This window comes from Coenobita brevimanus, chromosome 73 (assembly GCF_032717465.1).
Source record: "Coenobita brevimanus isolate Jiangsu-jjx chromosome 73, ASM3271746v2, whole genome shotgun sequence".
Taxonomy (NCBI): Eukaryota; Metazoa; Arthropoda; class Malacostraca; order Decapoda; family Coenobitidae; genus Coenobita; species Coenobita brevimanus.
In genome coordinates, this window is record NC_137026.1 from 14,854,565 (window position 1) to 14,998,743 (window position 144,179).

Consider the following 144,179-nt stretch of genomic DNA (forward strand, 5'->3'; position numbering starts at 1 on the left):
GACTAATGTTGCCTGATATGCACTTAGCTGACTTTACTGATATGCAAGAGGCCACCTGACACCATATTTATGGGTTAGCTGTTCACATTACAGTATAGCAGGTATTATGTCAAATCTTGTGAACCCAAGGAGCTACAACCCCTCAGTCATCACATCTATCCACAGTATCTACGTATCGCCAGACGCCTTAATCCTGCAGGGGGTGGCCACAAACAAATCACCTTCATGTTGCCCTGTTCCCTGCCATTTCATTGCCCTGCTCCTAGCTCACACCTCATTCTCACATATACCTCTCCACTTCATCCCTCCATCTCATCCTTGGCCTCCCCCTCCCTCTCCCCCTCACTTACATACACTCTCCTCGTCAGTTTCTCGCTCTCCATCCTCTCCACATGTCCAAACCACCTCAGTGTGCTTCCCCTAACGCTTCCAATCACATCCACATCCACACCACAACGATCCTTCACTTCCTCATTTGTCAGTCTGTCTCTCCATGTCACTCCATATGCTCCTCTCAAATAACTCATTTCCACTGCTCTCACTCTTGACTTCTGTCCCTCCAACAGGGTCCAAGCTTTACTACCATATGTTAGAGTTGGTATCACAATACTGTCATGTAGTAGCTTTTTCACTTCCATGCTCACTTCCCTGTTTCTTATCACTGCTCTCAAGGAACAAGCAACTTTCCTTCCCTGTTGCACCCTTTCAAGCACTTCATCCTCCAAACTTCAATCCTTACTCATCACACTACCCAAATACATAAATGCACACACATTTTCCATTTCCTCATCATCCACCCTCACTGTACATTCACTGACTTCATTTCCCTCAAATGCCATAACTTTACTCTTCCCAACATTCACCTTTAGATTCCATTTCTTACACACTCTCCCAAACACATTCACCAAGCCTTGCAGCTCCCCTTCATCTTCACTTTAACAACACAGTATCATCTGCAAACAACAGTACAGGTAGTTTCCAAACACTGCCCTCTCTCATTACGGCCACTCCAACATCCACTGCCCTACCTTGTATCTCTTTTATAACCCCATCCATATACAGATTGAACAACCATGGAGACATGACATCCTTGTTTCAATCCAATCTTCAACTAGAAAAATTCACTCAGTTCACTATCCACATGCACTGCAGCCTTAGCACCCTCATACATAATCTTCAAGGCCTTCAACAACTTCCAATCTACTCTATATATTCTTAATACTTTCCACAATCCTTGTCTATCCACCCTGTCATATGCTTTCTCCATATCCATGTAGGCTGTATACAACACACGATAAGGGTTAATGAATTAAATAGTGTTTGCTGAGATCACATTTCCTAGGAAACAATTTACCTCGTTCATCTCACTTGAAATTCTTCAACCTTGAATGAAGTAATAGGTGTTTGCTGAGATCATTTTTCCGACGAAAAGCTTTGCCACATTCATCACATTTGAAATTCTTCACTCCTGAATGAATTAATAGGTGTTTGTTGAGATCAGTTTTAGGACCAAACAGTTTACCACATTCATCACACTTGAAATTCTTCACACCTGTATGAATTAATAGGTGTCTGATGAGATTAGGTTTCTGACTAAATACTTTGCCACATTCATCACATTTGAAGTTCTTAACTCCTGAATGAATTAATAGGTGTGTGGTGAGTGCACTTTTCCGACGAAACAGTTTGCCACATTCATCACATTCGAAATTCTTCACTCCTGAATGAACTAACTGGTGTGTGATGAGACCAGCTTTCTGACTGAACAGTTTACCACATTCATCACACTCAAAATTCTTCACTCCTGAATGAATTAATATGTGTGTGGAGAGATTACTTTTTCGACCAAAAAGTTTCCCACATTCATCACATTTGAAATTCTTCACTCCTGAATGAGTTAATACGTGTTTTGTGAGATCACTTTTTCTACCAAACAGCTTCCCACATTCATCACATTTGAAATTCTTCACTCCTGAATGAATTAATAGGTGCTGGGAGAGATCACGTTTCTCACCAAACAGTTTACCACATTCGTCACACATGAAATTCTTCACTCCTGAATGAATTAATATGTGTTTGGTGAGATTACTTTTTCGAACAAACAGTTTACCACATTCATCACACTTGAAATTCCTCCCTCCTGAATGAACTAATAGATGCTGAGTTAGATTACTTTTGAGGTAAAATAGTTTACCACATTCAATGCATTTGAAATTCTTAACTCCTGAATGAACTAACTGGTGCTTGACTAGGTGATCTTTCTGACCAAACAGTTTACCACATTCATCACACATGAAATTCTTTACTCCTGAATGAATTACTAGGTGTCTAGTGAGAGCATTTTTTGATTTAAACAGTTTTCCACAAACACTGCACTTTAAATTCTTCACTCCTGAATGAACTACTACATGTTGGATAAGCTTCTTCTTAAAAGGAAATGCCTTACCACACTCTAAACATTTGTACTGCTTAACTTCAAGTGAGAGGGCCACTGTGTCCTGGATAATCTCATTCTCATTGAGGAACACTTCTTCACCAACCTCACACTCTAACTTTACATCTGGTTCTTCCTTTACCACCTCCATTATTTTATCACTCACCTCACACCCTACCTCTACATCTGGATCTTCCTTTACCACCTCCATTATTTTATTACTCACCTCACACTCTAACTTTACATCTGGTTCCTCCTTTACCACCTCCATTATTTTATCACTCATCTCACACTCAAACTTTATATCTGGTTCTTCCTTTACCACTTTATTATTTTATCACTCACCTCACGCTCTAACTTTACATTTGGTTCTTCCTTTATCGCCTCCATTTTATCATTCCTTCTACCTCTCTTAATTTCCACCATACTTCAACTACTCTATCTTGGTGTTTGTCTTACTGTCCACCACAATAGGATTACCTACATTTACTGTAACAAAGCTCAGCTGTACAATGCTTAAATTACAACTGAACAATTACTCAAAAATTCATCACTATTAATGGATAATACTTGTAAATACATAAGTGATTAAATTTCAATACAGACAATTATTCCTTTAAATATACATTCAATTAATAACACAGGTGAATGCTTCTGAACCATAACCTTAAATATAGAGGCCATCACTGGTAAATCATCTCATTTCAGGCTGAAGTTACCACTGTCTTTCTTATTTCAATACCTGTCATCTATTATCTCTGCAGCAACAGATACTGCAAAGGATATCTCACCAGGTAAATCATCCAAGATCAGCTCTTATGTGGGGGGGGGGGGTGAAATCATCCACGATACACTACATGAAGTGTAACCCATAAGTTGTTGGCCAAGGTACCTCTTGTTGGATGTGCTAACACAACCTGCTAACACAATCCTGTTTTATACTTATCATTCAGGCAACACCCTGATGATGACACTGTTTATGACTGCTTTACTGCTCAGACTTCTGCTGTGAACCTGGAACAATAGCTGCCATTAGATTAGCATCTCCATGAAGTTAACAACACTGTCCAGTGAACCCTGATTTTGCATGGAGCTCATTTATGCTATGTGACAAGAGAAAATATATATATGTACAGTCGCCCTAAGAAGTGACGGCAGAATATCCAGAAGTTATCGGTCAGCGGTGATGCACATACTCCTCCTTGTATCTTTACAAGGTGAAACCTATTATGTAAAATTGTTACAGAAAACAATAAGTGAACGCCAACATACCAGTATATTTCAAAACTGTGGGAAGCAGTGCGTTCATTATGATAATAGGAAATCCTAAACGGAACTAATAGAAATGTCAAAACTATCGCTCAGGGACAATCAGGAATAATTTGCAGAGTTCATATCAAGAATGGTAATATGCAATCATTTTTAGTAGCCTAAGACTGAAAAGAAGAGAGATTCAATAATGAAATAAAATCAGCCATTATTATATATAAAATTATTACACTTACAATAACCGGAAATCATTTAAAGTAGAGTATTTCCGTTTCTGTTTTCTCCATGGCCAACGACAAAAAGCGGGAAAGCGGTGTCAGTAAGTAGGACTATCTTAACCCTCTTGTGAATGCATAAGTTTCAGTAAGTTTCACGGCACACAATTTTACTCGACTGGCCGCCCGGCCAGCCTGCCCGTGTGCCACTGAAAACAGCTATTCTCGTCTTACTTTCACCACCCAAACCTCAATATACTGCCATGAAACCTATATTATCTTTTTCATTGATGTTTGTTCTAGATGATAAAAAAAAAAAAAAACGAATAAAACTACTGTACATTAGGTGACTGTGAATAAACATTTTGAAATGTCAATCTCACTTCCCAGCATCACAATTTGAATGCTTTCTATCATAAAGAAAAATGTTATTAGAAGTTTTGAAAGAGAATTTCATCAGCTTTCTAATGAAAGACATCCGGTTGTGATAAGATTTGTAGTTTTTGAGAAAATAGCCAAAAACTGAAAGCCATTAAAAAAAAAAAAAAAAAATTTGTACAGGAAGCCCTACCACAAAACTTTTCTCGCACATCTTGTGTTTTTATTTTATAATAATGTGTAGAATTTCATGAGCTTTCTCATGGTAACCACCGATTTTTTATAGGCCTCGCAGCTTCTGAGTAAATCGCAAAAAACAACTGGGTACTCATGGCCGTGCTGATCTTGTGTCATGCGCGCACAGCAAATGCTACATTCCCGCCTAAGTAAGACAACTTTTTATCAGTGATATTACATCGTTATGTCCTGCACATATGAAGAATTTACTGCTCTTTATCATGGTTCTTACAGGAATCAATACATCCAATAGCTTTCGAGTAATTGCCCAACAAAGTGAGATTACTCCTCCAAGCGCCTGCTACTTTTACCACAACCAAGAAAAAAAACACACACTGTTCCCCCACCTTTTCCTACAAAATATGCTCCCAAAGGCTTATATTTTGGTAATGAACATACGTAGAATTTACTGATCTTTATCATGGTTCTTACAGGAAGTCTATACGTCCAATAGTTTTCAAGTAATAGGACGACAAAGCTACATTACTCTTCTGATCGCTACCTAGTTTTACCGGAAGCGGGAAAAAAAAAAAAAAAAACACTGCCTTCCCCCCTTTTACATGAAGACCATGATCCCAAAACTTTTTTTTTTTTTTTTTTTTTTAATGTACAGACTGTAAAATCTCCAAGGGTTGTTTTTATAGTGTTATAACCTACTAGAAATGGACACTACTTTTTACTAGTTACTGTTAATGAAACTATACTTTCTGTCATATGTGTAATATGTAGAAGAAAATTGTTGTGTGTGTGAAAAATATAGGGCTATTGATAATAGGTAAATATATCCATCCATCCATCCATCATCCAATCCTATGTCGCTCCATGAGAAGCGTAGGAGCCCGGGGCTAGGCAAGTTGGTCCTGACAATTAAGATGAGAGTGACCAGCCTCACTCATCTCTGAGTGGCATTACGTGAGCAATAAACCCCAACCACCCCTTGGATATAAACCTGCACCGGCTCAATCCGATTGGAGTGTCTTAATTACCCACTAAACCACCAGGCGCCATAATTTGGTTATATGGTTACCACCCAGCATAGTAAATGGTTTCCTGGTGTACAGGAAACCATTTGGCTTGTCACTCAGTGTAGAGTTACCCAAAGGCAGAAGGAAGAGGAAAGAATGAAGGAAAGAAAGACAGAAGAGGGAGTATAAAGTCATCCACAGGCAGAAGGAAGAGGAAAGAATAAAGGAAAGAAAGACAGAAGAGGGAGTGTAAAGTCACCCACAGGCAGAAGGAAGAGGAAAGAATGAAGGAAAGAAAGACAGAAGAGGGAGTGTAAAGTCACCCACAGGCAGAAGGAAGAGGAAAGAATGAAGGAAAGAAAGACAGAGGAGGATGAAAGGAAGAGAGGAAAGGGCAGACACCCAAAGCAGCACTACATTGAGTGAGTGGATGGTGAGCACCCCCAACTACCACAAAACAGGTCAATATACATATCAACAAAATTTGGAAAACTCACTTCCTAGCTAACTGCAGGACCTTGTGGGATTTGAAGGAGTTATGTAGTGTGTGTGTGTGTGTGTGTGTGTGTGTGTGTGTGTGTGTGTGTGTGTGTGTGTGTGTGTGTGTGTGTGTAATTCACCAGGTTGGTCAGGATCACTTGATGGTCATGATTGTCAGATTTTATCCTTCCGGAGGGGAGCTGAGAGCGGAATAGTTCGCTCAGTATGGCACTGTTCGAAGCAATCACCCACGCAAAGCGGCACATCACAAACAGGACACATGTGACTTGTGTCCCTCCTCATCATTGCCAGTGCACACAGGGCGCACCGGAGCCTCCTCCAGTTGGAGATCCTCTCCCGTCGATGGCCCAGTGTGTGATCCAACTGCACTCTGTCGTTGATGACTCTCCAATGCTTAGCTGGATGTCCTCCTGGTCTTCCCCGGTCCTGTCGTCCTGGAGGTGCAGCTGCAGGGCCAGGCATGGCAGTGGCAGCAGGTTCTCCCAGTGGACCAGGAACTGCTGCTGGTCATTTTAGCACCCATGCTGGTCCTGCAGGCGATGGTGGCGTTGGCTCCTGTGGTGGTCCTCCTCCTGGAGGTGGTGGTGTTGGCACCTGTGCTGGTGTTGGTCCAGGAGATGGTGCTGGCCCAGGAGATGGTGGTGCTGGCACCTGTGCTGGTGATGCTGCAGGTGCTGCAAGAGCCAGAGGTGCCGCTGGCCATCAGGGTGGAAGATCAAGGGCATGGTAGATGACGTGCACTGATGCAGGCCACTCTGCTTCATCAAAGTGGAGGAGCTTGTCAACTATCTCCTCCATTAATTCCAACAGACTGACTGACCCACGAAAGCACTTCTTGTACAGGGTGAACGGGTTGAAAATGGATTAAATAAAACGTGATCTTCTTGGTCCATTTCACAGTCCGCCACTGGATGGGGTAATATTGGACCATCTGGTCAAAGTGGCCCACCCCATCCATGTGTCGACTGTAGTCCTCCACCACGACGAGCTTGTCCACAGTCTTCTTGACATAGGTTGTCCCCCCGTCAGGACCCCTGGTCTTCCCTCGAACCTGCTTCTGGACGGTACAGGTACTTGTGCTGTGGAAGGTGGAGACCATGTTGACGATGCGCTTGTCCTTCCACAGCAACACTATCACGTTGTCCTTGTGCATCGCTGCCATGCCCCCCTCTGGCAGGTTCTTGGCCCTGGAGATGTCCTGCAGCTGCTTTGGTGCTCCTCTTGTCAGGCGTAGGGTCCTACACACATAGGTTCCTGCACTGGAGAGGTGTTCGCACAGGAATACAGTGTTATAATAATTGTCCATGTAAACTTTGTATCCCTGATCCTTCAGCAGTTCTACGAGGCTCCAAACGGTGGTCTCCAGTGCCTTCTTCTGCCCTGTATACATCTCAAAGTTCCAGATGTACCCCGAGGAAGCCTCAGCCAGGATATAAAACTTGATGGAGTACTTCGAGGGCTTCATGGGCTTGTAGACGAGGAAGCTGAGGCGCCCCTTCCACGCCACCGAGCCCTCATCCAGGCTGAGGTACTCCTCAGGTAGGTAGGTGTCCTGGAACCACTGAATGAGGTACTCCATCACTGTGCTAACCCTGAAGAGCTGATCGCGATTGTCCTGGGGTATAGTGAGTGAGTTGAAGGCGTGGAAGTGTTTCAGGATGGCCCTGAAATGCCTCCCGCTCATCACTCAGTGGTAAATGGGGTAGTTATGGAGACGGGATCTCCTCCAGTAATGCATGATGGTCGGCATATTGACCACTCCCATGAAGTAGTAGAGCCCCAGGAACTTGGCCATCTCCTCTTCATTACAGATGAACCATGGGTACAACACAGTCCCCAGGAATGACGTGTAGCTGTTGGTCTCGTGGGTGAAATATGTCAACAACTCCCTGATGAACAACAGCTGGAAGAGATGCAAAGGCATTGCTGGCGGATCCACCCTCATTCCTGGAGGACCTGTGAAGGGCCCAGTACCTGGTGTGAATAGGCCACTGCTCCAACCTGGATCCTCTGCAGCAACACCTCCCACATTGGTGGCAGTGGGTCGGCCTACCGACACCCTTCTGCCTCCTCGGCCACCCCTTGGTCGCCCCCCATAGCCGGGCCATGGACCACACCAGCCTTGTCGAGGTGGTGATGGCTCCGATGATGACAATGACGAGGCTGCCTCCTGCTGCTGCAAAACGTGAGGGGGGGATGAATGCTGTCACAGACAGCGCCCTTGTCGACCGGGCAGGGGACGATGACACAGTTGCATCCTGCACCAGTTGTGCCGCAGACACTGCGCCACATGCAGGTGCCAGTGTCACGTAACTGGGCCCTGCTACCAGTGACATGGGCTCAGCCAAGGAGGAACTGGAGGCTAGAGGTGGAGAGACTGCAATGGCTGCTGGAGCTAGAGGTCCAAGCAAAAGCGATGCCTGTCATCCAAGTGAAGATGATGGCTCGGCTGATGGTCCTGACACTGGTGGTAGTGTCTGCTCCTGTGGTGGTAGGGGTCAGGACAAAGCCTCCTGACAGGAACGGCGCGGGACATTGGCCCAGTACTCCCCATTTGAAGCATCGCTCAGCTGCTCCTCCTCCTCGCTCTCGGTCTCCTCCTCGAAGAGAACCTTCTGCCACTCCTCAGAAGACAAATCCTTCTTCTCCATTGTGGCAAGCACTGACAAATAGAAAGACCAGTATCAGCTTTAGGTTCTCAGCTGAAAAACAAGAGATATTATTCACTGTCACGCAAAACCTTCCATTGAGAGTAGCGCTACACAAGTGATGTTATATCTTTCCAAACGGCCAATCACTGCACCATTTACCACCAGTTCACATAAACGATAACTTTTCAGTGTCTTTGCATAGTGTAATACCTGTCCACTGTCGTCCGTGGGCATGTGCCACACACACACACACACACAAATATATATATATGTACTGTATATATACATATATACTGTATATATATATATATATATATATATATATATATATATATATATATATATATATTGTATACTGTATATATACAGGACTATATATATATATATATATATATATATATATATATATATATATATATATACATATATACTGTATATATATATATATATATATATATATATATACAGTATATATATATATATATATATATATATATATACACTCAAACCTCAAGTACCGCGGGCAATAGGGACTGGACAAGGACCGTGGTACTCAAATCCGCGTCACTCAGACAATATGTTTACATGTATAATGGTACAATGTGTTCTGGCAACTTTCCAATAACTCTCACTTTTACCCCTTCTTACAACCTAACCCCTTCTAAATTACCCCCACTTGCACCCACCATCAGGTAAAACACTGAGATATAACTATTCCAATTAAAAACATCAATGGTATTAAAAATAGCATTAACAAAAACAGAAGTTGGGCTGGGTACCCTTTTGTTGATACGTAGTTCCCTGGTATTTTCCTCCCGCCCCTCACTCCCGATGTTGTTGTCAAAGTTTCACCTTTTCTTGTATCATGTGGCCTTCAGGGCAGACCTTAGGCCGTACGGTTAGACAAAAATTTATGGGTCTGACAGTTTTAGAGGGCGAAATAGAACAAAAAATTTGTGCTAACCAGGAGAAATTACTTTCATCCTTGTGTTCTCTGTTTCACATTCTTAGTTTGATATTGCACTTCCCTACACATTTCTGACAGACTAAGCATATGGCTAAACTGCTTAGTCAGTCTGAAATGTGTTGGGAAAAGCGATAACGAACGAAGAATGTGAAACGGAACGCTAACTCATGAGAACACATGGATGGAAGAGTATTTTTTTTTTTTGGTTTGCAAAACATTTTCATTCCATTTCGTCCCCTAAAACTGCCACCCCCATAAATATTAGTCAAACCATATGGCCCAACGTCTCTCCTGAAGGCCACATGATACAAGACGGCAGGACTTTGATATAATGGGTTGGGGGTGGGCGAAGAGTGCTGGGAAGCTACGGATCAACACAAGGGTACCCAGTCCGACTTGCACTGATGTTCTTAATTACAATAATTAGATCTCTTTCACTGATTTATCTGATGGTGTTTATAAGTGGGGGTAATTTATGTAGGGTAAGGTGGTAAGAAGGAGTAAGAGTGAGAATTTCTCTGATGCTCCATATAATGCCCTATAGGCCTAAGCTTCTCAGTCAGCTTCAGGACAACATATAAACTTTCACAGCTGCCAGGTTTGCATTACTTCCTGCACACGATCTTTTTCTTCTCTTGGTCCTTCCAAATTGTTATGATGGTGCTTTCATTTATGCCATTCTTTTTTTGCCATTTCAGTAAACGTACACTTTACTTAAAGCAGTAGAAGGACCTTAGCAATACAATTCACATTCCTCCAGTTTGTTTTCTGTGTTTTTCTGACCATTTTCAGGGTGGTAAATTACCATTTCCTGTTGAAAAATTTCCCACTTTTTATCATCACGTTCCTTAAGCCGTACCTACAACTGTCTTGACGTACTCAAAGATGATTTTGATCTCCTACCTTCCCAACTGGGTCTGGATTCTAGGTTAGGTTAGGTTTAATTATTAGGTACTTTTAAAGCTAGGTTAGGTCAAATGTAGTTAAACACTTAGGGCAGGTCCTTTCGCCATAACCCTGACGAGTCAATCGGGCTGACACAGTGGAACACAGCTAAAAACAACAAGGAAACAGATTTAGCATGAAACATGTATTTACCACCCAGAAGTAATCCAAAAAATATAAGACTATCAAGAAGAAGAAGAGCGAAGAATGTGGAACTGAATCCTAACTTACGAGAGCACATGGATGGAAGTTTTTTTTTTTTTATTACCAAACATTTCGTTCAGTTTTGTCCCCTAAAACTGCGAAACCTGTTTGATTGTCAGGTAAAGTCAGTGAGACGCGAGGACTTGATAGCTGTATGCTCAGTCGGTCCAAAACATGTTGGGAAGCACGAAAGCGAATGAAAAATGTGGAACTGAACACTAACGTACGAGAACAAATGGATGAAAGTTTTTTTTTTTTTTTCTGATTAGCAAACGTTTCGTTCCATTTCGTCCCCTGAAACTGCGAAACCCATTTTGAGTGTGGGGTAGAACTAGGTGAGGCATGAGAAAGGACTGATAACCATATGCTCAGTTAGTTGGAAATGTGTTGGGAAGCACGAAATCGAACGAAGAATATGGAACTGAACACTAACTTATGAACACATGGATAAAAGAGTAAATTTTTCTCTAATTAGCAGACATTTTCATTTCATTTCGTCCCTTAAAACTGCAAAACCCATTATGAGTGGGTAAGAACTAGATGAGGCATGAGAAAAGACTGATAACCATAAGCCCAGTTGGTCCGAAATGTGTTGGGAAGCATGAAATTGATCGAAGAATGTGGAACTGAATCCTAACTTACGAGAACTCATGGATAATTTTTTTTTTTTCTGATTAACATACGTTTTCGTACCATTTCGTTCCCTGAAATTGTCAAACCCATAAGTTTCGTCTAACTATTCGGCCTTGAGTGTGCCCAGAGAGCATATTTCCATTCTGTATGCGCATTCATCTCATCACCGGGAACCCTCAGCCAGGAACGATGCTCGCCCAGTCGTTTCAAAACTAACCATAGGTTTTTCTCGAACATATGCACAGTGTTTCCCAGGCAAAATTTTCTCAACCTAACCTAACTTAACCTAACCTATCCCACTAGGGCTGCATGGCTAAGGTGGCTGGAATTGGTACTGAGATAATTACCCATACAGAATGGAAATATGTGCCTAGGAAAGGTACCCAGAGTTTAGAGGGTGACGTCATCGCACGCGACTTTCGAATTTAGTCGCCAGGCCAGCTGACTTCCAGCGTTAGCTCAAGTTTTTCCGCGTGTTGACATGACTTGTCTCAATATACTGACTGCGTTAGAACAAAAACGTGTTACTCAACCACGTGTTACTCAAGGACTGAGTGTATATGTACATATACATATATATATATATATATATATATATATATATATATATATTTATATATGTATATACATATATATAAGATAGATAAACAGACAGACAGATACTTCTATTTTTCCTCCTTCCCCCAAGGTTCCCCCAACACATGATACCATCTCTCGATAAGCACTCGTGACACATATCACTAACATTTTATTATAAGTCATAAATAATCAACAAATGTCTTGGCAAGGTACAGTACTTATCCACTGATGTCCGTCATTGCCCGGCATCCTTACGTCACCTGCACACCTGCCACTAAGGTATCGTTGACATACGCTATGCACCCATAATATCCCACAGAACACTCATGGCACATATCACAGACATTTTATATAAATTACAAATAATCAACAAATGTCTTGGCAAGTTACAGTACCCGTTCAATGACGCACATGATTGCTAGGCGTCCGTACATCCCCGCACACCTGCTAGTAAGGTATCGCTAACCTACGCTATGCACCCACAGAATTCCTTCACAGACACTCACTGCACATTTCACGTTCATTGTACATAATGTATAAGTTCTCATTAAACGTCTTAGCAAGTTACAGTACCTGTTCAATGATGTTCCATGGTTCCTAGGCGTCCTTACGTCCCCGCGCACCTGACGTTAAGGTATCACTAACATACGATACGCACCCTAAAATTATCCCTTCACGAACACTCACAGCTCAATTCACATACACTTTACACTAAATCATATGCAAATACATGACTACCACAATGATTCCACCCTTACCTCTGCAATTATTTACGTTCCTTACTGCTGTGCAATGTGACCATGATGCAGCACTTTCGCCTTGAGATTAACGATGCACCAGTATATTGGCACACACCACTCTCCTTCACGAACACTTGCAGCATGTTGGCTTTATAGTTCACACAAATTCATATGCATATACAACATCACAATCAAATTCCATCCTTAAACACCTCTAAAATCCCTTCCCAACTACGGCGTACAGGCAAAGCCTGCCCCATTCCACACTATGGCTATGGCGTATGTAACGCATGCTAGTTCCAATATATCACAAAGCCAGCCACTAAAGCTTTCACACATTATACAGTTTCGGCATTGGCTTCACTATATATGTAAATGTAGTCACAGCATAGGGCCCAGGGGAGGTGGAGTGGCGAAACCCCGCTACAGTGAACACACGTCTTGCCCCTAGGCCTAATGACTGATAACGGGCACCATTTCTTCTCAAGATATATATCTATGTTCCACCAACAAAATCACTTCAAGTTATGTTCAGAAATAATATATTATCACTCAGTCCATTGCGGCTTCGACTCGGGCGTGAGGGGGAGAATTGGGGTGATTTAAAGGGACAGCACATGCGACATGACCTTACACCCTGACTCCTTCTGAGGTACTGAGGTTTCTCGCTACAGGCAGACTCCAAGGAGGCTCTACAGTGTTGCCAAGTGTTTACCTTGGAAGAGGGATGCGCCTGCTATAACGCGTCCAAATTTGACGCAAATCGGCCAAAAACTTTTCTTTTGACAGCATTTTTTTCTGCTTTTTCATGTGATTCGCGTCAATGTGCGTTTATGTGCCAAACCACAAAGAATGCGTTTCATGTCAACGTGCCTGGGAAGGTTAAATGGTTCAATCAACTAGCACGAAAGGAGACAACTTTTACTCAAAGACATGCAGTTATTACAGTACTCTGCATTTGGCCAGTTTTCCTTTGAGAAAAATCTCTGGAAGAATTAATATATGCCAGTGAATGAAATATAAAGAAAGAATCTCGGAAATTTGCCAAAAATCGGAGCTCCTTGGAGAATATCAACTTCTGTCATAACCTTGTATCCTCAGTGCACAAACAAGAGTAATAAAATGTAGATGCTCATAAACAAATTCACTGAGTTCAAACTTCGAAACCAGCATTTTCAGTCAGGATACAGCAGTTTAATTAAAATGAAAGATGTTACAGACTAAAAGATAGAGCAATATGTGCTCCGCAATGCAAGAGTTTATACTCGTAAACTCATGTTTTTGTCCTCTTTATTGCCTAGTGTAAGAGAAAAGGGTAAAATCTGTCATACCTCCTTACAACTGTAAATAAGTCTGCATCACTAGGAATAAAGTAGCTAATTATAATTGTTATAAGTGAGGAGAAGACAAAGAGTAAAGGTAGAATGGTCTTGCTGCTACCGCAGGTAGGGTATTAGCCTACTCGTTTTACTAAGAACAGTTTCATTGTTGTGGCATCCTTATTGTTGCTATATCATCACCATAGCATTTGAATATAAGGTAGTGTATTGCAGTCACAGGAATTTTCCTTAACTGGTCTTCGAAACTAAAGTATTTGGTTTTGAAATCCTGGGAACCAAATACATCAGGAACATGGGGGCATACTACATGCTATGAGCGGAGTAATACATTACACATTCATTCAAATTGTGTAACGTATCTAAGTGTTAACTTCTAATACCGGTATATCACTGCCTTGTGTTATTCATTTTACGTAATTTTTAGTGTCATATAGTATATATTTTATTTTATACGACATGATAAAGGCACAGAATTTGTACATCATATTCACTTAGTTTTCACTGAACGTATGACAGTGCAGAGTGATCGCACCAATCTGAAACTCTGCCATCACTACTTGGGGCGACTGTACAGATTCAAGTTTATGGTTATTTAATTTGCACAAGAAAAGACATATGGAAATGTATATAAAAACATCTACAGAAAAAATGCTGTCTCTCAGTATCATTATGGGCTGGTTTGCAAAACTCTGCAAACAGCTTAAGTGTTATACACAAAAAATACAATTTATTTTACTTTTATTATAACTTTACTGAGATATTCATGATTAATACATCTTAAATGTGACATTCCTTCCATGAGTAATAATCAAGTAGCTCTATATTACTTTTGGAATTTATTAGAATTTCCTGCCACGTAATTACTGAGCATGAGACATGAATAACATCAATGGTGGCACAGTTTGACAGTAAGCCATGGTGTACTGTACATCATTCCTGTACTGAAGACAGCAAAAAACTTGAGCCAAAAGAAGGATTTTGGGGAATATTTCTGATTAACTTTTTCTCATTACAAAAAAAAAAAAGGGGAGGGGGATTCTTAAGCATCTCTCTGTGCAGAATCCACTTGCACAACGTACAACATAACTTGTGTATACATTAGCCATACAAAACAATGGCTTACAGTACAACATTCAATACAGGCTGAGCAAGAAATATCAACATGAAGATATGAGTCTCCGCACAATCAGTACCTTTTAGCTGGAGTCTGCAGAGTCCACGTCAGCTCCTCTGATGAAATGACTGCAAGCTGCCTTGTGCATGACCAGTGTCTCTCTCACCACACACCTGAATCACACATCACTTAATTACATACAGAACAGTAAACTATCAAGTGGACAAGTACTTAATGTTACATCAGTGGAACCATATAATAGTGTTAGACATCAATGAACTGTAATCAAGAGATTACTGTGCACTTCTTGAGGAAACACATAAACCAGTAAAGTTTAAATGTCAAGTATTTCTTAAAGAAAGATAAATATAGTAGTCCCCCACTTAACGAATGAGTTAGGTTCTTGGAAAACTGTTCGTTACGTGAATTTTCGTTGCACAAGCCCATTATAACATGGGTTCAATGGGGTTTGGTTCCAGACTTTCAATTTCCCCTCCCCCCCATCCACTAGTATTCCCCCTTCTTTGCTTATTATGAATAAATGTTTGTGTATCTTATGAGTCCACAACCCATATTCTACAACTGTTGTACATACAGAACATCTGCATTCTACAAATACATACAGCATGCAAGTGGAGAATAAAATATTTACCACACAGCCAGGTCATGGAGGCGAGCTATAGAGTTTGTTTTTCTCCACGTTCGTGCTGCCTTACTATATCCAGCTTAGTCTCGAGGGTAAGGCTCTTCCTGGAGGCCTTGGCTGCTTGTTGGCTAGGGCTAGTTGCAGGTCATTTAGGCATGGTGAGCGAAAGTAATGTAGTAATGCACGTGAGAGCTTAGGAGGACTAGAGCAGTTTTGTTTTGAATACAGGTACAAGCGTTGTGTCACTAGAGGCACTGCTGTCAATATCTACTAGTCACTATGTGCAACTGGCTTCTCTGATGGACAGTACAGCTGATCGTTGGTTAAAAAAAAAAAAAAAAAAAATGTTAAACCGAGTCTAGGCATTTCTTGTGCAAACGAAGGGTAGTAAAACACAATTTTTGTTAAACGAAATTTTCATTGTCTGAGTGTTTATTGCGTGAAGGTTGCCTGTCCAGTAATTGTAATTACAGTGGAATCTCCTTAATTGCGGTCTTATGAGACTGGGCACATGCCACAATTTGATAATAACGTGGTAGCGACCATCATCCACTCACTTGATGTAGCGCTGCCTACCTCTTCCTTAGCCTTTACCATTCTTTTTCTGTGCCTGCCCTCCTCTCTTCCTCTTTCTCCCATCTTTCCTGTCACTTCTTATTACTTTTCTTTCCCTTACAGGTGGCTTTACATCGAGTGACAAGCCAAATGGTTTCCTGTAAGCCAAGAAACCATTTACAACGCTGGGTGGTAACCATATAACCAGACCATACGTGCTCCCTACGTGTCAGCAAGTGGGTTGGTGGAGGGTTAGTGCCCCTCCCCGTAAAACAAATAACTCAAAGTCAAATGACCACCCCTTACGGGATTATGGCGTCTGGCAATAGATAGATAGATAGAGATTTAGAAATAACTAATCTTATCGGAAAAATTACTTATGAGTCTGTCATTTCAGAAAAGTTACCTTCCCCTCCCCTTACCCCAGAACCAACATCAAAACATCAAACTGGTCACCAGTGAACTCTAACAACCTGGAAAAGAAATTAGTAAAACATTTAATGGAAATTAACAGTACCATAAGATTCTTACCTGACTATTTAAGCTACTGAAGATTTCTGTTTTAATCCTCATCTCTATATACGTAAACACCAAGACAGTAGCCATATTATAAAGCTGACAAATCAAACTGGTGGTAGCTGCCAAATGGGGATGCTGTGTTTGTTTATTGGTGCTTTTTGTCATTAATGGTTTGGCTATGCTGCATTTAGGTGCAGTAATACTGGCAGACCTTCTAGGCAACTTTTCTGACTCCCTTGTGATCAATGAAGACGAAAAATTATGGGATATTAAGGTGAAGAGAGCAATGGTCTACGAGTAAGTGTCGTCTGTTTTGCTAGACAAGTTTTATTTGTCCCACACTCACATAGGGAGGTAAGCCTACATAATATTCCAATGGAAACCACTTTTCCACAGTTACAGATATAAAAAACAACAGTATTTACTTTCAACCAAAACTCCATCAGAGTTAAAAAAAAACACGGGTAAAATAAGTAAATACTGCTTGTGTTAATCGATCTGGCATCGTCTGGGAACTCGTCCCTGATCTTTATATGCTTCAAAATTGCCTACCTGATGCAGAGGAAAATCTCATTTATATACAGCTTTACTAATTAAGAAACCACAATTTGTGCAAACACAGCAAAACAGATGTTCAAAAACGCATCTGAAAACTTACTTTTGAGGCTGCAATTGTGAATATAATTTTCAAGAATTACTGATACAGTACATCCTTCAACTTTGCGAATTTTAACTTTGCGATTCACCAATTTTGCGAGGTAGTTTCAAAAGTCATGTATTTTTTAACACTTATGAACTTTGCGAGCGATCACACACTTTGCGAGGTCGAGTGGTGGGAAAGTCGTCTTCCCGCACTACTTTGCCACACGGAGTAGTGACGTCATGGTTCACTGGGTGTACTGCGCCTCCTAGTTCAGTGGTCTGCCGCCCCACCACATTTGTTTGCACCTGTTCCCAACCAAAGTCACTGACCCTCACAATTTTGTGGTGCTCCTCGCAATATCCCTGCAGTCTAACCTTGCACGAGTGTTACCATGGCACCAACGAGTAAGAAGAACAAGAAAATAAGTTTGAAGACCAAATTGAAAATTATTGTAAGGAAAAAGGCAGGTAAAGGTAACTCTGCTATTGGTCGGGAGTTTGGTGTTTTTATGTTTCTTACCTATGATGTTTTCTTATTAATATTACTGTACAGTACGTCAGTTCATGTTTGTTTCATTTATCATCGTAAAATTAAAAGGCTGATTCAAGTAAAAGAGTGGAAAAAAGTGCTTACCTTGGGGTAATGTCAACCTATTTGCCTATAATTCATGTATTTAATTGTTTCAATTTTGCGAATTTTAATTTTGCGAGGGTTTTTGTCAACCATATTCTGGCAAAATTGGAGGAAGGACAGTATTGCAAACTGTTGCAGATGTTGCTGCATATTAAAAATTCAATGTTTAGTAATGCACAATTTTAGGTGATTCCACTGTAAATAATTTAAACACTGAGTAAAGGTAGTGGATGGTGCCAATGATTGTCCACTCACTTGATGTATGGTAGTGCTGCTTACTTCTCCCTTCCTCTTTCTTGTTTATTTCTGTCTGTCTTCCGCTCACCTTACCTTTACCTTCCCTTCCTGTCACTTTTTATTAACCTTCTCTCCATATCAGGTGGCTCTATGCTGAGTAACAAGCCTAATAGTTCCCTGTAACCCAGGAAACATTTACAGCTCTGATTGGTACCAACATAACCACATTACAGGGTGAAGTTGGGCCTGCTATGGAGCCCCTGTTAACTGGATGGAGAGATGCAAATGTGGCATTCATCCAGGAACCAAATCTCCACATTATTCCCCAGCACCTTTGTGATGTGGTGTGTGGGAGGAAGAGAAGACAGAGGGGGGTGCAAGGAACAGCGTGGTGGACTGAAGAGTGAGACAGGCTGTGGCATAAAAGAAGAAAGCATACAATGAATGGATGAGAAATAGGGGCGTGGAAGAAGTAGAGAGGCAGAAAAGAGAGTTATATGTAGAAAGAAAGAGAGAGGTGAAAAGATTAATAAGAGAGAGTAAGAAGAGAGTGGATGAGGAATTTGGAAGGAATTTGAGTGTAGTGGATGAGGAATTTGGAAGGAATTTGAGAGTAAAGTGGAGGGACTGTAAGAAAATGTTCTGGAAAGAGGTGAAAAGAGTAAGACAGGGTGGAAGTGAGGTTAGCAGGGGAGTGAAAGATAAAAATGGTAGATTACTAGTGGAGAAGGGAGAAAAAGTAAGCAGATGGAGAAAACACTTTAAGGAACTGTTGAACATACAGGATGGAAGTAATGCGAGTATAAGTGGCTGGGGAATGGCTGGGAGAAGGAGGGAGGTGAGAAGACGGGAAGAAATCAGTAGGATAGAAGTTGTGGAAGCAATGAAGAAAGTTAAATTGGGGAAAGCCCCAGGAATTGATGGAGTGTGTGGTGAAATGCTGAAGCATGGGGGAGAGATAGTAGTAGAATGGATGTGGAAGATGTGCAGATTGGCCTGGGAGGAAGGTAGAGTCCCGGAGGATTGGAAGTCAGGTATAATTATTCCCTTGTACAAAGGAAAAGGGGAAAAAGAAGTGTGTGGTAATCATAGGGGCATTTGTCTTCTTAGTATAATAGGTATGCTGGTTCCTTGAAAGCAGTGATAAGAAACAGGGAAGTGAGCATGGAAGTGAAAAAGTTACTACATGACAGTATTGTGATACCAACTCTAACGTACGGAAGTGAAGCTTGGACATTGTTGGAAGGACACAAGTCAAGAGTGAGAGCAGTGGAAATGAGTTATTTAAGAGGAGCCTGTGGAGTCACGTGGAGAGACAGGCTGACGAATGAGGATATAAAGGAGCGTTGTGGTGTGGATGTGGATGTGATAGGAAGCGTTATGAGGAACACACTGAGGTGGTTTGGCCATGTGGAGAGGATGGAGGGTGAAAGACTGACGAAGAGAGTGTATGAGTGAGGTGGAGGGGGGAAGAGGAAGGGGGAGGTCGAGGATGAGATGGAGGGATGGGGTGGAGAGGTATATGAGAGAGGGGGGTGTGAGTTGGGAGCAGGGCAGTGAAATGGCGGGGGACAGGGCGACTTGGAGGCGATTTGTTTGTGGCCACCCCAAACGGGATTGAGGCGTCTGGCAATAGATAGATAGATAGATAGTATAATACGAAAAGTGTATGGTAGGATACTTATTGACAGAGTTAGAGAAAGAACAGAGGAATTAGTTGGAGAAGAACAGGGAGGCTTTAGGAAGGGAAGAGGTTGTGTAGATCAGATATTCATTCTTAGATCTTTAGTAGAAGAGTTTCTAGAGAAGGGAAAGAAGTTGTATGCGGCTTTCATGGATTTGGAGAAAGCATGTGACAGGGTGGATAGACAAGGATTGTGGAAAGTATTAAGAATATATGGAGTAGATGGGAAGTTGCTAAATCCTGTGAAGAGTATGTATGATGGTGCTAAGGCTGCAGTGCGTGTGGATGGTGAACTGAGTGAATTTTTCTCTTTGGAGGTTGGGTTGAAACAGGGATGTGTCATGTCTCCATGGTTGTTCTATCTGTACATGGATGGGGTAATAATAGAGGTACAAGGAAGGGTAGTGGATGTTGGAGTGGCCCTGATGAGAGAGGATAGTGTTTGGAAACTCCCTGTACTGTTGTTCGCAGATGATACTGTGTTGCTGAGTGAAGACGAAGGGGGCTGCAAGGCTTGGTGGATGAGTTTGGGAGAGTGTGTAAGAAACGGAGTCTAAAGGTGAATGTAAGGAAGAGTAAAGTGATGGTCTTTGAGAGAGGTGATGTCAGTGAAATTACAGCGAGGATGGATGGTGAGGAATTGGAAAATGTGAGTACGTTTAAGTACTTGGGTAGTGTGATGAGTAAGGATGGAGGTTTGGAGGGTGAAGTGCTTGAAAGGGTACAGCAGGGAAGAAAGGTTGCTGGTTCTTTGAAAGCAGTGATAAGAAACAGGGAAGTGAGCATGGAAGTGAAAAAGTTACTACATGACAGTATTGTGATACCAACTCTAACGTATGGAAGTGAAGCTTGGACGTTGTTGGAAGGACACAAGTCAAGAGTGAGAGCAGTGGAAATGAGTTACTTAAGAGGAGCTTGTGGAGCTACATGGAAAGACTGGCTGACGAATGAGGACATAAAGGAGCGTTGTGGTGTGGATGTGGATGTGATAGGAAGCGTTATGAGGAACACACTGAGGTGGTTTGGCCATGTGGAGAGGATGGAGGGTGAAAGACTGACGAAGAGAGTGTATGTAAGTGAGGTGGAGGAGGGAAGAGGAGGGGGAGGCCGAGGATGAGATGGATGGATGGGGTGGAGAGGTATATGAGACAGGGGTGTGTGAGTTGGAAGCAGGGCAGTGAAATGGCGGGGGACAGGGCAACGTGGAGGCGATTTGTTTGTGGCCACCCCAAATGGGATTGAGGTGTCTGGCAATAGATAGATAGATAGACCTTGCTTGTGAGGTGGAGGGAGGGAGAGGGAGGGGTAGACCGAGGATGAGGTGGAGGGATGGAGTTGAGAGGTATACGAGGGAGGGGGGGGGGTGAGTTGGGGGGAGGGTAGTCAAATGGTGGGTGACAGAGTGACTTGGAGGCGTTTTGTCTGCGGCCACCCTTTGCGGGATTAGGGCATCGGGCTATTGATAGATAGATAGAGACCTTGCTACGGTGAGGCACTGTCTGCATAGGACAACCCCGCGGAGTCTGTTGCTTGCCTGTTGCTGATGGGTTTGTACAGCCAGACAGACTGAGGCTGAACAGCAACAAAAAACTACCACTGAATGTATCACAGATCTGGCAAATCCTATATGGTGAATATGGGTGCCAATTTAATCAGCCTAGGGCCATCTCTGCACCACCAAACATATCTAACTACTGATTGCTCTTGCGTTTGTTTCATAATGTAGAGTGGATGCTTCCAACACCAGTCTACTGGTACACTGAGGTATTCTAGGTTCTGTCACTGACAAAACACTCTAGAATCACAGGACGTTAAAAATGGCAATTGCATTGGATTCAAAGTCATACATAACCCCTCCAGTTCAGTATATTTTGTATAAGGTCAATAAATTCATCCCTAGATAACCCATAATACTTGAAGACACAACAACATGAGCCTAGATCAATATTTTTTATTACAAGGATAACCTCATATATTCAAACACAAGTCTTATGTAACTTAACCCTTCCAGCTCAGGTGGCACATCAACGTGCCATGAAGGAAATGTCTGTAGCCACTGGGTGGCACATGTACATGCTCTAGACTTCTTATATTTGCACACCGGTGCTGGGGGCCTAATAATGGTTCAGTATCTGCGGTAGCAAGACTGAGATGTTGCCATCACTGGAGGTCTTTTTTATTGTCTATTATTTTCGTCACATACCACAATTACAGGAATACCCCGGCTTAACAATGCAACTGGTTAGCTAAAAACCCATCATTAGGCGGGGTATCGTATACTGGGGTAAATTTAATACGGAAAGTAATGGGATGCATTTTTCAGCCTTGAGTATCCCCCCCAACCAGGTCCAAAACCCACCCAAATTGAGCCCCCAAACAAGTTTAACTCCTAGGCGCCGGACCACATAATATGACGTGTTGGTAGAGGCCTACGGTTCACGTCACATGACATTTTAATTTTTCCCGGGCATGTTTGAACTTAGTAGCGCGCCATATGGACTCAAAGTATTGTCCCGGCATGGCTGGTGCGCGGGGTAATGCTGGCTGGGCAGGGAAGGGGGCAGGGGGTGGGAGGGCAGCTCAGCAGTAAGGAGGGCTGTAGTGGAGGGTTGTGGGGGGCCGGCATAGGGAGAGTATGGCCTTGGAACCAGCTGATACTGGTTAAGGGTTGGGGTAGGGGTTGGGATCAGGAGGGGTGGGGTGGGGTGGGGTGGTGGAGAGGGCTACTAGGGGGCCCTAAGGGGTGTGAGGGAGAGTGTATACGTGCTTAAGTACACTTGTACTGACCATAGCCAGACTTTAGGGAGTATCATACTGTCAAGAGTTGCTAAAAACAGTGAAATAATGTGTAAATAGTGTGTAAATAATAGTGAAAAAATAAATAAACATAAATTTGTTAGAAAATATCGTTTTCGTTTTCGTTTTTAAAGGCTCCAACATGCTTGCATGTGTCGGCCTTGGTCACCTAATGGCGGCTCTCCATGCTGCACGATCCACTGCAGCCTCCCTGTTCAGTCCCTTAACCCTAAGGTCACACTTAATGACCTCGTCCCATGTCTTTCTCGGTCTACCCCTCATAACCCCACCCCCAATATTAACACTTCTCACCTTCCTCACCCAACTATCATCCCCCATCCTCTCCACATGTCCAAACCACCTCAATCTACCTCTCCTCATCACAACACCAATACACTCCACTCCCATCCTACCTCTCAACTCTTCCATTGTAAACCCAGCCCCTCCAGGCCTTGGACGCAGGGACGCACTGCACATCCATCTAATCATTGTCATTTCTGTACGTCTGAGCCGGCGAATGTCTTCCTCCTTCACTGCCCAGGTCTCACTGCCATACAGCATTACACTCCTAACACACGCTGCATACAAAGACCCCTTAGCACGTAGGGAGAGCCCCCTCAATGTCAGGAGAGGCAAGAGCTCCCTGAACTTCTTCCAACCACTTCTCACCCTAGCCACAGAGCTAGCTCCAGCCCCACCTCCAGCACACAACATGTCTCCTAAATAACAAAACTCTTCCACACACTCAAGAGATTCACCAGCAAGTTCAATTCTTTCACGTCTGACGATCTCCACCTGCTCACCCCGGCACGCCGTACACATAAAATCAGCATTATCTCACAGTCTACCTCTGATACCACTACATCTCTTATGCACCCATTTATCACACACACCGCACAAGATGGAATTACTTCCCACGCCCTTGTGGCAAACTGCACATGGCCACTCTCCCTCGTCTTTGACAGTACCGCCACCAACCCTAGATATCATCACTTTTGTTTTATCTGCATTTACCCTTAAACCCTTTTGCCCCATACCATCTCTCCACTTCTTAAACCTTTCCTCCGCCTCCCTTTCATTCTCTGCAATCAACACCAAATCATCAGCATACAACAACTCCCACGGGAGTCCGTTTCTAAAGTCACGTGAAAGGGCTTCAAGTACCATGATAAACAACATGGGACTCAAGACTGACCCCCTGATGCACACCAACATTCACGGAAAACTCATCACTCAAATCTCCATTCACTCTCACCTGGGTGTGAGCACCCACATACATGGCCATAACCACCCTAACCAGCCACTCCTCCAAGCCAAGCTTTCTCATTGCCCACTTCACCACCTCTCTAGGGACTCTGTCAAAGGCCTTTTCCAAATCAACAAAAACAAAATAAAGATCCCTTCTCCTACCAATATATTTTTCCTGAAGCTGTCGAACAATGAATATGGCATCAGTGGTCCCCCTACCTGGCATAAACCCAAACTGCATCTCATCAATATTCACTCTTTCTCTAATCATACCTTCTAAAACTCTCTCCATTACCTTCATTATCTGATCTAAAAGCTTTATACCTCTATAATTCCCTCTTTCCAGGGCATCACCCTTCCCTTTATACACATTTACAATTACACTCTTCAGCCAATCATCTGGGACAACACACTCATAAATAATCCTATTTATCAGGTCAGTGACTAAACTCACCCCTATATCGCCTGAGGCCTTCAACATTTCGGCAGTCAACCCAGACACACCTGCTGCCTTCCCCACCCTCATCCTGCCTATTGCCTCACTCACAGTAGCAGTATCAATCAAAGGCCAAGGGCCAGACACTGGATCTGCTGGCTCCAAACCTTCCCTGTCCCAGTCAAACTCCTCATTCAACAACCGGTTATAATGCTCTCTCCATGCATCTTTAATATCCTCACTGTTCACCACTACCCTTCCTTCATCATTCTTCACACACTGCTCACCTATGATATCCCAATTATCCCTCTTCACCTGACCTGCCACCCTAAATATATTTTTCCTTTCCCCATGATTTAGGTTATCAAGTAATTGTCTCTGTGACTCAGACTTTGCCCTGTAAATATGTATCATGGAAAACATAAAATAAGCCAATCTTAATTTGTTACTTTCTTGTGTTTTTTTGCTATTTTATTTGCAATATTGTGTTCATACGGCACTGTGAATTAGCGAGAAAAACAAATACGCACTCAACACTTATTTTGGCATGAGGTAATCATCCCTCTTCCCTCCCTCCAGTAATACTGCCAACACACCACCGTGACCTTGAACATGCTCAGCCCAGCTGCCACACACTGGCTCCCACACACCACACCACCACCTCCAAATCGCCAACAAAGCATATGTACGAGCTTTTTAGGTGTTTTTTGTCATTTGTGATTGATTTGTAATGAAAAAAAAAAAATAATATTTGGGGGAAAATTTATTATCCTGAAAATAACCCGGTTCTGGGACGTGGATAGGTAAACCCATGCCTGGTGCACAGGGGTTAAAGCCAATCTAAATGGCCTAACAGCAGTAAAAAAAAGCTAACCAAAGCCTAACAACTGTAAATGTTGTAACACATTTAAACCAACAAATAAAATCTAAAAATCATCAAATACAAGTCAGGAAAAAATCAAGCTTAGTAAACTGTACCCCGAAATGGCAATGTTCACTCTACCTATGGCAAAAACACACTAATCTAAGTCTAAAAATAGTTTATAAAAAAAATAAAACACAATTTTATTCTAAAATATCATCAAAATCAGTTTAAAAAATCAAAACCCATTGTTAAACTGGGGTTTGGCCATTGTTAGGCAGGGTATGATATTATTTCTACCCCCTCATTAAGCCGGGGTATCGCATCTAAAGGTATTTTATATCAAGATATACTGTACGCGTATGTCAAGACATGCAGTTGACATGTTTCACTGCTGCAGCAGCTTACTTGGATCTGATGGAAGTGATGTCTGATGACCCAGATTATGTTGTCAGATGAAAGTGAGAATGGAAATGAAAGTGCTACTATAAAAAAAAATAATAATAATAAGAACAGCACTGAGTTTATCATTATACCTAATGACATACGTCTGGCAGTGGAAGAGCTCCAACCCCACAGGTTTTGACAGCTCATGTTTTTTTTGTTTTTTTTACATTGTTATACATCATTTTACTCATCAAATTATGGTCTATTTTTTTGGTGTGGAATATATTATCAAAACAATTCTTCTTATATATCTTAAAACCTGCATGTGTAAAACCTCCAGCCACAAAAATACACCCGAATTGAAAGGGTTAAACTATCTAACCTAACAAAGCAATATAACCTAACCTAACCACTCAACCAAACCAACCTAACCTAACTTAATCCCTCCTGGCCAATGACATTGAACGATGTTTTTTTCTGTAGAATGGCCACCAGCGTCGCTGTAGCACGACTTGTAAAAAACTGCAAAAATTTTGGGGAAGTGAATGAAGGTCTGGGAGATGTTGACACAGGCCTACTCTACTCTCTAAATCACTCAAACAGTCAGTATATCTCGTGAATCAGTTATGAGTGGATATGGGTCTGTTGCTCCCCTCATGTGTTTCTTTAATTAAGAATAAGAAGGTAAGAAAGTAAAGAAATTCCTGCACCCATTATCTTTCTCATCTCATTCCTTTTCCTTTCTTTCCTAAACTGAGTAAAAAAAGAAAAAATTACAGGAATAAACATTTTAAACAAAAAAGTGGGAAGACATTCATAATAATGAAATTTTTTATCTATCTATCTATCAATCTATTGCCAGATGGCAAAATCCCATGAGGAGTGGCCATAAACAAACTGTCTCAATTTTGCCCTGTCCGCCGCCATTTCACTGCCCTGCTCACACCCCACTCTCTCATATACCTCTCCACTCCATCTCTCCATCTCATCCTTGGCCTCCCCCTCCCTCCACCTCATTCACAAACAATCTCCTCATCAGTCTCTCGCTCTCCATCCTCTCCACATGGCCAAACCACCTCAATGTGCTTCATCTAACTCTTCCTATCATATCCACATCCACACCACAACGCTCCTTCACTTCCTCATCTATGAGTCTGCATCTCCATGTGACTCCACATGCTCCTCTCAAACAACTCATTTCCACTGCTCTCACTCTTGACTTCTGTCCCTCCAACAGGGTCCAAGCTTCACTTCCATACATTAGAGTTGTATAGCAAAATTGTCATGTAGTAACTTTTTCACTTCCATGCTCACTTCCCTGTTTCTTATCACTGCTTTCAAGGAACCAGCAACCTTTCTTCCTTGGTGTAACCCTTCAGGCACTTCACCCTCTAAATTTCTATCCTGACTCATCACACTATCCAAGTACTTAAACGCACTCACATTTTCCATTTCCTTCTCACCCAACCTCACTGTACATTCACTAACTTCACTTCTCTAAAAGACCATAACTTTACTCTTCCCTACATTCACCTTTAGATTCTGTTTCATACACAATCTCCCAAACTCATCCACCAAGTCTTGCAGCTCCCCTTCGTCTTCACTCAACAACCCAGTATCATCTGCAAACAACAGTACAGGGAGTTTCCAAACACTATCCTCTCTCACTAGGGCCACTCCAACATCCACTGCCCTACCTTGTACAGTATATATCTCTTTTATAACCCCATTCATATAAAGACTGAACAACCATGGAGACATGACACATCCTTGCTTCAGTCCAACCTTCAAATAGAAAAATTCACTCAGTTCACTATCCACACACACACTGCAGCCTTAGCACCCTCATACATACTCTTCATGGCCTTCAATAACTTCCCATCTACTACATATATTTTTAATACTTTTCACAATCCTTGTCTATCCACCTGTCATATGCTTTCTCCAGATCCATAAAAGCCGCATACAACTTCCTTCCCTTCTCTAGAAACTTTTCCACTAAAGATCTAAGAAAGAATAATTGATCTACACAATCTCTTCCCTTCCTAAAACTTTCCTGTTCTTCTCCAACTAATTCCTTTGTTATTTCCCTAACTTTGTCAATAAGTATCCTACCATATACTTTTCCTCTTACACTTAGAAGACAAATGCCTCTATGATTACCACACACTTCATTTTCCCCTTTTCCTTTGTATTGGGGCATAATTATACCTGACTTCTTATCCTCCGGGACTCTACCTTCCTCCCAGGCCAATCTGTTCAACTTCCACATCCATGCTACTACTATCTCTCCCCCATGATTCAGCATTTCACCACACACCCATTTTGACTTTATTGCTTCCACACCTTCCATCCTACTGATTTCCTCCTCTCTTCTCACACCCCTCCTTCTCCCAGCCATTCCCCAGCCACTTATACTCGCATTACTTTCATTCTCTACGTTCAAGAATTCCTTAAAGTGTTCTCTCCATGTGCTAAATTTTTCTCCCTTCTCCATTAGTAATCTACCATTTTTATTTTTCACTCCTCAACCAACTTTTTTGGCCCCCTGTCTAACTCTCTTTACCCCTTTCCAGAGCATTTTCTCACATTCCCTCCACTTTACACTCAAATTCCTTCCAAATTCCTTTCATTCTCTATGTTCAACAATTCCTTAAAGTGTTCTCTCCATCTGCTCAATTTTTCTCCCTTCTCCACTAGTAATCTACCATTTTTATTTTTCACTCCCCTACTAACTTCTTTGGCACCCTGTCTAACTCTACCTCTTTCCAGAGCATTTTCTTACATTGTCTCCACTTTACACTCAAATTCCCTCCAAATTCCTCATCCACTCTCTTCTTACTCTCTCTTACTAGCCTTTTCACCTCTCGCTCCCTCTCTACATATAAATCTCTCTTGCGTCTCTCAACTTCTTCCATACTCCTGTTTCTCATCCATTCACTATATGCTTTCTTCTTTTGTGCCACAGCCTCTCTCACCTCTTCATTCCACCATGCTGTTCCCTGCACCCTCTCTCGTCTTCTCTTCATCCCACACACCACCTCACATGCTGCACAGATTTCTTCTGTGAATATCTTGCACGCACCTTCCACGTCTCCCATCTGCTCCAATCCATATTTACCCAATCGCTCCTCCACTTCCCTCTTATATTCTGCCTTTTTTCCATCCTCCTGTAACCTTTCCACCCTGCTTGTATGAACTACTTCCTCCTGTTCTTCCCTCCTTCTATTTCACCATTTCATTTGTACTCTGATTCTGGTGGTCAGAAAGTCCACTCTCCCAACCTTGTGAGTTTTCACATTATTTTGTGATTTATTAGACTACTATTGGTCGTATAGAAATTCTGAAGTGACCATGAGAAAGCTCATGAAATTCTGCATCTAGATACAGTATATGCTTAACTTTTGGATGATGCTGGCAAAATTTTGCACTAGGATGGTGTGATCTTGTATGAAGGTAAGTTTACTCCTGAACACTTTATTCTTGCTATATTTCTGTACTTTTACATGTCACTGTTTTTTTTTTTTTTTTTTTTTTTTTTTTTTTTTCAGATTACAGTAGAAACATCAGCAAAGATGACGGTATACCATTCATACCAATATAAACAATTTCCAGTAGTATATTTGGCTGTGGAATTTTTTTTTTTAAGGCCCAGGTGCAAATCACTCGTCACACACAACAGATTTTCAAAATGTTGTCAGTTTCATTGTGGATTTTTTTTGTTTATGCAAGCTTTGTTGATGTTTACCATTAATATGGATAATCCTATGTGTGTTTTGATGTCTAAATCTGGCAGAGTGACCTGAAAACAGTGCCAAACTTAGGAGGGGTACTGTACATACACTGGTGTATAGGTAGGGTTTTTTTTTTTTTTTTTCCCCCCATGGTTTTCTTAGTGTTGAATTTTGGAAAAACCCATGTATGTTTTGATGTCAAAATATAGCAGAATGACCAGAAAACAATGCCAAACTAAGGAGGGGTACAGTACATACAGTTCTGTTTAGGTAGGGTGTTTTTTGGTTTTCAGTGGTTTCTCTGCATGGTCTTCTTAGTGTTTACCATTACTTTGAATATTCCTACATGTGTTTTGATGTGTACGCCTGAATGACATGAAAACTGCCAAATTAAGCATAGTTACTGTACAAATAGTTTAGGTATAGGTTAGAGGTAGGGTTTGGGTATGGTAGGGGAATAGTGTTCATTACCCGGATGTTGCCACTACCTGGACATGCCTTTGGCTCTATTGTATCCGGATAAATGAGGGATTACTGTATTAAATATTCACCCTTACTGTGGTAACCATAGGGGTATTTGCCTTCTTAGTGTGACTGGTAAAATATATGGTAGAATACTCATTGATAGGGTTAGGCATATGACAGAGGAGCTAGTTGGAGAAGAACAAGGGGGATTTAGGAAGGGAAAAGGGTGTGTAGATCAGATATTTGTTCTAAGATGTTTAGTGGAGAAGTATCTAGAAAAGGGAAGGAAAGTGTATGCTGCCTTCATGGACTTGGAGAAAGCTTATGACAGAATAGATAGGCAAGGTATGTGGAAGGTATTAAGAATATATGGAGTGGAGGGGAAATTGTTGAGTGCTGTGAAGAGTATGTACGAGGGAGCTAGGGCTACGGTGCGAGTGGATGGTGAGCTGAGTGAGTTCTTTGATCTCAATGTGGGACTGAAACAGGGGTGTGTGATGTCTCCATGGCTGTTTAATATATATATGGATGGGGTTGTAAAGGAGGTGCAAGGTAGGGCAGTGGATGTGGGGCTGGCTCTAATGAATGAGGGTGAGATTTGGAAGCTTCCGGTGTTGCTGTTTGCTGATGATACGGTATTGTTGAGTGAAGATGAATGGGAGTTGCAAGGTTTGGTGAATGAATTTGGGACAGTGTGTAGGAGGAGGAAGCTGAAAGTTAATGTAAACAAAAGTAAAGTTATGGTGTTTGAGAGGAATGAAGTCACAGAGTGTGCAGTGAGGTTGGATGGTGAGGATATGGAGAATGTGAGTGCATTCAAGTACTTGGGTAGTGTGATGAGTAAGGATGGAACTTTGGGAGATGAAGTACGTGAAAGGGTACAGCAGGGAAGGAAGGTTGTTGGTACACTGAAAGCAGTGATGAGAAATAGGGGTGAGTATGGAAGTTAAGAAGTCACTGCATGATAGTATTGTGATCCTACCCTGACATATGGAAGCGAGGCGTGGACCTTGCAAGAGGGGAACAAGTCAAGAGTGAGAGCAGTGGAAATGAGTTACTTAAGAGGAGCATGTGGAGTGACATGGAGGGACAGGTTGACGAATGAAGAAGTCAAGGAACGTTGTGGGGTAAATGTGGATGTGGTTGAGAAGATTAGGAGAAACACACTGAGGTGGTTTGGACATGTGGAGAGAATGGAGAATGAAAGACTGACTAAGAGGGTGTATGTAGGTGAGGTGGAGGGAGGGAGAGGGAGGGGTAGACCGAGGATGAGGTGGAGGGATGGAGTTGAGAGGTATATGAGGGAGGGGGGGATGAGTTGGGGGGAGGGTAGTCAAATGGTGGGTGACAGAGTGACTTGGAGGCGTTTTGTCTGCGGCCACCCTTTGCGGGATTAGGGCGTCGGGCTATAGATAGATAGATAGATAGATAGATAGACTGTCCCCTTGCGATCACTTTCTTTTATCCTAACCAACCTACCTAACCATGCCTATGTGTGAATCAGGTGCATACCGTAACAGTGTGTACGTATTTAGTGGGTCTAAATCAGTGGTTCTCAAAGTGGAAGCCATGTCCCCCAGGGAGGTCATGGCAAAATTTTAGGTCGGCCACGCAGGCTAGTGTACGTAGGAAAGCATAGTGTGTCTGTGCAATCGCAATTAGAGTCCTCTTGCCATTTTCCACAATATATTTATGTGAATCTGGTTTCTGCACCGTTCTTTTCGTTTTTGAAGGCTCCAACATGCTTGCATGCATCGGCCTTGGTCACCTAATGGTGGCTATCCATGCTGCACGATCTACTGCAGCCTCCTTGTTCAGTCCCTTAACCCTGAGGTCACACTTAATGACCTCGTCCCACATCTTTCTTGGTCTTAATGACCTCGTCCCACATCTTTCTTGGTCTACCCATCACAACCCCACCCCCAATATTAACACTTCTCACCTTCTGCACCCGATTATCATCCCCCATCCTCTCCACATGCCCAAACTATCTCAATCTACCTCTCCTCATCACAACACCAATACACTCCAGTCCCATCCTACCTCTCAATTCTTCCATCGTAAACCCAACCCCCCTAGGCCTTGCACGCAGGAACGCACTGCACATCCACCTAATCATTGTCATTTCTGTACGTCTGAGCCTGCAAATATCCTCCTCCTTTACTGCCTAGGTTTCACTACCATACAGCATTACACTCCAAGCACATGTTGCATACAAAGACCCCTTAGCACGTAGGAAGAGTCCTCTCAATGTCAGGAGAGGCAACAGCTCCCTGAACTTCTTCCAACCACTTCTAACCCTAGCAACAGACCTAGCTCCAGCCCCATCTCTAGCACACGACATGTCTCTCAAATAACAAAACTCTTCCACACACTCAAGAGACTCACCAGCAAGTTCAATCCTATCACTCCTGACAATCTTCACCTGCTCTACCCGACACGCCGCACACATCAAATCAGCATTATCTCACAGTCTACCTTTGATACCACTACATCTTTTGTGCACCCATTTATCACAAACACTACTCAAGATGGAATTACTTCCCATGCCCTTGTGGCAAACTGCACATGGCCACTCTCCCTCGTCTTTGACAGTACCGCCACCAACCCTTGATATCATCACTTTTGTTTTATCTGTATTTACCCTTAAGCCCTTATGCCCCATACCATCTCTCCACTTCCTAAATCTTTCCTCTGCCTCCCTTTCGTTCTCCGCAATCAACACCAAATCATCAGCATACAACATCTCTCATGGGAGTCCGTTTCTGAAGTCCCGTGAAAGGGCTTCAAGTGCCATGATAAACAACAAGGAGCTCAAAATTGACCCTTGATGCACACCAACATTCATGGAAAACTCATCACCCAAATCTCCATTCACTCTTACCTGGGTGCGAGCACCCACATATATGGCCATAACCACTCTAACCAGCCACTCCTCCAAGCCAAGCTTTCTCATTGCCCACTTCACCACCTGTCTAGGAACTCTGACAAAGGCCTTTTCCAAATCAACAAAAACAAAATACAGATCCCTTCTCTTCCCAATATATTTTTCCTGCAGCTGTCGAACAATGAATATGGCATCAGTGGTCCCCCTGCCTGCCATAAACCCAAACAGCATCTCATCAATATTCACTTTTTCTCTAATCATACCTTCTAGAACTCTCTCCATTACCTTCATTATCTGGTCAAAGAGCTTTATACCTCTATAATTTCCTCTTTCCAGAGCATCACCCTTCCCTTTAAACACATTTACAATTACACTCTTCAACCAATTATCTGAGACAACACACTCATATATAATCATATTTATCAGGTCAGTGACTAACCTCACCCCTATATCTCCTGAGGCCTTCAACATTTCAGTAATCAACTCCAACACACCTGCTGCCTTCCCCACCTGCATCCTGCCTATTGCCTCACTCACAGTAGCAGCATCAATCAATTGCCAAGGGCCAAACACTGGACCTGCTGGCTCCAAACCTTCCCTGTCCCAGTAAAACTCCTCATTCAACAACTGGTTATAATGTTCTCTCCATGCGTCTTTAACCCCTTAACCGCGGGGCGTCACTTTCGTGACGCTTGGGAGCAAGGGATCATACCGCGGGGCGTCGCTTTTGTGATTCTGTATTATTTTGAATTCACCCGGGCTTCCAAGTGGGGGCTTGTATCATCTATCAGTACTGCCAATGTCCAACACTAGTCAGCACTCCTAATCTCATCTGTACTCCCATCCATTGTTGACAATTTAGCCATTTCTCCCCATTCTTGACTCCCCTCCCTACCCCCCCTCCATTACCCTATCCTCTCGCCTGCCCGGCCGTGCTACGCTAAGTAAATCTTCCCTGGAATTTTTCACTGATTTCATCCATTGAAATAAGCCCTATGTCCTATTCTTATACCAAATAATATATACAAGAAAGAAATAAGGTAAGTGAGAGTGCCAAACACCTGGAATTGGCTAATTATCACCTGACAACACCTCACGTGCACTCGTTCGCTAATTTTCGCTGTTTTTTTCCCCTTGAAATATGCCCTATAATCTATTTTCGTAATAAATATACATGTAAGGAGGGAAGGGAGAAGCCTAAGTGATATTTACATTCACCTGGAACTACCTAATTTATAATGTATTGTCTAGATTTCCTGCCAATCATATCAGTGCTAAACAAAGATGTTTCAAGATCTAACATTGGTAGCTCTGAAAATATATCTCCTAAGTAGGCCTCTAATCTATTTTCGAAATAAATATACATGTAAGGAGGGAAGGGAGAAGCCTAAGTGATATTTACATTCACCTGGAACTACCAAATTTATAATGTATTGTCTAGATTTCCTGCCAATCATATCAGTGCTAGACTTAGCTGTTTCAAGAAGTAATATTGGTAACCCTGAATAACCCATTAGCAGGCCTCCACGCTAGCCCTCCGTTATCAGGTTACTCTCAACTTCCGAAGTGAGAGTACGTATGTTTCTTCTTGCTGACTTCAAGGCCTTTTTTCACCCCCATGCAAATGGCCCTGTGACCTTTACCCCCTACTAAACCTCGTGTGGAAAGAGGTAAAGGGCTGACAATTGATAAAAGAGTGACTACGATCTTTCTATTAAGTAAAACAGTGCAAGTGGAATTGTAAATAATGTGTAAACAGCAAGTGAAAGTAATGAATGTAAATATACGTGAACAATGGAAAACAGTTTTATAAGTTATTTCAAGTGACAGTGCACAACACAGTGTAAATAAATCAGAAATGTAAATAACGTAAATAAAATAGAGAACGTAAACAGAAATGTAAATGAGTAGTATTATAAGAATACGAGTATATACCCTAGGAGTAATGAAAGTGAAAGTTTCACTCTAGCATGTCTGAATGCTATGAGTTATGAGAGTGAAGATGAAAGTGACATTCACTCTCAATGCCAGTATACAGGACGAGAAAGTGAATGCTACGTATTTTACTGAAAGAAATTGAATCCCTACAGTGACAATAAACTAATACTACTGAAGGAAACTTATGAATAAAGACTGTAGATATATATAAGTGTTATATAGTAATAGAAATATAAAGTGTGAGGGGTTTTATGAATAATAAATGACAGACTACTAAGAGCGAACTAGTGCCAGTGCGACGATCAGACGCGCTCGTAATTTCCATTGCTTTCACAGTGTTTTTTTTTTTTAGTATGGATCCCAAACTACTTGAAAATTGTAGAATAGTGTTTATAGTGTTTGTATCTGGCTGTGGTTATCATATTACGGGTTGTCGGGAAGTGTAAAGTGGAGACTTCGTTACCCTACTTCAGAGGTCTCCACAAGTCCTACGGTAACTGACGAAGGCTCAACAATCATTCCAGGAGAAAGCTGAAGGTATGTGCCATAAGCATATGTAATTTTATTATTCTAGGACTAATAACTGATTTTTGGCAAATATTTTTTGAGAGTCTGTCGGAGCCCAAATAATCCCGCGGCACACGCAAGTCATTGGTAAACAAGCCCGCGGTGTAGGGGTTAATATCCCCACTGTTCACCACTACCCTTCCTTCATCATTCTTCACACACTGCTCACCTATAATATTCCGATTGTCCCTCTTCATCTGATTTGCCTCCTTAAATATCATATTTTTCCTTTCCTCATGATTAAGGTTATCAAGTAAAAGTCTCTGTGACTCAGATTTCACCCTGTATACCTCTCTTCTAGCCCTATGCTTGGCAGCCAAGTATTCCTCCTTATTACTACCCTTCTTCCATTCCAGGAAAAGCCTTCTTTTCTCCTTAACTGCAGCTTCTACACCCTCATCCCACCACCAAGTAACTTTATGTCTTGGTGGGCCTCTAGTCCAACTGTATATTACATCAGTAACTCTCAAGAGGTTGTTCTTGAGGGCTCTGTACTGTTCATTAATGCCTCTGTCTACAGCTCTCTGTTCAGCCAGCACTCTCCTCATCTCACTATAGAGGGCATCCCTTACTACTTGGACTCTCCTCATCTCACTATAGAGGGCATCCCTTACTACTTGGTTTTCCAGCTTCCATATTTTCCTCCTGGGTACATAAGTCCTCTTTTTCACCACTCGTTCCTTAAGCACCATATCACAAATCAATAGGTTTTGCTGCTGCACACACTCCTCACTTCCTATAACTTTAACATCCCTCACCAACCTCCAATCAGCCTCCTAACCAGAAAATAATCTATCTGACTGCTATTTCCCCCAGACTAATACGTAACTAACCTACTCTCTCTTTTCCTACAATGTGTGTTGCACACAATCATGTTCGTTGTCTCCTCAAACTCGAGTATCCTTTCTCCTTCCGCAGTCCTTATACCATACGCACATCCCTCATGTACTCTTCATAACCTTGAGCTGCTTCACCTACATGACCATTTAAGTCCCCTCCCAAAACCACTATCTCATCATCCCGTATACCACCCACTACACGTATTAAGTCATCCCAAAATCTATCCTTCTCTACTTCATCCAAGCCTGCTTGTGGAGCATGAACCGATATAATTGCAGTTACCATTTCTCCAACCAGAATTTTCACTACCAATATCCTATCACTTACTCGCATAACACTGATGACATATTCCACCCATTTCTCCACAACCATCACACCAACACCTCCATATTTGTCTGTCCCCCCCTGCCAAAACAACTTATAATAACAATCCTTCACAACAATAATTCTGGCTGATCCACCTTTGTACTGGACTTCCTGCAAACATGCCACATCCACCCACCACCGACTTAATGCCTCAACAACTCCCACTTTTCCCCTCAAACTTCCCACATTCCATGAACTCACCCTCTTCCCCCTGGGTGATTTACTGTCCTCAGGCTTGCTTTGAAACTTATTTTTAGTCATAGTCAGTATTAATAAAAGGGGTAGACATACCACTGGCCCCACTCACTGCACAGTCCCAGGTCCAGGCAATGGATCTGGGACCCCTAGCCCACCAGCTTACCAGTGGCTGTGGTAGTGGCCTCGGGACACCCCGCCAGGACAGCTGCAGGGACACCCTCCAAGCGCGCCTTGGCACTGCAACTGTACCGCCATTATACACCCACTGATAGGGCAGCCTCCTGGGGCGCTACCCCCAGGTTCAGGCCCCTCTCTATTGCGGCAGCCTGGGAACCGCAATGCCCTGTACCCTCTAGCACAGGTACGAACCCCATCTCACCCTGGACCCATGATCTATGCTGGCAGAACCCCCATCACGCCTCCCCCCAAAAGGCCGCCACTAGGTAGTGGGGGCAAAGTTTTCTGGCCGCATTCCCTTGCTGGCACCAACTCCTGTAACGTATTGGGATACGTTGTGTGAAATATAAAGTGCATGTGGTGTAGTGCATATGACAGTTAAAGGAAATGTCTGGGAGAGTATGCTGGTCTACTCTCCATGTTACTGTCACACTGAAAAGGTCAGCAAAAGGGGATGGTTAGATAGCTAGTGAAACAGGAGCTCCAGCTCTCCCTAACACCAGCATTCCCAATCCCCCTGGGAGTACTACCCTGTTCGGCCCATGCTACAGCCTCCTTCTGTGGCTTCTACACATAAAAAGTATAAGCCAAAGCCAGTTAGATGTGGACCCAAATATAAGATGTGCATTATTAGTGACAACCTTGAATCAGTCGACTGACTGAAAGATAAGTCATCCATCCCACTGATCTGTAACAAAATATTCATTCTGACTGATAGTTGTAAGCATCAAAATAAATGGAAAGCACCAAATCTGTTTTTTTCATCATTATTTGTAAGAAACTTCATAGAAAACTGAAGGAGGGCCATGAGGATGTTCAGATTCCCATAAGTGGGGAATGGAGTGAAAAAGTTTTTGAAACACTGATCTAAACTGTCATAAGAGAAAAACTGGACTTGAAGCTGGGATGCCGGGTACCAATTAATCTAAATCCTGCTGGTACTGAGCATTCATGATCGCACTATTCCATTATCACGCACCATGTTCAGTACCAATTAGGTGCGATAATCAAGGGATGGGTGTACAAAAATCCTCTTACTCATATTCTCATAATTATGTTGTAGACGGAGTTAACTGTCATTCACCAATACTGTCAGCAAAGATGGCCTTTGGTGAGTTATCTGGTATGGAAAGTCCTGAGGTGATGGAAGTTGAGGTCTTGGAGGCTGCAAAACTGGATCCTGTGGCTATATAGAGGCTGGCAGAGGATGTTGATGCCAAAGACACATTGGAGGTCTCTGATTGTGCATAGCCTCTTCGTAGTATTACAGGGCACAGGCTTGAAAAACTGGAAGATCTTTAGCTTGGATTTTCCTTGACTGCTGCATCTGCATTAGCTCATACCTGATGAGTCACATGATCTCATAATTATGACCCAGAGACCCTCCACTTTTTTTTTCTACACATTCACGGTCAGGATGGTGTCTGCAGCCAGAGATGGTCCAGGTGCCTCCTCCTCCTCCTCCTCCTCTCGGTCTTCCTCCTTTGCCAATGTCTTCTCTTGCAGATAAACCACAATCTCCTCTTCCAACTGATGATGGTAGCCAGGCACACCAGCATCTTCATCCGGCCACTTTTCCAGTTCCTCAGCAAGGTTCCTCTGCCCTGCAGCTGCCAACATTTCTGCAGTCCTTGGTAGCTCAAACCCCTTAAAATCATGCAGTGGTGCTGTAGTCTTCGGGCTTCTGAGGAGTTTGTACCGCCCATGCTTGAGCAAGAAAAGAGAAACTTTCTTCCATGCCTCTGCCCTGCAGAAGATGGCATCCTTGATGGTATATTTCTTAAAGATGTGTAGAGTTTTCTTGCCTCTGGTGTCCCCATAGTCTTCCTGGTCCACCCTATCCTTAGTCACAATTAGACACTGGTGCAGGAAGAGGTTTCTGCAGTACCTCTTTGCACTGTCTGTAACTCCCTGGTCAATGGCTGGATAAAGGTAGTGGTGCTGGCTGGCAGGAACAAAGCCTTGATTCATGCATTCTTGCTGCAAAGATTGGTGGTGGAAGGATGGGTTGATGCATTGTCCAACAATGGAACTGACTTCATACTGTAAGGACTGATGCCATGTAGGCATTTATATGTTTTGACAATATGTAATAGTTATAAACATTTAAAATATTAGGCAACACTTGCACAGTAAGTCACGTATTGATGTACAAGGAAAAGTCATTCCATAATTCAAAAACAATGAAAGTCGACCCATAATTCGTGACTCGAATCTCCTTGCATGATGTTTACACAGTTCTGCCAACTAGAGTTAGTTATGTGACGTCATGGACCTTTCACGTGTAGACAAAGACACACCTATACACTGACTGGTATATATAGGCTGGGAAACTGGAGAGGAGAGGAGAGCAGAGGAGGAGAGAAGGAGGGTGGAGCAGGAGAGTTAGGTGGTTAGCCATCATGCTATGTTATGCTACGTTCCACTAAGTTACGCTGTCAAGAACATCTCCATATACCTTTGTACCATAAAGCTCTGTGACCCAAGAAGTGAATATAACTCACCTCACTGAAGTTAGAAGAACACAGAGAGGGAGAGTGAAATAGAGAGAGAGATCTATCAATTCACTCTATTTGACGATGCATCCATTTTACTAGTAGCAGCCCACACACTCCACTTGTGATAGAGGAGCAGCCATATCAACGATACACGTCCAATCTCTCTCCAGTTAATCAAACCCTTCAGCTACATACATCGATATTGGTGGCAGCAGTAAATGATGGGACGTACAGCATGATATTGGCGACGGCGGTAAACAATAATCAACTATGGGAAAAATAAACTGACTACACTCAATCTGGCTACTTCACGTACTCACAAATAACTAAAAACATAAAAACAAGCAAAGAAGAGAGCGAGAGCTGGCAGAGCAACAACGCAACATAACTTCACCCCTAACCATTCCTACCATCCCAACCACAACTCCACCATTTATGAGAGAATGATAAGGCAACTCTACAAGCTTACAAGTTAATCACAAAAAGTAAGAAGCAAGAAAATGAAGTTAAGGGAGCAAGAGGAAAGAGACCTGCAGGAAAGCACTGACAAGCGGGGCTGAGATGGCACAACTCAGCATACCGACACCCACAACATCAACCCCCACCTCTCCCCACCATTCTCCCCAACTACTCTTCTCCAATACCACCACTCATCCTCCACCATGAAAACAAGCAGTGTTGAGTTTTCAGTGATGATGCAGGAGCAGCAAGACGGCAGTGTGTCATCATTCGCTGAGTGAGGACAACACCATCATTCGACATTTGCACTCCAAACCTGCATCCTAAACCAACACACCACACCAGCAGTCCATACCTACCAGGGAAAAGCAGCGACTGGCAGCAGTGCCATCATTTGCTGAGAACAACATTACACGCCAATCAACCCATGCCAGACAACACTACTTCCACAACATTCACCATTCCCACCACAGTTAATATCAGTGAGTTGAACATGTACCCTATCATTTACATCATTTATATACAACCTTACATATATGCACAGTAAAAGACCAACATATAATACATATGAAAATCTCAAAAGACCAGAGAAGTAAAATATGAGTACACACATATTATTCATATTATTGTTACAAGGAAAATCAAGTGAAATGTTCAGCAAAAATGAAGGTAGCAATACTGTGTTGTACTCAACCACACACGAGTACTTCCAACCAATACCCAAAGATGAACGTAAAGTGAATATATATAGACTGACTTCACAGCCATTGGAGAACTCTAGCATATGTGTACAAATGGAATTAAGTGAATACTGTACATATTGTAAATACTGTATATATAATTTCATATAAAATAACAAAATATGGATTATATATACAGTAAACCCCTCATAAGTCGAACTTTTAAAAGACAGAATCTTCAGTAAGCCGTACTCAGGCCGAGACCAAGTATGTAAATAGGACGAGATGCGGAGGCAGGGGGACAAAGGTGGCGCCAGGCCGACATGTGGCCGCCAGTCTGCTGCTTGCCTGATTTCATTGGCTTTGAAGTCTCAGATTATCTTGAAGTTATGCAAAAAGTCGGTGAGAAGAATATTAATGAAATTATGTCATCCAGTGGCTTGAAATGGATGCAGATGATCCTGGGTATCATCACCAAACAGAAGAAATTGGTAAGTCCATGGCTGGGAAGAAAGCTGAAGATGACAATGATGATGACAAGGAAGAGAACAGTGATGTTGGACACAAGAATCGTCGTCGTCGTTTTCGTTCGTTTTCGTTTTCAAAGGCTCCAACATGCTTGCATGTGTCGGCCTTGGTCACCTAATGGCGGCTCTCCACGCTGCACGATCCATTGCAGCCTCCCTGTTCAGTCCCTTAACCCTAAGGTCACACTTAATGACCTCGTCCCATGTCTTTCTCGGTCTACCCCTCACAACCCCACCCCCAATATTAACACTTCTCACCTTCCTCACCCAATTATCATCCCCCATCCTCTCCACATGTCCAAACCACCTCAATCTACCTCTCCTCATCACAACACCAATACACTCCAGTTCCATCCTACCTCTCAACTCTTCCATTGTAAACCCAACCCCTCCAGGCCTTGGACGCAGGGACGCACTGCACATCCACCTAATCATTGTCATTTCAGTACGTCTGAGCCGGCGAATGTCTTCCTCCTTCACTGCCCAGGTCTCACTACCATACAGCATTACACTCCTAACACATGCTGCATACAAAATTATCCCAAGTTCGTGAAGCAATGGATGTTGCAGTATCTTGGCTGGATTATGTTGATAATGCAGAAGCTTAAAATTTTTATACGCATGTAAGGGAGTCGAGAGGCTTGGTTATTCGTCGCCAGTATTTGCAGCAGAAGCAGGTGAAGATTCATGACTTCTTTAAGCCTATGCCAAGGCATCAGCCTCTCCCTCCTCCTGATTGAAGCAGTGATTCTGCTTCTACAGCTCTTCAGATAGCCAGCACTTCAAGTAGTGTTGGCACAGACACCGAATAGTGTCTGTGTGTATGTTTATGAAAACTGTAATTTGACTAAATGAAAAAAAATGTGTGCGTGTGACTTAGTGTTAAGTGATCATGACCAATTTTCAGTATTATTATTATAGCAAGTGTTACATTGCAGTCTATTATAGTGATTACATTTAAGTTTAATTCTTAATGTTCAGTGAAATAAAAACTGGGTACTGTTTAGAATGTTACATTAAATTGTGAACTCCACCACCTCCGTCTCCAACACAAGCTGACAACGGCTCTGTACTTCCTCTAACGAATGATAAATTAGGTGCACTGATTTTTTTTTTCTTTCTTTAATCATTTATACACTGCATATGCTTCTTTACTTTAGTGTTGAAAAGACAAGTAATAAGTACTGTTTTAGCAATTTGAGGGGTGAAAATCCATCTCCAACACAAGCTCCCAACAGGTCTGTACTGCCTCTATGAATGATTTTTTACCAGTTAAAGGTATATTAAATGCACTGAATTGTTTTTCTGTCATAACTTATTAATTTATATATGCTCTCTTAATTTAGTGTTGAAAGGACAAGTAATAGGTACTGTCTTAGCAATTTTCAGGGGGGGAGAGGTGAAAATTCGATGACGGAAAATTTGGTACAGTAATTCGAACCAGGGTAGAGCCCCATACAGTTCAACTTGTGAAGGGTTTACTGTAATATCATTTTAATTTAAATAAAAACTGTGCAACATAACTATGCCAATATACACATTGTATAATAATATTACAGTACATCCCCACAGTACGAGAATTCCGAGTACGCGATCCCCCTTGTACGCAAGGACCTTTTTTTTTTTTTAATTTTAGTGTATTTCTTATTAGTACATGAACTGAACTCCTTGTAGGTGAGACAGGCAGCGAAGAGTGGCCCAAATCCGGGGTTACCCCGAGTACGCGACATTGCCCCTCCAAGAAGTGATAAAGGTTACTTATGTTCCGCCCACTTTGTGACGTCGATGCTGCTCACTCGTCACGTGATGTCCATATGCGCCGCTTGGAGGGTGGTGAGGTGAGAGTCCCAGCAGAGGAAACACACGCGCACAGAGGGTACACTCGCGTTCCAGGTACGTCCCCGTGTACTCTGAGGCCATTTTTTTTGAGTGCCAGGATGTCTGCCCCCTCCTCCAAGAAGAAGTGTATCACCCATGACATGAAGATTCAAGTCATTAGGAAGAAGGAGAGTGGGAAAGGTAACACGACCATTGGCAAGGAACTAGGCTTGGCAGAATCGTCCGTGTGAACTATATGGGCTAACAGGGAGGCCAAAAAGAAAACTGTGAAGACATATGGGATGGCGGCATTGGATGGGAGAAGCAGGCTGACCAACCAGACTATAATTCTTATGGAGTGGTACCTGGCTACATTTATCCTGAGGAGGAAGAAGGAAGGAATTCCACTGAACGGGCGCTACATCAGGGACCAGGCCAAGATTTTCTACAAAGCTGCCGCTCTGACGCTTGCTGTAAAGAAACCATTTAAAGCCTCCGTGGGATGGCTTTGCCGCTTTCTGAAGAGGAAGGAGCTACATCACATTCGGCCCACAGGGGAGCGTGCATCAGCGGATGAAATGGCGGCCAGGGATTATCCAGCCATCCTAAAGGGATAATCGACGAGGGCGGCTACAGCAGGGACCAAATTTATAACACTGATAAAACAGCCCTATACTACAAGGCTATGCCGAATTGTACCTATATTAGTATGCTCCAGCACCAGGCCTGAGGCAGGAAAATCGACAAGAGCAGGATAAGTCATGTTCGCCGTGAACTTATCAGGCTCACACAAGATGCGTCCTGTTGTGGTGCATACCGCAGCACACCCCAGATGTTACAAGAATCTGCACTGCATGGATGACAGCGAGAAATACTGGTACAGCAACTCCAATGGTTCGATAATGAGTAGCATCATTTCCGAGTGGCTGTTGCGGCATTTCACCCCTAATGCCAAGGCAAAATCTCAGGAACTTGGCATCTCCTTCAAGGTGCTTCTCATCCTCAACAATGCCCCAAGTCATCCTACCTGGCTAGCAGACCTCAGCAAGGAATGCAAGATCGTTTTTCTGCCCCCAAGAACGACCTCTCTCATTCAACCACTAGACCAGGAGTTGACTGCAACAGTCAAGCAGCTATACCACCAACGCCTCTACGATCACCTCCGCAGCAAGACAGACAGCTGTGAGGTACTGCAGGCAATTCTTGACTTGAACACAGTTGGGAGAGATGTCATGGACGCCGAGGATCGTTTGGATTCGCTACCCGCTTCATCCTCATCACGCACAGCACCTGCACAACCAACTTCAACTCCTGAGAAGACTATTATGGCTTTTTGGCGGTCATTCAACCTCAAGGATGCTATCACTCTCATGTTGTCCTCTTGGGCAGATATAACCACTGCAACAATTAACCATGCTTGGCGCCTCCTCATACCGCACCTGTGTGAAATTGCACTGGGAAGCGGCTTTCAGTCCCTGGCCGCTGCCAAGGCAGCCACTCTCACAAGTGCACAAGCTGTGCCCGGGTTTCAAGCCGTCTCGCTGGAGAAGATCAGGGGTTTACATTCGGCAGCAGCAGCGCGGGATCCCCAGGAAATCGTACAGCGAGTGGACGAGGCCGACGCAGAGCAGATCACAGCAGAAAAGCCAGCAACACCAGTGATGGAGAGTGAAGATTTATCCATGATGGAGATCAGCCAGGTACTGAGTGCCCTTGATAAATTCAAGGAAGAATTCAAGGACATCAAACGCTCTCAGTCGCGAGTGGAGGAGGTGATGTCTTCACTGGACAAAACCTTCCGTTACTACACCGACAAGTACAACCAGGAAGTAAAAAGACGGAAGCAAACACTCATCACCCGTAACCTTCGGATTGAACAAATTGAGGAATCACTCCCTTCAACATCAAAAGAGCCATATCCTGAGGAGGATCAAGAGACTGATTTGATGTCTGAGGTGTCAGAAATAGACTTTGAGGGGTTTATAAACAAAGTGAGTGCATTAACTAGTGAAAGTGTCGAAAGTGCTGGTGACGAAAGTGGTGAAGAAGGTGGTGTGTCGGGTGGTGTGGTGGGTGATGCAGGAGATCCACGCTAGGTGTCTCATCCTGCCTTGGATCTTTCTTACCTCCATCACGCCTGTTGTCCTCTTGGGTAAAGGTGAGCAGCCATATTCTTGTTGGTTTAGTTAAGCCATTCCTTGTTGATTTACCTAGTAAAGCCATAATCTTGTTGGTTTACTTTATCTTAGGTAATATGTCTTAGATAGTTTCCCTGTAGAGTACAATACTTAGGCCTGAAAGGCATCTCAAGGGTTGCCCATGAAGGGGGGTGTCGCCCACATGTAATTTTTCCCATAAATTTATGTATTCACAGTACGCGAATTCCTAGTACGTGACATCCTCTGCCGCCCATATACTCACGTACTAGGGGGATGTACTGAACTATGTCTCACATAGCAAGTACATCACATATGGCTAATTCATGATATGACTGACTACTGTAGACTTCTATCTATCTATTGCCAGACGCCATAATCTCGTAAAGGGTGGCCATTTGACTTTGAGTTATTTGTTTTATGGGGAGGGGCACTAACCCTCCATCAACCCACTTGTTGACACGTAAGGAGCACGTATGGTTTGGTTACCATCATATAATCATATACGTATGTACCAGTTATATAACTACAATTATGTCACAATGATAAAACTACAAACACTAGCATTAGTGTTATTATGCTACAATTGCTACAATTATGTAACTATTATTATGTTACAACAACTGTGTAACAGTTGCATTAACAATGTAACTGGAGTTGTGTTACAGCCACACTTGTGTAACAGTTGCATTAACATAATGTAACTGGAGTTATGTTACAGCCACAATTGTTTAACAGCTGCATTAACACAATGTAACTGGAGTTATGCTGCTGCCACAACTATGTAACAGTTGCATTAACACAATGTAACTGGAGTTATGCTACAGCCACAATTGTGTAACAGTTGCATTAACACAATAAGACTACAATTTCATTTATAACCACAGTTTTGTAACAGTTGCATTAACACAATGTAACAACACTTTGTGTCTGTTATACATACACATTTCACCTCCATGCTCACTTCCCTGTTTCTTATCACTGCTTTCAAGGAACCAGCAACCTTTCTTCCTTGTTGTACCCTTTCAAGCACTTCACCATCCAAACTTCTATCCTTACTCATCACACTACCCAAGTACTTAAACGAACTTACATTTTCCATTTCCTCTTCATCCAACCTCACTGTACATTCACTGACTTCACTTCTATTGAAGACCATAACTTTACTCTTCCCTACATTCATCTTTAGATTCCATTTCTTACACACTCACCTAAAATCCACCAAGCCTTGCAGCTCCCCTTCGTCTTCACTTAGTAACACAATATCATCTGCAAACAACAGTACAGGGAGTTTCCATTCGGGCCACTCCAACACCCACTGCCCTACCTTGTATCTCTTTTATAACCCCATCCATATATAGACTGAACACCTATGGAAACTGAACCTTGTTTTTGTTGATCTGGAAGGTCTTTCAACAAAAACAAAGCAATGGGAAACTTAACGATTTAACCAAACCTAACCTAACCAAACCATGCCTAATCCAACCTAACCTCGCTTGTTTGACAGCCAGCTTTCAAATTTAAAAAATGCATTAGGAACATTAAATATGGCTGGCTACTGGCAGACATAGGTGGAGATTCGAGGTAATTAAATACTGGATATCCACAATAAATATACATTTCCAAGCACAAGTTTACAGCAGAACAGCGTCAAAATAACGTAGTCTACAACACGGTTGTGTAAGATTTCCAGGATGAAGTGATGCAAACTACTGAAAATTGACCAAAAAAGTTAATAAGTATGAGCTTTTAAGAATCTACAATGTAAAATAATTCCCAGAATTAATGTCAATAGTTTCGATAATTATATACCAAATGGGCACGGCTATATCACCTATGTTACATCAAACTCATGATCTCAAGGTACCAGTAAGTAATTTTGGTCCATAAGCATCACAGATAGTTAACTGTTCCACTGTAAGTGGAAGAAATCATTAGAAAATGGCAAAATATATTTATCTGGGGATAATTAATGATGCAGCCAGGCAATGTTTACTGACAACCTCCCTGACTGGCCATATTCAGTCAGCTTTTACCATGTTGTTTTCCAACCACCGTTCTGACTGGATGCATCAGTGTATTCCCTGTCAAAGCTATAGGAAACGTAATGAATTAACCTAAATTAACCTAACCAAACCTAAACTCACTTGCATATTTTGACAGCCATCTTTCAAATTTAAAAATACACATTAGGAATGTTAAATATGGTTCGCTACTGGCAGATGATGCAAGAATCTTTATGCATTCTAAATCCTAATTTATAGCTTTCAAAGGTAGGTTTATAAAGATCCTCAGTAGCTGTGGTAATCTAGGAAAAATAACAAGTAACCTGTGAAAGACTCATTTCAGCAGAAAATATGGAAAGGCCGCGCCCATTTGCTAAATAATTAATACAGTTTCAGACAATTTTTAGATTCGCACAACCAGAGAATCTTAGAAAAATATGTTTACCAAATAACTTCTCGGCCAGTATAGATCATTTTTCATTCTATGCACTTTGCTCGCAAATGAATAATAATGGAGATACAGAAATACGGTACAGATAAAGAGGGAGAAATGGCAGGCGAGCCTAGGGCCATGGCAGCCGAGCTCAGCGGTCAGCACTGTCTGTTGAGGATGAAGGAGGAAGAGAAGTCACGTGATGTATGATGTAATAACAGCGCTGCCATTCTCAAATTTTAGCTAAAACCATTGCTCATCACTCCCGAAGACCAACCGAATTTATTGCAGTGATGTGGCACATTAGGCAATCACGTGACTTAATCAACCAATGACAGCCTAGGAGGCAAGGGCCCGGGACCGTGGGCTTTGATTTGAAAGTCAGTCCGTGATGTCGTCTTGTGACGGGTGCTCGTGGTCATACTGGCGATTTATTAAGACTTACATGGACAAAGATCAGGCAGCAATTGACTTTTTGAGACGACATAACATGCTTCTGCAATCTGTTAAGTTCCCTCAGTGCGACAGTGATTGTTATTACCGCATGGATCAACACATTTGGTATTGCGGAAAGTGTAAAAAAATTAGAAAAACCAAGCGTCGAGTCCAGTGCTCTTTTTCCGTTTCGGATTTTAGTGGCAGCTTTCTGGCAGGCGTGCACATAAAGCCATCAGAATTACTATTGTTTGGTAACCACTGGCTTGAAAAACAGTGGAAGCATACCACAGTTGTGGAAAATTTAAATTGGTCAACAGTGACCAGTGTAGACAGGCAGAGTTTTTGCTCTGAAGTGACCTTATCGTGGATGGACTCTCAGGAGGCAATTGGTGGACCTGATGTTAAGGTGGAGATTGATGAAAGTTTGTTTGTCAGGAGTAAATACAATCGTGGAAGGCAGCTGAAGCAACTATGGGTTTTTGGTGGAATTGAGCGGGACTCTAAGAAGAAATTCATAGAGCTCCTTACTGATAAGGACTGAAGTGCAGAAACATTAGGGCTCATCATCAAGCATTACATTCATCCCGGCAGCATCATTTATAGTGATGGATGGTAGGCTTCCTCAAAACTCAGTGATGAGGGTTACAAGCATTATGTCTATCTATCTATCTATCTATTAATAGCCCGACGCCCTAATCCCACAAAGGGTGGCCGCAGATATAACATCTCCAAGTCGCTCTGTCACCCACCATTTGACTACCTTCCCCCCAGCTCACTCCCCTCTCCCTCATATACCTCTCAACTCCATCCCTCCACCTCATCTTCGGTCTTCCCCTCCCTCTCCCTCCTTCCACCTCACCTACATGCACCCTCTTATTCAGTCTTTCATTCTCCATTCTCTCCACATGTCCAAACCACCTCAGTGTATTTCTCCTAATCTTCTCAACCACATCCACATCCACCCCACAACGTTCTTTCACTTCTTCATTCGTCAACTTGTCCCTCCGTGTCACTCCACATGCTCCCCTCAAATAGCTCATTTCCACTGCTCTCACTCTTGACTTGTTCCCCTCTTGCAAGGTCCATGCCTCGCTTCCACACGTCAGGGTAGGGATCACAATACTATCATGCAGTGACTTCTTAACTTCCATACTCACCTCCCTATTTCTCATCATTGCTTTCAGCGAACCAACAACCTTCCTTCCCTGCTGTACCCTTTCACGCACTTCATCCCCCAAAGTTCCATCCTTACTCATCACACTACCCAAGTACTTGAATGCACTCATATTCTCCATATCCTCATCATCCAACCTCACTGCACATCTGTGACTTCATTCCTCTCAAACACCATAACTTTACTTTTGTTTACATTAACTTTCAGATTCCTCCTCCTACACACTGTCCCAAATTCATTCACCAAACCTTGCAACTCCCATTCATCTTCACTCAACAATACTGTATCATCAGCAAACAGCAACACCAGAATCTTCCAAATCTCACCCTCATTCATTAGAGCCACCCCCACATCGACTACCCTACCTTGCACCTCCTTTACAACCCCATCCATGTATATATTAAACAGCCATGGAGACATCACACAACCCTGTTTCAGTCCTACATCGAGATCAAAGAACTCAATCAGCTCACCATCCACTCGCACCGTAGCCCTAGCTCCCTCGTACATACTCTTCACAGCACTCAACAATTTCCCCTCCACTCCATATATTCTAAATACCTTCCACATACCTTGAGTATTCTACCATATATTTTTCCAGTCACACTACAAAGGCAAATACCCCTCTGGTTACCACATACTTCTCTCTCCCCTTTTCCTTTGTATAAAGGAACAGTTACACCTGATTTCCAGTCCTCTGGAACCCTTCCCTATTCCCAAGTCAATCTACATAACTTCCATATCCATTCCACTACAATCTCACCCTCATACCTCAGTATTTCACCGCACACTCCATCAACTCCTGCGGTCTTTCCCATCTTGATCTTCTTCATTGCTTCCATTATTTCTGCCCTACTGATCTCTTCCTCCCTCCTCTCATCTCTTCTTCTCCCAGCCATTCCCCAACCACTTATACTTGCACTGCTCTCACTCTCTACATTCAACAAATCCTCAAAGTACTCCTTCCATCTCCTCAATTTCTCTCTCTTCTCAACCAACAACCTATTATTCCTATCTTTCACTCCTCTACTATTTCCCCTTTCACAATGCCTTACTTTCTTTACCTCCTTCCAAAATATTTTCTTACTCTCCCTCCATTTCACACTCAGATTCCTCCCAAACTCTTCATCCACTTTCTTCTTATCATACTCTCCTTCATCAATCTCTTCACCTTCCTTCTCCTGCTCACATATACCTCTCTCTTCTCTCTCTCATTTTCTCCCCAACCTCTACTTGCTTGCCATTCACTATATGCCTTCTTCTTTTGTTCCACAGCTCATTTCACCTCATCATTCCACCATGCTGTCCCTTGCACACCCCTGCATCTCCTCCTCACTCCACAAACCACCTCAGACGCTGCGTCTATATTTCCGTGAATGTCTTTCATACGTCTTCCACCCCTTCCATCTGCTCTAACTCATACCTTCCCAATCTTTCTTCCACTTTGCTCTTATACTCTGCCATTTTCTCACTGTCTTGTAATTTCTCCACTCTTCTCACAGGAGCTGTTTCCTCCTGTCTTCCCCTTTGTCTCTTCAACCATTTTCTTTGCAGCCTTACCTTGGTCATCACTAAGTGATGGTCCGAGATTCCATTCCCCCCCCCCCTCCACATTCTCGCATCCAACACTTGTCTTCTCATTCGCTCATCCACACACACGCAGTCTATCATTGCCTTTCGATCAACAAATTCACCATCCATCCTCCTCATAACTCTCCATGTATACCTGTGGGTCATCTTATGTTGAAAGTAGGTGTTAGCTACTGCTAACCCCTTACCAGCACAGATGTCCACCAAAGCACTACCATTTCCGTCTACTTCAGGTGGCACACCCCACTGACCAACCACTCCATCCACTCATACATTCCCGACTTTGCCATTCATGTCTCCAATCAAAAACACTCTCTCACTCCTCTCAAACTTGTCCATACATGCTTCTACACTCACCCAAAACTCATCTTTCACTCTTGCTACTCGGTCCTCTGTCGGCGCATACGCACACACAATCGCCCAAGCTTGTATACCTACTTTCATCCTCACCCATACAATCCTTGCACCCACTGTTCCATACTCTCTTAAATTCTCCTTCTACTTCTTGCGTTTCATCAGACGTACTCCCTCTCTTGCCCTCTCATTCTCATTAACTCCTGCACATATTCCTAAACCGTAAGCCCATTCTCTCACCCTTTCACCTTTCCATTTAGTTTCAGTCAATCCACACATATCCACTCTTGCATCCTCAACACCTGCACAATCTCTCTCTCTTTCAGTTCATCATTCACTCCTCTCACATTCCATGTCCTCACCCTCAGAATGTCCTTTATCAATTCCTTAGTCGTCAACGTATGGTCTGTCCTAGTCCGAGGTGCTTTATTTACTTGTTTAGATAGTTCTTTTTATGGGGTGGGGCACTATCCTACCACCAACCCTTTTAGTCGCCTCATACGACAAGCAGGGATACTGAGGGAGTATTCTTGAAACCCCCTTACCCCCTATGGGGGGAACAAAGTAGACCCTGACATTCATACCCACAACATCAAGAGACTGTGGCTTGATTTAAAACAGCGGACAAGGCGGCCAGGATTACGTACTCCTTATTAACCCCTAAAGTACTAATCTCATCGATCGTGCAACTTCCACAAAAAACTGGCGGCCTGGCTCCACCCCAGTGACACAGATGGCTTCTAACCAATCAGAACTAAGTGTTGGTCACACCGGAGGGGGGACCCAGGCCCATACCCAGGCAGTGGGGGTGTACCCCCCACCTCCCTCTCGCCACGTCCCTCTACCCCACTACCTTGTTGCTACCCTACTTCTTACAGCTCTTACCACCACCACCACCACCTCTCCCACACCCTCCTCATGCATCCCCCCCCTCCCATGTGAATCCCTCAATGACTGGGGGAGGGTATTTCCCCCCTACTCTCCCTCCATGTCCCTGTACTCCACTGGGGCCCTTCCTTTGTGTCTTGTGGAGGTCTCCTCCCATCCCTCATGCCCATAATCCCCCTCCTGGCCTTACCACCTCCCACCACCACCCCCAACCCCCAACCCTCACCCCCCCCAGCACACAGTATCTTTACCTCCCCGGCCTCGAATATTGCGTATTTTTTATGCTAAAAGGAGCGTGTCCTTGAATCATTACCTGTAATTTATATGTGTGTTTGCATACAGATATGCACACCACAATTATTTTAGCTGTCTTTATACGAAAGACACTCGAAAAAGAAATTTTATTTTTTGCCGACGCATGCAAACATGTTGAAGCCTTCAAAAACGACAAGAAACTAAAGGAAAACTAGCTAGATTTGACAGCTCGGAGGGGAGGGGAGGAGGGAGGGGAAAGGGGGGAGGGGAGATTAGGCGGGGGAAGGGAAGGGAAGGGAAGGGGAGGGAGGGGACTGGAGGTATACGGAGGGGAGGATAATCTTTAATACCGGGTATTTATCATATTTTTATTAGGGGGTTCATGACCATTTTCCCTAGCTAGATTTGACAGTTTGGCGGGGAGGGGAGGGGGGAGGGGAAGTTAGGCGAGGGGAGGGGAGGAAAGAGGAGGGGAAGGAAGGGAAGGGGAGGGAGAGGATTGGAGGTATGGGGAGGGGAGAGGATGAGAGGATAATTTTGACTATTTATCATATTTATTGGGGGTTTGTCACCATTTTATTTTCTTCTAAGCACATTACAGTGGTTTATAACATCTATACACACCAAAAAAAATTGATTTTGGTAACTTTTGTACTTTTTTTTTTTAACCCCTTAAACGCGGCTGTGAACAGTCTTTTCCCCCCGAGTGGCGGGGTTGTATCGCGGTCTGAGTACCTGTAGGAAAATATTCGCCAAAAATCAGAGATTAACCCTAGAACATTATACTTGGTATGGCAGATAGTACTTACATTCAGCTTTCTCCAGAGACAGGTGTTGAGCCTTCGTGGACTACCCAAGGACTTGTGGAGACTTGCAAAGTTGGGTAAATCTTCACTTTCACACCTCCAGCAACCCGGTTTCCCCTCTACCACAGCCTTATTCTGTCACAGTAAACTTTATACTACAACGTAAAGGTAGTTAGGAATCCGTATTTGTACAATAAGCACTGAAAATAAGGCTAAAATCAACGGAGCGTACGGCCGACATGCACTGTGGCGGTGGTCTTCCCGTCACTCAACAAACATTTCCATTTTCACAGCTAAAAACATGTATACTACATTATTTTCAATCATATTACTTCCCAAAAGATCACCACGGCACGCTTTTTATTCTGCCTTACGTCCGCCACTTTATTCTCGTTCCTGTCGACCGCTTGCACTGACTGGGAAGAGCTAGAACTCGCCATAATCTCACTTTGAAAGCCTGCAGTAAACTGACGCTAAACAGGGGCAAACCGTGAGAAAAAAAGCTAGTGTTACAACTGGGGAAACAAGCGTTTCCTAGTAGCATAAACTGCTTGTGAGAGGAGAGTGCAGATTTACAGTTCTGAGTGCTCAGAGCGCTGCCATGTATCACAGCCAGGCTGGCCGGGTCGTGGTGGTGGGGGGACGGGGGGAAAACGCGATATTTGGCAACAACTGAGGTCAGTAGTACAAAGGTAAAGTATGCTAGTTGTAGCTAGAGGGTGGTGGTACTGATAGACAATACCAGCTGGAGCCTGCTTGCCCGCGGTTATTCAAAATTTACTCAAATCGCAAACGCGACGATCCGCCGTTCTGTCCTTTGGGCCGACCGTCGCAAATGCGACGATCCGCGTTTAAGGGGTTAAGACAACAGGTGCATGCGGCGTATTTTCTTTCTTGCCGTGGCCGTGACAGGTGACTATTATAAACTTTGACGGGCCATAGCTCGGTACCGGTAACTATTGGGTCTAGGAGGGTGGAGTTTGCGTTTTCAGGTGTGTAAATTGAAGCTCTATAAATCAGGCATAAAACTTTTAACCTTTGAGAAAGTCGAAAAATAGGCCTGTTTTTGCATCCTAGGGGCAGTCGAGGCTGGAGAATTGCGCACCCAAGGGGTTAAAGGCAGTACTTCGCTCGTTACCTCTTTCTCAACGAGCACCATAAGGATCGCCATCATCAATTCTTCAAGGAAGCAGCACGCCTCTACCCTCCAGAAGCCAGAGCTGGAAACCCAGCCATAGCTCGCCCTGCCCTACCAATCCCGCTGAAGGATATTGAGGAGAACGAGGTCTCCGATGACCCTGGCTCGCAATAAGGTAGAGTACATTAATACATGCATTAGGCTGAGTTGGGTTGGGTTAGGTTAGCTTAGGTTAGGTTAAGTTTGTTGGGTTAGGTGAGGTTAGGTTAGGTTTGGTTGGGTTGGGTTAGGGTAACTAGTAGGCCCACAGTAAATAGTTTTGCATCAAACCTGAATATTTCCTATGGTTTTGGGTGTGATTCTGTTCATTTTGACCTATATTTCTAATAAAATAGTTGTTTCTAAAGTGATTGCAAAAATATTCATTCCTTTGAAACCATTGGTTGGCGATAGATTTGAAGGGCAAAATCAAATGAATCACACCAAAAACCATTGGAAACACTCAGATTTGATGCAAAAATCAGTAGTTGTGTGAAACAAAAAATTTAACAGTTTCTGCTATGAAAATGTAAGGCAGTTTTGCATAATTACTAGAGCACACATAAAATTGACAACAGCTTAAAAACTCTTTCAAAGGGAATGAAACATTAAAACAAACCGATTCTAAGCCAAGAAGAATATTGAAAACATTTGCAATTTAGTATATCTGACATCGATAAAACAGTAACTTACTGGTGGTGACTATCCTACACAGAGCCAAGCCCCGGCCGCACGATTGTCCTGACGGGGAAATGATCATTACCACCTCACCAATAACTGTACGCTTGCAGACAGCTGACGCGGCGACCGGGCGACACCACAACACGAACAACAATCATACATCACTGACGCTGACTCCGCCATATTTCCTCTCCATCCAACAATAGTGTTGACGTAATACCAGAACCTGACCAAGTTCCATATACTCCTAAATTCCCTAGCAATAATTTTGAATGTATGCTCTAAAATGTTTAGTTCTTTTTTTTTTCAAATGCTTATTTACGTAATCGTTCAAAGAAAGTACCGCTTAGAAAGACGGCAACCAGATTGCTTCACATTAGGAATGTTGCCCTTAAGGACGATCAATATTATAATACACCCAACCCTCTGCTATCGCGAGTCCAAAATCGCGATAGCCATACTTAAGAACTAATGGGAAAAATTCTAATTGGTTCCCCGACCTCCAACTTTACCCCAACCTTACCCTATTTTCACATCTCCTTCACTAAAATACCTGGGATTACAAACCAATGCTGCAAATTAACAACAGTACAGTACATAAAGGTTATAAATAAAACAGAATTAACTGTAATAAGCCATTTTACTTAACGTTTTTGGAGAGGATGAGGGGCTTGGGTGGGTTGAAGGGGTTCCGAGGCTGGGGTGGAGTATTACTGGCCACCCCTCCGACGTTCTATCTCGTCTAGGAATTGATCAGCTTCATCAGGAGTCTGGAAGGGACCCTCAAAACCTTCAAAGTCGTCAGCTCCATTATCAGAATCCACCTGAGGCTCACGGGATGGTCCTGGCTGTGGGTTGGGCTGAGCCTCGTTGCGACGGCGTAGGAAGTCTGTTATCTGGCGTTGTTGTAGGTTGTTGATATGGGCATGGTATTGTTGGTGGTAACCTTCCAGTGCCTTCATAATCGCCGAAGAATTTGCCTCACTGTTGGCGCTATCTTGCTCGATGAGATGACGTAGCCTTACACCCAAATCGATGATTTCCTTTATGTTGGCTATGCTGAGTCCCCCAAGACTCCCAGCATCACCACCGATGTTCTCCTCACCACTCTCCTGTCCTCCTCTGCCACATTCTCCTCCTCTAGGATGTCGGCTGCAGTAACAGGGGGTGGCTGAATCATGTCGCGAATGTCGTCCTCCGTTGTGTCAGCAAAGCCAGTCCCAGGAATTTGCCGTGCCTCTTCCACTGCTGCCTGAATCTCCGCCTGCACAGACTGTGGCTCACCTGCCACATTCCCACGTCGGTCCTCAGGTAACCCCTCCAAAATATTTCGCCAAGCGTGATGAATTGTTTTCTGTCACATCATCCCAGCATTGCACCATTAAGTCCACAGCTTGCTTAATATTGTACTTTTTCCAGTAAAGAAACACTTTTCTGTCATGTTCACTATCACCTTGCACTTCGTCATCATCATCATCATCACCATCACTGTCCACTAGGTGCTGGATGAGCTGGGCGTCCTTGGTAGCTTCCCTCATTATCCTGAATTGCCGTCGCGAGTAGGCAGACTTGACCACAGATATTACCTCCTGGTCCAGGGGCTGAATCAATGATGTCTTGTTGGGTGGCAAGAATTCAACTTTGACGTTAGGGTCTGCATCCCTCAGTAGAGGTGAATGTCCTGGGGCATTATCCAGCAGCAACAGAATGTTGAAGCGGATGTTGTTTTGGACGCAATGCTTCTTGACCTGGGGAATGAACGCCTCCTTCATCCAATCTTGCGACAGCTTTGCCGACATGTACCCCTTCTTTGAAGACATCCAGTGCACATTCAGGTTGCTCATATCCTGTCGCTTGTAGGCCCGTGGACGTTTAGCACAATGAATAACTGTTGGTTTAAGGCGGCATGTTCCTGACGCATTCATTGCAAACAAGAGGGTGAACCGTGCCTTCATCGCCTTCCTTCCTCGTACGTGGGCAGAGTTGGCTGTGATGAATGTCCGCCTGGGCATAGTTTTCCAAAAGAAGTTCGTCTCATCCATGTTGAATATTTGGTCAGGTGTATATTGGCCCTCCTCAATCACGAGCTTTAAAAAGTCGGGATACTCCTTAGCCGCTGCCATGTCCGCACTTGCTGCCTCACCACTGATTTTCTTGTTCTTGATCCGTTGCCGTTTCATAAATTGATCCACCCATCCCTTGGAGGCCACAAACAATGGTGGTTGTGCAATAGCCAGCTTCCTTGCAACCCCAACATATATCTCCTGGCTGTGTCCATGACCTCACGCGTCTCCACCGCCTGGTTCCTCCGTGCCTGCCGATCAAGATACCTGGCCAGCAACTGTTCTGTCTTAAGGAGCACCTGATTACGACTCCGCAAGGCGTTGCTGGCTCCCTCTGACGATGCCAATTCCATGTGCTTCCTTATGTGCTCTCGTTTCTGGTAGATTCCTCGGACCATGGACTCGTTGATACCAAATTTCTTCCCCACGCTGCACTTGCTCTCACCACCGTCGATCAGCCGCACAATTTCCAGTTTCTGAGCATAAGGCAGGTTCTTCCTCTTCCTCACTTGCCGACCTGGGTTAGCCGCGTTACGTGCACCAATGGTAGGAGGGTTGGATGGGGTATTGGTGGCCATTGTGGTTGAACAATAGGTCTTCATGGCTATAGCTGCTGTCGACTGGTAACGCGGACTCTCTCTGAGCCTTGGCGGGAAGGATGGGTAGCTGTAACCATGTCTTGGGCCAATCAGCGCTCGGGTAGCCTGTGACGTTGCGCCAATCACGGCGCGAGTATACACATGGGCGGAGCCCGCGCGATTTGAATGTTTCTGGCCGACCATTGTCCGCGATAGCAGTATTTGAGGTCGCGATAAAGGTAATCGTGTTGCATTTCACCTGTCCGTGATAGCCATGAAACGCGATAGCAAAACCCGTGATAGCCGAGTGTTGACTGTATATATATATATATATATATATATATATATATATATATATATGAAATACCTGCCTCCGCCAGACCGGCCACCCCACCAACCCCCACCTTACCACCAAACCGCCGCCTCACCACCACCCCAGGAGGACACCACGGAGGGCCGGGTCACCGAGAGGTCAACCCGGGGCAAGAAGGACATCGGTGCACCCTTGCCCTGAGTCCCTCTAACCCTCAACCGCCTCGACGGAAACTACGCTGGCAGAAGACACGACCCTGCGGGTGGGACAGCACTCACCAGGTTCGGGGTGGGACTGATCCAGAGTTAGTCTCAAGCAACACCGCGGTACGCCCTCAATACGTACCGGGGAGGGTTCGGCCACTGTATGCCCCTCAGTTGTTTTACCCCTGTAGCACGGCCACATCAGCCACTGTACGTGTGGGGGAGGTTCGGCCACTGTACACCCTTCAGCTATAGCCACCTCTGGAGAAGGCCTCGGAGTGTCAGCTATTAAGCGCACTCCAACTGGCAAAGGACTCGGAGTGTCAGCCATTGAGCGCACTCTGATTGGCAAGGGCCTCGGAGTGACAGCTATTAAGCGCACTCCGACTGGCAGAGAGAGGAGGAGTGGAACCGCGATATCAGCCACTGTACGCCCCTCATCCACTACCTCCTCCTCCTACGGGAGTACTACCTCCGGAGTGTCAGCTATTGAGCGCACTCCGGTTGGAAAAGGAAGCAGGAGTGGAACCGCGATATCGGCCACTGTACGTATCGGGGAGGGTTCGGCCACTGTACGCTCCTCATCCACTACCTCTTCCTACTACAGGAGTAACACCACCACATTGGCCATTGTACGTGTGGTGGAAGGACCAGCTACTGTACGTCCTTCTGTTACTTTCTGTGGGGCTTTCAGAACCGTGGTATCAGCCACTGTACGTGCCAGGGAGGGTGTAGCCATTGTGCGCCCCTCATCTGCCTCTTCTTCCTTCGGGAGCAGCACCGCCACATCGGCCACTGTATGCCCTTCAGCTGTAGGCCCTGGAGATCACAGAACCGCCACTTCGGCCACTGTACGTGTGGGGGAAGGATTGGCCACTGTACGTCCTTCATCTGTGATCTCTGAGGTCTTCCCAGAGAAGGAGGTCCCTTGCGCGGCCGGCCTTTCACCTCTCAGCTGCGTGGGACGCCCCTCTCTTACTCCCTCCAGGTGTGGTTCCCCCGAGGTACTACCAGAGTGCTGGCGCGGCCCTGTCGGCCCTGCTGCCTACACCTGGTCGGTCCCAGTCTCTGATGGATGCCAGAAAGAAGAGGTGCTGCAGTCTGCCCCTGACGGCACCCTTCACTAAAGGCGACTGCAGCACCCAGGCTCCCAGACATATCTGTGGAATATTGCCTGTGACGCTGTATAGCCCCACATCAGGAAGGTGTAACTCCGTGTAAAGGTCAGACTTGCTGAGCAATATATATATATATATATATATATATATATATATATATATATTTTGACACGTACGAGGTCCTAGTTAATATAATGTATCCGTGTGACATGGACGATACCCTAGGTAATCTTAGTCTATACACGTTCTACGTAGGATGAGAATGTATAATGTCTTACATTGATAATCTTACATTGATAACCGGGGGGGTGGAGTAGTGAGTCTAGGGAGGGTATAGTCACGTGGGGACGGGGGTTGGGGCCTGGAGAGGGAAGGGAGAGTACACTGGGGAGGATTACACTGACGTCTGTTGTTCTGTGGGGGTGACACTGGGGAAGGTTTGTCAATGTAGGGAAACCGACCCATATGGGGGGGAGGATGTCGAGCACTCTGCACATGTAGTATCATGAGTAATAGAGTTCACTATGGCACACAGGGGGGCAGGGGGGGACCACACCGGGGTGGGTTGGTCAATCCTGGGGAAGCGGCATCATGGACTCCAGGGGGGTAGGGGGCCTCAGGGGCTGGTACACTGGGAGAGGGATCTGGCTGCACTATAGGGAAGTACACAAAGTCTATTACTCACAACTTTGGCGGAGGGGAGCACAGAACCCACGGGATGGAAAGGCCTATGCTGGGAGCTTCAGATGTTGGCCGGGCATGGGAGGTGGACCATCCGACAAGTAGTACGGGGGAAGGTGGTCCGTGGGGTCGCCACTAGTCCTTCATGAGTGGGCAGGTGGTTTACCGGGTGGCTCCCTAGCTGTTATGGCCTGGCAGGAGGTCGGGCTTTCCGGCCTAGTGCCAAAGAGGGCCAGAAGGTACATTGCACAGCGCTGGCCCTTAGTCGTCATCGGGGTACTAGGGAAGGACCTGGGGAGGCCCAGGGCTGGGGTCGGGCGTACAGAGGGTGGCATCCTGGGTAAGCCACTGCTGTATCCTGCAGAGGTGGCTGTCAGGGAGAGGCTGCGGCCGCCATTGTTGAGGGAGCCTCAACTACTGTGGCAGGTGCTGGGGGAGGCCTGCCGCCTCCAGGGGTTGCAGTCTTGCCATTGGGAGGGGGCCGACAAGGGTGAGCTGCGGCTTCTCGTCCGGGGAGAGTCCAACAACGCCATGGGCTGCAAGGACAGGACACCGGCCCTCGGGGACGTGACGCCCGCTCTGGTCTCTGGTGGGGTCCCTGAAAAGGAGCAGGAGTCGCCCTCTCATGTAGAGGGGCAGGGAGAGGGGCACCTCGCTCCGCCACCAGAGTGGTGGTCGGGGTGGGAGATACCTTCCTTTACAGGAGCCTGGGTATAGGGTGAAAGGGAATGGCCAGAGGCCGGCCCTCCAGATGCTACAGACCCTGATGGCGGGGAGTAGGCGCCCAATGGATATGCCCGGCTATTGCCACAGTTCCGACGGAGGCTGCACTCCGGCCGTTGTTCTGACAGTGGGGAGAGGGCGCCCGATGGATACGCTCGGCTATGGCCACAGCTCCGACAGAGACTGCTCTCCGGCCATTGTTTTGGGGACAGGGAGAAGGCGCTCGATGGATACGCCCGGTTACAGCCACAGCTCCGACGGAGGCTGCTCTCTGGCCCTTGTTCTGGAGGCAGGGAGAAGGCACCTGATGGATACATCCAGCTACGGTCACAGCTCCAACGGAAGCTGCTCTCCGGCCTTTGGGTCTGGGACTCCTCTCCTGGAGACAGCACTGGTGGATGGCGATGTCTCATCCGCTGCTTCTTAGGAGAAACAGGAGCCCTTGAGGATCCTCCTAAGTCCTCTGTCATAACGGAGGCCGACCCAGGGGACTCAGCATCCAAGGGTCTGCTTGGGATCTTGTCACTGCAAGTCCCACCCCAATTCTGGCGAGCGTTCCCTCTGCCTGAGTGTCGTGTGCCTTTCCTGCATACTGCTGGGTGGTCTGGCTGCGGAGAACACGGGCGTCGGGGTGCGAGGGAGATAAGACACTCTTGCCTGGAAGGTATGACAGGTAAGCCAGCCTTCCTGTCATCTCATAGTGGGGTGAGTATCGCCTCCCCATACTCTCCTCCTGGGGTTGTGGTGTCTGGCTCACCCCGCCGTGCGGGTATTTCATATATATATATATATATATATATATATATATTGTTATGCTGAGTGTTTTTAGGCCGACTCCTCGTACTAAAAACACTAGCTACTGAGCGGGGTCCTCTTTCCGGACCGGAAGTAAAGCACCAACAAAGGAACAGGACATAAAAACTAGGCAGTCCACCTTTAACACATCTATTACCTTAATTCTAACACCGTGACAATATTACATAGAGTGATATTCTGGACAGGGGATACAGATATACAAAGTTACGTTAAGATAACACAGGATATTCACACACACTATAATTACACTTTACAATGGGTTAAGGTTCCATAAGTGAATGTGACTGGCTTTCATTAAAGTCCAAAAGGTCTTAGTGTACTAATATAATAGGGATGTATAGGCTTGATGAGCCAGGGGAGGATTATTACTATAAAAGAACAGGGGGAGCAGATCACTATAATTGACTGGCTGGGCTCGGCGCAGCGACTCTCGCCCGCGCGTGCACTGGTCAGGGGGAACTCCTCTATTCTGGGCTGGGGAACAACACTAGATTCACGGGCCCAGAATTTATAGTCTTTAATCAAGGGAAAGTAATCATGAACACTTATAGATGGGATCCCTCTTGTTCACTCTGTCACTGTATCACTGTCCCTGTCTCACTGTAGGAGGGAAGGTCACTAATCTTGCCCGATTTTCTGGGGCGATATCACTCTGTCACTTTAAGGGGACCTCTGGGGGCTCTACCCGTGGCGGGAATCACCGTACCCGCTGGGGGGAGACTCGACCCGGGTCCGATCCACTGAGGCGTTGCAGGGAGACCCTCTTGCCTGGGGTCTCGACCTGTTGTAGACCCTCCTCTCTGGTCCCGTCGTCACGGTGCAGGGAGACCCTCTTGCCTGGGGTAGACCTTCTTCTCAGGGTCCCGTCGTAGTGGTGCAGGGAGGCCCGTCTATGTGGGGCCTCGACCTGTTGTTGTGGCCCTCAGGACTGGAGCCAAACAGGTGGAGCAGTTGTGTCTGGCGTCAGAGGGTCTGCGGCAGGAGGAGGACAGCGTTGGTAGGCTGCTGGGCTCGCCTGAGGGTCCGGGGACTGTGGAGGTCTGTCAGGGGACGCGCCGTCAGGTGTGGGCTGCGGCCTCGTCTCCTGCTGGTGCCTGGGGAAGACAAGAATCTCCCGGGTGTGGGAGGTAGGTCTCGACTGGGACTGGGTCTTTGCTCGGGGGACACCTTCAGGGCAACTCTCCCGGGTGGTGTCCAGCTACTCCTACAGGAGTTGGCTGAATATTGAGGACACACGGAGACCGTGTTCTCTCTCTTACACAGGGAGGGTAGCACAGAGGCAACTCTCTCTCTTGTCTCTGACACAGCCGTGGTGCCAGGTCGATCGGCCCTGGGACCCACTTGTGGCTTTATACAAGGTGCTCTTATCCTTGGGGTGGCTAGGGGTGTTGGCCCCGTATAGTCCACTATTGGGCCTCCTGCCCTGTTTGTGATAGAGGGTATTTCTCCCTCATGTTCTTCAAAGGACCTCCTGTCCTGGTAGTGGCGGAGGGTATTTCTCCCTCGTGGCTCACTGTGGCAGAGGGTACTGGACCCTTGTGGCTCACCAGAATAGCGGCAGAGGGTGGTATGCCCTCGTGGCTCACTGTGGCAGCAGGTGCGAACACCTCGTGGCTCACCAAGGGACCTCCTGCCCTTCTGGGGTGAAGCTGTGATCATCACCACAAAACTACTAGGGACTGATATTAGATCAGTCCCACCCCACTGCTGTCGATGGTCAACCCGCCGTGTAAGTTGTTGCGGATCTAGGCTCACCTGGCGTTGGGGCAGTTGCAGGAAGAAGGGGCACAGGTCAGTGGTGGTTGGATGACCCTCTTGTCCTGGGTCATTAACCTGTCTGTTATCTCCTCCTCGGGTGGTGGGGTGGTGGTGGCCCGGTGGTGGTGTGGGGGGTGGCGGGGCGGAAGGTCCGGCCGCGGGCATTTTACCACCGTCGCTCATGAAAAAGTCACGACCCCGTGACTGCAGGTGGTAGGTGATGGTGGTGAATGTCCTGTTGACTTTGGTGGGGTGCTGCAGGAGGTTGATCCAGTGGTTGGTCATCGTGGCCGGTTCCTGGGCTGGGTTGAAGAAAAGTCGGATGGAGGATGGGCGGTTTGTGCGGCGTAGGCGGCAAAGAAGCTGGGGCGTCTGTCAGATTCTGATGGGCGGCTGGCCATAAGGTAGCCACTGGACGCGGGTGATTCTCATGCTGGTGGTTGGTGCTTGGTGAGGCGGCTGTAGCTGAATGCTGGCGAGGGTTGGCGGGTCGGTGCTTTTATGGGGGATGGGTCTGTGGGTAGGGGATTTGACTTTGGGGAATTGGGACTTGGGGTTTTTCCATCGTGCTTGGTGGAGAGGGAGAGTGATGGGGAAGGTGTTTGGGGTAGGGGGTTTTTGTGGTTGTGTGTGGTGGGCTGGTTGGTTACTATGCTGTGATGTTGGTGTATATCTGGGTGGTGGGCGTGAAAGGTGGCCTGATCTGGTAGTGGTGGTGGTGAGTGTGGGTGTGGGTGGTGAGGGTGGTTGAGCACTGGGTGGTGGTGAGGGTGTGCGGGTGTTGAGGGGTGAGGTGGGTGGCAGGGCGGTGTGGCGGGTATAGTGAGCATGGTCGCTGGGTAGGGCGGGCACGTTTGCTTGGGTGGTTCTGGGCGTGGTGCGGGCGCAGGTGGGCGAAGGTGGAGGAGTGTGGTTTGAGGAGGTAGTGGTTTGGGGTGGTGGTGGAGAGGCAGGGGATGGAGGGGGTGTGGTGTGGGGGGTGGTGTGGGAATGGGTGGTGGAGTGTGGTGTGGGCGTTGTTGAGTATGTGGTGGTGCCAGGTGGGGGTGGTGGTGAGGGTGGTGGTGAGGGTGGCGGTTGAGGTGAGTCAGGATCCGGGGTGGTGGGTGGTGGTGTGGTTGTAGGTGAGGTGCTGGGTGGGGGTGAGAAGTAGTAGGCGTATGAGCGTGAGGGGTAATTCCTGGAAACGTCGTCGTGGCCAGGTGGTTGGGCAGAGGTGCTGGGCACGCGGGTGTGGGGGTGGTCATTGTTGGGTGGGTGGAAAGGTCGCACATGGCGGTTGCGATACGTGCGTTGCTGGCCGTGTTGATTGATGATCACTTGATACAGGTTGGGGACTTGGGTTATGGTGAAGGGTCCGATGAATCGTGGCGCAATCTTATTTGGGGTAGGGAGTTGGGCGACGACAACGGATTGGCCAGGTTTGTAGGGGTTGGTGTGGTTGGTGTCGGGTGTAAGGTCTTGTTGTGCTTGTAGGTGGTGGAGGCGGCGTTTGAGATGGTGGAGAGGGTCGGTGGGGGTGGGTGGGGAGGGTGGCTGGAGGTGGTGGCGGAGCGGGAGGAGGAGCAGGGTTTCCTCGAATACTCGCTCGTGTGGTGTTATGCCGTCTTCTCGCGGGCATGTGTTTAGGCCCCAATGAACTATTTTGACGTGAGCAGGCCAGTCTTCAATTCCTGTCTGTGTAATGCGAGTGCGGACTTGATTGAGGAGGGAGCGATGGCTTCTTTCACAGATGCTGTTGGCTTGTGGCCAGTAGGGGGATGAGTGGGAGATGTGGAATCCAAATATATTAGCTAATTCTTGCCAAACTTTTCCGGTGAATTCTGGTGCATTGTCGGAGTGTAATGCCTGGGGAATGCCAAAGTATGGAAATACGTGGCGAGTCAGAGCATCAGCGACAGACACTGCACCGTGATCTTTAGCAGGACAAGCTATAATGAATTTAGAATAGACGTCAACGAAGGTGATTATATATTTATATCCAGCTTTGGGGGTGAGTGGTCCGACGACGTCAAGGGATAGTAGTTGCCAGGGTTTTGTTGCTGTTAGTTTTCTGGATGGGCCTGGTGTGCGGGTGATATCTTTTCCTAATGCACAGGCCCGGCAGGATTGTACAATGTTTTTGGCGATGGTGGTGGGATTCGGTGTCCAGTACATGTCGTTGAACACTTGTGTGAGTTTCTTGGTGCCCAAGTGGATACCGTTGTCGGCATGGAGGTGGAGCATGGTGTCATGGGCGGTTGTGGGGCTCAGGACTATGTGGCCGTTAGGGTCAAACCAGTGTTCACCGTGTAGGTGGAGCTTGTTGAAAAAATTCGGCGGAATCCAGGTAGGGCGTTGGTTGTCTTGCCACATCTTGATGAGGTCAGGTTCTGGTGAGATGGCATTGATGGGTAGTCTTGATAGGGCGTCGGCGTTCGTGTGGAGCTTGCCTGGACGATATGATATTTCAAAATTGTATTCTAAGGTTTCGCGCCATCTAGTGAGCTGGGTGTTCGTGGTGTTGGATTGGCGTAACTACTGTAGGGATTGGTGATCCGTGATGATGATCACATGGGTGCCTGATATGTATGAGCGAAAGTACTCAAGTGACCATATTATCCCTAGGTATTCATGTTTGGTGGCCGCGTAATTCTTTTCCGCCGAGTTCAGGGTGCGGCTGGCACAGGCGATGATGTGTTCGCGGCCGTCCTGTACTTGTGCAAGGACTGCCCCTATTGCGTGGAGTGAGACGTCTGTGTACAGGCGGAATGGTAGGTTGTAGTCTGGAAAGGCGACGACTGGGGCGGAGGTGAGTTTGGCTTTGTGGGTGGTGAATGCGGTGTGCCGGGGTTCAGTCCAGGCGAAGGGTTCTCCTTTTTTTGTAAGATCGCGCAAGGGTTTTGCGATGTTCGTGAAACCTTTCACGAAACGCCGATAATAGGAGGTTAGTCCTAGGAAGGCCCTGGTTTCGTGCACATCGCGGGGTAGTGGAATGTCGGCGATTGCACGCAGCTTGTCGGGGTTGGGGGAGATGCCCTCTGCGTTGATCAGGTGTCCGAGGAAGGAGACTGATCTTTCAGCTAGCACACATTTGGTTGGTTTTAGCTTCAATCGGGCCTGTCGTATGGCTGGAATACCTGCTTGAGGCGGTGGAGGTGGTCGGCCCAGGTATGGCTGAAAACAATTACATCATCCAGGTAGGCTAAGCAGGTTTCCCAGTTGAGTCCGCTCAGCAGATTCCATTAGGCAGGAGAATGTAGCAGGGGCGTTGCAGAGTCCAAAGGGAAGGACGTTGAATTCGTAGTGCTTCCCATTTGATGTAGAGAAAGCGGTTTTGTGTTTGTCATCGGGTGGACTGGAACCTGCCAATAGCCTGATTGCAGGTCTAAGGTAGAGAACCAGGTAGATCCATGTAGGGAATCTAGGGAGTCGTCGATCCTGGGTAGTGGCGTAGCGTCTTTGATGGTAACGTCATTCAGTTTGCGGTAATCGACGCAGAAACGCATGGTTCCGTCCTTTTTTCGCACGAGTACTACAGGTGATGACCACGGGCTGGTGGAGTTTGATATGACACCGGCATCGAGCATTTCCTGGACCTGCCGGTCTTCCTCTGCCCGTTGTTTAGGATTTTTTCTGCGAGAAGGTTGGCGAATGGGAGGTCCTGTAGTGTGAATTTCGTGGCTTAGGTAGGTGGTATGGCCAAGATCGGTCGGGCCGACGGAGAATAAGTCCTGGAAGTCCAGGAGTAGTTGGTGGAGGCTGTTTGACTGGGCAGGGGAGAGATGTGGTGGTATGTTGGGGAGGGTGGGGCGATTGGGGGGTCGTGTTGAGCATGGCTCTGCCTCTTCTGTGTCACCAATGATGAGACCTTGAGGCAGGGTTAAAGGTGTTGTGGCGAGATTGGCAATACGTATTTGGTGGGAGTGGGGGGGGGGGAGGAAAGTGGGGGAGACTAGGCATGATGACAGGGGTCCAGTGGGGATGGATGGTGAAAAAAGGACTGATGTACCTGAGGGTCTGGTGAGTGTAACCCATGCTTCGTGGTGAGGTGGAATGGTAACGGTGGAAGCAATAGTGGCAGGGAATGAGGGATTCTGTGATGGCAAGGGTGGAGTAGGAGGTGGGGTTGGAAGGGAATGAATTGAGGCATTTGGGGAGGTTTGGTTTGGCTTACATGTACAGGTGGGCTGGAGAGGGAGAGTGTGGTGGGGTGGGGTGAGTGTGGGCGGTGTGGGGGTGGTGGTGGTGTTTTTTTTTTCCTTTTTTTTTTCTTTCCTTGTTGGTGGATGCTTGGTTAGGGTGGGCTGGACCGAAGTGGAGGCAACGTTGATAGCAATCAATGGTCACGTGGAGTTTCTGAAGCAGGTCCAGGCAAAGGTAACCATCATATTGGTTACATGAGGAGTCAAAAATGATGAATGGGTGGTCAGTGGAGACTCGTTGGTGGGTGGTAGTTTGTAAGGCCCTGGTTTCCCCACGGATGGGTAGGGGGCCATCCCCGGCGTCTACGAGGTTGGCTGAAATGGGGAGAAGTGGACCGAATGCTGAGATGTGGCGGGTGTAAAAGTGGGAGTAGAGACAAGACCTGGCTGCTCCCGTATCCACCAGTAATCTTGTCTTGACCCCGTTCAGCCATATCTTGTTGTAGACTGGGGGTTTGTAGCTATGTGAGGTGGCCCCCGCCACCGTGGGGAGGTGCGGGGGCGGGCCTAAAAATCCATCTGCTGAGGATGGGGGTAGTCGTCGTGCTCGTCGTCGTCCGGTCCTTGGTAGAGCAGTGGTGGTACGTCGTCCTCCTGGGCGTCGTCATCAAGGAAGGAAACTTTATTACGGCCTTGTTGGGGATTCTTCCGCCGATTCGCCTTGAGTTGCTCCCTTGTGTCATGAAGGGGGCAGGTGCGGCTGCAAGCCATGAACTCCCAAGGGTTTATACTGATCATGGTCCCTTGTTCCCTGGGGTTGTGGCGCTTCCTCTGCGGGTAAGCCCTGGGTACTGTGGGAGGCGGTTCTGCAGGCGACTGGTGAGGCGGCGGCTTGGGTTTTGGTGGGGGGTTGTGGTTTGTGGGGAACTTTGTCACTGCGTGAAGCGGTTGTGGTGTGGGACGGGCGGCGAGGAGACGCCTGACGAGCTGCAGGTCTTGGTCCATATTTCCTGAGGGATCATATATGGAGAAGTGTTCCCTGACTATGCTCGGGAGGATCCTCAGCAGGGCGTTGAAGGTATGAGTGTCCCGAGTATTTATTTCTGCTTCGGGATAAGCGGCGGTGACATGGTGCCAAGCCTGGATAAAAGTGTCGTCCAGGTTACCGTCATAGGTGAGGGCGTCAAGTTGTGAGAGTGTGACAACTCTGCCCATGCAAGGCATAAAAGCCTGTTTCACTATCTGAGTGAACTGGTCCCATGACAGTTCTGGGACTATTTTGGGTGCGACATTTGTGATAATTTTTCCGAGATTCGGTAGCGTGACTGCAATTTTCTCCTTATCTGAGTCAAACCCTATGTCTAAAAGGGGTTTGATCATGTCCAAATAAACATCCATGTCACATTGGTCCGGGTTGAATTTTGATAATTGAATGTGCGGTTTAGCTGCCATTATGCAAGTTTCCTTTTACGTTCCTCCGTGCTTTTACTCGGATTCAGAACCACCGCTTGCCACCAGTGTTATGCTGAGTGTTTTTAGGCCGACTCCTCGTACTAAAAACACTAGCTACTGAGCGGGGTCCCCTTTCCGGACCAGAAGTAAAGCACCAACAAAGGAACAGGATATAAAAACTAGGCAGTCCACCTTTAACACATCTATTACTTTAATTCTAACACCATGACAATATTACATAGAGTGATATTCTGGACAGGGGATACAGATATACAAAGTTACGTTAAGATAACACGGGATATTCACACTCACTGTAATTACACTTTACAATGGGTTAAGGTTCCATAAGTGAATGTGACTGGCTTTCATTAAAGTCCAAAAGGTCTTAGTGCACTGGTATAATAGGGATGTATAGGCTTGATGAGCCAGGGGAGGATTATTACTATAAAAGAACAGGGGAAGCAGATCACTATAATTGACTGGCTGGGCTCGGCGCGGCGACTCTCGCCCGCGCGTGCACTGGTAAGGGGGAACTCTTCTATTCTGGGCTGGGGAACAACACTAGATTCACGGGCCCAGAATTTATAGTCTTTAATCAAGGGAAAGTAATCACAGACACTTATAGATGGGATCCCTCTTGTTCACTCTGTCACTGTATCACTGTCCCTGTCTCACTGTAGGAGGGAAGGTCACTAATCTTGCCCGATTTTCTGGGGCGATATCACTCTGTCACTTTAAGGGGACCTCCGGGGGCTCTAACCGTGGCTGGAATCACTGTACCCGCTGGGGGGAGACTCGACCCGGGTCCGATCCACTGAGGCATTGCAGGGAGACCCTCTTGCCTGGGGTCTCGACCTGTTGTAGACCCTCCTCTCTGGTCCCGTCGTCACGGTGCAGGGAGACCCTCTTGCCTGGGGTCTCGACCTGTTGTAGACCTTCTTCTCAGGGTCCCGTCGTAGTGGTGCAGGGAGGCCCGTCTATGTGGGGCCTCGACCTGTTGTTGTGGCCCTCAGGACTGGAGCCAAACAGGTGGAGCAGTCGTGTCTGGCATCAGAGGGTCTGCGGCAGGAGGAGGACAGCGTTGGTAGGCTCCTGGGCTCGCCTGGGGGTCCGGGGACTGTGGAGGTCTGTCAGGGGACGCACCGTCAGGTGTGGGCTGCGGCCTCGTCTCCTGCTGGTGCCTGGGGAAGACAAGAATTTCCTGGGTGTGGGAGGTAGGTCCCGACTGGGACTGGGTCATTGCTCGGGGGACACCTTCAGGGCAACTCTCCCAGGTGGTGTCCAGCTACTCCTACAGGAGTTGGCTGAATATAGAGGACACACGGAGACCGTGTTCTCTCTCTTACACAGGGAGGGTAGCACAGAGGCGGCTCTCTCTCTTGTCTCTGACACAGCCGTGGCGCCAGGTCGATCGGCCCTGGGACCCACTTGTGGCTTTATACAAGGGGCTATTACCCTTGGGGTGGCTAGGGGTGTTGGCCCCATATAGTCCACTATTGGGCCTCCTGCCCTGTTTGTGATAGAGGGTATTTCTCCCTCGTGTTCGTCAAAGGACCTCCTGTCCTGGTAGTGGCGGAGGGTATTTCTCCCTCGTGACTCACTGTGGCAGAGGGTACTGGACCCTCGTGGCTCACCAGAATAGCGGCAGAGGGTGGTACACCCTCGTGGCTCGCTGTGGCAGCAGGTGCGAACACCTCGTGGCTCACCAAGGGACCTCCTGCCCTTCTGGGGTGAAGCTGTGATCATCACCACAAAACTACTAGGGACTGATATTAGATCAGTCCCACCCCACTGCTGTCGATGGTCAACCCACCGTGTAAGTTGTTGCTGATCTAGACTCACCTGGCGTTGGGGCAGTTGCGGGAAGAAGGGGCACAGATCAGTGGTGGTTGGATGACCCTCTTGTCCTGGGTCATTAACCTGTCCGTTATCTCCTCCTCGGGTGGTGGGGTGGTGGTGGCCCGGTGGTGGTGTGGGGGGTGGCGGGGCGGAAGGTCCGGCCGTGGGCATATTATATATATATATATATATATATATGTATATATATATATATATATATATATATATATATATATATATATAGATATAGATATAGATAGATAGATAGATAGATTTGTGATCACAAATGTCACAGTGTCAGTTATTAACAAAATATATATCGGAAGTGACCACAGAATAGTGGGTTGCACAGCCAAATTCAGTAGGTTCTTGGTTCTTGGTGCTGAGTTAGGGTTTTCACTTCCGAGGGAGTCAGAGAAGCCCTTCCGGTGGCTTACACTGAGCTCTATAATATGAAGAGGATATGTCCGCCGTGGGCATGTGATTTTGGTGGCCATATTGAAACACTGACACTTAAACGCAAATTCAAATACTTCATTTCCACTAAGCAGTGATTGTTAATAAAGAGACTTTTTGCTTATAATACAAAAATGTATATGGATTGATTTTTTTTTCTGCCTAGTTCAACGAATTATATCGGGTACATTTAGCCAATGAGTATAAAACAACGCCATAGGTTGCTGCTGTGCAGAACTTACCCTTTCTTGCACTATCCATGTCATGAAACCGAATGTCAAAGTTGATAAAGGCCGGAAGAAACATGGAGATATCTACAAGAGAGGGTGAACAGAAGAGAAGAGAACATGACGAGAAAGACTGGAGATAAATGGGCCCGTTATAGTGGCCTCATTCAGGCAGGGATACCGGGGAAGAATCTTCCTACCCCACCCCAGGGTGCAATAATCTTATAGAATTAGCAACAAGATATAATTCTTACTTGTGAAATGTAAGGCCATCTCTGATGAATTTCTGTATCCATTTTTGCATCCAGAAGCTGCACGACTGACCATGGCACTATATATTACAGAATCATCGGCTGCTTTCAAAAACCCAACGAACACCTCAGTTCAAAAACCGTGGGCATCAGGTGAGGTGTAACATGGCTGCCGCTACACCAGCGCCACCAGGGCGGTGGCTACATCAGTTACGCTGTGTTAGCCATGAGAAAGCCTCTGCATATTACAGAGCTCAGTGGTGGCTTATGGAGCAGATGTCTTAGCTAGATGCGATGCAGTTGCTGGACTTCCGTAAGAAGACACACACCAGGCGAATGACATGATACCTTAAGGGGGTACCACACGGTACCTGAAATCATGGTTTGTCGAAGAAATCATGGTAACTGCCCAAGAAACTGTGGTAGCCGACGAGGATTTCGTTGGCAAAACTTGATTCGGTGCAAATTCATTCCTGCCGAAACCAGGTATACAACATTTTCTCTGATAGCAGAGCGAGCTGAATGGAGAACTTGGAGGGTATACTGCAGTACCGTTTTTTTTTTTTTTTAAGTTATAATTCCCTCCTAGAGTTCTTATTACTTTCCATTATATATATTATTAATTATGAAAGCTTAAATAACCTTTTATATTGTGCACGGATGAAATAACGATGTCGATATTTCAGTGGTTTACACTGGGGAGCTAATACAGCACACCACGCTGGGTGAAAGAGTATTGTATGTATCTCGCCGTTCATTCAACACTGCAGATACGATGGCATCTGGGCAGATAGTATGGAAAAGGGCTGATGAAACTGCGCTTATTGAAAAAATAAAGCCATTCCCCTGTCATGAGAAGGCGGCTCCACAGTCATGGATCAGGTATTCCAGCTGGCAGAGTATGTCCAAGGTGGCCAAGCATGGGTGAAAGCCACACTGTTCCTCCTGAAGAATTGATCTAGATTCCAGTCACCACGATAGGCGACGAGCCACCATCCTCTCCAGCAGTTTCACTACACACGAGAGAAGGGCGACGGGCCTGTACGAGGATGGCATGGTCGTGTTCTTGCCTGGTTTGAGGAAAGGCAGCTGCACTGAGGTCTTCCATTCCACTGGGAATATCCCCTGGCTCCAGCTGCAGTTATAAATGTTAAGGAGGCAATCCTGCAGGTTGGGTGTCTGTCACTGGAGGAATTTATTTGCCACTGAGTCTGGGCTCGCCGCCCTGCCAGGCCGGAGAGCAGTCAAAGCAGAGGCGAGTTCTGAGGCAGTGAAAAGGCTGTCTAGGCCAGCAATGGCATAGGAAGAAATGCTTCGTTGCATCACCTCCTCGTACACCGTGGTTGAGGGCAAAGCAGATGGATGGCTGAACTGGGTGTGGAGGAATGACGCCAGATAGTTGGCCTTGGACAGGTCATCAAGGAGGCACAGTCTATCCCAGTGGAGTGGATATGAGTGAGTGGTTGGGCGTCCTGCCATGGTCCATAGGAATCTCCAAGTGCGAGCCGTGGAGGTGGAGAAAGAAAGGCTGGCGCAGAAGGAGGTCCAGGCTTGCCGTTTTCCCAGCCTGATGGTTCTGGAGCAGATGGCATTGACCCAACAATACTCGAGCCCCAGTTCTTGGCAAGGGTTGTGGCTCCACATGTGCCAGGCTCAATGACGGGCTCTGACTACAGCCACTCATTCTTCTGACCACCAGGAAATTCCTGCTCGGTATACACAACGGCGAGTTGAAAGCTGAAAAACTCCGCCTCCCGTCTTAACCAGATTATGCAAAATCCTTAGCCGACAGTGGAGGGGAGCCCCATCTGCCTGGAAAACAGGAAGCCAGTTCAATCCGGAATGTGTCCCATTTGTCTCCCACCAGCTTTTGTCTGGGGCGACATTCTCCTGACAGCAACATGGAAAGGCTCAGGTAATCATAGAAGACTGGTAGATGGTCACTGCCCATATAGGGACCCACCTCGACAGCTGGACACTGGAAGGCTGTGTCTCCAAGACAGAGGTCCAAGACTGATGGTCGCCTGGAATGGGGGTCATATCGGGTGTATGGGTCAATGCGTGGGAAGTCCAAGAGTGCCTGAAAATGAGATGATCCCAAAGCATTATTGATGATCAGTGGAGTATCCCAGAGGTAATGATGGGCGTTAAAGTCCCCCATAATGAAGGCAGGGGTCGGCAGCTGATGAAAGTAATGCACCAATTCCTCCCATGACACAACTTGACATAGGTTGTAACATAATAGCACTGATGCCCAACTAGATTTTAGAGCCACCCAAACGGCCAAGACTTCCATCTGCAGGCCGCTGATATATTGGGTAAGAGTCAAACTTACACTCTGGGAGGTATCTCGGACAGCCAGAAATAGGCCTCACTCCGCCCCCGAAGGCGGTCTGACCTATAAACTATGAAACCCCCCAGGATGAGGTGGATGCGGAGTTGTAGCCAGGTCTCACACGCCCCCACCACATTCGTTCCCCTTTCAGCCACTAAAAATTTAAAATCCTGTGTCTTATGGACTAAAGAATGAGAATTCCACAGCAGGATTCTTAAGCCACTTGTACCTCCCATGATGCTGATAATATCAGGGACAATAGCCGAGGCCAAAGGAGGGGTCAGATTTCCATGAAGGACCTCCCCTGTCGATGTAATGCTGTGACTCTTTGGTCTTGTATTATGTAAGTCTTGAGGTTTGGTTAAAGTTATTGTTCTAATCGAAGAGCAGGAGGAATTAAAGATGAATACAGGGAGTTGATCTTGATTTATTATCTTCAAAGAAAGTCTAAGTTGAGCAGCATATGTATTACACAGGGACTAAATTTACTAAGTCTCGTCAGACCCCTCTTGTACTTTGCTCTCTCCACTACATGTCGGTTCTATGGCTAGCCCCTTTATGATCTGATTCCTACATTCTCGTTTAGCAGGGGTCGTGTCACGTGGGCTATACTGTCGTGGAAATGTTCTAGAAGCCTGTAAGTGTGTGTGTGTATGGTCACGAGGCGCTGTTTGTGGACTGTTGTGCTGGTGTGAGACATTCTGGAGAGGTGCTAACATCTCTTCCTTTGTCCCCTAGATTTGACATTGACCTAACCTCTAGACTATATTATGTACATTGCTGGTTATTATGTATTTAGATATTTTACAGTCCTGACCGCTCGGTCACACCAGCTGGCGATCCTCCGACAGCAATCATCATTGACATGCTAATCTGTTAATACTTAATATTGATTATAATATTGTATAGACATAATATTCGTGATAATATTGTGCTGGCCTAATAATATTCTAGAAACATACATTTTAAACAAATTGTATACATAATTGAACAAATGGACTAGAGTTAAATTGATTATAGAATATTGTATAACATATTGTAAAATGTGTATGTATAACAGACATACATATGTAACTGTGCAATGGTAATGCTACTAGGTTATTACATTACATATGGAGTTATCCCTTTAGTAATGTCTAATATTTCACCTAACTTGTATGATCCTGGTATTGCAGAAATGTAGTAACATTATATGAATTGTTACACAATAATTGTACTGTACATAATTGTATTGTAATTGTTACATATCGTTTGTAGTTACATAACTGTAGCAAGTGTAACATAATTCTAGTAACACTGCAGTAATATTGTAGTAACATTGTAGTAATACATAACTGTAACATTGTATGAATGTTACATACTTGTACTGTAATTGTTACATATCGTTTGTAGTTACATAACTGTAGCAAGTGTAACATAATTCTAGTATCACTGCAGTAATATTGTAGTAACACTGTAGAAGTACATAACTGTAACATTGTATGAATTGTTACATAATTGTATTGTAATTGTTGCATATCGTTTGTAGTTACATATTTGTAACAACTGTAACATTATTGTAGTAACTGCAGTCCTGACATCGCTAATCCGGTCATGAAGCGGTCGATGATAGTGATGATGTGCCTTAATTGCCACTGGCTCGTGGAAAACAACAATTTACTTTTTATTTCACTTAAAAAAGGAGTTTATGTGGTATTTTGGCATTTGTAGTAACACACCTATTTTCATGTGTTTGTTATGCGATCTTATTTTTTTTCTATTCTTTGTTTTTCTTCGTTTGTCTACGCTTTTTCGGTGTTCTCTGAGGTTGCATAATTGCTGGCTAATATGTCCGAGGTTGCATAATTGCTGGCTAATTCCCTTGGGACCCTTTTTTAGCCCCTTAACGGTGGGGCGTCAGTTTTGTGACGCTTGGGAGCAAGGGATCATACCTCGGGGCGTCGCTTTTGTGATTCTGCGTTATTTTGATCACCAGGGCTTCCAAGTGGTGGCTTGTATCATCTATCAGTACTGCCAATGTCCAATACTAGTCAGCACTCCTAATCTCATCTGTACTCCCATCCATTGTTGACAATTTAGCCATTTCTCCCCGTTCTTGACTCCCCTCCCTACCCCCCTCCATTACCCTATCCTCTCGCCTGCCCGGCCGTGCTACGCTAAGTAAATCTTCCCTGGAATTTTTCACTGATTTCATCCATTGAAATAAGCCCTATGCCCTATTCTTATACGAAATAATATATACAAGAAAGAAATAAGTTAAGTGAGAGTGCCATACACCTGGAATTGGCTAATTATCACCTGACAACACCTCACATGCACTCGTTCGCTAATTTTCGCTGTTTATTTCCCCTTGAAATATGCTGTATAATCTATTTTCGTAATAAATATACATATAAGGAGGGAAGGGAGAAGCTTAAGTGATATTTACATTCACCTGGAACTACCTAATTTACAATGTATTGTCTAGATTTCCTGCCAATCATTTCACTGCTATATATTAGCTGCTGTCAAGAGGCTAACGTTGGCAGTAATGCATTCAGAGGAACAGTGACCATTGAAGTAGCGATAGAAAAGAGATAAAGATGCAACAGTGCGGCGAAGAGACAGAGGTTGAAGAGAGTCAGTAAGAGGAGGAGAGGTAATGAGATGAAAAACCTTTGACTCCACCCTATTGAGAAGAGCTGTATGTGGGGAGCCTCCCCATACATGAGAGTTGTACTCCACACAGGGGTGGATAAAACCCCTGTATAGAGTCAACAATTGTGCAACGGTAAAGAAGGAACGGAGTCGGCTTAGCACACCCAATCTCTTGGAAGCAGATTTTACAAGAGATGTAATATGATCTTTCCAAGATAAGTCCCGAGTAAATGAAACCCCAAGCATGTTCAACGATGATGCAGGATTAAGCTGAATATTATTAAACATTAGTGGGTATACCTGTGGAAGATTTTGTCTGGTTGATAGGTGCAAAAACTGAGTCTTTGATGCATTAAAAACAACCAGATTATTTTTACCCCAGTCAGAGATACGAGCCAAGTCAGACATTAGGTGTGCCATAGCCTCATCCCTTGTTTGTTGAAGTAACTGCTGAGATGGACGTTGTGGGAATCGAATGGAAAGGTGAAGGGTGGAGTCATCAGCGTATGAGTGGATAGGGTTAGATGTACAGCTTAGAAGGTCATTGATAAATAAAAGGAAGAGAGTTGGTGATAGGACAGAGCCCTGGGGAACACCACTGTTAATAGATCTAGGAGAAGAACAATGGCCGTCTACAACAGCGGCCATAGAACGACCAGAAAGGAAGCTAGAGATGAAGGGACAGATAGAAGGAGAGAAACCATAAGAGGGCAGTTTGGAAATTAAGGATTTATACCAGACTCGATCGAAAGCCTTTGATATGTCAAGTGCAGTGGCAATGCTTTCGCCAAAGTCCTGAAAGAAGGATGACCAGGAGTCTGAAAGGTAGGTGAGAAGATCGCCAGTGGAGCATCCCTGACAGAATCCATACTGACGATCAGAAAGAAGGTTATGATAAGAAATATGCTTTAAAATTTTTCTATTAAGAATAGACTCGAAAACTTTTGAGATACAGGATGTTAAAGCAATTGGACGATAGTTAGAGGGTTGGGAATGGTCACCCTTCTTTGGGACTGGCTGAATGAGAGCAAACTTCCAGCAAGAAGGAAAGGTACAAGTTGATAGACAAAGGCGAAAGAGTTTGCCTAGGCAGGGTGTAAGCACAGAAGCACAGTTCTTGAGAACAACAGGAGGGACTCCATCAGGCCCATATGCCTTATTAGTATTGAGGCCTGTGATGGCAGAAAATACATCAACTGAAGAAATTTTAATGTTAGCCATGAGGAAGTCAGAGGGGGGAAGTGATGGAGGAACAGCACCGGAATCGTCTAAGGGGGAACTGGAGAAAAAAGTCTGAGCGAAGAGACCTGCTTTATCAGTAGAAGAAATAGCTACAGAGCCACCAGAGTAGAAAAGAGGAGGGAAGGATGATGAGGTAAAGTTGTTAGAAAGATTTTTGGCAAGGTGCCAGAGGGAACGGGAAGAATTCGAGGTAGAGAGTTGAGAGCATTTTGTATGGATGAAATTATTTTTAGCAGAGTGAAGAACAGACTTAGGACGATTCCGGGCAGAAACATATAAAAGATGTGATTCGGGGGTGGGTTGGCTCTGATACCTTTTATAGGCCCTCTCCTTGTTGCGAACAGCATTAGAACAAGCGTGATTAAACCAAGGCTTTCGTGCATTAGTCAAACGATATGACAAAGGAATGTATGCTTCCATGCCCGAGAGAATAATCTCCGTAATGTGCAAGGCACACCCAGATGGCTCCCGGCCATGAAAGCAATAATCATTTCAGGGAAAATCAAAGAAGTACTGCCTGAGGGCCTCCCAATCCGTCTACCACTGTGTACTGTATAAATGAAGTAACTATGTAACTCACTAGTTTTTACCGTGGTGGGAATGGTGTGAGTGGTGGTGTCACATACGAGTTGATTGACGTGGCGTTGTCTCAGCAAACACGCACAGTGACGTCGATTTCTCACCCTCTGGTAGCTGTGGTGAGTAAATGAGTGAAGAAAGGTGAGTAAGATGAGTTGTGAATATGGGCTTGGTATTAACTTCGCTGTCTTGACCTCTTCACTCCTTGCATCAGCGTGGTGATGTTGGTAGAGGTAGGAGGCGGATGGAGAGAAGGGCAGTGGTCTGTTTCCTGTGTTCTTGCTTTTCGTTGCTTGTTTTGTTTTTCTTTCTCAATTTATTCTCGGTCCTTTTTTCTTGTGATTTACTCGTTGTCATGTCGATACTTGTAGGTGCGTGTAGAAAATTATAGAGACGACTCGTAGACTTGTTACTTGTACTTGATCGTAGATGGTCATAGTTCTTTGATTCGCCACCTTCTTTTGTAGAAACTTCGTAGCTTCTTGTAGTGTGTTTTGTAGAGCAGTTATACACTCGTGGATGTTAGACTCGTGGATGAGCGGTTGTTATACAGGAGTAGTTATGTAAGTAGATAATCTTCATTACCCTTTGTCTTGCAATGACAGGAGAGGTAAAGATTAGTATGGGACTATTTTTATTTGTCTTGGAAATATTAACAAAGTCTCTCACACACGAGTTAAGTATAGAGTCCCTCTAGCTACCTCCTTGTCTCGCTCTGTCTCTCTCTGCCACCCTCTTGCCCCTGTTGCTAGCCTCCTTCTCTCCACTACCTGTCGGTTCTACAGTTAGCCCCTTTCTGATCTCTGATTCCTACATTCTCGTTTAGCAGGGGTCGTGTCACGTGGGCTATACTGTAGTGGAAATGTTCTAGAAGCCTGTGTGTGTGTATGTGCGTATGTGTATGTATGGTCACGAGGCGCTATTTGTGGGCTATTGTGCTGGTGTGAGACATTCTGGAGAGGTGCTAACGTCACTTCCTTTGGCCCCTAGTTTTGACATTGACCTAACCTCTAGACTTATTATGTATTTTGCTGGTTATTATGTATTAAGATATTTTACGGTCCTGACAATGCCAGTGCCTCAGAGAGAAGTGTTATGAAAGAGTTCCCAGAACCAAGACCATCATCACCGGAAGATAGAGGCTCCGAATTTCGTTGGTGTCCTGGATGGAAAGGGTGAAGTCTACATCGACCCAAAGATGGTGGCGGGGAGGGGGTGGGGCCAGAGGATCATTGTCGGGAGGTACCAGAGTTCCCAAGGGCAGCCACATCCAGATCCTGCTGAGGCACCCCCTGGGCCTGAGGGCTAGCAGTGCAGTGACTGCTGCGAGGAGCATTGTGGGGGTGTGATGGTACCTTATTAGCGGTGGTGTTGGCATGGATGATGACCTCTGCCTCTGATGTGGGGTGGGTGAAGACTCCCAATGCATCAGTAGGTCCTGGGTCCTCCTCCAGAACATCATCAGCAAGGATCACATAGCAGTTTGAGGCTACACAGCATAAGTCTCCCCTTGCTGAATGAGGGCACTGCAGGAAGCCTGGGAAAGTGTTGGTCAACTCGAGCCACAGGGAGTCAGTAGGCTATGGAACGCAGTGTGTAGTTCACAAAGGCACTTGTTGATCTCCACAGAGCTGGTGCCTGCCTTTCTCATGGTCAAGTATACATCGCTGGCCTTCCTGCATATAGGGCAGACCTTGGACACCACCGCAAGTTCATCTTTCACACAAATAAAGCACCTGGGGTCCCTGTTACATTTCTGACGCTCCTCTGATCCTGCCCTAAAGGGGTGGTAACCACTGCACATTGAGCACCTAACCTTGTTTCGACATGTAAGTCAGGTATGGCCAAACAGATGACAATTATGGCAGCATAATACAGGACAGGTGTACTCACCAACAGGGAAAGACAAGTACCCAAGGAAGACCCTGGAGGGAAGGGGACCACGGTAGACTAGTCTTACCCACTGTGACTGGCGAGAAGCACCGGGGGCCAGAAAGCAAACTGGAATCCTAGCAACCTCCACTAGTTGTGAGGTATGGTTGTCTGCAGGGTGCAGCCTCTCTGCTATCAGAGACGTCCAGTTCCATGGATATCTGCCCAATCTTGCCCACGTTGACTGCACCACCTGGTCCATAGCTTGGATGCCTGCACATCACAGCCCAAGGGCCCAAGTTCACCATTTCCTCAGGCTGTTGCTGAAGCTTGGTCAAGTTGGCTGAAAGGATGGCAAAGGACAGGCATGAACCATCCCCCAGCGGCTTCGTGGATCTTTCCACAATGTATATGGAAAAAGGTGATGGATGAGGGCATCTGTCACTCACTGTGGGTGACAAAACACCCTGGGTCGGTCCTGGGTCCGCACGATGTACGTCACCCTTGTCTGCTCCTCTACACCATCCTCTGGAACGTGTCCACCTTCAGTGACGGTCTTGGACAGTGGCAACTTTCTCCTGGACTTCTCAGTTGACCCTGAAGACCTCTTCTCACCCAAGGTTGACATATGGTGTTTTTTTTTTCCTGCCCTGCCAAGCAGTGTCCATATTGTCTCCTCCACTCTTCCCCTCCATTCCTCACCACTACACACACACCTCCCCTCCACACAACAAATACTGGAACACTCCACCTCGTATAACACACTCTATGATAAATTATTACAGCACCGGCACTCCGGGCACCGAGTTCAGATCTCAACATCCGTTCGCTATGGCAGTCAGTCGAGTTCTCCCAAATTCAACAGATGCTGCACAAAGACCAAAGCAAGGTTCAGATACTACATACCACCAGAATCTTTAATTTCTGATTTTATTTTCAGGACAAGGCATAATGCTCACTTATGGGTGTTTTTTCATAAAAATATTATGTATAATTTTTTCCTCATTCATTTATGGTCTGTTTGGTACCTAATAATGAGGTCACAAAATACTTTGTGATGATGTTCAAATGTTTTGTGGTGTTGCTGATATACGTAAGGGTTAAAGATTTATCGGTTTTACACATACCTACTGAAATACAGCATACTGTCCCTGGGAATGTCCAATCCCCCACACCGGAGATTCAGCATAGTGCCCCCGGAAACTAACCGACACCCCCACAAGGACCCCACGGAGGAGGAGCACCAGCACACCGAGACGCGGCGTGACAACGGCACAAGCCAGCCCGGGCCGTACGCCCTTATGACCCAGAGCCGCCCTGCTATCGCCATAGCAGGAATCCGGCACTACCTTCAGGGCGAGGTTTCACCAAACCATCTCGGGGTGGAGCTGTCTGTCCAGCTCCGATCAGCGCCCCTCAGGAGTTGGCCTGTAGCCACTCCCGCCTTCTACAGGAGTGTGCCAGTAGCCTCTCTGAAAATGTCTTCCTTCTTGGGATGGCCAGTAGCCGCCCCCCCCTCATAAAGGAATCAGCCCAACGCCGACCTGAGGGAAATCAGGAGACGGCCGGTAGCTGCTCCCGCCTTCATCAGAAGGTGTCCTTCTGGAGACAGCCAGTAGCCTCTCCACACCCCCTCCTGAAGGAGACGGCCTGTAGCCGCTCCCACCTTTGTCAGACAGCTGGTAGCCGCTCCAAAGGCATTACCCCCGAGTCGGCCTGTAGATGCTCCACACCCCTCCCACAGGAGTTGGCCTGTAGCTGCTCCCACCTTTGTCAGACGGCCAGTAGCCGCACCAAAGGTGTCGTCCCCTATTCGGCCAGTAGCCACTCCCCACCCCTCCTGCAGGAATCGACCTGTAGCCACTCCCATCTTCGTCAGATGGCCAGTAGCCGCTCCAAAGGCATTGCCCCCAAGTTGGCCTGTAGCCACTCCTCATACCAGCAGAAGGAGAAGGCCTGTAGTCGCCTCTGCCTTCGTCAGACGGCCGGTAGCCACTCTGAAGGTGTCCTGAGGTGCGCTGGTTCCTATTCCCCCTCTCAGGCCATGGCCAGTAGCCAGGCCTCGGCACCTTATAGTCGCACCCCTGGGAAGCCTCGGCCAGTAGCCGGGCCCCACGGCCGGAAACAGTCAAGAGCAGTCCTGCCGCCCCAGTGTGAGATGAGTGTCCTGTCCCCTGACGCAGTGGATGTGGGAGAGTACTGGAGAGGCCTATCGACTCCCCCGGCCTCTGTTCCCTATGCCTGGCCCTGGAGAAAACCCACCTGATGGACCCTGACGCAGACCGGTGCCGCAACCCCTCCCTGACGGCTCCGCCTGGCTCTGGGGGCTGCAGCCCTTGGGAACTCCAGGCCCTCCCCAGAACTCCCAGGCGGGACCTCCCTATGCCCCGATGGTGGAAGACCTCCAAATCCGGCCGAGACCTGACCACAAGGTTTAGGGAGTTGTTCGGCCCCAGTCCTGAGGGCCATACTCCTGTTCCCAGCCTGGAGAAATCGGGCCCCTTCGCCACCTGCAGCCCCGGACGAGAGAAGACGCCCCTGCGCACCATCCCGTGCCCTCTCGGCACGACCCCCCCCCCCCAGCGATGCCCCTGCCCCGACGGAACTGTCGCTGGCGTGTCTCCCCGCCACACCCGCCGCCAGTAACTTGTGAGACAGTGATTGTGCCTTAAGTACAGAGAAAGAGTAACGAGGTGATAGTGTACTTTCCCAGCACCAGGCCAAGTGTTTACGTGACAGGGAAATATTGGCCTAATGTACAACAGGGCAGAATAGTGAATAACTCCTGTGATATCCAAGTGATAGTGCATAAGACTCATGTATGACTCCCTTCACGTTATGATCAGTGCATCATCCAAGTAATTTATCCAATTGTCTCTTGCCCTTAGAAAATAATAAATCGAACACCCTATCAATATCCTCCACTTCATATTACTATAAACATAATTAGACCCCAGTGCCTTACAGCCTCCCCTAGTGAGCTGTACCTTATACTCCCCCTACACGCACAACAACCTTGGACTGTATTGTAATAATTAACAAACAACACTTTGCACTTAGAAGATATTAAGTGAACATGCTATCATTAACCTCTGCCTCATACTACCATAAATAGAATTAGACCTTACACCCTCCCCCAGTGAGCCCTATCGCTCACTCCTCCACGTGCACCAAGACCCTGGACTATACTAATCCTGTACACTATGCTTTGAGTGTTACCCCACGTACTTACTACTGCAGTATCCTGGGAGATACTGAGAATCTAGTTGTAAGTTTGTAATTGACCAAATATTGTGCTGTATCATCTGCTGTTGTCCCTTGTCTGACTAAGTAATACATGTGTAATGGTTATTGCCTAGTTTATGTGTCCTGCCTCTCTCTTATTTGTCCTAAGCCCCGGTCTCGAAAGAGGACCCCGCTACACATTAGGTGTTCTAGGAGTGGGAAGTCGAGCCTTAAACACCTAGCATTACACTGGTGGACAGCGGTGGTTCTTGACCCAGGCGTACGAGAGAGGTAGTGAAGAAATATCGGCAAAATGGCAACAAAACCACACGTGCAATTGCCCAAGTTTGACACCGACCAGTATGATGTACACACATATCTGGCGATTATCAAGCCCTTACTAGATATTAGTTTTGATAATGACCAACAAAAGATCGCAGTCACACCCACTACTGGGCAAAACGGCGGCGAACATAGCACCGAAAATCGTCCCGGAGCTCACCTGGCAGAACTTCAAAAAGTTTGTGATTCAAGCCATCACCCCATCACTGGGGAAAGTGGTCGCACTATCCCAATTGGACAGCCTTACATTTGACGGAGATTTGGATAATACCCTAATTCAGGCAAGACGCCTAGTGACCGCTGCCTATCCGGAGGCAGATGAGGAAAACCGGGATCAACACACTTTTAACACTCTTCTGAGAGTGCTTCCCAATGTTGTAAAACAACACTTTACTATCCATGACCCGACTGGAGACATGGATAGAGATATCCAGCTTATACGACGCTTCCTCACCGCCTGCCCGACACCCCAGCAGATCAGTGTGGTGAAAAAGTTTCCCACACAGACTCTGGCTCCCTCAGTTAAGCCACGTCCACCCATGCCTCACACCAGCCCCAACCCGGCGCCGAGCCTGCCTCAAGCACACCCCATGCGCCGGTGTCCCGCCACCAGGGAAAATCCTAACTTGATTCTGGTGAATCCTTGGGAATGCACAGCTTGCAGCTCCCGGTGTCCCCTGCATGACATACGGAACTAGCTAAAGGCTGCACGCCGCAAGCCCATCACCCCAGGTTCATGTGAAGTGTCCTCACTGGAGGACGAGGCCCCCGAGGACGAAATGGGAACTGTAGAGGAGACTGATCCTGGGGAACAGGAGCAGGAGCAGGAAGAAGGAGGCCCCAGACAGCTGGATTTTAGGCCCGCCCACACACCAACCCACGGTGGTGGGGGCCATTACCCCCAAATATTGCCCCCCAGTGTACCACCACCCCTACACAGCCAGATCTTGCCTTTACAGCCACTACTTCTCCCGCCATAGATCGACCTTTGGTCCTCTCTGCCCCACTGCCACTCACCTTGTGGACACGGGGGATGGCCCCCTGCCCATCCCTGGTGAGACACCGGCCCTATGGGTTGATACCCACCAATCAGTGTCGACCCAGCACCAGTTCATAGTTTTTGGCTCCTCCTGCCAGAGCTACGACAGGTACTTGGGAGTGGACTTACTCCAGAAGCTGGGAGCTACTATAGACTGCCTCTACCGGCAGCTCCAGTTCCACGCCCCACCCAACCCTACCTGGGCTGTCTGTACCTGTACGCCATGGCCCCAGCCGGACGACTCACCCGTTCCCTCCCTCCCCCACCCCCCTCCTCCTCCCTTCCCCCCGTGCCCCGCCACCACCCCTCCTCCCTCTTTCCCCACCGCCGTTTCTGCCGCCGTTACCATTCCCCCTCATCATGAGGCATGGGTGCCCCTCAACTGGCCCTCTGGCCCCTCTGTCTTATTCTCCCCCCTCCTGCCACTGGGAGCCCTTTCGGCCTGCCCGTTGTCTCCCATTTTCCTTCCTCCGCATTACACGGCAGTGTGCATAGCAAACCTTGCCCCTTCCCCCCTCACCCTCCCAAAAGGGCTCATAATTGGAGAGATGGAAGAAGCCGAGCCCTGTGTCTTGTCCCCCTCCCACTCCCCCACCCCCCTGCCACCCATCCCTGACCATCTCTCCGCTCGGCAGTCAGACACCCTACGCTGCCTTCTCCTGGATTTCCAGGATTTGTTCGCAGCAGGACCAGCAGACATAGGGCACATCACTTACCTGTCGCACTAAATTCATACGACAGGCCCACCGATTCGACAACCCTCCCGGCAGAAGAACCCCAGACAGCAGGAAGAAGAGGACCGTCATGTGCAGGAAATGATAGAGGCTGGCGTCATTTCCCCCTCCACCAGCCTCTGGTCCTCCCCTATCGTCCTGGTGAAAAAGAAGGATGGCACGATGCAATCCTGCATTGACTACAGCCGCCTGAACGATGTCACCATCAAGGACACCACTCCCCTCACTCAAATTGACGATTCCTTAGATCTCTCTTATGGAGTGTCCTGGTTCTTCACTCTGGACCTCCAGTCTGGATATTGGCAAGTCCCCGTGCGCAAGAAGACCAAGGCAAAACAGCTTTCTCAACAAGTAACGGCAGGCATTATGAATTTAATGTCTTGCCGTTCGGACTTTGCAATGCCCCCGCCACCTTCTCCAGGCTGATGGAATCTGTCCTCAGTGGCCTGACATAGGAAATATGCCTAACATATTTAGACGACGTCATCGTCATTAGCCGGACCTGGGCTGACCACCTGCAGCGCCTCCACCGAGTTTTCACCAGAATTCGCCAGGCAGGCCTCAAACTCCACCCCTTTAAGTGTGTCCTGCTTGCTCCGGACCATCTCATTCCTGGGACACGTTATCTCTCAGGCAGGAAACTCCCCCAACCCCGACAAGCTCCATGCCATTGCGGACATACCCTCGCCACAGGACATCCACGGCATCCGTGCCTTCCTAGGATTGACGTCCTACTACCACCGGTTCATAAAGGGGTTTGCCCACATCGCCAAGCCTCTCCATGACCTGACCTGAAAAGGGGAACCGTTCATCTGGACGGAGGAAAGACGAGCTACTTTTCAACAGCTGAAAGACAAGCTCGCCTCCGCCCCCATTGTAGCTTTCCCTGATTATGCCCTCCCCTTCCGCCTCTACACTGATGTCTCCCTCTCTGCCATAGGTGCTGTATTAGCACAAGTTCAGGAAGGCCGCAAGCACATCGTCGCCTGCGCCAGCCGTACCCTGAACCAGGCAGAAAAGAACTACGCTGCCACTAAACGGGAATGCCTAGGAATAGTATGGGCCCTCCAGCATTTCAAGGCATATCTATCCGGGACGTAGGTCACCATCATCACGGACCACCAGTCCATTCAGTGGTTATGTCAATCAGATTCCCACAATGCCCAACTCATCAGGTGGTGCGAGACCCTAGAAGAATTTAATTATGAAATCTCCTACAGACCAGGCAAGCTCCACACCAACGCAGACGCACTTTCCCGGCTCCCCATCCACACCATCCAGCCCGAATCTGACCTCCTGCAGCAGTGGCACCACAAGGAGCGACCCTCGTGGATCCCCCCCCCACTTATTCAAAAAGCTACACCAGCAGGGCGACCACCTCGTAACCCCCTCCAGTCATATAATCCTGGCCCCTGACACCGCTCTCGACACCTTACGCCACCTTCACGCCCATAACGGCATCCACCTGGGTACCAAAAAGCTGCTACAGGTGTTCAATGACATGTACTGGGCACCAAACCCCTCCACCCTCGCCAAGGAAATTATTCGAAGTTACCGAGCCTGTGCACTCGGAAAAGACATCACACGGACTACAGGACCTTCGGGCCGCATCACTGCCCACAAATCCTGGCAACTCTTTGCAATCGACATGGTGGGGCCTCTTCGGGTTACAAGTACGTGATCACGTTCGTGGGCACTTATTCAAAATTCGTCTTAGCCTGCCCAGCCAAGGAACATCACGCCATCGCTGTAGCAGACGCCCTACTCTGACACGTCTTCCCCTACTTTGGCATTCCCCAGGCCATCCATTTGGACAATGCCCGAGTTCACAGGCAAGTCTGGGATGAGCTCGCAAAAATTTTCGGATACAGTATCTCCCACTCATTCCCCTACTGGCCACAAGGAAACGCAATGTGTGAGCCATCGCTTCCTTATGAACCAACTCCGCACACGCATCAAAGCCACTAAAAATGATGACTGGCCTGCTCACATCAAAATTGTCCAATGGGGCATCATTTCCTGCCACAGAGAAGCCGAGTTTCGCCCTACAAGTGAGGCACCCCTCTTACTACCCGTTCGGCAGCACCTGCAACCACCCACCTCCGCTCCAACTACAGACCCGCTACACCACCTTAAGAGCCGGTTGGTGCACCTGCAGAGTAACCTGGACCTCAGCCCTGACACAGCATCCAACCCCTACAGTCCTGGCAAAACCGTTGTGGTCGCTCAACTCCCCACCTCGCACAAACTCACCCCCCGCTTCACAGGGCCCCACACTATCACCCGTATCCCCAACCTTTACCAAGTTACCGTGGATTACCGCAGCGCCCCTTGCACTCTCCGGAATTGCCACGTACGTCCCTTCCGTGCCTCGGCCCCTGCTGCCCCAGCCCCATGCCCCATCCCTCCTCCTGCCCCGGCACCACCCCCTTCCCCACCTCCCACATACGAGTGCTACATCTCCTCCTCTTCCTCTCCCTCCCCCTCCACTTCCCCTGCCACCTCCACCTCCCCGGCCGCTACCCCACCCCGCACCTCACCTGACAGCCCACCTGCACCACCACCCTCCCACCACTCTCCCTCACCACCTCCTCCCGCCACCCCATCCTCCACGCCCAGCTCCACGTGTCCCGCCCACGCCACCACACCGCCACCACCCCTGCCCACCACCACCCCTACACACACCCACGCCCACCTCCTCACACCACACCTCACCAACCCCACGCCCAGCGGCACGTACCTCCTGCCCCCGCCCACCACGCACACCCACCTCACCGCCCACACTCAACCTTAAAACTACCACCACCTGCTCTGGCCACCTTTCATGCCCACCCGCCTGATACACTCATTCTCCCACATCACCTGCTTCCCTGCAACTTCACACTGCCATGATACACCAGGCCCAAATCCCAGCCAACTATACTCCCCAGAGACCCTACGCTGCATTACTCTGGCACAAAACCCGACTCCTGCCCTCAGTCTCTAGCATTCAGCACCACACCACACCACCAGCAATGACTACGAAGATACGTATCAGACGGGCTGTATGGGCACCTACCCTCGGTAGGAACCGCAGGCTCCGAGGGAAGCACCACCTACTCCACCTCCTCCGCTCCTCCCCCACTGCCTCCCCCACTGCCTCCACCCTCTTCCTCACCTGTGATGCGGAACAGGAGGAGAACCTTGCCACCACTACCTGGCAAGCCCTCTTCAAGCACCTCCAATGCCACCCATGACACACGTTTACCACCTCCAGTCATGGGGACGTGACTTTTTCCAGGGGGACGGTGTTGAAATACAGCATAGTGTCCCTGGGAATGCCCAATCCCCCACACCGGAGATTCAGTATAAGGCCCCCGGAAACTCACTGACACCCACACAAGCACCCCACGGAGGAGCAGGAGCAGCACACCGAGACTCGGCGCGACAATGGAACAAGCCAGCCCGGGTCGTATGCCCATATGACCAGGAGCCGCCCCGCCGTTGCCTTAGCAGGAATCCGGCACTACCTTCAGGGTGAGGTTCCACCAAACCATCTCGGGGTGGAGCTGTCTGTCCAGCTCCGATCAGCGCCCCTCAGGAGTTGGCCTGTAGCCACTCCCACCTTCTACAGGAGTGTGCCCGTAGCCTCTCCAAAGGTGTCTTCCCTCTTGGGACGGCCAGTAGCCGCCCGCCTCTCGTAAAGGAATTGGCCCAACGCTGACCTTAGGGTAATCAGGAGATGGCCGGTAGCTGCTCCTGCCTTCGTCAGAAGGTGTCCTTCCGGAGACGGCCGGTAGCCGCTCCTGCTTTCATCAGAAGGTGTCCTTCCGGAGACGGCCGGTAGCCGCTCCCACCTTCGTCAGAAGGTGTCCTTCCGGAGACGGCCGGTAGCCGCTCCACACCCCCTCCTGAAGGAGACGGCCTGTAGCCATTCCCACCTTCGTCAGACGGGTGGTGGCCGCTCTGAAGGCATTGCCCCTGAGTCAGCCTGTTGCCGCTCCACACCCCTCCTACAGGAGTCAGCCTGTACCCGCTCCCACCTTCATCAGACAGCCGGTAGCTTCTCCGAAGATGTTGTCCCCGAGTCGGCCTGTAGCCACTCCCCACCCCTCCTGCAGGAGTCGGCCTGTAGCTGCTCCCACCTTCGTCAGACGGCTGGTAGCCGCTCCGAAGGCATTGCCCCCGAGTCGGGCTGTAGCCACTCCTCATACCAGCAGAAGGGGACGGCCTGTAGTCGCTCCCGCCTTCATCAGACGGCTGGTAGCCACTCTGAAGGTGTCCTGAGGTGTGCTGGTTCCTATTCCCCCTCTCAGGTCACGGCCAGTAGCCGGGCCTTGGTGCCTTATAGTTGCGCCCCTGGGAAGCCACGGCCAGTAGCCGGGACCCATGGCCGGAAACAGTCGAGAGCAGTCCTGCCGCCCCAGCATGAGGCGAGTGTCCTGTCCCCTGATGCAGTGGACGTGGGAGAGTACTGGAGAGGCCCTATCGCCTCCCCCGGCCTCTGCTCCCTACACCTGGCCCTGGAGAAAACCCACCTGACGGACCCTGACGCAGACCGGTGCCGCATCCCCTCCCTGACGGCACCGCCTGGCTCTGGGGGCCGCAGCCCTTGGGAACTCCAGGCCCTCCCCAGAACTCCCAGGTGGGACCTCCCTACTCCCCAACGGCGGAAGACCTCCAAATCCGGCTGAGACCTGACTGCAAGGTTCAGGGAGTTGTTTGGCCCCAGTCCTGAGGGCCATACTCCTGTTCCCAACCCGGAGAAATTGGGCCCCTTCACCACCTGCAGCCCCAGACGAGAGAAGACGACTCTGCGCGCCATCCCGTGCCCTCTCGGCATGACCCCCCCCGGCGGTGCCCCTGCCCCGACGGAACTGTTGCCGGCATGTCTCCCCGCCACACCCGCCGCCAGTAACTTGTGAGACGGTGATTGTTCCCTAAGTACAGAGAAACAGTAACGAGGTGATAATGTACTTTCCCAGCACCAGGCCAAGTGTTTACGTGACAGGGAAATATTAGCCTAATGTACAACAGGACAGAATAGTGAATAACTCCTGTGAAATCCAAGTGATAGTGCATAAGACTCATGTATGACTCCCTTCACGTTATGATCAGTGTAACGTCCAAGCCGTGGAACTTACATTAGTAATTTATCCAAATCTCCCTTGCTCTTAGAAAATAATAAATCGAACACCCTATCAATATCCTCCACTTCATATTACTATAAACATAATTAGACCCCAGTGTTTTACAGCCTTCCCTAGTGAGCTTTACCTTATACTCCCCCCACACGCACAACCTTGGACTGTATTGTAATAATTAACAAACAACCCTTTGCACTTAGAAGATATTAAGTGAACACGCTATCATTAACCTCTGCCTCATACTACCATAAATAGAATTAGACCTTACACCCTCCCCCAGTGAGCCCTATCGCTCACTCCTCCACGTGCACCGAGACCCTGGACTATACTAATCCTGTACACTACGCTTTGAGTGTTACCCCTTGTACTTACTACTGTAGTATCCTGGGAGATACTGAGAATCTAGTTGTAAGAGTTGGTAGTTGACCAAATATTGTGCTGTATCATCTGCTGTTGTCCCTTGTCTGACTAAGTAATGCACGTGTAAGGTTATTGCCTGAAGTTTTTGTGTCCTGCCTCTCTCTTATTTGTCCTAAACCCCAGTCTCGAAAGAGGACCCCGCTACATGTTAGGTGTTCTAGGAGCGGGAAGTCGAGCCTTAAACACCTAGCATTACATGTACAAATATTACTTGATTTATACTTTAATTCGAATACTCCCATTGGTCACCAGCCAATAAAAATAAAATAAAATAAAATAAAATAAAAGTTGTTTCACCAAATAGTTGCTGCCTGCGGTACAACATGACTACAAATGGCTTTCCATACCACTTCCTTCCTACACCTTTCTTCCAACACTTTTCTTCTCACTGGTCTGTCTTGGCAGATGGGAACCTGGCCTAGTCTCTGACATATCTTGCACCCTTCTTTCTTGTTGTTGTCTTTCTTGAATCCGACTTACAGTCAGCCAGGGCACATATAAAGTATGTCATATTGAATGTGAATGTTTACAAACTCCGTTGACAAACTCTCGTATGCCAGGCACCATGCAGGACTGGAGTCGAGTGTCACGGGGTTTATAAAATAAATGCAATATTAAAAGATAATATGCAATAATACTGAGAACAGGGCAATGAATTGTCTTGGAAAAAAATCAAGCAATGATTACTTTAGGCTGCCTTGTTTCGCCGATTCTCTCAGGACGAGAATTTATAAACTTTCTCAGCAGTACACAGCAAAGACTAATTCCTCACAATTGCTGTTGTTAGTACTGTTAGCCTCTGGAGAAAGTGACTTCACTCCCGACAATCAAACTAATAATACTATTAATGATATCAGGTTCTTGCTGATGCATTAACTCCTAGATGGCTTAACGGATTTTAAGCTTAATAAGAAAGGACTGGCCTAAATACCAGTTATGGATAGCAAAGCGTTTATGGAAGCTAGGAGCTGTAACTAGAATAAGTTTAGTATGGAAAATAAAACACGAGTTTACATTACATTAAGCTCGAGGAAATGAACTGTTAAATTTATTGATTACAAAGGAATAAATTTACGTTACATTTCAAAATGAATTCAGAATAAAGAGATCGCACTCACTCACTCACTCAAAGCTAAACTCTTAAACCTAGGAAAAAACGAAAAGAAATACTGGTCAAAGAGTGGACTAAGCCGATGACTGGGCGTCGTCACTGGAAGGACACTGCACTCGCTGTCGCTCGCCGATTCACCGTCTAGGTGGAAGTTCAGGGAATGGACAACAGGAATACGCTCTGGGCCCAACCTGCTTTCACAGCGCTCAAACCTCGACTGACTAAATCGTGGGAAAGAGGGAAGCATCCAACCGCATTACCAACGGCTAGAATGAGCGAAACACGCCTACAACAAATCGCTCAGCGGAAGCGCTAATGTCTCGCACAAAGACGATCACTTATGACAGTGAAAAATTGTTTTGAAAACACTCCCGACCGGGTAAATACGCAGCTGTTAAACTGAACGATAAACACTGGGATTCCACTAGAGTTTGTGGTTTCCCACTAAATTTAATGTCACGAGCCGACTCGTGACATTACGCCCCATCAAAAGTTGAAATTTTTTCCCAGGGAAAAAATTTCAATATACATACATATAAATCCTAACTCAGTCACACAAGATTCACACTGTGGTGTGTGTGTGCTATCCTGCTACAGGAGAAAGTCGCAGTTGCCAGTGAGCGAAAAAAAAACTCGTATTTAAGTTAATAGAAGCAAGCTTGAGGGAAAAACTCCGTGACGACGGTGAAAAATCCTGTACTCAGGTCAAACTGAGCGAAAATTCGCTACATTTACATTAACAACTAATTATTATGTAGTGTAATGTATGTAATACATGGTGTAGGTGTGACAGTTGTGGGGTGACTGTACCTACGTGTAAAATCATGTAATACAAATTTATAGTAAATAATGACGACGAGGCAGAAGAGAAGGGACGGCAGCATGCGACAGGGACGACCAGCTGATCTGCACGGCAATGCTGCACCCACCAGCTGCACCTGCGAAAGGAATCAAGGTGGAGCATCAAAAGTGTCATTCTCTCTCTCTCTCTGCCTAGCAATCAGTACTTATGTCATTATTAACCAGGAAACGAAATTCTTGAATTCACAAATTGCTTAGAAGCCTTATAGTTTACTAGTTAACGCTTATTAACCAGGAAACGTGCCAGTTCTTGCATTGCTCAAATCTCTTAGAACGGGCAGTTTACTAGTTAACCTAACATTATTAACCAGGAAACGTGTCAGTACTTGAATTGCTCAAATCTTTTAAAACAGGCAGTTTACTGGTTAACCTAACACTACACTTATGACTAATAAGAGGAAGCTGAGAATCGCTACGCAATCTCGGGCAGGTCACGTTTTAACACCCACCATGGGTGTGAACACTCATGTGGATATTGTGCATTCTCCGGGAATCCTCAGAGAGGCCCACAGCTCGAGACATTCCACAAGGTAATTCATACACAGCCTCGGACTGTCTCTGCAGGGTTCTCAAACTTCCCCATTTAACCTACGATACATAGGTATGTACAGGCCCTGGACATACTGTGTCCTGTGGGGCGAACGGGTGAGACGTCAGGTCTACACTTTTAACGGGGAACCAGGCTGGTCCTTGGATTACTCAAATCTCTGAGAACACCTATCTTACGGAACCCAGAATACAACAGTTGCCCATATTAGTCATCAGTTAGTAGGCGAGACATCAGGTCTGCACCCACATTACCACTGTCCTGTCTCTCAACTGACTCTGAGATTATGGGTGTGGATTGCAACGGCACAAGAAGGACATGTCCCTGATTCGTGGTACATGGACACACATTGCAGGAACGGACAAAACTATCCATGTCTCGTCCCATCCCTGGCCAGAAAAAGTCAGCTCGGATACGGCCCTGGGTCTTCCTTCTGCCCATGTGACCTCCTGAGGCTGAACAATGACCCCATTCTCACACTGCTTGGCGGTACTTGGCGGGAACGACAAACTGCAGTCGAACCTCGCCCTCGGGTGTTCATGACTCACGGTAGAGCCGTCCTTGTTTACGAAGGAACTTGGCTCGACCTCCCCGTGAATACTTTATCACTCTACCCTTTTGTTTCTTTCGCACAACAGCAAGTGTTGGGTCAGAGTGTTGTTCTTGAACAACATCTTGGCTACACATCAGATCTTGCGGCGATTCAAAGGTCACAGGGGTGACACAGTTTGGAGCCTCAGCGATGGCTCGTGTTACTGCAGCCGAAGTCTGAGTTGCGTCATCTTCGGTGCAACTATACTTGGCACCTGGAATATTGCCTATGATTAGGTCAAATAAAGGTTCTGGCATGACAACTGCGACTGTCGTACCAGTGTAAAATGGAGATGCCACCTGGATACGTGCTTCAGGGAACAATCTCATTGATCCATCAATAAGGTTAGCATGGATCTGTCGACCTGTGTACTGCTCAGGCCGAACTAGACTCTGCCTGACAGAGCAACCTGAGGAACCGTTATCTCTCAGGACCTTGACAGGAATGCCTCCCACAAACCCTGGCTGAACAAGGAAAGCACTGTCACCTGTGGGAGGGCCTGTGGAGGAAGCAGCTAGCCACTGATTTGGCTGCTGAATAAATGATGCGGCAAACATTGTGCCCTGAGAATTAGATACTTGAGGGGTCATACTCACTGCCTGGGGAGATGGAACATTGGCCATCTGTGGAGGGGTGTTCACTGTCGCTGTGGGACTAGAGAACTGTGGGGGAGTACCCGTACTGGTAGGGACGTGACCACCGTGCTGCTGCTGAGGAATGAAGGCTGCGTTCGCCTCCTGCCTCCTATTCACTTGAGCTGGTGGTGAAAAGGACAGTCCAGATGGTCGGTTGCGTGGCTGATACTGCTGCTGGTTAGGGTACCTGTTGTACCTCTTCCACTCAGGTTTCTGAGTGTTTTGCCCCTGGTCCTTCCACTGCGGTTTTGGACCTTGGCCATTATTCTGAGAACGGCCTTGTTGCTGGGGTTCAGTCTGAGATGGTTTCCCAGATTTATCAGCTTTCCTGTTCCAGGTATCCTGCTTGCGAGTTTGATACCTGTATGCAGCAAAGAATGCGTCAGCCTTCTTCACCATTTGGCTGGCATCTCTTACTTGGCAGATCTTAAGTTGAGCCATAAGTTCAGTAGGCCACGACTTTTCTAGCTGTGTCCGCAGCATAAGGTCAATTATCCCCTCACGCGTGGAAGGAGTTTCATCTTTCTCCATCCTCTCATCTAAGTAAGCAGTAAGCCGGTCAAGAAACTGAACAGCAGTCTCTTTATCCTGCACACGCGCCCTCATGAACTGACTCTTGGCATCGTCAACTGTGAGACCGTAAGCTTTGACGAGTGCGGCCTTCATCATCTCATACGTGAGATTGTCTCCACGAATTCTGTGGAGAATATCGAGGGCAGGGCCATCAAACATGCTAAGAAACTGAAGCCGCTTAGCTGCATCATCCAGTTGGTAAAGTTGAGCCATGTCTTCAAAACAAGCTATGTATGGCTCGATTCGCTCGCCTTCTTTGTATAAGGGGAAGCTTGATGTGTGGGGTCGCCATAACATGTGCAGGGAGAACGCTCGTGGAGCTTGGGCCAACTGCACCAGGTGTGTCTGAAGCCAAGGAATCTCGCTTGAGCTTCAGCACTTCAAGTCCATGTTTTTCGCGTGCTTCTCGCTCGGCACGTTCGTGTTCTCGTTGTTCTCGCTCGTGTTCTCGTTGTTGTCACTCGTATTCACGTTCTCTCGTTCTTCACGTTGTTCTCGCTCATGTTCTAACTCGAGTTTGCGCTGTTTCTGCTCGTGTTCTAACTCGAGTTAGCGCTGTTTCTGCTCGTGTTCTAACTCGAGTTCGCGCTGTTTTCGCTCGTGTTCGCGCTGTTCTCGTTCATGTTCGCGTTGGATTCTACGCTCTTCACGAGCATCTTTCTCACGTTCTTGCTCGTAATTAAACCGTGAGAGGACGTAGCTTTGGATTTTTTCTGGGTCAGTAAGGCCCATATCTTTAGCTTCCTGTATATACTGTAGATGCTGGCTGCCATGATGCTAACTCAGTCTAAATAACTAGCGACTCAGTACTGACTGCAATTTTTCCAGAGAAAGATGTCAATAATCAAGAATAAAGAATATAGGCACAGGTTAGTGGTGACCAGTTTTTATCTAATTAAACTTGTAAAGAAAGAAAATTAAACAAACAACTGACTGTGAAAACTATTATGTAAATTAATAAAAATGAATCAATGATCACCAGTAAGGTACTGCCTATAGACTTTAATGATAAATACCAAAGTATGAACGAGTGAGTATTATCTCGTGAATAGCTTTAGAGCTAGGAGTTAATATCCTGGAATGAGGTCGCCAATTGTCACGGGATTTATAAAATAAATGCAATATTAAAAGATCTCTCTATCTATCTATCTATAGCCCGACGCCCTAATACCGCAAAGGGTGGCCGCAGACAAAACGCCTCCAAGTCGCTCTGTCACCCACCATTTGACTACCCTCCCCCAAACTCACCCCCCCCTCCCTCATATACCTCTCAACTCCATCCCTCCACCTCATCCTCGGTCTACCCCTCCCTCTCCCTCCTCCCACCTCACCCACATACACCCTCTTAGTCAGTCTTTCATTCTCCATTCTCTCCACATGTCCAAACCACCTCAGTGTATTTCTCCTAATCTTTTCAACCACATCCACATCCACCCCACAGCGTTCCTTCACTTCTTCATTCGTCAACCTGTCCCTCCACGTCACTCCACATGCTCCTCTCAAGTAATTCATTTCCACTGCTCTCACTCTTGACTTGTTCCCCTCTTGTAAGGTCCATGCCTCGCTTCCATACGTCAGGGTAGGGATCACAATACTATCATGCAGTGACTTCTTAACTTCCATACTCACCTCCCTATTTCTCATCACTGCTCTCAGTGTACCAACAACCTTCCTTCCCTGTTGTACCCTTTCACGCACTTCATCCCCCAAAGTTCCATCCTTACTCATCACACTACCCAAGTACTTGAATGCACTCACATTCTCCATATCCTCACCATCCAACCTCACTGCACACTCTGTGACTTCATTCCTCTCAAACACCATAACTTTACTTTTGTTTACATTAACTTTCAGATTCCTCCTCCTACACACTGTCCCAGATTCATTCACCAAACCTTGCAACTCCCATTCATCTTCACTCAAGAGCACTGTATTAAAAGATAATATGCAATAATACTGAGAACAGGACAATGAATTGTCTTGCAAAAAAATCAAGCAATGATTACTTTATTCTGGCTTGCTTCGCCGATTCTCTCAGGACGAGAATTTATAAACTTTCTCAACAGTATACAGCAGAGACTAATTCCTCAAAATTGCTGTTGTTAGTACTATTAGCCTCTGGAGAAAGTGACTTCACCCCCGACAATCAATAACTAATACTATTAATGATATCAGGTTCTTGCTGATGCATTAACCCTTTAACCGCTGGCATTGTTTTGCCCCGACTGTCCTCTCCCACGGGGGTTTCGACCAAAATGTAAACAAACTTTAAACCTTTATAACTCTGCACAGAATAAATCTACAGCGAAAAATAAGGTACCATTAGAAAGTACTAACCTTCGGCTTTGCAATGATGTAGGTTTCATGATTTCGTTGACTATCACTGGATGGGCAGTGCCATTAGAAGTGAGCAATCTAAAATCACTATTTTTCGCTCACACACCATTACCTTCGCTCATACACCATTACCAAATGCCAACCTCATTCTGATAATAATACTATAAACATATATGAACACTGCACATACGATAAACACCCACTCTGTGTTCACTGAGGCAGGTAAAAGGCACTGTAATTACCCGCACTTCACTGCCACATCAGCGGTGTTGTAATCACTATTTTTCGCTCACACACCATTGCCAAATGCCAACCTCATTCTGATAATAATACTATAAACATATATGAACACTGCACATACGATAAACACCCACTCTGTGTTCACTGAGGCATGTAAAAGGCACTGTAATTGCCTGCACTTCACTACCACATCAGCAGTGTTGTCACTCACACAGCTGGACAGATACTGATGCGTTTGGTCCGGGGTGGGGTGGGGGGCCCAGGGGGTGGGAGGTGGGGCCCCAGGGGGGGAGGAGGGAGGGGGGGGTCGGCTGGAGTGAAAGAACTTAATAGCTACTCTCCCTTAAAACAATTGGCGCACGGAAAAAATGCGGGGTATTCAAAATATTCACAAACATTCGAGAATGACACCCGCGGTTTGGTCCAGTTTTTGCAATGTCATTCTGGAATGACACCCGCGGTTAAAGGGTTAACTCCTAGATGGCACAACGGATTTTAAGCTTAATACAAAAGGACTGGCCTAAATACCAGTTATGAATAGCAAAGCGTTTATGCAAGCTAGGAGCTGCAACTAGAATAAGCTTAGTATGGAAAATAAAACACGAGTTTACATTACATTAAGCTCGAGGAAAAGAACTGTTAAATTTATTGATTACAAAGGAATAAATTTACGTTACATTTCAAAATGAATTCAAAATAAAGAGATCGCACTCACTCGCTTACTCAAAGCTAAACTCTTAAACCTAGGAAAAAACGAAAAGAAATACTGGTCAAAGAGTGGACTAAACGGATGACTAGGCATCGTTACTGGAAGGACACTGCACTCACTGTCTCTCACTGATTCACCGTCTAGGTGGAAGTTCAGGAACTGGACAACAGGAATACACTCTGGGCTCAACCTGCTTTCACGGCACTCAAACCTCAACTGACTAAATTGTGGGAAAGAGGGGAGCATCCAACCGCATTACCAACGGCTAGAATGAGCGAAACACGCCCACAACAAATCGCTCAGCGGAAGCGCTAATGTCTCGCACAAAGACAATCACTTATGACAGTGAAAAATTGTTTTGAAAACACTCCCGACCGGGTAAATACGCTGTGATTAAACTGAACGATAAACACTGTGATTCCACTAGAGCGGTTTCCCACTAAGTTTAATGTCACGAGCCGACTCGTGACATCGAGACCATTTTCTCCATCTTTGTACAGCAGATAAATCTGTCAATTTAACTTGACAGCAGTATCCATGACTTTAAAATGGTGTTAGTTCATATAAAGATGAATATTGATATAGCTTTTCAGTCATACTGAGCGTTATTTACCTTATACATATCAGATTCTAGCAATGGTTATTGAAGTGCCCACCTCCATGGGAAGCTCAGGGAGGGGAGTCGCACCACTCACCATAGGAAGGACCCACTGCCCAACACCCATCCCAGGAGGAGACCATGGGAAGGCGCATAGGAAGCACACAAGGCCCGGGCAAGATGGGCCTCAGTTCCCGATGACCCTTCGCCCCTCTTCCCCTCAACACGGCCAACAGCAGGAACGCCATCCCGGCAGACTTCACTGCCGCTGGACCAGCCCTCGCCAAGACTGGGGTGGGACTTGTCCTAGTACAATCCCAAGCAGCACTGCGGTGACAGCCACTGTACGCACTGGGAAGGAAGAGACTGCCAAAGTCCGCTCTTCGGTTGCCCCCTACAGCACCGTGATGACAGCCACTGTACGCACCGGGAGGGAAGTGACAGCCACCGTCTGCACTTTGGCTGACAACCCAGAGAAATCAGAACCACAGTGACGGCCACTGTATGCACCGGGAAGGAAGGGACGGCCACTGTATGCCTTTCATCTGCCACCTCCTTAGGGAACAGCACCCCAGTGATGGCCACTGTACACACCGGGAATGAAGAGACAGCCACTGTCAGCTCTTTGGCTGTTGTCTCTAGGGCCTGTGGAACCATGGTGACAGCCACTGTACACACCAGGAAGGAAGAGACAGCCACTGTACGCCCTTCATCCACTGCCCTTGTGACTACCCACTTGGAGGAAGTCTCTGGCATGGCCCATCACCCATCCAGAGGCCGAGCAGGACACCTGTCTCTCTCTCCCCACAGGTGTAGTTCCCCAGAGGAGTTGCAGCTGGAGGAGCTGTGGTGAAGGCCCATCACGAGCCTGGGGATCTGTGCCCTGAAGCCAGCACCCGGGCAATGGCCTCAGTTGATGGACTCCATGAGGAAGGGACACCGCAGGCAGCTCCTGATGGCAGCTCGACCCAGTGGAGACCGCAGCCCACAGATGCCCAAGGGCACTCCTACGACTCCAGGACGTGACCTCCCCAGCCCCGCCAGCAGACAATCCTCCTCCAGGAGCAGAGGGAGGCATGCATGCCTGTTTCCCCTATTCGGCCCCAGTCCAATGGGCTGCCTTCCCCATAGAGGCCCCATTAGGTAAGGGCCTCCCTCCACACCGACCAGCAGCCCAGTCCGGATGACACCGCCCCCAGCAGTAGTCCCGTGCCTGACGCTACCTCCCACACCTGGGTGCAGGGTTGGCACTGAAGAGGGTAACCCGGTTTTACCCACCCGGGTTTTTTCAGAAAAATCCACTTGAGAAAAAACACTATTTTACCCACTTTAATGATTTTTTAAATGTATTTAATAAGAAATTCAGTTTTGTTTGATTAAATGGTTATATTCTTGCACACAATATCAGAAGTAAATAATAGTTACTTAAACATATTCTATTTCACGGGTTAAAAAAACACAATATCACCAAATATTTATAATATATCTTGGAAGCATAATCTTAGGGATTAAACAAAAAAAAAAAACTTATTACAATTTCTCATCACCAACATAAGTAAAACATGCTCTTTGCAAATATGAATGTTGTTCTTTGATTTTTTTTTTTTTTCAGAACTATTCATGATAATTCTATCTTTCTAATAGCTTTTATAACCAATATCCTTTTCTTCTGAAATGATAATATTTTTGTGTCAGTAAATTATGGTTCTTGCCATGTTACCCAACCAGTATAACCAAAGAACTTTTTTTTTTTTCAAGTACGAATGCAATTCTTTGCCTTGGTGATAAAATAAGGATGACTCTTCACTTCTAAACGACTTACCAACATGAAATAATAATATTTCCTGAAAAATAATAACATTATTCTTTACTGCAATCTCAAAAAATCAGGTCAAAGTTTTCTTCATCTTTAGAATATTTTTACATTGCTTTCCTTCTCAGCAGAATCAGTTTTTATACGTCCACATGTTTCGTGGCGAATACAGACTTGACAGCCAGCACTACCTGTCTCTAATTTTGAAAGTTTTAAAATTAAAAGTAAAATTGTTTTTGATAGATATGGTTTTGTTTTGTTAACCCCTTAACCGCGGGGTGTCACTTTCGTGACCCTCAGCCGCAATGGATCATACTGCGGGGCATCACTTTTGTGATTCTGTGTTATTTTGAATTCTCCCAGGCTTTCAAGTGGTGGCTTGTATCATCTATCAGTACTGCCAGTGTCCTACAATAGTCAGCGCTGCTAATGTCATCTGTACTCCCATCCATTGTTGACAATTTAGCCATTTTCCCCCATTCTTGACTCCCCTCCCTACCTCCCCTCCATTACCCTCTCCTCTCGCCTGCCCGGCCGCGCTGCACTAAGCAAATCTTCCCCAGATTTTTCAACTGATTTCATCCATTGAAATGAGCCCTATGCCCTATTCTTATACAAAATGATATATATAAAAAAGAAATAAGGTAACTGATAGTGCCATACACCTGGAATTGGCTTATTATCACCTGGCAACACCCCACGTGCACTCGTTCGCTAATTTTCCCAGGTAATTCCCCCTTGAAATATGCCGTATGATCTATTCTCGTAATAAAAATATATATAAGAAAGGAAGGAAGAAGCCTAAGTGATATTACATTCATCTGGAACTACGCAATTTATTATGTATTGTCTAGATTTCCTACCAATCATTTCATAGCATATAAATTAGCAGCTGTCATGACACTGACATTGTCAACCCTTGGCTGCCCATATACACCGCATCATTCAGTTCAGTGTCGTCCTCTGAGGTGAAATCATGTTGCACTCGCGCCCCGCCATTTCTGCCGCTTCTGCGCCCATTGCAAAGGGCCCTGTGACCTCTACCCCTACTAAACCTCGTGTGGGAAGCGGTAAAGGATTAAGTGACTCTGCTGTTGAAAGTGAACTGGCTGAATTATCTATGATAATGATGGATAGTGACTATGATCTTTCGGGTGAATCGTGTGATGAGCCTGGGGAGGAAACCGTGACAGAAACAGCCAGTATGAGTGCTTCAGTGTCCCAGGTTCGTCCTAGCTCCAAGAGAAAGGAGCCCCTAGTGCAGCAAGGGAAGGAATTTGGAAAGGGAGTGAAGAGGAGGCGGGTTAGCCCCGGAATAATGGCCCCGCATGACCCAGCTCACCATGAGTCCCAAGGTGAATCACCTCCCTGCTCTCCCAGCCCCATTTCACTAATTTCTTCCTCCTCTTCAGTGGAAATTTCTCCTGAGTCTTCGTCGTCGGAGTCTCCACTAGCACCTACAGTGAAGGCAGGCCGTAGGTGACGAGGTAAATCCCTGACTCGTCATAAAAGTAGATTAGCATCTAGAGTAAGGGCTGCTAGTGCTACACGGCAACCTAGGGTCAGTCGGAGTGACCTTAAAACAGCCCAGTCTGCCTCACAGCCACCCTCCACCCTCACCCACCCTACATCGCCATGAGAGGAAACCCTGGATGCCTTCGTGTGGATGGATGATTCCGATTTCGTCCCTGAACAACTCCACTTTGAAGAGAGTTCCTCAGGGATACAGCCTGCCTTCACTCTTGACGAGGATGCTGAGTGTGTGGACTACCTTTTGGCCTTCCTCGATGATGAAGTCATGCAACACATATGTGATGAGACCAACAGGTACGAGTCAACGTGCTACAAGTGGTGGAAGTACAGCGAATAAGCAACAGTGGACTGTGCTTGGAGTGCAGGAGCTGTATGTGTTCTTTGCCCTCATGCTTCTCATGCCCAATTCAAAGAAGCATGAGTTGGAAGATTACTGGTCCATGGACCCCTTACTACCCTCACCCACCTTCAATAAGTACATGGCCAGAGATCGCTTCCGTAACATCATGGGAAACCTGCACTTCACCAACAACGATGTACCTTCCCAGACTGACCCACTCTGGAAGATCCGGGAGCTTCTGAATAGAATGAAGGATAAATTTATGTTATTCTTCCACCCATTTCAGAAGGTTGTCATAGACGAATCCTTGGTTCTGTTCAGAGGACGTCAGGTTCGTACAGTACATTCCAAGCAAATGTCATTGCTTTGGAATCAAGTTCTTTGCACTGTGCGACTGTAAGACAGGGTACATCCTTGACTTCGTCATCTATTCAGCCAGCACTGTCGATCTGGACAAAACACACCCCCTTGGCTTCTCAGGCTGTGTAGTGAAAGTGCTGCTTGAAAGGTATTTTGGTGGGAATCATGTGCTGTACAGTATACAGACAACAACTATACAGCACCGAAACTTGCCAAATACCTTTCAGAGCACGGCATCGGCTCCTGTGGCAGTCAAGAGCAATTGTACCAACTTCCCCAAACTTCCCGAGGCAGGAGAGTCGCAGGAAGGAGACGTGCACCTACGCAAGTCTGAGATGATGCTGGCAATACGGTGGCATGATGAGAGGGTCGTGCACATGCTCACCACCGTACACAAAGGGGAAATGAAAGACAGTGGGAAGGTCGACCGTAGGACAGGCGAACCTGTAAGGAAACCTGATACTGTCATCGACTATAATATCAACATGCGGCTTGTGGACAAGTCCGACATGATGATTGGAGAGATCGATTGCCTCAGGAAGAATACTAGGTGGTACAGGAAAGTTTTTCTGCATCTCATTGACATGACGATGCTGAACGCCTTCATCCTGCACAAGATGAAGGTAAAGCAACCCAAGTCCTTCTCCCTGAGGTTGTTTGCCAGGACTTGTGTTCAGCCGCTGCTTGAAAGGTATGGTAGGGTGACAGCAACAGCTCCAAGGCGCCATTCTGTTAGGCTTCCTGACAGATTTGAGCAGAGGGCATACATGGATCGGCACAGACTGGTGCAAATGCCTGCCGCAACGAAGAGGAAGGCTGCGATCCGCAGGTGCCAGGTGTGTGCACATACCACCAGACGCACACCTGAGCACAAACACACCTCTTGGCAGTGCGCTGAGTGCCAGGTTCCCCTCTGCATAACATGCTTCTTTGATTACCACACCCTGAAGCAGTTCTAAAACAGTGCAAGTGGAAATGTAAATAACGTGTAAATAATGTGTAAACAGCAAGTGAAAGCAATGAATGTAAATATGATTGATTAGTGGAAAATAGTTATATAAGTTACTGCAAATGACAGTGCATAACAGTGTAATTAAAATAGAAGTGTAAATATTGGAAATACAATACAAAATGTAAATAGAAATGTAAATAGTAATATAAGAATATGAGTACAAATACTTGAAGTAATGACAGTGAAAGTGAAACCTTGGCTCTCTACGTTCTTTACAGAACGAGGAAGTGAATGCCTGGAGTGAAAATAAACTACTATTACTGAAGGAAGCTTATGGATAAATACTGTAGATATAAGTGTAATAAAGTAATAGGAATATAAAGTGTGAGTGTGTTTATGAATAATAAATGACAGAATACCAGCGGGGAACAACCACGCGTGGGAAGCTAGTACGTGCTCGTAATTTACATTGCTTTCACAGTGTTTTTTTTTTAAGTAAGGATTCCAAACTACTTGAAAATGAAAGAACAGTGTTTCTAGTGATATTATCAGGCTGTGGTAATCATATTACGGAATATCGGGAAGTGTAAAATGAAGACTTCGTTACCAAACTTCATAAGTCTCCACAAGTCCTACGGTTGTCGACGGAGGCTCAACAAACATCCCAGGAGAAAGCTGAAGGTATGTGCCATATGCTTATATAATTTTAATATTCTAGGACTAATAACTGATTTTTGGCAAATATTTTTAAAAAGTCAGTCGGACCGCGAATATCCCCGCGAGACGTGCAAGGAGCGCAAAAACATCCCTGTGGTGTAGGGGTTAAGGTGTGGGGTAAATTTGTTATATAACAGTAATCATTGCTGGATTTAACTTATACTACATGTTGTCTCATTACCAAATATCAATAATTCTATTGAAATATATTATAAACATTGCTTTCTGTTTAAACTAGATATATTTTATAGGCCTAGATATTTGGTTACCAAAGCTATTTTTACTGTTAAGGTAATGTGTGAGATCACTTATGCAACAGAATTTTCAATCATAATTATTTAGAAGATTGAGAAATGCAAGTATATAATTACCAAAGAAAGGAGAGTAGCACGGCAAATGACTCCTCCTATTATCGTGTAGTGTGGACCAATCTTTGCCAGCTCATGAGCTGTGCAGTGCTCTCAAGCCTTTCATATTGAAGCATGTTTTGCTGTGTATCAGGCAGCCCAAGGATAACGGCCAAACAGGTCAAAACATGATTGTGTTTTAACCCTCATTCAGATAACTGTGTGAAAAATAAGATTTTATTGGGCTATTTATAATTATGTATAGTGGAAACATTATTTCATTTAAATTTAAGGTAAACTTTGAAAAAAAAAAAAAAAAACACTTTGGGCCAGGTTCGGGGGGGTATTTTTTGAAAACGAAAGAAAAAACCCAGGTGGGTTGGGCTTAATTTTTTTTTTTTTTTTTTTTTTTTTTTGCCAACCCTGCCCGGGCGCCACCTCTAAGCAGCTCAGACCCACAGCAGCCTGGGACAGAGTCAACTAGCCTAATTGTGTCCCCCTTAGCCTGCCTGCGTATATTATTAATATCCTACTGTACTGATTGTAACTAAGGTAATATAAATATATGTGTAAGGTTGGTCAGCCGGGTTTTTATGCCCTGTTCCTCTTGTTGTGTATTCTAGTGCCGGTCTCAAAAGAGAACTCCGGCTCAGTAATTAGTGTTCTAAGGATGAGAGGTCAACATAAGAACACCTAGCATAAAACTGGTGGCCAACGGTAGTTCTTGACCCGATCAGAATACAAAGAGGACCAAACAGGGAAGCCTAGCAAAATGGCAGCCAAACTTCACTTTCAATTACCAAAGTTCGATCACGAGCAGAATGATATCATTATACAGTATACCTGTTCATGGTTAAGCCTCTACTGGACACAGGCTTTTACAACGACAGGGAGAAAATAGCTGTCACCCTGCCACACCTGGGGAAGGAAGTATCAAGTATTGCCTCAAAGATCGTCCCGGAATTAACATGGTTCCAGTTTTACCCAAATCGTGACACAGGCAGTCACGCCATCTTTAGGAAAAGTCGTAACTCTGTCACAGCTCGACGCCCTCACCTACAGTGGCAACCTGGACAACACATTCATCCAGGCTAGGCGACTTATCACCGCCGCCTACCTGGAGACCAACGCAGCCACCCGGGAGCAACACATATTTAACACATTGTTGAGGATCCTCCCCAGCACCTAAGGGAACATTTTACCATATACAACCCTTCAGGAGACCTCGACAAGGACGTACAGCTCGTGCGGTGCCTCCTAGCCGCCCACTCCACCCCTCAACACATCGGTGCAATAAGCAAGTTCCCCACCCAGAGAACATCGCAACACCAGAAGCCACGGACACCTTTCAACTGCCCAAGCCCTTCAACAACACCCTCCATAGCCAGGGCGCACCCTACCAAGAGATGAGTGAATCTCAAGGAAAACCCGAAACTGATATCCATCAGTCCTTGGGAATTCACTGCTTGCAGCCGCAGCTGCCCTCTCCATGACATCCGTGAGCAGCTAAAGGCTGCCCAGCGCAGGACAGCCACCCAAGGGCGCCACAAAGTCTCATAATTAGACGATGAATGAACCAAGGACAACGCCCCACCCACCGACTATGCCGACCCCGGGGAAATGGAGCCCGAACAGGAAGACACCCTACAACAGCTGGATTTTAAGAACCACTCTCGCAACTCCCTGTGGTGGTGGGGGCCATCTCGCAGAAATATCATCCCCCAGTCTACAACAAGATGAGACTGAACGGGGTAAAAGTGAGGCTACTGGTCGACATGGGAGCGGCCAGATCTTGCTTCTACACCCACTTCTACTCCCGCCACACCTCGGCCTTTGGCCCGCTTCTTCTCACCTCAGCTCACCTCATAGAAGTGGCTGATGGCCCCCTGCCAATAAGTGGGGAAACCTGGGCCCTATGAGCCGATACCCACCAGCAAGTATCCACCAAACACAAGTTCATCATCTTCGACTCAACATGCCATCCCTATGATGGCTACTTGGGGTTGGACCTTCTACAGAAGCTGCACATCAGCACTGACTGCCACAAACAGCATCTCCAGTTCCAGAAGCCTCCAGACCCCACCGTCTCCGCCACTCTGCATGTGCACACCACCCCTCTCACCCTGCCCCCACCCCCCCTGCCCACCTCTCTCCTCCCCACCCCACCTTCCCTGCAACAATTGCTTCTGCCCTGACCATCCCCTCCCCCAGCACGAGGCCTGGCTACACATGAACAGACCTATCAGAACCTCCGTCCTGTTCTCCCCCATTCTATCACCTGGGGCCTCCTCCTGCCTACTGTCACCCACCTTCCTCCCACCCCACCTCGGAGCAGTACGTATCGCCAATCTCTTCACCATCCCCCTCACCCTCCCCAAAGGATTAGTGGTTGGAGAAATGGAGGAGGCCGTGCCTTATGAAAACCTCCCCTTCCCCTGCCACCCTACCCCCCTACCTTAACACCTTTTGCCTCACCAAGCTAGAAGCCTCCAACAACTCCTCTTGGACTTCCAAGACTTGTTTTTGTCAGGACCAGCAGACATCGGCCACACCACATACCTGACGAATGAAATCCACACCACACGACCACCTATTTGCCAACCATCATGGCAGAAAAACCCCAAACAACCGGCTGAGGAAGACCAGCAGGTCCAGGAAATGCTCGATGCCAGTGTTATCTCTCCCTCCACCAACCCGTAGTCCTCGCCTGTCGTCCTGGTCAAAAAGAAAGACGGCACCGTGCACTTCTGTGTGGATTACAGACGACTCAGTGACGTGGCCACCAAGGACGCCACCCCTCTACCATGGATAGATGACTCCCTTGACTCCTTAAATGAGGCATCATGGTTGTCCACCTTAGGGCACGTCCACACGTGTGCTCAAACAAGTGTTGGCAACATACATTGCAAACATATTGGGAACAGCAGTGTCCAGATCATGTTGGCAACATCATGATAAAGTCTCAGCTGCCTTGTATGGACATACATATCCCAACACCTCTGCTACCAGTGTTCGAAGCTGCACTGAAGCATGTTTGCATACGTCTGTCCAAATACTGCTGCAAACATGTTCCCAAACATGTTGCCAGCTGTGCTGCCAACATATGTTTGAGCACACATGTGGATACGCCCTTAGATCTACAGTCGGGATATTGGCAAGTCCCCGTCCACCCTGAGGACTGAGGGAAAACAGCTTTTTCCACCAGTAATGGTAAACACTACAAGTTTAATGTCCTCCCATTCGGACTCTCCAACGCCCCCGCCACGTTTTCCCAACTGATGGAGTCAGTCCTCAGTGGCCTTCCCTGGGAAATCTGCCTGGCGCACCTGGGCAATGTGATCATTTTCAGCCGGACATGGGCCAACCACCTCCAACAGCTCAAGCAAGTCTTCCTGCGCATCCAGCAGGCGGGACTCAAACTTAAACCATCCAAGCGTGACCTAGCTGAATGGTCCATTTTCTTCCTGGGGCACATGATGTCAGCAGAAGGCATATCTCCTGACCCTGACAAACTGCAGGCCATCGCAGACCTCCCCCTACCAAGAGATGTCCATGACGTGCGCACCTTTCTTGGGCTCACATCCTACTACCGGCATTTTGTCAATGGTTTTGCTAACAATGCAAAACCCCTCCATGACCTGACTAAAAAGGATGAGCCATTCATCTGGACCGACTACTGAATCACCGTCTTCCACACCCTCAAAACTAAACTCATCACAGCTCCAGTCATCACATTCCCTGACTACACCCTGCCCTTTCCCCTGTACAATGACATGACCCTAGTGGTGATCAGCACTGTCGTAGCCCAGGTCCAAGAAGGACGAGAAAACATAACCGCCTGTGCCAGCCACACCCTCAACCAAGCCGAGAAGAATTACGTCACCACGAAACATGAATGCCTGGGCATTATATGGGCCTTGGAGCATTTCTGAGCCTACCTCTCCGGCACTCACGTCACTATCATCACGAATCACCAGTCCCTCCAGTGGCTACGACAATCCAACACCCACAACGCCCAACTGATCAGGTGGAGAGAGACCCTCAAGGAGTTTGATTTAGAAATCGCCTACAGACCAGGGAAACTACACACCAACGCTGACGCCTTGCTCGTCTACCAATCAACTCTATCAATGCCACCCCGAACCTCATACAACAATGGCAAAATAATGAGTGCCCCCACTGGATACCACCCCAGGTGTTCTCCAAGCTCCACAGGCTCAATGACCACCTGTTTACTCAGGCCGGGAACATAGTCCTCGACCTGGACACTGCCCACAATGCAATGACCCACCTACATTCCAACAATGGCATCCATCTCGGCACAAAAAACTCTTACAAGTATTCAGCAACATCTACTGGACGCCCGGCCCCTCCAGCCTGGCCAAACATATCATCCAATCCTGCCGGGCCTGCACATTAGGTAGACATGACCCACACACATAGGCCATCGGGAAGGATCACCGCCCACAAACCATGGCAACTGTTGTCTGTGGACACAATCGAGCTCCACCCAAAGCCGGCTACTAATACATCATGACATTTGTGGACATCTATTCAAAATTCCTTATTGCCCGCCCGGCCAAGGAGCACCACACGGTGGCCGTGGCCGAAGCACTCGTGCCCAAGCCTTTCACTCAGACAATGCCCCAGAATTTACCAGCAAGATCTGGAAGGAACTCACCACCATTTTTGGTTACCAGATCTCCCACTCCTCCCCCTAGTGGCCCCAAGGGAATGAAGTGTGTGAAAGGAGCCACTGCACCCTTCTCAACCAAGTACAGGCTTGAATACAAGAAACAGCCAATGGGAAATGGCCGGCGCATGTTTAAATTATACAATGGGGTATGAACATGCCCAAGAGACGACGGAATCACCCCCCACAAACGGGTGTTTGGAGAGCCCCCCCCCTCCTCCTGCCCCTCTGACACCACCTCCAACTGCCCTCCCTACCCCCCAAATTCGACCCCCTACCTCAAGAGACGACTGCACCACCTTTAAAAACATCAAGACCTACAGCCGGACGTCACAACACCCAACCCCTACAAGACAGGAGACCTGATAGTAGTAGCATGCCTACCGGTCCCAAGCAAAGTCTCTCCATGATTCGAGGGTCCCTACACCATCATCTATGTCCCCAACCCTTATCAAGTCACTATCCAGCACCACGGCACCAAACGCACATATCGAAGCAGTCATGTGCGATTGTTTCTTGCCCCAGCAGACAACACCCACCCACGTCGCACCCACTCCACCTCCCACCACACCACCCTGCCGCCACCCGCCACCCCAGAAAACTCCTCTGACTCATATGCTTGCTACTTTACATGCTCCTCCTCCTCCTCACCTTCCCCTTCCCCCCTGTCCACCACCACCTCCCCCACCCCACCTTCCCCATGCTCCACACCACCTCCACGGGCTCCCGACACATCACTGGTGACCTCACCTGACACCTCACCTCCTGCCACCACGCTCCCACCACCAGACATGCAGGACAGTTCCCCAGGAAATCCCCACCTGTCACCCCACCATGTCACCGACACTGCACAACACCCGCCACCACCCTTACACCCACCAAATTTTCCCACACTCACACCCACTTCCCAACCACCTCCGAAGCCAAACCACGCACCATCCCCTCTCCCACCATCACCACCACAACTTCACACACTCCATCACCTAGACAATTAACCCACTGCCCACACCCGACCAATACACCATTTGGGCCCACCTCATTACCACCTGCCACCACCCCTATGCCCACATGATTTCCCCACATGGACACCTCACGCACCAACCCCGCATCCAACACCACCCCACATACTCCACCATCAGGACGTTCAACCACCCACCCACGACAAGCCAATGCATCATGTGGCCCCACCACCTCACCACCCATGGTCGTCCTCACCACCACCACAACCAGATCCAGCCGTCTCTCCCGCCTAACAGCCAGGTATGCAGTCACACCGTCACCTACACCCCCAACATCACCACAGCCATCCCCAACAAACCCCACCACACCCGACACAGCCCCCATCACACTGAGAATGCACCAGGCACATTGGAAACTTCCACCAATCCAATCCTCCAGGGAGAGGATTTGCACTTGCCCTAGGAACTCCCATAAAACACTGGTCACCTCACCTGTCGCCAACATTCAGCTGGGAGAACTCAACCACTCACCACCATCAGAGATGAAAGTACGACGCATCACCTGGTTTCCTGCCCAGGGACAACACCACCGGATTTGGGGGGCACCTCAACTACTCTGCCTCCTCCTGCAGACACCACACACCTCCACCCTCCACATTACCTATGTGCTGCACAGGAGCCCAACCCACTCACCCACCACTGGACCACTCTCCTCTGCCACCTCACACTGGCACATCGGACCACCACCTCAGACACCTACCACCTCCAGCCATGGGGACGTGACTTCCTACCCACCGACGGTGGTTAAGTGCCCACCCCCATGGGATGTCCAGGGAGGGGTGTCGCAACACCCACCTCAGGAAGGACCCATGGCCCAACACCTACCCCAGGAGGAGACCATGGGAAGGCACATAGGGAGCATGCAAGGCCCGGGCGAGAAGGGCCTAGGTTCCCCATGACCATGCACTCCTCTTCCCCTTAACACAGCCACCAGCAGGAATGCCATCTCGGCGGATTACATTGCGGCCGGGCCAGCCCTCACCAGGATCGGGGTGAGACTTGTCTTAATACAGTCCCAAGCAGCACCGCAGTGATGGCCGCTGTACGCACTGAGAAGGAAGAGAAGGCCACCGTTTGCCCTTCGGCTGTTGCCCCCTGCAGCACCGCAGCGACGCACTGGGAAGGAAGTGATGGACACTGTTCACACTTCGGCTGCAGCCACTCCTGGGAGCAGCACCGTGGTGATGGCCACTGTACGCACCGGGAAGGAAGTGACAGCCACCATCTGCACCTTGGCTGACAACCAAGAGAAAGGCAGAACTGGGGTGACGGCCACTGCATGCACTGGGAAGGAAGGGATGGCCACTGTACGCCCTTCGTCTGCCACCTCCTTAGGGAACAGCACCGTGGTGATGGCCACTGTATGCACCGGGAAGGAAGAGATGGTCACTGTACGCCCTTCGTCTGCCACCTCCTTAGGGAACAGCACCGTGGTGATGGCCACTGTATGCACCGGGAAGGAAGAGATGGTCACCATCAGCTCTTCGGCTGGTGTCTCTAGGGTCTGTGGAACTGCGGTGATGGCTGCTGTATTCACCGGGAAGGAAGGGATGGCCACTGTACGCCCTTCGTCCACTGCCCTTGTGTCTACCCCCTTGGAGGTAATCCCTGGCTCGGCCCACCACCCGTCCAGAGGCCGAGTAGGATGCCTTTCTTTCTCTCCCCACAGGTGCAGTTCCTCAAAGGAGTTGCAGCTGGAGGAGCTATGGCGAGGGTCCATCATGAGCCTGGGGATCCGTGCCCTGCAGCCAGCACCTGGGCGATGCCCTCAGCTGATGGACTCCATGAGGAAGGGATGCCACAGGCAGCTCCTGATGGTACCTTGACCCAGCAGAGACCGCAGCCCCCAGATGCCCAAGGGCACCTCTAGGACTCCGGGGCATCACCTCCCCAGCCCTGCCATTAGACAGTCCTTCTCCAGGAGCAGGCAGAGGCAAGCACACCTGCTTGCCCTATTTGGCCCCAGTCCAGAGGGCTGTTTTTCCCTTCGAGGCCCCACTAGGGAAGGGCCTCCCTCCACGCTGACCAGCAGCCCAGTCTAGATGACACCGCCCCCAGCAGTAGTCCCGTGCCTCCTACGGGAAGGCACACCCGACGGACTGCCTTCCACGGCCAGGCACCTCCTGCAAGCAGCCCAGACCCACAGCAGCCCAGGCCAGAGTCAACTAGCCTAACTGTATCCCCCGTAACTTGTCTGTGTACATTATTAATATTGTACTGTACTGTTTGTAACAAAGGTAATATACATGTAAGGTTGGTCAGCCAAATTTTTATGCCCTGTTCCTCTTGTTGTGTATTCTAGTTCCGGTCTCAAAAGAGAACCACCGGCTCAGTAGCTAGTGTTCTAAGGACGAGAGGTCGACATTAGAACACCTAGTATAATAGTTATAATGGTTGGTACTGGTGAAATATAAGTAGTTTTACACATGTAATCTGTTAATACTAATACTTTTCACTACTATTTGCTTCACAGGCAGTGAAACGTTTCAGCATATATGAGATGAGAGAGAAATCATAGATCATTTGCCGTTCTTTTGCCACCTGTGATCTTCTGTCCGCAGGAACCGCAGTGTCTGAGCAAAATCTTATTTTTTTTCTTTTAAAACCTTTGCTGGTGACCACTGGGAGTATCTGAATAAAAGCATAAATAAAGAAATATCCGTACATGTGTCAAAACCGGTAAAACTTCATCCCTTGACATATATAACCAACACCACAAAACATAGGACCAACATCACAAAGTATTTTATGACCTCATTATTAGGCACCAAACACACCTTAAATGAATGAGAAAAAGTTGATCATTATATTTTCATGAAAAAACAGCTGTAAGAATTATGCATTGTCGACAAAATAAATTCGGAAATAATAATTCTGGCAGTATCTAGTACACATTCCTTACTGCGAACACTCCTATTTCAAAAGTAAAAAAAATATATGGAGAGTATATTCCCCCAGAGCAGTTGCACTCTTTACCTTTTAAACTAGTTGTCCATGTTAAGGGCAGAGGAAAACTTGGAGAGCATTAATGACTAATTCAAGTGGTTTTATAACCCAGAGATTACGTTCTAATTATTCTTAATATTAATAAATTAAATGCTACTGTGTTTAACCCTTGAGGACAACTATATTGTAAATACATGTTAATACTTAGGAAGTTTCCATTGACCTAATTGCACTTGCGTGTTGGGTATGTCGTGCCCTCACATGAAAAACGAAGAAAGATTTAAGACATATTTACACAGATAAAGGGAATAATTGGCTTTAGTTTTAAACTAAGCTTAAATTAAGTTAGATTCACCTTGTATATAGCATGAAGTAATTTAACTGTATTTAGCCTTGTTATTAATTAATAGTTGGCATTTCCTCAATCCTATGAAGGAGAAGAGACACGCCATGTTTGCTCCCTCTAGTTCCTAAGCCCGTTGGAGTTGCACGCTGTAAATACGCACCTAAGGGCGCTTGGGTGCCCCAGGCAACCGACCGAAACATCAGGCCCGTCGTCATCTGTTGTCCGACTGTTTCTAGCTAAGTAACCTTTATGATTTGGCCAAATCTTGGGGGAATTAGCTAGGAGATAAGGAGAATAATTACTGGTGAGTTAGAAAATAAATTACACCTAAACCTCCTAAGAGACTTATGTGAATTTACAGTACTTAAGATCGTGTTAGACTAACACTCGTCAGATAAAGGAGTGTATAATAATTTCTGACATTTTTTGGTGCCCCGAGTGAAGAGAACGGATGTATGCTGAGGCCCTGAAAGATTTTAAGGTCGCGTTTTTCTGGCACAGCCTACTCCCACGTTCTGTAGAAGAAGATGACGTGGAAATACGTAAACACAGAGCTCCTGGTGGAAGGGCAAAATCCTTTTCTGATGATGAACGGCTAAATGCTGTATTAGACTGGGAACATGACCACACTATCCTTTCCTGGGAGGAAATGATATTATGAAGATGTGGAAGTTAATGCAATTGGTAAAAACATTCTAGCATTGGTACGAGCCATTGAATGTTCATGTAAATCCTCAGTAACCATATGGTTCACCAGTTTGCTATGGTACATAAAAATTAGTTAGCAGGGCCGTAAATAGGAAGTTGCAGAGGATAAGGAAAGGAAAGGATTTTATCCACTTTAATGCAAAGCCCTTCCAAGCAACTCTAAAAGCCGATGGTATACACTAGAATCACCATGGCAGAGATGCGGTTCTGCAGAAATTTATAAATTACATTGAGTTGAAAAAAGAATTGATCTATGATGTACAGGCTTTGGGTGGTCCTATGTTATATTAATATGATTAATAGTTCTGAGCCCAGGGAAAAATGGGTTATTTGGGAACTGAGTGTGAGGATAAAGACATAATTCCGGAGGTTTAACAACCCGGGGAGATAGGTTTAATACCATAAACCCAATCCCTACACTGAGCTGGGGTAAATTTGTGGATATGAAATTGAAATTAATGTTAAATCTAGTAAATTAGAAATCAGTCAGAGATCATCTAGTAGTAAGGCAGGATGGGTAACGGGAGCCATAAATGACTGCAATCATTAGATGAAACACCTCTGTCCAGGGAGAAAATAAGTAGTCTTTTGAACATACTAAAAGGCAGATGGACTAAGTATGAAGAAAGTTATGTAAATTTAGAAGCAGCCATAGTAAGAGCTGATGATAAAGATCTAGAGTCGGAAACTACCAAATTTGAGGGTAAATTAGAAGCATATCTAACATCAGTGAAGTTATTAGAGTCAAAATTGGCTGAAGCTACCGCAGAAATACAAGTTGTCGAGCACAAGAGTAAAACTGTACTATCACAAATACGCTTCCGGAGCTTCATGGGGAGCAAAATTGGAAATCTTTTTGGGATCAGTTTAAATACTTAGTTCACGATAGAACAGATCTCCCCAGTGTGAGTAAACTTTCATATCTGTTAGGAAAGGTCAAGGGGACGCCTTACAAGTTGATAAAGGAAATACCTGTGGAAGAAAACAATTATGAGGCGACACTGACTATCCTTAGACAGAATTATGAAGACAGGGAGCAAGTCATTACTCAGTTATTGAAGGCTGTAATTGAAATACTTTTTTTTTATGCAAAGAAGAAGGAACCAAAGGCCACGGGCCAGGAATAAATGTTCCCTCCAAGAGAAAAACAAAATACGGGAGAGAGCCAAATTCAAGATCTGATAATTTCGAGATGCCTGGACACACTGCGTTTGAAAGACTGGAGATCATAGGAAGCAGGAAATAAAGACAGAGGGTGACAGTTCCAGAGATGACCTGTTGCATATATAAAGGACTGGGAGTAATGGTTAACTCTTGCATTAGAAAGCTGGACAGAAAAGGGATGAGAGTTTGCTGCTAGACGGGTGCTATGCGCCCGTCGTAGAGGTGGAGGAATGCATGCAGACAGTTCAGAGGAGCAATGACCATTGAAGTAACGACAGAACAGAGATAAAGATGCAACAGTGGGACGAAGAGACAGTGGATGAAGGGAGTCAGTAAGAGGAGGAGAGTTAATGAGATGAAACACCTTTGACTCCACCCTATTGAGAAGAGCTGTATGTGGGGAACCTCCCCACACATGAGAGTTGTACTCCACACAGGGTCAGATAAAACCGTGTATAGAGTCAACAATTATGCAGTGGTAAAGAAGGAACGGAGTCGGCTTAGCACACCTAATCTCTTGGAAGCAGATTTTACAAGAGATGTAATATGACCTTTCCAAGACAAGTCCCGAGTAAATGAAACCACAGGCATGTTCAAAGATGATGCAGGATTAAGCTGAATATTATTAAACATTAGTGGGTGCACCTGTGGAAGATTCTGTTGGGTTGATAGGTGTAAGAACTGGGTCTTTGATGCATTAGAAACAAGATTATTTTTACCTCAGTCAGAGATAGAAGCCAAGTCAGACATTATTGTAGGTGTGCCATAGCCTCTTCCCTTGTTTGTTGAAGCAACTGCTGAGATGGGCATTGTGGAAACCGAATAGAGAGGTGAAGGGAGTAGTCATCAGCATGTGAGTGGATAGGGTTAGATGTACAACTTAGAAGGTCATTGATGAATAAAAGGAAGAGAGTTGGCGATAGGACAGAGCCCTGAGGAACACCACTGTTGATAGATCTAGGAGAAGAACTATGGCCGTCTACAGCAGTGGCTATAGAACGACCAGAAAGGACGCTAGAGATGAAGGCACAGGTAGAAGGATGGAAACCGTAAGGGGGCAGTTAGGAAATTAAAGATTTATGCCAGACTCGATCGAAAGCCTTTGAGATGTCAGGTGCAATGACAAAGCTTTCGCCAAAATCCAGAAAGGAGGATGACCAGGAGTCTGAAGGGTAGGTGAGAAGATCGCCAGTGGAGCGTCTCTGATGCAACCCACACTGATGATCAGAAAGAAGGTTGTGATGGGAAAGATGCTTTAAAATTTTTCTATTAAGAATTGACTCGAAAACTTTTGAGATACAAGATGTTAAAGCAATTGGACGATAGTTTGAGGGTGGAAATAGTCACCCTTTTTTGGGACTGGCTGAATGAGAACAAACTTCCAGCAAGAAGGAAAGGTACAAGTTGATAAACAAATGTGGAAGAGTTTGCCTAGGCAGGGTGTAAGCACAGAAGCACAGTTCTTGAGAACAACAGGAGGGACTCCATCAGGCCCATATGCCTTGTTAGTACTGAGGCCTGCGATGGCAGAAAATACATCAACTGAAGAAATTTTCATGTCAGCCATGAGGAAGTCAGAGAGGGGAAGTGATGGAGGAACAGCACCGGAATCATCTAAGGTGGAATTGGAGGAGAAACTCTGAGTGAAGAGATCTGCTTTATCAGTAGAAGAAATAGCTACAGAGCCATCAGAGGAGGGAGGGATGATGAGGTAAAGTTGTTAGAAAGGCTTTTGGCAAGGTGCCAGAAGAAGCGTGAAGAATTCGAGTTGGAAAGTTGAGAGCATGTAGTATGGATGAAATTATTTTTTGCAGAACGAAAAACAGACAGCATGATTCCGGGCAAAAACCCAACCACGATGTGAGTCAGGGGTGGGTTGGCTCCGGTACCTTTTATAGGCCCTCTCCTTGTCGCGGACAGCATTAGAACAAGCGTGATTAAACCAAGGCTTTCTTGCATTAGTCAAAGGATATGAGAAAGGAATGTATGCTTTCATACCCGAGAGAATAACCTCCGTAATGCGCAAGGCAGTCAGATGGCTCCCGGCCATGGAAGCAATAATCATTCCAGGGAAAATCAAAGAAGTACTGCCTGAGGGCTTCCCAATCCGCAGCTCCAAAATGCCACAGATGACATTTCTTTGGAGGGTCCATAGGCCGTACTGGAGCGATAGGATAGGATAAGGTGATAAGGTTGTGATTGGAGGAGCTCAACAGAGAGAAAAGATTAACAGTGTAAGCAGAAGGATTAGTTGCAAGGAAGAGGTCAAGTATGTTGGTGCTCTCTCCAAGGTGGTCTGGGATACAGGTAGGATGCTGTACAAGCTGCTCTAGGTCATTAAGGATAGAAAAGGCGTAGGCTTGTTCACCAGGTGGATCAGTGAAAGGAGAGGAGAGCCAAAGGTGGTGATGAACATTGAAATCTCCTAGAATGGAGATTTCAGAGAAAGGAGAAATGGATAGAATGTGTTCCACTGTAGAAGTAAGACAGTCTAAGAATTTTTGATAGTAGAATTAGGGGATAAGTTAACGGCACAAATATATTTAGTCAGAGAATGACAGGAAAGCCAAAGCCAGAGTGTAGAGAATTCAGAAAAATTGAGTTCAGGAACACGAGAGCAAGATAAGTCGTTGTGTATATGTACGCAACAGCCACGTTTGGCTTTGAAATGAGTGTAGAGAAAGTAGGAGGATACAGAAAAGGGTTTGCTGTCAGTTTCCTCAGACAGCTGAGTCTCGAAAAAGGTGAGGTTTAGAGGAGGAGAGGTGGCGCTCAACAGAGTGAAAGTTGGAGGAAAGGCAACGAATGTTACAGAAATGAAGAAGTTAGTCAGAGTGGTTCCAGGCAGCTCGAGTCGTCACCGGGAGAGGAGCGGAAGGTGGGGGCATTTATGGTCCCCTCCCCCCTTCCTGGGGACTCCGAGGTTAGATATTTCGAAACCATGATCATTTTTTAAATTTTGGAAAAGGAAGTGTAGTGTGTACCGTGCATGTAGTTTGGTGTTGATAGAGAAACTTGTATTGGAGAGCATGCTGGCCAAACTTGTATTGGAGAGCATGCTGGACTACTCCCTGTGTTACTGAGACACTGAAAAAGTTCAGCAAAGAGGGATGATTGGGAACTAGTCCCGAGGGCTGATGAAACGGGAGCTCCAGCTCTCCCTGTCATCAGCTTTCCATTCACCTTGGGAGTACTGCCCTGCTCGACTGGTGCTACAGTCTACTCCTGTACCTAATCATGATTTCGATTCCTTGCAAAATTTTCGGATTACGATCAGTTGTAGTTTAAATGCTTTATGTACTTACGAAGATATTAAAGCAGCAGATTGGGTGCTTTCTAGAACTGTGTCCTTAAAACACAGGAAGGTTTATGTATTTTGTGGTGAGGGACATTCCACTGCATCTTGTGAAACATTATCCTGATTACGCTACTACAGTAGAGTAGGGAAGCTTCAGGAATTAGGGTGTTGTATAATTTGCATGAATTCCGAACACACTTTAAACTAAATCTTTGTTTCAAAAGTATAAAAGATCATCATCATAGTGCTTTATGCCCAAGGATGAAATATGAGGTTCCTAAAACTGCAAGTGTCAATATGACAGTTGCTAAAGCGAATACTCCATTAGTAATGCCAGCTGCAGTTCCAACTGCAGATGTGAAAGTAATGATTGAAAATAAAAACATATTGGCATGTACCTTTATCGATACGGGTGCTCAGAAGACCTTCATTTCTGCATATATTATGAAGAAATTAAAGTTACCTATTATTGGAAAGGTAAATCTAGCCATTACAGGAAGCTCAGTCCTTTGATTTAGTTGGACCTGTTATACAACTAGGCAGATATAAATGCCGTAAAACAGCAGCTGTACTGGATAATAAGGAGACAAGCATATGTGTATATATATATATATATATATATATATATATATATATATATATATATATATATATATATATATTGTTACATAGCCTATGATTTCATCATCCTTTGTGTAATTTTAACGCACAGTATGCTGCATGTTTGATCTCGAGCGTGTTCTGCCTCAGTTCCCCCCTTCTACCGTTATAGTAGAGTAAGTCGTCATTTCTGGAGTTCAGACCAGGATTGTCAACTCTTTGTCCCCATGGCTTCATTTGCGCGTCCTTCTTACAAGTTGTATCAAGCTCTGCTGGCCCCTATATAATGAGCTCAGTCTCTGCATCATTGCCACTTAGATCTGCTCCTCATTTTGTTCACATCTCTGTCCTCCCCTGTACAGTTATTATTATTGTGAGTGCTCAAGAAATCTCCAAACATCTAGCAGCTGTGTGTAATTTGAATATAATTGTTGCATTTTTTCTTGTACTGTGTAGCATAGGGTTGATTCTTAGGCCTAGCGAGGTCTTTGTGATTAATGTTGGGTTTTATATCAGTCATTTTAAATAATATTTTGTATCTGTAATAATTTATCTTGCATTAACTGAGCATTACCCGGTGTATTTTCATTTATCAGGGCTGACTTAGATAAATTTACTCTTGCTAATTTCGTGTTAATAGAGGCTATTGCAGTTAACCATATATTTAACCTGTTTATTTGCCATTACATTATCCTTATGAGTTCTGAATGTTTTGTTGTTAGTTTAAGCATTAAATTTTAACTTGTAATTTTACCTAACTCTTTTGTTTTGAACCTGGAACTTTACGGGACAGTAGTGATTTTTAGCATTCTCACTTAAAGTGTACATTATCTTTCTCTGTTCCGTAACATAAATTTGGCGACCTCATATCAGGATATTCAGGATATTATCATAAGGATATTGCTTGATATTTTGTGACTGTTACTTATTAATTATGTCTACTATTACTACACTTGATGAAGTCAAAGATTTTTTGTCAAATGTGCAAACAGTGTGTGATATAGAAAACAGAACAAAGAATGAACTTAAGCTTGTTGCTCAACAATTGGGAATTGCTGTTCGCTCTCATCATTCTAAAGATCAAATTGTTGACATGATTAATGAAAGCTTGTTTATTGTAACTCCTCCAAATGAGCAAACGCAGATTGAATTAGCTAAGTTACAGCTAGCCCGCAGGAGGCTTGTGTGAAGGAAGCTGAATTTCAAGCACAGGCTAAGGAGGCTGAATTTCAGGCAAAAGCTAAGGAGGCTGAGGCACAAGTTGAAATTGCTAGGATTCAGGCAGACCATGAGTATCGCATGAAACAAGGTGGAACTGGATCATCTAGCTCTGATGATTTTGATGTGGCTAAAAATGTTAAACTTGTCCCTCCTTTTAATTAATCTGATTTAACAAAGTATTTTCAGTTGTTTGAGAGGGTAGCTACAGGTTTTAATTGGCCTAAGGAGTATTGGCCAGTACTCCTTCAAACTGTTCTCACCGGTAAAGCTCAAGTAACTTATGCATCTTTGCCTCAGGATCAGTCTGATAATTATGATGTAGTTAAGAGCTTGATTCTTAAGGCCTATGAGCTTGTTCCTGAAGCTTATAGAGTAAAATTTAGGACAACTTACAAGCAAGATAAGCAATCCCATGTTGAGTATGCAAAAATCAAAGAAGATCTGTTAGAGCAGTGGTTAAATTCTAAGAATGTGGATTCTGATTTTGGTAAATTTAAGCAGATGATTTTGCTGGAGGACTTCAAGAGGTGTATAAATAAGGATGTAAGCCTATATCTTGATGAGAGAAGAATAGATAATTTGTCTGATGCTGCAGTTTTAGCTGATGAATATGTTCACACTCACAAGAGATATTCTAAAGAAAAAGGGAAAGCTGTGAGTAAGTACGTTGCCTCCACTCAGAGTACAGGTAACAGGAAAGAGAATATAGACGATGTTTCTCAGGAAGTAAATACCAGCTTCACCTCTAGATTTCAGAAAAGTAAATGTACTTATTGTAGTAAGCTTGGTCATACTACGGAGAAATGTTTCAGGAGACAGCGTGATGTGAACAAAAAGGAGTCTTTAAATATTCAGTCAATTGGTCTAGTGTCCACTCTTGAGAGTTCCCAGAATTCTTTAACTGAGTTAACTGAACCTGCTTTGAGGGGTAACTTAAATTCTCACGATGGAGCTCCTCTTTTGAGCAGTAACGTGGGTGACACTCTCAAGAGTTCATGTGCTAATTTCCTGTCTGATGGTTTTGTCAGTCCTCTGGACAGTAATGACAGGAAATCAGTTAAAATATATCGTGATACAGGTGCTTGCCAATCCCTTATGCTGACCAGTGTTCTAGGCTCTAATGTTAATTCCTCTGATGAAACTGTAATCTTACAAGGTGTAGGGAATAATTACTTCTCTGTCCCTCTGTGCAGAGTGAATTTAGAGTCTGGTTTTGTTAATGGTTCCGTTATGGTTGGGTTGGTTGAGACACTCCCAATGTCAGGTGTAACTTTCTTACTTGGAAATGATATTGGTGGAAGTCAAGTGTGTCCAGCTCCTCAGTTGTCTAGTGAACCAGTGGCTGCGTCCCAGGATTGTGATGTCCCTGATGTGTTCCCTGCATGTGCTTTCACTAGGGCTAAGTCTAAAGTTACTGGTGATTTAGAGGATAATGATGATGATGATGTTATCCTAGCTGACACTTTTCTTGCTAATTTGGACCACTCACCAGATGAGGCAGTACCCCGTAGTGTTGATAATTTGTCTCGTCAAGAGTTGGTTGAGTTGCAGGTTGCTGACCCTGAGTTGAAAGGTCTAGCTAACTCTGCTTACAGTGAGGAAGAGCCAGCCGGTGCTTCTACTTGTTATTATGTAAAGTCAGGAGTACTTATGAGGAAGTGGAGACCCCCAACAGCATCAGCCGACTGTGAATGGGAGGTTGTACATCAAGTTGTCATCCCTCGTGTTTGTAGGCAGGATATCATTAGAGTGGCTCATGATTCCAGTTTGGCAGGACACCTTGGAGTGAGGAAGACTGTGGCACGCATTTTGAAACACTTCTACTGGCCAGGTATCTTCAGGGATGTTTCCTGGTATTGTAAGTCTTGTCACACCTGTCAAGTTGTGGGGAAGTGTAATCAGACCGAAAAGGTTGCACCTCTAGTTCCCATTCCTCCTTTTGAGGCGCCTTTCACCCGTGTGTTGGTGGATATTGTGGGCCCTCTTCCTAAGACTTCTTCAGGATTTTCTTATGTGTTGACCATGATTGATATGGCTACTCGTTATCCTGAAGCCATTCCACTTAGAAACATCTCAGCAAAGAACGTGGTTAAGGAAATGCTAGGGTTCTTCACAAAGTTTGGTCTGCCCAAGGAGGTACAGTCAGACCGTGGAAGTAATTTCATGTCAAACGTTTTCAAGCAGTCTCTGAAAGAGTTGGGCATCACCCAGATCACGTCTTCAGTTTACCATCCCCAGACCCAAGGAGCGTTGGAGAGATATCATCAAACACTCAAATCGATGCTCAAGAAATACTGTTTGGAACATCAGAAAGACTGGGATAAAGGTCTTCCATTCGTTATGTTTGCTGCAAGAGAATCTCCAAATGAATCACTGGGCTTCTCACCTTTTGAACTACTGTTTGGCCATGAAGTAAGAGGACCCCTTAAGTTACTCAGGGAATGCTGGCTGTCGGAGGAAGATGACGTCAACCTGCTGGAGTATGTGATGAAGTTCAAAGAACGGCTGTCCACTGCTTTACAGCTGGCGAGAGAGAATTTAGGAGCTGCTCAGGAGAAGATGAAGACTTGGTATGATAAGAAGTCCAGGTTATGCCACTTTCAGCCAGGAGATCAAGTTTTGATTCTGCTACCAGTTCATGGGCAACCTCTTCAAGCCAAGTTTGGTGGTCCTTGTTTCGTGGAGAGGAAACTCAGTGATGTCAACTATGTCATCGCCACACCAGATCTTAGAAAGAGCAAGCAACTATGTCACATCAACATGCTAAAGTTATATCACAGGCTGGACGAAAATAATCCAGTCTGCACTGTAGCTGTTCCACCCGAGTCTGCAAGTGAAGCTCTCCCATGCAGCATGAGCCTGAGTGATAGTTTGGGGAAGAATCCTGATATCATGAATGATCTCCAGACTAAGCTTTCTCATCTACCTCCCAAGGAAAGGCAGGAGTTTTCGGCATTACTGCAGGAGTACCCGCAAGTGTTCCGTGCTACTCCAGGAAGAACCACTGTGTTGATGCATGATGTCGATGTTGGAGACGCAAAGCCAATTAAACTGCCTCCTTACCGTGTGAACCCAGTGAAAGTTCCTCTCATCCAGAAGGAGCTTGGCTACCTGTTGGACCACAAGATGATTGAGCCCTGTCAGAGCGAGTGGAGTTCTCCTGTCACTCTAGTCCCTAAGCCAGGTGGGTCACAGAGGCTTTGCATCGACTACAGACGTGTTAATCAGATAACTAAAACAGACACTTACCCTCTCCCTCATGTGGAAGATTGCATAGACAAGATCGGAAAGGCTAGGTACATAAGTAAGTTTGATTTGTTAAAAGGATACTGGCAAGTACCTATGACTGAACGTGCTAGGGAGATCTCATGTTTTGTAACATTAGGGAACACTTTTGCATGTTCTGTAATGTCATATACAGATTGTTTTAGAGTAATAAGAAATTTCCTTTGTAAATTTCTTTTTCTTTGTGGGGAGGTGTTACATAGCCTATGATTTCATCATCCTTTGTGTAATTTTAACGCACAGTATGCTGCATGTTTGATCACGAGCGAGTTCTGCCTCAGTTCCCCCCTTCTACTGTTATAGTAGAGTAAGTCGTCATTTCTGGAGTTCAGACCAGGATTGTCAACTCTTTGTCCCCATGGCTTCATTTGCGCGTCCTTCTTACAAGTTGTATCAAGCTCTGCTGGCCCCTATATAATGAGCTCAGTCTCTGCATCATTGCCACTTAGATCTGCTCCTCATTTTGTTCATATCTCTGTCCTCCCCTGTACAGTTATTATTATTGTGAGTGCTCAAGAAATCTCCAAACATCTAGCAGCTGTGTGTAATTTGAGTATAATTGTTGCATTTTTTCTTGTACTGTGTAGCATAGGGTTGATTCTTAGGCCTAGCGAGGTCTTTGTGATTAATGTTGGGTTTTATATCAGTCATTTTAAATAATAGTTTGTATCTGTAATAATTTATCTTGCATTAACTGAGCATTACCCGGTGTATTTTCATTTATCAGGGCTGACTTAGATAAATTTACTCTTGCTAATTTCGTGTTAATAGAGGCTATTGCAGTTAACCATATATTTAACCTGTTTATTTGCCATTACATTATCCTTATGAGTTTTGAATGTTTTGTTGTTAGTTTAAGCATTAAACTTTAACTTGTAATTTTACCTAACTCTTTTGTTTTGAACCTGGAACTTTACGGGACAGTAGTGATTTTTAGCATTCTCACTTAAAGTGTACATTATCTTTCTCTGTTCCGTAAGAATATATATATATATATATATATATATATATATATATATATATATATATATATATATATATATATATATATATATAAAAGGAGTGAAGGAAACCTCTGATCATCTACAAAGGTCAGGGATAAAGTTGGCAAAACGTATTGTAAAATCAGATACTGTGGGTCCCATAAAAATGATAATTGGTTTAGATTATTGTGGAAGATTCCTGCATAGGACTGTCAAGAATAAGATACAGTTGTTCAAGAGTCCAGGAGGTAACCTTATTATGGATCAGTTGCCTTTTCCAAAGCAAGCTAAATGAGAGACCAAACTGGTAGATTGTTACTCCCACACATTGACGGTAGTTAGAATAGGTGCAGAATTAGAACCCACTCAGATAAATGACCTGCTGGATGAGAACATTGAACCTATATACAAATTGTGGGACCTAGATAGTGTAGGAATACACTCTGAAGAACCAACCCCTGAAGATAGAATAACTTTGGATTTGTATAACAGTCTGTGGAATTTAAGGATGGACAGTATTGTGTGGGATTGCCATGGAAACTAAACCATTCGGAGTTGCCAACAAATTACCAAGCAAATAAGGCTCAGTTAAATTCTCTTCTAAGAAAGTTGAGAGATAAACCAGAACATCTAACCATATAAGATAATATCATAAAGGATCAGATGAAGAATAAATTTATAGAAGAGGTAGAATTCCCTGTTAACCATGAAGGACATTACTTACCACATCATGCTGTACGAAAGGATTCAGTAACTACTCCCATAAGGATAGTTTTCAACTGTCGTAGTAAAGCGTCCACAGGATCAGCTAGCTTGAACGATTGCCTATACTCTGGACCTACACTAACAGAGAAGTTAGGGAATGTATTACTAAGATTTAGAGAGAAACCTTATGCTTATACAGAAGACATTAGTAAGGCTTTTCTCAGAATAGGACAGAGAGGAGGATAGGAAATTTACAAAATTCCTCTGGCCTCAAGACCCTAAAAATAAAGATAGTCCATTGAAAACTTACTGTTTCCGATCGGTGCTCTTTGGCTCTTGTGCTAGTCCTTACCTACTTTGCAACACTTTAAAGCATCATTTTGGAAATGCCAAATGCCCAGAAACAGAGCAGGCTTTTAAATGAATATTTTGCAAGGTGCTGCTGATAACAGAGGCGGAAGCATTGAAGGCGCATGAAATAGCCAATTCTGAATGTGGGAAGGCAAATTTGCCGTTACAGAGCTGGAATACAAATTCACCACTTCTGAGGAATAAAATACAAGAGGACTATCCAAATACTGACATTTCCACAACTCAAAATGTTTTGGGTCTTAACTGGGATACAAGAGCTGATGAAATAAGTTTGAAACCAATTAAGTTCTTTGATATCACTCTCACCAAGAGGTCCTTGTTAAGTCATGTCTCCATGTTATTTGACCCATTAGGTTTGGTCAGTCCTATAGTTAATAGGGCAAATGTTTAGTGCAAGAGGCTTGGCGAGAAAGGTTAAACCGGGTCTCTGAATTAGGTGAGACATATGTGGAACAATGGGAACAGATTAGAAAGGAGTTTGAGACCACACCAAGCATATGTATTCCCAGGAAAATAAACAGTAATGAGAAGTCACACTTACACATATTTTGTAATGGTTCTCAAAGAGCCTATGGAGCAGTAGCTTATTGCGCAACAGGAGAGGATAGTAAGATTATTATGTCCAAAGCCAGAGTTGCGCCAATTAAAGGAAGAACCCTACCTCAAATGGAACTGGCTTCCATAGAAGTAGGAACCAAATTGGCCAGGTATTTGACCACTACTCTTGATACTCAGTTCGATACCTATATATGGACTGATAGTGAAATTTGTCTTTACTGGATAGGGAAGGGAGACAGTAAATTTCCTTTCATCTGCAACAGAGTGAAGACTATTAAAGGGCTGTCTTCCAAATTGAAAATTATGCATGTATCCTCCAAACAAAACCCAGCAAATCTGCTCTAAAGAAGTTCGACTGTAAGGAAACTGATAAAAGATGACTTGTAGTTGAAAGGTCTTAAATGGTTGCCTACTAAAGATTGGCCTGAGCAGAAACAGTACAGTATTGCTGAGGTTAGTGAGCAAACTTGGACCCTGTAGTAGCTGAGCCAGATGTAACTGACATTAGCAGATTCTCATCAATAAGACAACTTATTAACACTACTAAATTAGCTGTTAAATTTTTGAATAAGAAAGTGGGGTTTGAGAAGTTTGATCCCATGGAATATTGGCTGAAAAAGATACAAAGGAATTATTACGGAGAGATATATGACCTTTTAGGCCAAGGCACTGGGAACAAGAATAAGCTGATAAGAGATTTAGGCTTGTTCTTAGACAGAAAGGGTCTAATTAGACGCCGTGATCGAATAATAAAGGCTGATTTGCCTCTCCAAATTAGACATCCTATATTGTTACCCAAGAATGATCATTTCGTTCAGTTAATTGTGAAGGAAGCCCATGATTTGACTCTTCACGGAGGTGTGCCGCAGACTTTGGCCCAAATCCGGGAAAGGTATTGGATCCCTAAAGGTAGACAGGTCATAATGAAATATCTCTAAAGTTGCCTTATACGTAGGATATAGGAACAACGACCATATGACTAAACACGGTCACCTGGCTACCAAGGGATAGGGTAAATGTAAGTCGGCCCTTCAAAGTAACTGGAGTTGATTACACAGAGGCTATAACTGTTACAGGTGAGGGAACTTCCTATTAGGGATGTGCGTTTTGGTCCGAGTAGTACTTGGTTTACTCGGTTATTGGGTTTGAGTGAGTACTACTCGGTTTACTCGGTTCTTTCAATTCAATTAATTGATCAATTTAATCGCTAAAAAGATGCAAAACAGACCTTCAAAGAATTCATTAATGTTACAATAATGTTAAATCATTTTTCTTTTGTTTTCTTAAATCTTCTATGTTCACCTTATATTTTATGAATACTTGATAAGTGTTGGGAATTACAGAATTGATAGCGGGTTAAGCAATGACCTGTATCCGTACCGTACGCAACACATTCACGCTCAAGCTCTCATCGCCCTCAGTGATGCCACTCCTATGTTTCCCACCTCGCCCTGGGTGTCTAGGTGTGTGTGTGTGTGTGTGTGTGTGTGTGTGTGTGTGTGTGTGTGTGTGTGTGTGTGTGTGTGTGTGTGTGTTTTACAATCATTAATCTTACATAGTAATATGTAACGTGGTCTGAATATTCATGTGAAGTGAAACGTTTTATTATTTTATTGAAGTGGCATCATAATCGTTTTCCTTTTACATTTCTTCTTTGTTGACGTAGGAATGTAAGTGATTTAATGGAAGATAGCCAGATATCCTGTATGAAAGGAGTTTAAAATTCTTAGAATATCATGAGCTTGAATTTTCTGCATTTTTAGACTTTATTCATAAAATGCCTACCGCCGGACCTCCCACCTCACCACCCCCCACCCCACCACCGGGCCGCTACCACACCACAACCCCAGGAGGATACAACGGTGGGGTTAGTGACCTCGGTCAAGAGGGTCACCGGGACACTACTGTCCTGAGCCCCTGTTCCCCGCAACTGCCCCAACACCAGGTGACCAGGGAAAGGCAACTACCTTGCGGGCAGGACAACCATCGTCAGAATATGGGTGGGACTGAACTAGATTCAGTCCCAGGTAACACCGTATTGACGGCTATTGTTACACCCTCTAGGGCAGGAGGCCCAAAAGCAGGAGGCCCAAGGCTACGGCCTAATAAAGTGTACCAGGGTAAGGCGACCCAAGGCTCCGGCCTTAGTACACCCCGGAGAGAGAGTTGCCCCGGTGCATCCCTCTCCTGCTGTTCTCTCCAATGGGAGCAACACCGCGCCAACGGTCCCTATACGTGGCGGGGAAGGAGCGGCCCCGTACGCCCTTCAGTTGCTTCTTGTTGGGAAGATCAGCTCCCGCCTAGGGCCAAAGTACATACCAGGGTAAAGAACCCCTGCTATCGTACGTGTAGCTTTTCCCTACTACGGGAGCAACACCGTGCCGACGGTCCCTATACGTGGCGGGGAGGGAGCGGCCCTGTACGCCCTTCAGTTGCTCATTGTAAGAAGGGTAGGCGTCCGGCTCTGGCCAAGGCACGTACCAGGGTAGAGAAGCCCCTGAATATAGGCTCAGTATGTACTGGAGAGAGTGTGGCCTCTGTGCCCCCTACTCCTGCGTTTCCCATACTACGGGAGCAACACCGCGCCAATGGTCCCTATATGTGGCGGGGAAGGAGTGGCCCTGTACGCCCTTCAGTTGCTCCTCGTACGACGGGTAGGCTCACGGCCACAGCCAACGTATGTACCAGGGTAAGGCGACCCAAGGCTCCAGCCTCAGGACGTACCGGAGAGGACACGGGCTACGTGAGTCCTTCTCCAGCCTCTTCCCCCTGTGGGAGCCCTTCGTCACCACCCGGGAATATAGCCCCGGAGGTGTCACTAGAATGGTGGCAAGGCCCGATATCGGACCTACCTCCCACGCCTGGGAGATCTTTGTTCCTGCCTGAGTCCCGACGAAGAAGCTGCCGCAGCCCAGCCCTGTCGGCGCCTCTCCCCATAGGCGCCCGCAGTCCCAGGACCCCCAGGCCAGACCCACCGGCTCCCGACGAAGGCGATCCAGGCTCCCTCACCCCACGGAGCCAGAGACGACAGGCCCGACTGCTCCAGCTGTTCGGCCCCAGTCCCGAGGGCCACCTCTCAGGTCGAGGCCCCCAGACAGGAGGGCCTCCCTGTACCCCACCGACGAGGCTCCAACTCAAGGGCCACCTCTCAGGTCGAGGCCACCAGAGAGAAGGGCCTCCCTGCACCCCACCGACGAGTGTGACCTGGGCAATGACTCCCCAGCGGGTAATCCCTTGCCTTCTAAAGGCCTGGTGCCCCTAGGGTTCTCCCCTCACGCCCTGTCACGGAGTGAACATTACCCTGGAGATACAGGTAAATAGTGACGCCCCTTGTGCCGAGAACAAACCAGGGGAAATAACAGTGAACAGTGACCAAGTGAAGACCAGTGTGAAACTTGCAACAGTTACCATTAGTCCAAAAGAACTCAGTGCCCGGCAGGACAGAGAATGAACCTTAGAGTAATTATACGAGTCCCTCCCATAAAAGAACTTTCTGTGAATGAATAGAGACTAGGGTGCACGGGCAGATTAAAAGCCTGTGTGTAAGTGTCGCTGTGACTAAGTGACTGTGTCAAGTGTCGCGATCCGCACCCTGTCTTCTTTATAGTAGTATTTCCCCTATGGACTTCCAATCTTGTTTATTCCCTTTGTGGTCTGTTCAGTGTATATCCTGCCTAAAAGTGACATATGGACAATAACATATATATTCAAGATATCCCTGTATGTGCATTGTATTGTGTACTAAGTGTGACTGTATCTTGTGGTGCTGAAGGTTAACTCTGTGTCCGTGTCCTCTGTATCACAAATATCACTGTGTGTTTTATTGTAACGGTTAGAATTAAGGCAATAGATGTGTTAAGGTGTACTGCCTGGTTTTTATGTCCTGTTCCTTTGTGGGTGCTTTACTTCCGGTCCGGAAAGAGGACCCCGCTTCGGTTGCTAGTGTTTTTAGGACGAGAAGTCGCCTTAAAAACACCAGCATAACACTGGTGGCAAGCGGTGGTTCTGGATCCGAGTAAAAGCACGGAGGAACGATAAAGGGAAACTTGCACAATGGCAGCCAAACCGCACATCCAGTTGCCAAGATTCAACCCGGACCAATGTGACATTGAGGTGTATTTAGATATGGTCAAACCCCTCCTAGACATAGGGTTCGACTCAGACAAAGAAAAGATTGCAGTCACATTGCCTAACCTGGGTAAAATAATTCCCACTGTCGCACCAAAAATCGTCCCAGAACTGACATGGGACCAGTTCTTACAAATTGTGAGACAGGCTTTCACGCCGTCCATAGGCAGAGTTGTCGCTCTTTCTCAACTCGATGCCCTCACCTACAACGGTAACCTAGACGACACATTCGTCCAGGCTCGGCGCCTCGTCAGCGCCGCTTATCCTGAGACAACTACAAATGCCCAAGATATACACACATTTAATACCCTGCTGAGGATTCTCCCTAGCACAGTCAGGGAGCACTTCTCGATCTATGATCCCTCAGGGGACATGGAAAACGACCTGCAACTCGTCAGACGTCTCCTCGCCGCCCATCCCATACCACAACCTCTTCATGCGGTGACAAGATTCCTGACAAACCACAACCCTCCACCAAAACCTAAGCCGCCGCCTCACCAGCCACCTACAGAGCCGACTCCTACTGTGCCCAGGGCTTACCCGCAGAAGAAATGCCCCAACCCCAAGGAACAAGGCAACCTGATTACCATTAATCCTTGGGAATTCACGGCCTGCATCGCACCTGCACCCTGCACAACATAAGAGAGCAGCTCAAGGCAAGCAGGTGCAGAAACTTTCACCAGGGGCGCAAGAAAGTCTCCTCCTTAGACGACGACGCCCCGGAAGACGACGCGCCGCCACTACTCTACCCAGGACCGGACAACGAGGAACACGACGATCACACACAACCTCAGGAGATGGATTTTTAGGCCCACCCCCGCACCTCCCCACGGTGACGGGGGCCACCTCACACAGCTACAGACCCCCAGTCTACAACAAGATTTGGCTGAACGGGGTCAAGGCACGATTGCTGGTAGATACGGGAGCAGCCAGGTCGTGCCTCTACTCCCACTTCTACTCCCGCCACACCTCTGCCTTCGGCCCCCTTCTCCCCATTTCAGCCAACCTCGTCGATGCGGGGGATGGCCCCCTACCCATCCGTGGGGAAACACGAGCCCTTGAAACCAACACTCACCAATGAGTATCCACCAACCACCCATTCATCATATTCGATTCTACATGTAATCAATATGATGGATATCTTGGGCTGGACCTCCTCCAAAAACTCCACGCAACCATTGACTCTCATCAGTGCCGCCTCCACTTCAGTCCAGCCCGCCCCAACCAAGCATCAATTAACAAGAAAAAAAAATCTGGAAGAAAAAAGAAGAACAACAGCCCGCCCCCCACACCACAGACACACACACACCCTGGACACTCACCTGCCCCAACCCACCTGTACATATAACCCCAACCCAACCTCACTCAATGCCTCACTTCATCCCCCTCCATCACCACCCTTCACTACACATCTTCTGGACCCCTCCCCATCTTTTCCTGCCACTATCGCCTCCTCAATCACCATTCCACCCCACCACGAAGCTTGGTTAAAAGTTAACAGACCTTCAGGTACCTTCGTCCTTTTTTCACCATCCATACCCACTGGACCACTCTCCTCCTGTATAGTATCCCCCACCTTCCTTCCCCCACATGCCCACGAGATCCGTATCACAAACCTCGCCACAACACAACTAACTCTACCGCGAGGACTCATCATTGGCGACACGGAAGAAGCCGAACCATACCAAGCACCACCCACCGATCATCCCACTCTCCCCGACTTACCATCACACCTATCCCCTTCCCAAACCAACAGCCTCCGACAACTCCTCCTGGACTTTCAGGACCTATTCTCCTCTGGCCCAACAGACCTTGGCCACACTACTTATCTCAGCCACGAGATACACACGACCGGACCTCCCATTCGTCAACCATCACGCCGAAAAAATCCAAAACAACGGGCAGAAGAAGACCGGCAGGTCCAGGATATGCTTGATGCGGTGTTATCTCCAACTCCACTAGCCCGTGGTCCCCATCTATTGTACTCGTGCGAAAGAAAGACGGGACCATGCGCTTTTGCGTCGATTACCGCAGAGTGAACGACGTTACTATCAAAGACGCTACACCCCTACCCAGGATTGACGACTCACTTGACTCCCTACATGGGTCGACCTGGTTCTCTACAAAGACCTGCAATCAGGCTATTGGCAAGTCCCTGTCCACCAAGATGACAAGCACAAGACCGCCTTCTCAACATCGAACGGGAAGCATTACGAATTCAACATTCTTCCCTTTGGACTCTGCAATGCCCCTGCCACATTTTCCCGCCTAATGGAGTCTGTTCTGAGTGGGCTAACCTGGGAGACTTGTTTGGCGTACCTAGACGACATCATCGTTTTCAGTCACACGTGGGCCGACCACCTCCACCGCCTCAAACAGGTTTTCCAACGCATCCGCCATGCAGGGCTCAAACTGAAACCAACAAAGTGCGTCTTGGCCGAGAGATGAGTCTCTTTCCTTGGAGACCTGATTAATGCTGAAGGCATCTCCCCTGACCCAGAAAAACTACGTGCGATCATCGACATTCCCCTACCTTGCAACGTACACGAAACTAGAGCCTTCCTAGGCCTAACGTCATACTACAGGCGGTTCGTCAAATGATTTGCAGGCATCGCCAAACCCCTACATGACCTAACAAAAAAAGGCGAACCATTCGTATGGACCGAACCAAGGAAAACTGCATTTACCACCCTCAAGTCCAAGCTAACCTCTGCCCCAGTCGTCACTTTCCCAGATTACAACCTCTCATTCCGTCTATATACCAATGTCTCACTCAATGCCATAGGGGCTCTCCTTGCCCAAGTGCAAAACGGCCACGAGCATATCATCGCCTGTGCCAGCCGCACCTTAAACCCTGCAGAACGAAATTACGTGGCCACCAAACGAGAGTGCCTGGGAGTCATCTGGTCCCTCGATTACTTCCATTCCTACATCTCAGGCACATATGTGATAGTCATTACGGACCACCAATCCCTACAGTGGTTACGTCAGTCAAACACCACCAACGCACAACTCATATGATGGTGAGAAACACTCGAGGAGTATGATTTCGAGATCTCATACCGACCAGGCAAACTCCACACAAATGCCGACGTCCTGTCCCGTCTACCAATCAATACAATTTCAACAGAGCCAGACCTAATCCAAATGTGGCACAACAAACAATGCCCTACCTGGATCCCGCCGAACACATTCGCCAAACTCCACCCACACGGCAAGCACCTGTTTGATCCCAACGGACACATCGTCCTAAGCCCTACCACCGCCCACGACACTATGCTACACCTCCACGCCCAGAATGGCATCCACCTGGGGACTAAGAAACTCCTACAAGTCTTTAGTGACATGTACTGGACACCTAACCCATCCACCATTGCCAAGAACATACAATCCTGTCGAGCCTGTGCTTTAGGAAAGGACATCACCCGCACACCCAGCCCTTCAGGAAAATTAACAACGCAGATATCCTGGCAATCACTTTCCCTAGACGTAGTTGGCCCCCTCACACCCAAAGCAGGGTACAAATACATTATCACATTCGTGGATGTGTATTCATAGTTTAACATCGCATGCCCCGCGAAGGATCACAGTGCAGTATCAGTCACCGACGCCCTCACCCGCCGCCATGTCTTCCCCTATTTTGGCATTCCCCAATCACTGCAGTCGGATAATGCCCCAGAATTTACTGGCAAAGTCTGGGAAGAACTGGCGAATATATTTGGATACCACATCTCCCACACATCCCCCTACTGGCCCCAAGGTAGCAGCATCTGTGAGAGGAGCCATCGCTCCCTCATGAACCAGGTCCGCACACGCATTATGCAAACAGGGAACGATGATTGGCCTGCCCACGTCAAGATTATCCAATGGGGCTTAAATACATGCCCACGAGAAGAGGGGATAACACCACATGAACGAGTTTTCGGGGAAACCCCACTCCTCCTACCACTCCGCCACTGCCTCCATCCACCCACCCCGCCCTCCACTACCGACCCTCTCCACCACCTCAAACTCCGCCTCCACCACCTACACACTCAACAAGACCTGGCGCCCGACACAAACCACTCCAACCCATACAAACCTGGTCAGTCTGTACTCGTTGCACACCTGCCTGCCCCCTCCAAGACCTCCCTCCGATTCAATGGCCCCTTCAAAATTATTCGAGTCCCCAACCCCTACCAAGTCATCATCGACCAACAAGGACAACACCGCACATACCGAAATCCCCACGTGCGACCCTTCCACCCACCCAACACTGACCACCCCCGCACCCGCCCGCCCCACACCTCTTCCCACACACCTGTCACTACCGACCCTTCCGAGAATTACCCCCCAGACTCCTACTCCTACTCCTTCTCACCCCCACCCTCCACCTCACCGACAACCAGACCACCCCCCAACACACCCGATCCCGACACACCACCACCACCGCCTACACCACCACCACCGCCCGACACCGCCACCTCTTCACAACCCACAACTCACCTCCCTACCACCTGTCCACCCACCACCTCCCGCACCACACTGCCCCCACCGCCTACATCACCACCACCGCCCAAAGCCACAACCTCCTCCGGCCTCACCACTCACCACCCTACCACCTGTTCACCCACCACCCCCCTCCCCTTGACCATTCTCATTATACACGCCACACCGCATCCCCACTCGCCTCCCCCCCTAACGGCCGCACGCCCTCACCACCGCCACGTCCACAACCACCCTCACCACCCTCACCCACACTCACTACCACCACCACCAGATCAGGATGCCTTTCACGCCCACCCTCCAGGTACACCCCAACACCACCTCCCATTGTACACCCATCCCACCACCGACCACCACGAACCCCCCCCTACCCCAAACACCTCCCCCATAACCCTCCCCCTCCACCAAGCACGATGGAATCCTCCCAAGTCCCAATTCCCCAAGGTACAACGCTCCTCCCACCGACCCATCCCCCATGAAACCACCAATCTCCCCTCACTCTCCAGCATTCAGCTTCCATCTCCTCACCAGGCACCATTCCCTGAGATTAAAGTCACAAGGGTACACTGGCTACCCCACGACCGCCCACATGCCAGAATCCGAGGGACCCCCCCCACCTTCTCTGCCTCCTACGCCAGACCGACCACCCATCCTCCCTCCGGCTCACTCTCAACCCCCACCAGGAGCCTAACACCTTCACCTACCACTGGGTCAGCCTCCTACAACACCTCACCCCGGCCCACCAGGCATCCACCTCCACGACATACCACCTCCAGTCACGGGGTCGTGACTTTTCCACCACGGAGGATGGTAAAATGCCCGCCGCCGGACCTCCCACCTCGCCACCCCCCACCCAGCCACCGGGCCGCTACCACACCACCACCCTAGGAGGACACAACAGTGGGGTTAGTGACCCAGCTCAAGAGGGTCACCGGGACACTACTGTCCTGAGCCCCTGTTCCTCGCAACTGCCCCAACACCAGGTGACCGGAGAAAGTCAACTACCTTGTGGGCGGGACAACCATCGTCAGAATTTGGGTGGGACTGAACCAGATTCAGTCCCAGGTAACACCGTGTTGATGGCTATTGTTACACCCTCTAGGGCAGGAGGCCCAAGGCTACGGCCTAAAAGAGTGTACCAGGGTAGAGAGACCCTCAGCTATGGCCTTATGGTCAGACTCAAATATGAAGTCCGTTTGGGCGGGCCCCGAGAGGGGATTTCCCTCTCTACAGCTCTGCGCATCAACCCCAGTACCTATCTCTCTCTCTGTCATATGTCAGCTATTTACTGTTTGAAATTGTATATTAAATATTCTGTACTTATTAAATATATTAAATAAGGCTATATAGTGCTATGAATGTGTCACTTTTTAGGATAATAGCAATGATTTGTATTAATTCCACACCACGTGACAACGTCGCTTTCCGACGTTGGCAGAGGTCAAGGACACCCACCTCAGACTACAGGTGACCGGTCAGTCGGTCACTTCCTCCCAGATCCCCACCCACGATGGCAGCTACTCCGACTCGCTCTCGTGTGCTCCACAGTCGGGAGAAAGAACTTATTGACAATGTGAACAAGTATTTTCTAGAAGAAAGATCAGAGAGAGGACATATGCCTACTGGGGAAACCTCCATAAAAAAAAACAAGCTAAGATTTTTACCTCAGTGGTGGTGTGGAAAAAAGGTCGAAACACTATAGAAGAAAACACAACTTATAAATATGTAAAAAACTTTCTCAATCAACTGAGAGAGAGAGAGAGAGAGAGAGAGAGAGAGAGAGAAGGTTTGGCAGAGCTGTAGAGAGGGAAATCCCTGCGCAGGCCCCACCCAAACGGACTTCATATTTGAGTCTGACCATAGTACACCCTGGAGAGAGAGTTGCCCCAGTGCATCCCTCTCCTGCTGTTCTATCCTACAGGAGCAACACCGTGCCGATGGTCCCTATACGTGGCGGGGAAGGAGCGGCCCTGTACGCCCTTCAGTTGCTCCTTGTAAGACGGGTAGGCGTCCGGCTTCGACCGAGGCACGTACCAGGGTAGAGAGGCCCTTGGAGATAGCCTCAGTATGTACTGGAGAGAGTATGGCCCCTGTGCCCCCTACTCCTGCTATTCCCTACTACGGGAGCAACACCGCACCGACGGTCCCTATACGTGGTGGGGAAAGAGCGGCTCTTGTATGCCCTTCAGTTGCTCCTTGTACGAAGGGTGGACTCACGCTCATAGCCAAAGTGCGTACCAAGGTAAGGCGACCCAAGGCTCCGGCCTCAGGAAGTACCGGAGAGGACAAGGGCTACGTGAGTCCTTCTCCTGCCTCTTCCCCCTGTGGGAGCCCTTCGTCACCACCCAGGAATATAGCCCCGGAGGTGTCACTAGAGTGGTGGCAAGGCCCGATATCGGACCTACCTCCCACGCCTGGGAGATCCTTGTTCCTGCCCGAGTCCCGACGGAGAAGCTGCCGCAGCCCAGCCCTGTCGGCGCCTCTCCCCATAGGCGCCCGCAGTCCCAGGACCCCCAGGCCAGACCCACTGGCTCCTGACGAAGGCAATCCAGGCTCCCTCACCCCATGGAGCCAGAGATGACAGGCCCGACTGCTCCAGCTGTTCGGCCCCAGTCCCGAGGGCCACCTCTCAGGTCGAGGCCAGCAGACAGGAGGGCCTCCCTGTACCCCACTGACGAGGCTCCAACTCGAGGGCCACCTCTCAGGTCGAGGCCCTCAGACAGAAGGACCTCCCTGCACCCCACCGATGAGTGTGACCCGGGCAGTGACTCCCCTGCGGGCAATATATTGCCCACTGCAGGCCAAATCCCCCTAGAGTTCTCCCTCACGCCCTTGTTGCCGAGTGAACATTACCCAGGAGATACAGGTAAATAGTGACGCCCCTTGTGCCGAGAACAAACCAAGGGAAATAACAGTGAACAGTGACCGAGTGAAGACCAGTGTGAAACCTGCAACAGTTACCATTAGTCCAAAAGAACTCAGTGCCCGGCAGGACAGAGAATGAACCTTAGAGTAATTATACGATTCCCCCCCATAAAAGAACTTTCTGTGAATGAATAGAGACTAGGGTGCATGGGCAGATTAAAAGCCTGTGTGTAAGTGTCGCTGCGACAAAGTGACTGTGTCAAGTGTCGCGATCCGCACCCTGTCTTCTTTATAGTAGTTTTTCCCCTATGGACTTCCAATCTTGTTTATTCCCTTGTGGTCAGTTCAGTGTATATCCTGCCTAAAAGTGACAAATGGACAATAACATATATATTCAAGATATCCCTGTATGTGCATTGTATTGTGTACTAAGTGTGACTGTATCTTGTGGTGCTGAAGGTTAACTCTGTGTCCGTGTCCCCTGTATCACAAATATCACTGTGTGTTTTATTGTAACGGTTAGAATTAAGGCAATAGATGTGTTAAGGTGTACTGTCTGTTTTTTATGTCCTGTTCCACTTCCGGTCCGGAAAGAGGACCCCGCTTCAGTCACTAGTGTTTTTAGGACGAGAAATCGCCTTAAAAACACCAGCATAACACTGGTGGCAAGCGGTGGTTCTGGATCCGAGTAAAAGCACGGAGGAACGATAAAGGGAAACTTGCACAATGGCAGCCAAACCGCATATCCAGTTGCCAAGATTCAACCCGGACCAATGTGACATTGAAGTGTATTTAGATATGGTCAAACCCCTCCTAGACATAGGGTTCAACGACAAAGAAAAGATTGCAGTCACATTGCCTAACCTGGGTAAAATAGTTCCCACTGTCGCACCAAAAATCGTCCCAGAACTGACATGGGACCAATTCTTACAAATTGTGAGACAGGCTTTCACGCCTTCCATAGGCAGAGTTGTCGCTCTCTCTCAACTCGACGCCCTCACCTATGACGGTAACCTAGACGACACATTCGTCCAGGCTCGGCGCCTCGTCAGCGCCGCTTATCCCGAGGCAACCACAAATGCTCGGGATATACACACATTCAATGCCCTGCTGAGGATTCTCCCTAGCACTGTCAGGGAGCACTTCTCGATCTATGATCCCGCAGGGGACATGGAAAACGACCTGCAACTCATTAGACATCTCCTCGCCGCCAGTCCCATACCACAACCACTGCACGCAGTGACAAGATTCCCCACAAACCAGAACCCCCACCAAAACCAAAACCGCCGCCACACCAATCACCCATGGAGCCGCCTCCTACTACGCCCAGGGCTTACCTGCAGAAGAAACGCCCCAACCCCAGGGATCAAGGCAACCTGATTACCATTAATCCTTGGGAGTTCATGGCCTGCAGTCGCACCTGCCCCCTGCACGACATAAGAGAGCAGCTCATGGCAAGCAGGTGCAGAAACTTTCACCAGGGGCGCAAGAAAGTCTCCTCCTTAGACGACGATGCCCCGGAAGACGACTTGCCGCCACTACTCTACCCAGGACTGGACGACGAGGAACACCACGACCACACCCAACCTCAGCAGATGGATTTTTAGGCCCACCCCCACACCTATCCATGGTGGCAGGGGCCACCTCACACAGTTACAGACCCCTAGTCTACAACAAGATTTGGTTGAACGGGGTCAAGGTACGATTGCTTGTAGATACGGGAGCAGCCAGGTCGTGCCTCTTCTCCCACTTCTACTCCCACCACACCTCTGCCTTCGGCCCCCTTCTCCCCACTTCAGCCAACCTTGTCGACGCGGGGGATGGCCCCCTACCCATCCGTGGGGAAACACGGGCCCTTCAAACCAACACTCACCAACTAGTATCCACCAACCGCCCATTCATCATATTCGATTCTACATGTAATCAATATGATGGATATCTTGGGCTGGACCTCCTCCAAAAACTCCACGCAACCAATGACTGTCATCAATGCCGCCTCCACTTCAGTCCAGCCCGCCCCAACCAAGCATCAATCAACAAGAAAAAAAATCTTGAAGAAAAAAGAACAACAACACTACCTCCCCCACACCACACAGACACACACACTCCCCAGACACTCACCTGCCCCAACCCACCTGTACATATGACCCCAACCCAACCTCACTCAACACCTCACTTCATCCCCCTCCATCCCCACCCCCCACTCCACATCTTCTGGACCCCTCCCCATCTTTTCCTGCCACTATCGCCTCTTCAATCACCATTCCACCCCACCATGAAGCTTGGGTAAAACTTAACAGACCCTCAGGTACCTCCGTCCTTTTTTCACCATCCATACCCTCCGGACCACTCTCCTCCTGTTTAGTGTCCCCCACCTTCCTTCCCCCACATGCCCACGAGATCCGTATCACAAACCTCGCCACAACACAACTAACTCTACCACGAGGACTCATCATTGGCGACACGGAAGAAGCCGAACCATACCAAGCACCACCCACCGATCATCCCACTCTCCCCGACTTACCATCACACCTATCCCCTTCCCAAACCAACAGCCTCCGACAACTCCTCCTGGACTTTCAGGACCTATTCTCCTCTGGCCCAACAGACCTTGGCCACACTACTTATCTCAGCCACGAGATACACACGACCGGACCTCCCATTCGCCAACCATCACGCCAAAAAAAATCCAAAACAACGGGCAGAAGAAGACCGGCAGGTCCAGGATATGCTTGATGCGGTGTTATCTCCAACTCCACTAGCCCGTGGTCCCCATCTATTGTACTCGTGCGAAAGAAAGACGGGACCATGCGCTTTTGCGTCGATTACCGCAGAGTGAACGACGTTACTATCAAAGACGCTACACCCCTACCCAGGATTAATGACTCGCTTGACTCCCTGCACGGATCGACTTGGTTCTCTACCCTAGACCTGCAATCAGGCTATTGGCAAGTCCCTGTCCACCAAGATGACAAGCACAAGACCACCTACTCAACATCGAACGGGAAGGATTATGAATTCAACGTTCTTCCCTTTGGACACTGCAACGCCCCAGCCACATTTTCTCGCCTGTTGGGAGTCAGTTCTCAGTGGGCTAACCTGGGAGACTTGTTTGGCGTACCTAGACGACGTCATCGTTTTCAGTCACACGTGGGCCGACCACCTCCACCACCTCAAACAGGTTTTCCAATGCATCCGCCAGGCAGGGCACAAACTGAAACCAACAAAGTGGGTCTTGGCTGAGAGATGAATCTCTTTCCTTGGAGACCTGATTAACGCTGAAGGCATCTCCCCTGACCCAAAAAAACTACGTGTGATCGCCGACATTCCCCTACCTTGCGACCTACACGAAACTAGAGCCTTCCTAGGCCTAACGTCATACTACAGGCAGTTCGTCAAAGGATTTGTAGACATCGCCAAACCCCTACACGACCTAACAAAAAAAGGCAAACCATTCGTATGGATCGAACCAAGGAAAACTGCATTCACCACCTTCAAGTCCAAGCTAACCTCTGAGCCCGTCGTCGCTTTCCCAGATTATAACTTCCCATTCCGTCTATATACCAACGTCTCACTCATTGCCATAGGGGCTGTCCTTGCCCAAGTGCAAAACGGCCATGAGCATATCATCGCCTGTGCCAGCCGCACCTTAAACCCTGCAGAAAGAAATTACGCGGCCACCAAACGAGAGTGCCTGGGAATCATCTGGTCCCTCGAGTATTTCCATTCCTACATCTCAGGCACCTATGTGATAGTCATTACGGACCACCAATCCCTACAGTGGTTACGTCAGTCAAACACTACCAATGTGCAACTCATATGATGATGAAAAACACTCGAGGAGTATGATTTCGAGATCTCATACCGACCAGGCAAACTCCACACAAACGCCGACGCCCTGTCCCGTCTACCAATCAATACAATTTCAACAGAGCCAGACCTAATCCAAATGTGGCACAACAAACAATGCCCTACATGGATCCCGCCGAACACATTCACCAAACTCGACCCACATGGCGAGCACCTGTTCGATCCCAACAGACACATCGTCCTAAGCCCTACAACCGCCCACGACACTATGCTACATCTCCACGCCCACAATGGCATCCACCTGGGGACTAAGAAACTCCTACAAGTCTTTAGTGACATGTACTGGACACCTAACCCATCCACCATTGCCAAGAACATCATACAATCCTGTCGAGCCTGTGCTTTAGGAAAGGACATCACCCGCACAAACGGCCCTTCAGGAAAATTAACAGCGCAGAAATCCTGGCAATTACTTTCCCTAGACGTCATTGGCCCCCTCACACCCAAAGCAGGGTACAAATACATTATCACATTCGTGGATGTGTATTCAAAGTTTATCATCGCATGCCCCGCGAAGGATCACAGTGCAGTATCAGTCGCCGACGCCCTCACCCGCCATGTCTTCCCCTATTTTGGCATTCCCCAATCACTGCACTCGGATAATGCCCCAGAATTTACTGGCAAAGTCTGGTAAGAACTGGCGAATATATTTGGATACCACATCTCCCACACATCCCCCTACTGGCCCCAAGGTAGCAGCATCTGTGAGAGGAGCCATCGCTCCCTCATGAACCAGGTCCGCACACGCATTATGCAAACAGGGAACGATGATTGGCCTGCCCAAGTCAAGATTATCCAATGGGGCTTAAATACATGCCCACAAGAAGACGGGATAATACCACATGAACGAGTTTTCGGGGAAAACCCACTCCTCCTACCACTCCGCCACCACCTCCATCCACCCACCCCGCCCTCCACTACCGACCCTCTCCACCACCTCAAACGCCGCCTCCACCACCTACACACTCAACAAGACCTGGCGCCCAACACGAAAAACTCCAACTTGTACAAACCTGGTCAGTCTGTAATCGTTGCACACCTGCCCGCCCCCTCCAAGACCTCCCCCCGATTCAATGGCCCCTTCAAAATTATTCGAGTCCCCAACCCCTACCAAGTCATCATCGACCAACAAGGACAACACCGCACATACCGAAATCCCCACGTGCGACCCTTCCACCCACCCAACACTGACCACCCCCGTATCCGCCCGCCCCGCACCTCTTCCCACACACCTGTCACTACCGACCCTTCCAAGAATTACCCCCCAGACTCCTACTCTTACTCCTTCTCACCTCCACTCTCCACCTCACTGAGAACCAGCCCATCCCCCAACACACTCGATCCCGACACACCATCACCACCGCCTACACCGCCTCCACTGCCTACATCACCACCACTGCCCAAAGCCACCACCTCCTCTGACCTCACCACTCACCACCCTACCACTTGTACAACCCCCCCTCCCCCTTGACCATTCTCATTATATGCGCCACACTGCATCCCCACTCATCACCACCACTGCCCAAAGCCACCACCTCCTCTGACCTCACCACTCACCACCCTACCACTTGTAAACCCCCCCCTC

At 46.8% G+C, this 144,179-nt stretch overlaps 1 pseudogene; it reads right to left on the reverse strand.

Moving 5' to 3' along the window:
* Positions 1-1,301: 1,301 nt before the first annotated feature.
* On the reverse strand, positions 1,302-43,074 carry LOC145407486 (uncharacterized; annotated as a pseudogene).
* Between the last annotated feature and the right edge of the window lie 101,105 nt (positions 43,075-144,179).